Here is a 144,179-nt window from a genome sequence, read left to right on the forward strand (position 1 = left end):
TTGTTTGATTGCAGGTCATTGGTGCTCAAATCATCTGCAAGTCCTGTACTTGACAGTACAGAGTCTCTCAGAAACCAGAGGCTCTTTAAGTGTATCCTGGATATCAGGGCATCCACAATGAAGATCAAAATGAGGAAAATACTGAGTGACTGAACAGGTAAATGGTGATGCCAACACAAGAGTAGATGAGCTAATGGTAATTTATCTGTCTGTGGCGGTAGCAAATTCGACGAATCCAGACGCCGGCATAAGCTCTTTGATCGAACGGGCGGGCCGGGCGAGAGTAAGGAGTCTAATTCAATGTGAATTTACCATCCGTACTCTTTAATGAACTCTTAAACAACACTGAATATCAATGTCCCCGAGACCACGTTTTTCCAAGCCTTATATACTCTATACCAAAAGGCCATGCGGCAAGTGCAGGCTACAATTGGTTACACTCACAGTCACTCATCCCCCCCCCACTATGGTGATTGGCTGCAGGGCACTGTTCACAGACTGTTCATGCGCAGCGGCAACGCCCCTCCTGCAGCCTGGGTCGAGAGCAGAGCGGCTTCTGTTTACTTTCCTTTTGTCTCTGGTGTCTCAGGGAAATCCTTCCGTGTAGCACAGCCGCATCAAGCCCTGGCTTGTTCACAGCACACAGCCAGTAACTCTCCACAATTCCTCCTTTTTTTTTTTCTTTTTGGACAAGCCAGGATTGATTAGCTGTGTGTTCTAATCCTTTTTTGATATGTGATAAAAAACAACTTATACATAACATATAAATAACAACAACAATCAACATAAACAGTGCACTTTGCAATAAACCTGAGGTATTCCATTGCCGTTTAAATATCGCAATGGATTGATTAAACAAATTCCAAGAACTTTGGTTTAAAGATACTCAACTTATAACAAACGATGTGCTGGGTGTTGATAAACTTACTCAAGAGGTAGTGGTGTTTAAAGATCTACTTATATAACTATAGTATGCATACATGTCACAGCTAAATCAATGCAAAGGTTACACCTCACTCTGTGACCTCCGAAGGTTCTGCTGCAGGGAGTTGATTTGGTTGAGTTTGTTTCAACTCCGGCTTTACTGCTCGGCTTGGAACCCACAATGGACCTTGATCTGTGGAGAGACACATATACCCTCTACCATTAAAAATAACAGGTACTGGTCCCTTCCACAATCCAGTGGTGGGATCACGATATCTCACCATGAATTCCGGTAAAGTGTTTTTCCTTCCTAGTCTGATCTGATAATGATGAATGATCACAGGAGGCTCCTCATGATCTCCAGTTAGACATAAATAATTCAAGGTAAACAACACCTTTGCTAAACGCTGTTGACAATCTAACTCTTCCTGCTTCTGTTTGCTCAAATACCCTTTAATCATTTGATGTGCTCTCTCGATGATTCCTTGGCCTGTTGGGGAATGAGGTATACCTGTAACGTGTTTCACTCCCCATTTCATTAGAAAAGTTCTAACTTTCTGGCTAACATAGGCAGGGCCATTGTCTGTCTTAATCTTTTCTGGGACACCCATTACAGCAAAACAAGCTGTAAGATGTTTACATACATGTAGTGCTTTTTCTCCTGGTAAAGCAGTAGCCCATATCATTTTTGAAAAAGTATCAATTGTGACATGCACATATTTAAGTCTTCCAAATTCTGGCACATGTGTCACATCCATTTGCCATACTTCTAAGGCTTTTAAACCTCGAGGATTGACACCGATTCCTATACCTAACATCTGGCTTCCACACTGAGGACATGCCTGTACAATACTTCTTGCTTCATTTAAAGTCAAATCGAATTGTCTTTGGAGACCTCTGGCATTCTGATGAAAGCTCTCATGACTTTGTCTTGCTTGTTGGAATTTATCTGTTGGAGGCATGTGCTGTACTGAACTTACTAAACTATCTGCAATTTGATTTCCTTCACCTAGACCAAGATTCCATTGATGACTGCGGATGTGAATCACACAACAGGGTTCTTTTCTTTGATTTAAAATAGCTCTCAATTGTACAAACAATTTTCCTAATCGAGGATTATTCGATTGTCTTAACAGGGCATTTTCCATTCTGGGTATTACACCTGCTACATACAAAGAATCTGTGACAACATTTAAAGCAGATTTCAGCCAATTATTTAAGGCCCATATCACTGCCGTGAGCTCTAAAGTCTGCAATGAATCCTCTTTTGAACCTTCAATTAAATGCTGTTTCCATTGACTATTCTCTTGCCAGACACATGCTGCCTGGTGTTTTCGTTTTCCTGCATCTGTATATACTGTAAGGCCTTCAACAGGTTTTGCTTTTACTTTGCTTCTCTCTAACCACTGATTTGTTCTAAGGAATTGCCATAGTTTACCTTTTGGTTGTCGTGAATGTACCTTGCCTATAAATCCTAATAATGCATTCTGTATAGGCATCGAATGTCTCAGCCACCATTCTAAATCGGCTCCATTTATCGGAATACTGATGTCATCTGGTTCCTGACCGCTAATTTCTAATATTCGAGATCTTCCTTTTCGAATCAATTCTCCAATTGCTTCTGGTCTCGTTTGAATACTGAATTTTGGTTGGACACTGAGAAAAATCCACTCTAATAATCGCAAATCATTTTCTGTTTTCAATCTGACAGTGGCACAAAAGGAAGAATCTGTAGCAACATCTATGGGGAATTCCCCGTTTTTGTTTTGCCACTGGCAGATGATTGCACACGGATGTTCTAGATTGCTAATAAGGAGGGAACTTGGTCGATCAGAAAGTCTTCGGCTAGACCAATTTGTCTGTACTTTTTGTGTAATATCAGAAAGACATTTGAGATGCACGGACTCTAAGCTTATTTTCTTAGCTGGATCACCTCCTTTTAGAAGTGAAGTAAGAGGTGCTATATCATTGTTAGTAATGCCTACGCAATTTCTAATCCATTGTATGTCCCCTAACAATTTTTGGACATCATTTAATGTTTGTAAATCAGTATGTAATTCAATTTTTTGTGGACGAATCTGTGCATCACAAATGGACCAACCAAGGTATTTCCAAGGTGCAGACTTTTGAACTTTCTCTGGAGCTATGACCAACCCCTTTTCTTTGAGTTTGATTGTAATTTGGACTATGGAACTTTCTGTGAACTCAGCTTGTTGACAGAACAGAATATCATCCATATAATGATAAATAATTGTTTGTTTCCATGATGCACGAATAGGTTGAAGTGCCCATGCAACATACATTTGGCACAGTGTAGGAGAATTTTTCATACCTTGCGGTAGCACTACCCACTCATACCTTTTAGCTGGTTCCGCTTTGTTTACTGAAGGCAGTGTAAATGCAAAACGCTGTGTATCTTGTTCATGTAAAGGAATGGTAAAGAAACAATCCTTTAAATCTATAATTAGAATATGCCAATTTTCTGGTAACATTACAGGTGATGGTAATCCAGGCTGCAAAGCACCCATGGCTTGCATTTGATCATTTACCTTTCGCAAGTCATGTAATAATCGCCACTTTCCACTCTTTTTTGGTATTACAAAAATTGGGGTATTCCATGGACTAGTAGAAGGCTTGATATGGCCTGCAACTAATTGCTCTTCTACTAATTCACGTGCCTTTTGCAGTCGCTCTTCTGTTAATGGCCACTGGTCAACCCAAACTGGGCTATCTGTTAACCAGGTCAATGGAGGGTTGGGCAACTGCTTTCCAGTGACCACTAAGGAAAAGGTGAAGTAGTTAACACGGCACCAAGTTGCCCCAAGACGTCACGGCCAATAAGCGCCTCAAGGCTGCTTGGCAATTCCATTACATACACCCTAAGGGTAACACATTGACCTTCAGGGAAACTAATGGAAATGGGATCAACACTTATATTTGGAGTAGTTTGACCCCCTACTCCAGCTACAGTGGAAGAGATTGATTTTTGAAGTTTCCAATTTCGTGGCCATTTGAATTGACTAATGATGGAGACATCAGCTCCAGTATCAAGCATTGCATTTACCTCTACAACAACAGTAGAATCAGATTGAAATAGTTGCACACGTAACATGGGACGCTGAGTCATTGATGAGGTGAAGCAAACTGCAGGACCTGTCGATCCAAATCCTTTATCATGCCTTTGTGTTGAGGATGCTGGAGGAACTCCTGGAAGCATTGGTAGGCAGTTTTCCAGTGCTACTACCTGAGCTATTCTACTCCCAGAAGGAATAAAAATTGGCGGATGCAGAGTGTAGGCCAGAATTTGAACAGTTCCTGTGAAATCTGCATCAATTATACCTGGTATTACTATAAGACCTTTGATACTAGCAGAAGAACGGCCAATCAATAGGCCTCCAATGAGACTATCTTGTCTAAATAAAGGTCCTTTAGCATTCGTTGGTATTCTGTGAATTGCAGTATTGGTCAATGTTATATCTACTGCTGTCTCCACATCAACTCCGAGGCTTCCTGCGGTGCTTGGCTTGTTGAGGTGAAAGAAGCCTGGTTCATGGTTGGTCGCTGATTGTGATACAGGTTCGGAGATGTTCTTTGTGTCCGGTAGCTGCTGAACGTATACCATAGCTTGTGGTTGTTTGTTTTGCTTGCTGCAAAATTTTCCAATCGTGTGGTTCCCATACCGCTGTCTGAGTGTTCATATTTTGAATTACCGGTAGGGCTAATTTTGCTGGAGACCAATCACCTTCTAGAATGGCATCTTTGATGACCCCTGACCATCTGCCACGTCGGGGCTGCGGCTGGTCAGTAGAATCTATAGGCACCTTTGATTGCATTGTTTGTGAAGGGCAAGCTGGTTTTTGAAACTCAATTTGTTCCTTATTATTCTCTACATTTGACACTCTTAAGTTAAGTTGTTCAAGCTTGTTGGTAATGACTTGCAGTAACTGCTCTACTGCTTGGGGTGAGCCCAATGATGTAGGAGGAGGCTCACAAAAAACTTCCGCGGGTGCTTGCGGAGGCAAAGTTTGAGGCGGCCCCGGCCCTCGCGGCGGCGCCGGCCCGGCCTCCACGCTTTTCTCGGAGGCAGGGGGGGCGTCCGGCTCGGGGCAGGGCAGAGGCGGAGCGGTAGGAGGAGGGCGGCACTCAGGGCCTCCCACATCCGGACAGTCGACTAGTTGCACTTCCGCCTTCTTGGCACATTGCCCCAGAGACTCGGAGGGGGAAACTTCCGGTTCTTTGTTTACGAGCCGCGCAGTTTCTAATCCGCGTTGCAGATCGGATTGTGAAAGTATTGGCTGAGCCGGGACCCCGCGACCACCCCGAACGGCAGGCAGACCCCACAGAGTAGCCCACAGGCCCCTCTTTTCTTTTGGACGACAAGTTTTATCAGTCCAGGTTTGTTCTGGGACAAGCGCCTCCGCGGCTCTTAGGGCGGCACGTTGTTCCGATTTCATAACTTCTAATGATTCTAATACGGTTTTCCACAATTCTCTCACAGATTTAATTTCTTTCTCTTCTTCCCCTCTGATAGTTTTGTCCCACATAGTGTCCCCCACTGATCTCCATTCTGTTGGGGAAAACAAAAGTGGAACTTCTCCAAAGTGTCCCCACTTCTGAGCTAAAAAAATCAATGTGATTAGCTTTTCCTGTGACGATTCAATACCTCTCTTAGAGAGAATAGTCGTCAGCAGTGCCGCGGCTGTTTCAATATCCATTATCTTATCAGCGCGGTCTTAACGTAGGATGCGAGTGGCCAGCTCGACTGGTGCCCGTCTTTTGATACCGGACTAAGCACACTATCCCACACCCCGGCTTGGCTCCGTTTTTATGAACGCTGCTCACCGCAGTAATTTCGATCCGGAGCGATTATGCTTTGCTAACGATCCATCGTTCTGCTACCATATGTAGATCCGAAGCGTGATGCTCTGCTAACGAACCATCCTCTGCTACCAAATGTGGCGGTAGCAAATTCGACGAATCCAGACGCCGGCATAAGCTCTTTGATCGAACGGGCGGGCCGGGCGAGAGTAAGGAGTCTAATTCAATGTGAATTTACCATCCGTACTCTTTAATGAACTCTTAAACAACACTGAATATCAATGTCCCCGAGACCACGTTTTTCCAAGCCTTATATACTCTATACCAAAAGGCCATGCGGCAAGTGCAGGCTACAATTGGTTACACTCACAGTCACTCATCCCCCCCCCACTATGGTGATTGGCTGCAGGGCACTGTTCACAGACTGTTCATGCGCAGCGGCAACGCCCCTCCTGCAGCCTGGGTCGAGAGCAGAGCGGCTTCTGTTTACTTTCCTTTTGTCTCTGGTGTCTCAGGGAAATCCTTCCGTGTAGCACAGCCGCATCAAGCCCTGGCTTGTTCACAGCACACAGCCAGTAACTCTCCACATCTGTCCTTCAAACAGTCATAACAGCAATGCATTTTTTAATGCACTTTTGCAGACCACGACCTACTCTTTTTAGGTAGTATTGGGAACGGCAGATTAGAAACATTTAACAGAATTAAGATGGAAGTTTTAGACTTCCATGTCCAAAGAAGAGCAATGAAGCTGGTGAAGGGTCTAGAAAAGTCTTATGAGGAGCAGCTGAGGGAACTGGAGCTGTTTAGCCTGCCCATTTAGCAGTGTTAGGGCAATGGTTGGACTTGATGGTCTTAAAAATCTTTTTCAACCTAAATGATTCTATGCATGGTAGCTGATACAACTGAATCTTTATCAGCAGCATGAGTTCTCCTGGAGCCACCAGAACTCTTACTTCCTAAAACCTCTTGTAAAGAACAACACTATGATCTGAAATAAGAGTCTTCTTGTCAAATGGATCTATGGGACCTGACAAGATGCATCCCAGAGTCCTGAGGCAACTGGCTGATGTAGTTGCCAAGCCACTGCCCATGATATTTGAAAACTCCTGACAGTCAGGTGAAGTCCCTGGTGACTGGACAAAGGGAAACATTGCACACATGACCTTTGAAGGTCCCTTCCAACCCAAACTATTCTATGGTTCTATTGATGTGTTATCATAGTGGATCCAAGATTCCAGCTTGCTACCCAAACTGTAAGAGGTAGGCAGTGCTGGTGGATGCTCCAACTTCTAGATTTTATTAGGAAATATGGACTGTCTTAGCCTATGTCTAGGCCTTAGCTTATTGAACTATTGTGCTTGTACAATCAAGAAGCTTGCATAATCATGATAGGGCAGGACTATTGTGTGAATTGGTATACTGCTTCTTATAGAACTTGCTTAGAAACCACTTATATAGATCTTGCTTAGCATAACTAAGCTGTGAACTTTCACCTAGATATGTCAAACTTTTTACCTAGTTAAGAAAAGAAGGGCCTCAGAGTTGGTTCAAGACAGAAGATAAGGGAGCTATGATTGTCAGAAGGAGCTGCATCCCCAAAGATAAGTAAAGGAATGGAACAGCATGTCTAGAGGAGACAAGAAACAGCAGAATGTGAGAACTTACTAATGTTTTGGCTATTGCCAAGAAGAACAAAGACTTTTTTCAACTTTCCAGCTGCAGGTGAAAATAGTAGCTGAGAGGACATCACCTCTACTGACATACAGACTGGTGAGTGAAAGACAAACAACCACCCACAGAGATAAGAAACGGCCCATCTGATGAAAATGAAGGGAACCAATGAAGAACAGAGAGACCCCAAACCCTAGTTTTACGATTGGCCCAAATTGGCATGTGAGGGGTGGGAAACTTAGATTGTAAGGGTATAATTGCCCAAGGATTTCTTTGTTTGGGCTCCCTCTTCAGAGACACCCAGCTTGAGCTGCTCTCTACCACTGTACATTTCAAATAAATTACTTAAGAGGAATTTCTGGGATTCATGCCTGAGACTCTGCTTTGAGAAATCTAGGGTGAAGAAACTTCCTTAACAATTTTCACCATTGGAAGAGGAATATGCATAGCACACATGCACAACCTTACTAGGCACTACTAGCTAAAAAAAGCAGAATTCAAAACCCTCCTAACCCTGGGAAGATGAAGAGCTAAGAAATGAAGAAACATTAATTATCTGAGTTGCAGTCTACATTAAATTAGCATAAATGTATTTGGCTAAATGATATTAACTTAGAATATGCAGTAGCTGTGCCTACTGTGAGATTATAACAGACAGGTACTCTGAAGAGGTTTTGTTTCAATTTTAATGCTTTCATGTAAGCCCGGTTAATTGGAAAAAAAATGCTCAACATGTTGCAAGATGAGAAAAATTGGAGTAACATATTAGCTCCAACCACATGATGCTAGGGTAGACATTTCTCTTCCCTAATTTTGTTGTGTATTAAAATTTTGTACTTAGAGTTTAATACTTTCATGGTTAGATGAGAAAGGTACACTGCGGAAAAAAAACAGCAGAAAACAAGAGCCCACATATCCTTTTAAATGTAATTTGTCAGACAGAAATTATCTGTGTACAGTCAGTGTGTTCTATTAATAGAAAGCCATTCAAATCTAAAATATTATTTGGTTGCATAGCATATTTGACATTATTGCCCATTTCAAGAGGGAAACAAATCTATTTCCAATAACTTTTGGGTGATTTGGATTCAGAAATTTTCAGATATTGAACATTCCTCCTTTAAAACCAATGGACTGGAAAAAAACCTTCCAGATCACAGTTTAGTTGAATATTTCCCACCATTTCATTACAACAAATCCCAATACTGACAGTTTAATAGAAAAAAACAAAACATGTATCTGAAGCATCCAATAAAAAGGGGTTACTAAATGGAATAAAAATGTTCCCTTTCCCCATTTTTTGTATTCTGAACAGACATTTCATAAAGATATTTTATTAAAAAGTGTTAGTATACTGACTTTATTTCATACTTGTGACAAGAAGTCTTGAGTTGGTGGGGAAAGGAACAAGTAAAAAAAGAAAGCTCATTTAATCAGTTTGCAATAATTTTCAGCCATTTATTTTATTTTGTAAAAAGGCATTATTACAACTGATCACAAACAGGAGAAATCCTGGCTATTTTACAGTTATAGGTACAGAACTTAAATATTCAAGCTTGTGATGAAAAGCGGCAAGGTGGTTGCAATGTACAATGTAAACAAATAGCTTTGGAAAGTGAACAAAAATCCTCGAGAATTCTTTACTAAGAAAACAAACCAAACCAAACCAAACTCCTCATTCCTTCCTGAAACATGATCACAGGTCAGTGTCTAAAAATTAATTTGCAAACATAATTTAAACTGCATTCAACCTAAAAACAGTTTTATGAGATCCAGTCTGAATGGGGCAGCATTGAGGTCCCTGTAAAAGTAAACATTTTCTATTTCTTTTTTGGGGGAGGGGGGGAAGTGCTACAACATTTGCAGCACAGTGCAGCATAAACTTTAAATACAAAAATATTTTTCTATTGTTGGGATAATAGACCTTGCATCCTGGAAAGAAGTAACAATACTGCTACTGACAGAATATTCAGTCCATATCTTTCAAGTCACATAAGGCAATTATTGTGTTAGATTACTGTATATGGCTAAAAGAAGGTCCAGCAAATGTAATTTCTTGTTATGTTTTCCGGCTACTCCATGTATGTTCAGGTGTACTTTTGTGATCTGTTGAGTGTTCAAATGGAGATCTGTGTCCTAAAGGAGATCTCGAACCATAAGGAGACCTCTGATCTAATGGTGACCTTGGGCCACTACCAGAAGCTCTGTGGTCCATTTGCCAGTCTGAGTGGTACCTATAATCTCTGGAAGATTTATGATGGCTGTACTCTGAATTGGAACGGTGATCTGAATGTATCCTGTGGTCTGAATGAGAACGGTGATCTGAATGAGGCCGACTGTCTTTTAAACTTCCTTCCAGGTTTGACCTGTGATCTCTGCTCCTGTGGTCATCCAACTTTCTATGTTTACTATCACTATAGTATCTGAAAAGATTTACTTATATTAGTATCACTGAACACATAGTAAGAAATACAATTACAACAAATACAACAGAACTGCATTAGAGAAATTTCTTTGCAATTCTGCATTACTCAGAAAAGATACTTTGGTGCTTACTACAAGCATACTGCAAAACGAGGAAGGGAATTCTTAACAGATTTTACAATTGCTGAAGCAATTTACCTGCTGTCTTGTTTATAGTGATCCCAGTCTCTGTGGTCTTTTCCATTGCTGAAGGCTGAATAGGACCTTTTCCTAGAGTCACTTTTCTTATAAGCATCTCCCTGATGCCTGTCCTTATGATGATCATGGTATTGCAATAAATGTCTATCAGAAGAATAACTCTCCCTGCTACTGTCATCATGGTTTGTATTCTCTTTCAGTCTTTCAGCATCTGTTTAATAAAGCAGAGGTTATAAGGAAGTCCCACACACTATAAATTTTTTTCTTCACCGATTCAAAAAGCACTTCTACCTGTCAGATTTAAAGCAATGTGAAAGTGGCATTATAATTTGACAGAAACAAGATCTAAATAACTGAAAGACAAACACACTAATGTGAGTGAATTGAGAGAAACCTCAGAAGTAAATAGAATGCAAGCAAGCTAGAAATATAGATATGTAGGGCTGAGAAACTAAAATTTTCCAGCTTATAGGCTGAATGAAGAGGATCAGTGTGGTCCAAATGAGCAGTGAGTAGAGACTAGGTGCTTTTAGTGCAGCAATTTTAAACAGAATGGTAGGAAGTTCCTTTCTAAAGAGAGATAGCCCTAACATGAACATCAGTTTTAGAGGTACACCTTGTTAATAAAAGGTTTTTAGTGGTATTCCTAAAATACATTATACTCATTTTAAACCCATGATAACATACTCAAGGTTTTACATAATATGATATTAAAACAAGTATTACAAGAAGGCAACTGCGGGAGAATAAAGTATTATTGTCAACAATAAAAGACATCCCATATAACTGACTGCTAACCATGACTTCAAGGAATATCTTATGATAGTGTGCCCTGGCAGCCAAGAAGGCCAACCGTGTCCTGGGGTGCATCAAGCACAGCATTGCCAGCCGCTCAAGGGAGGTGATTGTCCCGCTCTACTCTGCACTGGTGTGGGCCTCACCTGGAGTAATGTGTGCAGTTTGAGGGACCACAGTATAGAAAAGATATTAAGCTACTGAAGAGTGTCCAGAAGAGGGTTACAAAGTTGGTGAAGGGTTTGGAGAGGAAGCTGTATGAGGAGTGGCTAAAGTCACTTGTTTTTTCAGCCTGGAGGAGACTAAGGAGACCTCATCGTGGTCTACAGCTTCCTCACAAGGGGAGGAGGAAGGGTAGGTGCCAAACTCTTCTCTTTCATGACCAATGACAGAACCCAAGGGAATGGCAGGAAGATGTGCCAGGGGAGGTTTAGGTTGGACATTAGGTAAAGGTTCTTCACCCAGAGGGTGGTGGAGCACTGGAACAGGCTCCCCAGGGAGGTAGTCACAGCCCAAAGCCTAACAGTATTTCAAGAAGAGACTAGACAATGCCCTCAGACACATGGTGTGAACTGTGGGGTTGTCATATGTAGAGACAGGAGTTGGACTTGATGGTCCTTGTGGGTTCCTTCCAACTCAGGACATTCTATGATAGGGTGACATTACAACTACTACAAACAGGTATAGAGCCTCCAAGACGTTTACAAGTGTTGAGTTGGCCTCTCTCCCTCCTCAAAATTAAATGCAAAAAAGTGTTTTGTTTTTGGTTTTTAATTGATTTATTTACTTTAAAAGAATGGACAAATAACTTGCTACTGAAATCAGTAAGTACCAATTTCAGTTCATGCTCAGTTGAATTTCATCAGCAAACTACTGAAGTTATGCTAAGTCAGCATATCTCTATGATATCCAGCAGTATGGGAGTTCTAGGAGACAATTTTAAGCTTATTTCATTTTACATTTAAGATATCCAGCACAATAGTATGCTCGAGATTTGTTACCTGGATTTCTAATTACATGTGTATTCACGTTGCTGCTAATATTCTGGTCACTGTGTTGCTAAAAGAGACAAGTACAAAAATTGTCATTGATAAATCCCGAAGTTGCATCTGAATTCTTCAGAAAATATCCTAAGAAAACAGACTAGTTTATTATGAACAGTAAAATACACTTCAAATGTATTGAGTGTACTCAATTGATACTTAATAAAAGTTATAAAACATAGAATACATATTTGTATATTTAGAGAGTCTGAAAGTATTACCTGAGATTCTTGTCGTTTTTTGATTGCATGTTTATACAGCTTGTGCAGCTTTCTAGCATCAAATTCTGTAAACTTAGAAACAAAAATCCACAAGTTTCTGAGGAAAAAGAAAAAGAGGTTATAATTCTTCCATATATTAGTTTTTATTGTATCATACAACAGGACATGGACTTTAAAGAAATTATTATAACAGTACTTCAGGAAACTGAAATCATTGTAAAGGCTGTTACTGTGCTGGTTTTGGCTGGGGCAGAGTTAATTTTCTTCATAGCTAGTATGGGGTAATGTTTTGGATTTGTGCTGGAACAGTGTTTATAACACAGGGATGTTTTAGTTATTGTTGAGCAGTGCTTACACAGAGTCAATGCCTTTTCTGCTCCTCATACCACTCTGCCAGTGAGTAGGCTGGAGGTGCACAAAAAGTTGGGAGGAGACACAGCTGGGACACCTGACCCCAACTGACCAAAAGGATATTCCATATCATATGAAATTATGCTCAGCAATAAAACTAGGGGGGAGGTTGTTGGGGGGGGGCACTGCTCAGAGACTGGCTATGCATCAGTTGGTTGGTGGTGAGCAATTGTTTTTTATTTGCATCACTTGTCTTTTTTGGGTTTTATTTCTCTCTCTTTGTTATTTTCCTTTTCATTACAAATTATTATTATTGTTGTTGTTATTATTATTATATTTCAACTATTAAACTGTTCTTATCCCAACCCACAAGTTTTCTCACTTTTACCCTTCTAATTCTCTTCCACCCATCATGCTGGGGAGGGAGTAAGCAAGTGGCTGTGTGGTGCTTAGTTGTACCACTGGGGTTAAAGCACGACAGTTACATAGAATATTACCTAGCTGCACAGCAAACATTACTTAGCTGTATTTCAAATATTTGAGAAATTAATTCCTTTAATAATTTGTCATTTTGTAATATTTATCACAATGACTGCAGAATGCAAAGTGCATGAAGTAGTATTAATAGAAATTCTGTTAATAGAATGATTTGTGCAATTGCATAAAAATGTATTTTTCCATTTGTTGTGAAAGTCTTCTGAAAAACTGTTTGAAATATGTCAGAAAATGTGAGCATTTACTACTTAGTAAAGATTCTTCCAAACTTGAAATCTCTTGCAGTACAAGAAATTTGACCTACATGCCTCATTTCTTACAGATATCAGGGACAGGATTTTTCCACAGAATTCCAAAGCCTGGTCAAAGCTTTTGAAACCACATGAGACATGTGAAAGAGGATGGAAGTAGCATGGCAAAAACTTTGATCCTAATCTATGCTATGAAAGAAGAAAAGAAAACAAATAAACTTTTGTTGTCAAGAAGCCAAACCCTAAAGACAGCATTTGCTTCACAGACACCAGATCTGAAGTCTAGGTTTATTTTAGCAAAGTTTACAGGTGGAGTGCTTAAAAGACTACAGAATACTACTGTTCTAATTAGTGTTTAGTTCAGAAACATCTCAAGTGTGTAGGCTCAAAAAGCATCTATCTGCTCTTTCCCTGTGATGATTTAAACATTATAGTTTTGGCCTAGAGGTTGGCAAAAGAAGATACAACCAGCCAATGGTGTGCCGAATTACACCTGCATAAGAAATATAGAATGAATACCTTTACTAAATACTATGTATTATTACAGACAAAATACATATTTTAATAATCTATGTATGGTACTGTAGCATTATTAAGAATTAATATTATAGTAGGCCTACTATGAATTTCCACTTAAAGAAATAAGTTTACGAAGGTGTCTTTACGACATGGATATTGGTTTTGTATTTCAGTTCACAGAAATCACAGAATCACAGAATGGCTGGGGTTGGAAGGGACCTCTGGAGTATCATCTGGTCCAACCCACCTGCTCAGGCAGGTTCACCTAGAGGAGATTGCACAGGAATGCGTCCAGGCGGGTTTTGAATGTCTCCAGAGAAGGAGACTCCACAACCTCTCTGAGCAGCCTGTTCCAGTGCTCTGTCACCCTCAAGTAAAGAAGTTTCTCCTCATGTTTAGATGGAACCTCCTATGCTTCAGTCTATGCCTGTTGCCACTCACCCTATTGTTGGGTACCACTGAAAAGAGTCTGGTCCCATCAATCATCTTAATATTTTGAAGTAAAGTGCAAAGAGCAAAAATATTTTATGTTAACAGCCTGCAAGGAAATTACAGTTGGTCAAGTGTCATATATCTAAGTGCAAGATAGATTTGCAACCATAAAGGATTAAAGTGCACATTATGATAAAACTAATTCAAATTGTATTAAGAACCTAAAACCAAAATATAACAAGTTTATAAACCAACATTTTTCTTATTTTTTTCTGAAGTTATCACCTCACAGATGCATAAGAACTTAAAATTCTTCTTTCATTTTGAAATGCATCTTTGAGTATGTTATGATAAATGTTTTTAATAAAATCATAGTATCTGATTTCTTTTTAGAGTATATTTTTTAAAGAATAAAGGATTCTGCAACTCAAAATCATCATCAACACACAAATTTATAATGGTCTATTTTTAACATGAAAAAAACCAAACCAAACCAAACTCCAAAGTTGAAAAAGCCAGATTCTTTAATGATAAGAACTCTTTTCCACTAAACATTAAATATACTCTAAATACAGTTATTTTCTGTTTGCTTTTGGTTTCAAGAAGATGACTCCACCTACTGGACAAAATACATTGCTATGCAAGTATGGAACAGTGAATCCATTAAAAGCTAGAGCCATTTATAATCATGTTTTTATAAGTCCTTAATACAGCAGAAAAATATAAGAAAGGGAGAATAAGAAACAAGAGAAATATTGAAAAACTATTGTGCTTAATAGAAGCTATTATGGATTTTCCTTTCTCAAGAAAATCATGCAGAATAACTTACTTTCTCCACTGTTTTATTTGTTCAGGATTTGTGTATTCCTTTAGACATTCAGTAATGTGGTCCCCAATTTTGATTAGGCACTGTCTAGTATGCTCCAGCTGTTCCCTTTCAGAGAGGCCTTTCTCTGGTCTATCCAGTTGTTTCAATGCTGCTTTGACAGGCCTCATTCTTTCTTTGCACTATAAAAAGTAAAAAAGGAATACATTAATTCAATGGAAAAATAAAAAGATAATTAAAATTGTAAAACATGGCCCACCCTTACTGTGCTATGTATATAGGCAAAGACAGTACTGTTGTAAGCCAAATGAAAAACAAGTCTTTGCTCACAGTTCTTTTAGCTTTACTACAATGTTTCATTTGGAAAAAGTAGTATTTTAAATCCAGTTGAAAATTTACTCCTATATGAAAGCATTTGATTGTACGTAACAAATAATAAAGTAAGCACTAATTTAATGTAAAAGATTTTCTGAGAGAAAGGAATTATTATAACTAGGTTTTACAATCAACGTTAGGACCTTGAAAGCTATACAAACTTAGTGTCAAGATTAAGTATGAGAATGTTTAACATAATTTAAGTAGATACTTTCTGCAACAATTAAACTTGGCATTCAATAGAAGATTAGCATTCCTTCTCTGAGCAGTTTTTAAGCCTGACTTCTGTGCAGATACAGACAGAAGCTGAGCTATCTAGGATAAAGCTAGTTTAGGTGTGCAAAAATTAGTAACAGTAATAACAACACAGACATACCCATAGATATATTTCATATAGGCAGTCTTGATTTTTCACACTAATTCAAATGTGCTACTATTATAGTAAATGCAGATAAACCAGTTAGTATGTTTTAAATTACAGATACTTGCTTGGAAATACCATTCAGCCACAATAGCAAGGTAGGTAGATGAAGGTGCATATTTTTAGCTGTCACAAGGTAGACAAGAAGTCAAAGGAGTTAGCCTCAACAACCCACAGCAGTAATTTCCATTTGAAAAGCTGAACAAGCTAATTAAATTGCATCTGACCATGGCATAATCATAAATATATGTAGGGGACTATGGTGGGTCCATACATCTCCTGACTGAGGGTATGGAGACAGAAGTAAAATTAACCAATGATATGTTGTTATTGCAGCCTGTAACCAATAGCAAAAAGACACGTGTTGATAAAGAAAAATGTCTGCTGTAATAAAGTTAGACTGCTGTTTGTACATAAGAACTTTGTCTGTGTCATTTGTCCATCCCAACAGCAACATTTGGTGACCCCGACGTGATATTTCATGAAAAAGAGGATGGCGAAAAAGAGCCGTGACGGCTGGAGGAGAGCCGTGGGGACGGAGCCCAGTGCAGCTGAAAGCAGTGGGGAGAGCTGCTATTGATCCAGAGTGTGAATAAGACACCTGGAAAGGTGAGCCACTGGGAACATGGGAGGGAACCTCTTTAAAGAAGAAGGTGTTATATTATCTACATGGAAGTTGCTTCTGAAGAAGCGGGGCGTTAGTCTTCTGGAATTGACTTAACAAAAAATGTTACTATGGGGCAAAACACAAGGTTTTGAAGCTAACACTGTGACAGTATTTAGTGTGTCACAATGGAAGGACTTGGGTAATAAAATAAGCGCTATCCAAGGATCCAAAGGAACAACTGAACTGTTAACGACATGGCACTTGCTGCTAGACTTTGAGAGGATTAAAAGAGCAACGGGAACGGGCAGAGACAGGGCTAGACTTGGAAGAAAAAAAGAAAAGGTGCACTGTTCCGAGTCCCCCTGTTACTAATGATCCTCCAGCACCGCTCAAGTCCGCATTATCTGATGACTTGGATGAGGATGAGGGTCCACAGCATTCTCTTGAAAAGTTAAAAGGAAAAGAAAAGGAGTATGTGTACGTGTTTCCCTGAGATCAGATAAAAACCATGAAAGACTCAAGCAAAATTAAACCTATGCAATGTAACAGCTACAGATCATTTAGGACAAAACGATGAGGATCTGCTGAAAGGGGAGGGTATCCCCCAAATCTTGGAAGAGACACTAATTGGCACACCACAATTACAGGCAGAATTAGTTTCTGAAATCCTGAGGCAGTCAACAGACCTCGCATATCAAGCTATGATAAAGGTGCCTGAAACCAACAAAGCAGCCAAATCATTTACAACTATTAATCAGGGTCCCAATGTGAATTACATGCAATTTATTGACCATCTTCAAGAGGTCATCAATAAGCAGGTTGAAAACTTAGAAGCTAAGGAAGCACTGGTGTTGAAATTAGCAGTAGAGAATGCTAATGTTTCCTATCAACATGTTATCTGCGAGCTTTACAGTACATATTATGTGCTTCTGTGTATTGCCTCTCTGAAAATCAAGCAGCTTGTCAGGAATGTGAGTTAATTGTTTTACTGGTTGCTGTTACAGTTGTTTCTTTGTGGTAATGTTGGTGTAAGTGCACCGTAAACCTTCTCCCTACTTCTCCCACTCACGCTGCAAGTAGCTCTGTGCTTCCCCCTCCTCCCTCCCTCTTCTCATGGTTTTTACTTATAAGATGGGGTCGGAAATGACTGTTTTCAGTCATGTTCCTAAGAAATCAATATTTGGAGATGTTTTAAAAGATAGGAAAGCACTTGGAAATATCAGGAAAGAGGATCTTGTAATCAGTGGTGGCTGCTATATAAGTTAGATGATTGGAAAAACTGGTCGGAGAATAGAACCTTTAAGTATAACACTTTGTTGCAATTAGTGTTGTTTTTAAGGCCAGAAGAGCAAAAAACAAACAAAACAAACAAACAGCAAACAAACCCAAAACAACTCTACAAGAGATCATTAAATCACTGCAGACAGTTTTACAGGCGTAACGGCAACAAGTAGAGAGAGAATTAACTGATAACACAAGAATCACAGAAAACTTGCAGAACTCTGCAAGATGCTTTTCATTATTAACCTGTTTTATTTGTAGGTATCTGTTTAATCATATTGCAGTTTCATAAGTCTTTGCCTGTTACATGGTACAGTAAGTTCACAGACTGCTAAATCATGAGAATCCATGGACTCAAAATGTACATTTTGTGATAATACAGAAGACTATGAGTAATTTAGTTCTTTACTGCGTGAATGTGATAATAAGATTTTGACCAGCATCCAGACTTGTACAGCTCTGTGATAGGCTGTGTCTCATCTTGATGTGCTGGATTTGGCTCTTTTGTATGCACACCATGTAAAGAATCCTGGTTTTGGGATAACAGTTGTAGCACACCAGATGAGACACTAATAAAAGCCTTGCCCAGTCCAGCTTGCTACCGCAGTGGGGGGACGGGTGCTGATTGGGCTCCAGCGCGCACTGACCTGTTTTGTCAGGGAGACCCAACGGCACCTTCACCTGGCTGAGCAGTAAGCAGTTCAAAGGTGCAATGCTAAAATCAAGATATTGTCTTGAACTAGTGTAATTGTGATCCATTTGCATATTTGAACTTGTTATCTGGTTTGCATATCTCAATTCAATATTTTAGTTTGCATATAGTAATTAATGTTGTTCTGCAGAACTTTGGAAAAAATGGGATGAAGTACAGCACTGTAAGTTAAACTACTCTTGCTGTTATCTAATAATTTTGAGACCAGAAAAGAATTTAAGTTGTTAAACTCTGATTCGCATTGAATTTATGTGATAGTTGGAGATTAAAAAAAAAAAAAAACAACAAAAAACACCCCCCCCCCCCCTCCCAAAAAAAATAACCCCAGCAAACTAAATGCTACTATGGATGTGAACTTGGAAGAGATTGTATTTAAAAGTTGCTAGAATATGAACTGATTTGGATCTAGGAAAACGGAAATAATGGATTGATGTTTAATATGCTGGTTTTTGACATCTGTAAGAAGTTGCAAAAGGTAAATGGGGCTAAGGAATGTAACTATTGCTGAGCTAATTGGAATTGCATATAGAGTGTATTATGGCTGGAATGAAATGGAAAAACAAAAAATCAAAATATCCCAGGCCTGTGCTGTACAGCTTGAACATAAATTCCAGGCCTGTGTCAAGCTGCAAGATAAACTCAGCTTATTGTAACCAAGGAGTCTGCCAGAGCCTGGCAGCTCCCACTTGGCATCAGCGATTACGCCACCTGCATGGCCTTGGCTATATCTAAACTGCAGCAAGAAGAAAAAAAAAAAAAAAAAAAGAAAAACCTGTCTGCCCGCTGCTAAAGTGACGAAAGGGGGGCTTTATTTCCCCCCATCCCCCCCCACAGCAATGCTGCTGCTGGGGAACTGTAATAGTGATTGAAGGAGTCCGAGGGTGAAATTTAATAGACTTATTTTATGGTAACTAGTTGTAAGAGACTTCTCAGTAAATTCACCGTGCTAGTTTTTGAGGTCATGGGAAAGAAAGCAAGAAAGATCGTTTTTTGAAACCAATGGAATGCCAAATTTGGAACAAAGTTTTACCAGATGAATTCTTGTATTTGCCAGAAAACCCTATACCTATCTTGGGTCAAGATTTGTTAAGTAAATTGTAAGCTCAAATAATGTTTTCTGACAATTCTGTTTAGTTGCATGTCCTACAAGAAGCTGCTTGGAAGGTGCAGATCTGCTTGCTGCAAGCAAGAAATCTCCAAGGAAATTTTGGATGCTGTATTTCCACTAGTATGGGCAGCCAAAGTATCAGTAAAGCCAACACTACACTGATAGAACTTAAAAAGGACTTCGATCCGGTAAGAAAAAACAATATCCAATAAACATGAAAGTCAAAATGGGGTTAGAGACTTTGATGAACAGCCCCACAATTTGCCAGCTTGTTGTGAGTACCGCTGTGCATCCTACACGTGAAGCATTCACAGAGGCCATAATATATCATTACATGGATGACATCTTAGTTTGTGCTGAACAATCTGATGTGAACAATCTGTGCAGAGTGTGGTGACACTTAGTTCAAGATCTCAAATTTTATGGTTTACAAGTTGCAGAGGAAAAAGTGCAGACTGTGCCTCCTTGGAAATATTTAGGCTGGATTCTCAAGAACAATTAGACAATATAACATATACTTTACACCTTTTGAATCATGCTATGCCTCCCTCCTCTATCACAGCAGTGGAAAAACACTTCCGGGCTCCAGATTCACTGTCTCAGAGACTAAAGGTTTTGTATCAGGATCCACTGCACAACAGTCAATAGCAAGGGCCTGTAGAGTTAATCACCTGGGGAAGGGGTATGCTTGTGTTCTTCTTCCAACAGGACCGAAGTGGCTTCCTGCGAAATATGTTAAACCTTACTATGAGCTGGAAAAACGGTGCAGAACCCAATGCCAGAGATGCAATGTCTGTCCCTGCAGCAGAGGGCAACAAAGAAACAGAAGACACCAAAGGAAGAGGCCAGTGCTGTTACCTGGGGGGGCAGCTAAAGAAGTTACAACAAACCGCAAGTATTATGATGGCAGCAGCAGGCCCCTCACTCCAATTAATACCTTCTTAGCCTATTTGGCTATCATCTCCTGCAACAGTGCAGTAACAATGACACACACTGGGTAGGTGGTGTATGGATACCACCAGAAGGTCAATTGCTGGAAAACAAGGATTGGATTAAATTTAATCAAATGTAACAGTGTTTCGTTGAGACCCCTCCTGTATGTATTTCTAAGAAACCAATTAAGAACTGTTTGTCAGAGAAGTTTCACTTGTTTTATCAGTGATGGGGGATGGAGGGGTGGTTCAGAGCAATTTGGATTTTGTTTCCATTCTGGGTCTTAACGTGCAAGGTATATAAAGTAACCACAGAAGATGTTTTGAGTTCGTACTGGGCCCCCTGTAAATTAGAGGCACCAGCATATCAGAATGGTACAGATTTACCTAAAACTGACTTTCGAGTGCCTCCATGACACAAATAAAGAAGGAGTCAAACTTCTTTCTATAAAGACAGTTTCTGCTGAGAATGGAGAGCACTCATCTCAGGGGAAGAATAAAACTCGACAACTCTTCACACCTCTGCAATAAATATATGTGAAGCAGCCTTGTTGTGGATAGGAGATGGACAGAACACTTTGGCTACCAGAATAAAACTGCATTGCGATTGGGAATATACCCAAAAGAATTTATGTGTAACATCGTTAAAATGGAATTATAGTGTTTATGAGTGGACTCAAGTGACAAATATACCTTCCAGAACAGAGGGCCTGGCCAAAAAAAATGTTCTATATTGTTACTTCCACTAAGGAAGAGAGGCAAGTCTGTATATTCACAATCAAAAATATGAGGGGTTTTGGAGAACATCACCATCACTGTGTCAATATCTAGGGACAACTCAAAAATCAGTGAAAGTGTTCCATTACCAGTTCATGCCATTAAGTAATTAAGCAGCTACATTACACATTGTACTAACCACAGCTTAATGCAACCTTTAAAAAGACAGTTTACAGAGTACACTGGTTAAGTGTAGAGGTGAACAGAGAAGCATAACTGTACATTGGAATAGAGTGATTTTCAGTCACCTAGCCACACACAATATATCCTGGAAATTATTGATGAGTCACTTATAACATTTAGATAAACAAACAAACAAACACACACCACACAGAAAAAACAACAAACCAAACCAAACAAACCACCAAAAAACCCCACATACATAAAATGGTCAGTACCATACTGATGAGAAAACAAGATAATTTGCCTCAGCCAGCACCACAGTAGACCCAGTAAACCCATCTGACAGTAACAGACAACTGTTGAGACCTGAATGATAAAACATCGACAGCAGAAAAGTAGCTGCTCAAAGTAAATCCTTAGTATCTTTCCAAAGGCCCCAATTGATCTATAAAACTTTACATAGGTTGAGTTTACCTACCTTTTTTCTTCCAATATTGATTCTATTGCGGTCAAAATTAGTGATATAACTGAAATTCTTTTGGTATCAGAGATATTACTCTGGCAAGATATTTCTAAGGACTTTATGATTGTTACTTCTTCTGTCTAATGCAGGAAGTCTGTAATACCTCAAGAGCAACTTTGAAACTTAATTTCTCTTGTTAGCTTATGAAGAACAAAGGGATATTTGATAAGGCCAAGCCAGAGACTATAGCAGCTGCATTAAAATTCATTCATTTCTGTCCTTTAAGAAGCAGTATCCATGAATTATTCTTGAGAATGGATTTTCACATTCTGCATTTTAAAACTAGAGCTAGACAAATACTCTTCACTATAATGCATAAATGCAATAAAACAAAACTGCTGGCCTGAAAAATTTAGTACAGCATCAAAAACCTTTCACTGATCTTAGATTTTACTGGCAATAGGTATCTATCTGTGTTATAATACCTAATAGCAGAATCAAGAACATCAGAAATTGTGTCCATTTAGAATGTCAAGCATAAACACTAAGTTATCAACAACGGACTTACCACACTGAATGTCTTCTGATCCAGTTCTTCAGATTCTTCAGATATAGGAACTGGTTCACTAGTTGCAGTAATATGAACTGGAATATCCAACAATGAAAGTTTTTTATTTTTTTCTTTATTTTCAGATTTGATTTCATTTACCTAAGAACAAAACATGAAAATGTATCTGATAAGCAAACCTTATTTTTGGGCTGGAATTATCCTGTCATTAGGCAAACACTGTAAGGACTGCATTTTCTTAAATAATAATAATAAAAAAAATTCTGACATTCAGTGACAGTACCTTTTATTTTCTGTCTCTGAGGGATGGAGAAGGAGAACAGACAAGTTACTTGTACCACTTGCACTCTCAGTCCTACTAAGCTATGTATCTTTAAAGAAGCAATTTCCCATTTCATTTGCCTGTCCTCGTGGTTACAAGTGGTAAAAATAAAACTTCAAATGATGCAAAAGATTTTAATGAAATGACAACTGTAAAGTAAATGATCCAAACTACCTTTTCAACCCAAAACCATTCACAAAAACCTGGTGGCCTTTTCTAGTGGTATATAAAAATAAACCTAGTTACCTTTTCTTCCTTTATTTCTTTTTCTTTCTGTGTGGAATCTTTTACTTTGTTTTCTCTCTTTTCTTTAATATTTTTTAAGTCTTTCTTATCCTCTTTTTCTTTTTTGTCCCTTTTCAAATCCCTCTTATTTTCTTTTGTCTCTCTTTTTTCTTCAGCTTCCTTCTTTATACCAATATCTGGCTCAGGCTTTTCTGCATTTTCTTCTTCTGCTTTTATTTTTTTATGTGGATGTTTCACTGAAACGATCTCATTCTGCAATACACAAACGTATATGTCATATCAAATTGAGTTCCTAACTATACAAGTTTTGTAACCATTAGATTAAAATGTACTTTTTATCTGTGTGTGATTTCTTTAGACTTTGGTTTAACACCTATCAAATGGAGCTGGATGCAGTTGTGAAACAAACATGAGGACTATTCATGTCACGCAGGGAGAAAACTAGAAGGACCAAAGCCCAATTAGAGCTTAATTTGTCTACTGCTGTAAAAGGCAATAAAAATGTTTCTGTAAATCAATGAGCAACAAAACGAGGGCTAAGGATAAACTCCATCATTTAGTGGATGCGGGGAGACACAGTGACAGAGAATGAGGGAAAGGCTGAGGTCCTTAATGCCATCTTTGCCTCAGTCTTTAACAGTAAGACCAGTTGTGCTCCAGGTACACAGCCCCCTGAGCCAGAAGACAGGGACAGGGAGCAGAATGAAGCCCCCATAATCCAAGGGGAAATGGTTAGTGACCTGCTACACCACTTAGACATGCACAAGTCTATGGGGCCAGATTGGCTCCACCCAATGGTTTTGAGGGAGTTGGTGGAAGTGCTCACGAAGCCACTTTCAATCATTTATCAGCAGTCCTGGCTAACTGGGGAGGTCCCAGCTGACAGGAGATTAGCAAATATGACACCTATCTACAAGAAGAGTCAGAAGGAGGATCCAGGGAACTACAGGCCTGCCAGCCTGACCTTGGTATCAGGGAAGGTTATGGAGCAGATCATCCTGAGTGCCATCACATGGCACGTACAGGAAAACCAGGCGAACAGGCCCAATCAGCATGGGTTTATGAAAGGCAGGTCCTGCTTGACTAACCTGATCTCCTACTATAACAAGGTGACCTGGTTAGTGGATGAGGGAAAGGCTGTGGATATTGTCTACCTATACTTTAGTAAAGCCTTTGACACTGTTTCCTACAGCATTCTCCTGGAGAAACTGGCTGTTCATGGCTTGGATGGGCATACTTTTTGCTGGATAAAAACTGGATGGATGGCCAGGCCCAAAGAGTTGTGGTGAATGAAGTTAAATCCAGATGGTGGCTAGTTACAAGTGGTGTTCCCCAGGGCTCAGTATTGGGGCCAGTTCTGTTTAATATCTTTATCAATTATTTAGATGAGGGGATCGAGTGCACCCTTTGTAAGTTTGCAGACGACACCAAGTTGGGCAGGAATGTTGATCTGCTTGAGGGTAGGAGGGCTCTACAGAGGAATTTGGACAGGCTGGATTGATACCCGGTGAAGCAGTCGAGTCACCATCCCTGAAGGTGTTTAAAAGATGCACAGATGAGGCTCTTATGAACATCGTTTAGAGGTGGACTTGGCAGTACTAGTTTAATAGTTGAACTCAATGCCCTTAAAGGTCTTTTCCAACCAAAACGATTTTATGATTTTATGATTTCCTTGATGTGACACAAAACATGTACTGATTGGGTAGAAGTAATCGGGGGGGTGAGAGATTAAGTCCATTTAACTATCATATCTCTAAAGAAGTCTGCCCCTGTAAAAGGTAGTTCAGCTGCAAAGAGCTAAAAACAATAAGGAAGTAGGCATCACAAGACCAAGCTGATTTTTCAGGGCATGGTGATGACAAAAGACCTCAGTTCTGGTCAGCTTTGTTCTAGTAACTTTTTACTGACCACAAATTCACAATCACAAGAGAAGAGAACAGAGTTCCAACTTTCTCTTTTCCAGAGGTGTTCTGAAGAATCTGGTGTTCTTTTAGCTATCTTCAAAGTCCCAAAATTAGGTGCAACATGGCCCCTAAACTTCATCTGTGTGTGTGTGTGTGTGGTTTCTTCTCTCTAGTGGTTTCTGCTGTGTGGTAGATTTAAACAAATGACTCAACAAAAACAGAGGCCTAAAGGAATACATCAGAGGTAATAAAAACATAACAAAGTTCAGTAGTCTATTAGAATCATGAAAGCCTTGACATACATAGAAACATTCACTTGCATGTCTCAAAACATCATTTATTCATACTGGTTTTTTCTAACCAAGCTTGATTTTTTTTTCCTGAGCCTGAAGAAAAGTTGCTACCTGAAGAATCATCATCAGTAGCAATAATGGATTAGTCAGAAACATAAGTTTTATATTCAGATGCTACATTAAAAATTGCATTTCTAGCAGATAAAATGCTCAAGTCTTTAAAGAACACTGAAATTGCACAATGTCACTTGTAATTGGGCGACAACACTATTTTATGATACGATAATTTTGAAAACTAATCATAATGGCTGAGGTACAGGTTTATCATTAAATTAAAATAAATATAATCTTCCATGGGATGATATTGATGCAATATTAACTGCCACAGAAGGAGAATGCCATTCAAGTACTTCAATTTTATTAAGTCAAACAGAAGATCAAATAGAAAGTGTTACTAATACATACAACTGAATAGCCATCTTTACCATATTGTCCTGATTTGTTAAAAAACAAGTTTCTCGTTTAGTGAATTTTGCCTGTCAGCTAAAGCTTTCATATTAGCTGCATTTTCCTGGAGAACCAGACACATGTTTTGGTAAACCTAGCAATGGAACGCAAACTTACTGATAAGTACGGATGGACATCTCGCGAGAGGGGCAACGAGAAACCCGTGACCAAGAGACTGACCAACTGTGTATAACATTCCACTCACGTGAATACTTCATATAAAAGTGGGAGATCATGAGGATCTCGTTCCTTTTTGCCTTTCCCTTTTCCTTTTTCCTCATGGCTGACACTAGGAGAGGACCTTGCTGGTTGTCCCTGCGAACTGAGGCCTAGTGAGAGACTGAATCCAGCTCCGGTTGGCTACAGAGTCTAATCCAGGACTTTGGGTGCTGGCTCTGCAGTTGCTGAGACTTTTCAAGATTGGTTTTGTATATTTTGTATTATTTTCTCTATTCTTATTAGTAGCATTAGTAAAACATCTTTAACTTTTCCAACTCTCTTCTCTCTGTCCTTCTTTCCCTCCCGATCGCCTGTCCTGAGTGGGAAGGGGGGAGAGGGAGGGGCAAAAGGGGGAAGTGGGGGGGGAGAGGAGGTTAACAATACATCTGCCAGGGTTTGATTGTCACCCCACAATCTAACCCTCGACACATATGAATCATCTTTACCTCATTATCCTCATCATCTTCATCAGACTTTTCTGATGAGGAGTCACTTTTTATTTCTTCTTTAATTTTTGCAGCCTTTGTTGCTCTCTTCTTCTTAGTTCTTGTTTTCCTCCTCTTTGAATTGCCCTGAATGCAAATTAGTATCTTTATTATGTCAACTGACAAGTGTGTTTACACCACAGTTGCAGAAAAATATTTGGTTTTTTATGTTAAAGAAAGCATTCATTTTATTTATTGCCACTAATGACCATCACTTTTCTCAGGACTGCAGACCAAGCCTAATGCAACAGTGGAGAATATATACAAATAAGAGAGAATAAAACAATATTAAACTTGCAATTCATTTCTTGAGTTAGTCTCATATAATATGATTAGCAGTAGAGAAAAATTACACAAAGCAAAGAAGAGTGGAACTAAGAATAAAACAAGTATCAGCTGACATGCCCATAAGCATATTATCTTGCTACTGAATATCAAGCTTTACTTACTGCACCAACAAGTCTTTGCGCTTCTTTTCTTGCAAGGTCTTTATTCAGTAATTTAATGAGGTAATCTGCACGGGTCTGTAACTGCTTGGCCTGGGGTTTCTTATCTGGATCATCAGGTAAAATCTGAGGAGAGCAATGGTATTATCAACTATGAGTACGCATTATCAAATTAGGAAGCTGCTAGTCTGGAGCACTGGAAACAGAAAAAGTTGAATCAAAAAAAAAATAAAGTAAAAAACCAATCCACTCCAATTATACCTGACCAATATGCCAGCATGCTTCAAGGAATGGAGAATTTACTAAAGGTTTTATTTTTCCCCAAACAAACAACTAATGTAGTCTTGGAAATGGTCTCACAAAGTTTAGAGTAAACTCAAGAAACTAGCCTCAGATTTCTGTTTCCACTCTCATAGTTTATCTGAAAATTCAGAGCTCCTGTACCGCTGTCATTCATAGACCTCCGAGTTCTGCCTTGTGCTTCTAAATGCATTAACTCATTACCACAGAATATTTCAGAAGCCAAAAATATAAATGAGTGGTTTCATAAAACAAGCAAATTAATGGAAGTCGGGCAGAATATCATTAAACAGATTTGTATACAACCCTGGTTCCTCAAATCCCAAACCTACAGGTTGTTGGCAATGTCACTGAGTTTGCTTCACTCCAGTCTTTCCCTAAATGTTTCTCACTACTTCTAAGCCACCATTGTGCTACTTCTAATCTGATGAGTATAGCTTTTCTCATGCTGCAAATAAAAGACAGTTTCAAGCAAAGAAACCAGGGAAAATCAAAACAAAACCCCAAAACAACCTTCCCTCCAAAAGATCAAGAATAAAATTAACACAACTAGAGCATTTAAACTAGGGAAGCAAGAGATGGAAGAGAAAGGATTCACAGAATCACAAAATGTTAGGGATTGGAAGGGACCTCAAGAGATCATCTAGTCCAATCCCCCTGCCGGAGCAGGAACACCTAGATGAGGTTACACAGGAATGTGTCCAGGCGGGTTTTGAATGTCTCCAGAGAAAGAGACTCCACAACCTCCCTGGGCAGCCTGTTCTAGTGTTCTGTCACCGTCACTGTGAAGAAGTTTCTTCTCATATTTAAGTGGAACCTCCTGTGTTCCAGTTTGTACCCATTGCCCCTTGTCCTATCATTGGTTGTCACCGAGAAGAACCTGGCTCCATTCTTGTGACACTCACCCTTCACATATTTATAAACATTAATGAGGTCACCCCTCAGTCTCCTCCAAGCTAAAGAGACCCAGCTCCCTCAGCCTTTCCTTATAAGGGAGATGCTCCACTCCTTTAACCACCTTTGTTGCCCTATGCTGGACTCTCTCCAGCAGTTCCCTGTCCTTCTTGAACTGAGGGGCCCAGAACTAGACATGATATTCCAGATGCGGTCTCACCAGGGCAGAGTAGAGGGGGAGGAGAACCTCTCTTGACCTACTGACCACATGCCTTCTAATACACCCCAGGATGCCATTGGCCTTCTTGGCCACAAGGGCACAGTGCTGGCTCATGGTCATCCTGCTGTCCACCAGGACCCCCAGGCCCCTTTTCCCTACACTGCTCACTAACAGGTTGTTCCCCAACTTATACTGTAACCTGGGGTTGTTCCTGCCCAGATGCAAGACTCTACACTTCCCCTTGTTATATTTCATTACATTTTTCCTTGACAAGTGACAGAGATCCAAATACATGGCAATACAGAAACATAACAGAGTCTAAGAAGTCTTCAACTGAATACACAAAAACTTGAAATCTAATAATTTACCAAAGCATACAGAAGAATACAACTGACCTAACTTCTGTGCAATTTCAGTTATCATAAAATAAGCTCTTTCAGTAACTATTCTTATTAGCATTTTTACCTAAACAAAGCCCTTGATGAAATTTTGCAGATGACATACCTTCTGTGTTAAACTGAGATCAGGATCCATTTTTATCATTTCCCAGCTGCCATAGCCATATTCATAGATACCTATTAACAGATTGGAATCATCTTCCTTATCCCAATCTATATCAAAATGAGCTGCCTTGGTGTGGCATGGGATGACATATCTAGTAGAAATAAATTAAAAACATAAATAAGCGATCTTCTCAAACTTAGCAAGGGAGAGGGATACATGGCACACATCACTAAGATCCTAGCATATTTAGGTAAGTAATCCAGATACTTATCAGGTTGTGGGTTTTTTTTACAATTTCTATAAAATATTTATTGAAATCAGTACTGAAGCATGTTTTAAAGCAGATCGAGATTAAGATATAAAGAACAACAGTCATCTATCTGTGGCCATGGATTGAATCAGAACTGGCTAACCATGAAGATAAGCTTAAAATATTACTCAGGTGTAACTGTTAACTGAATAAGCAGATAGTCTAGGGACTATGATACACAAAGTAGCAAGCTAAAAAGTTCAGAGGGCTGAGCAACTGTAAACAATTACCATCTGCTCCACTTTGACAAATACTGCTTTCTCTCAGGCAGAGGTGACACAAAGCAACTCCTCAACAAGCCTAAAAATCTAGTCTGGAATAATTAAGTGTAACTGAACCCAGTACCCAATGAATATAGTTCAGAAGCCAAAACAAATACTGGCTTCTCAGGAGAGGGAAGAAAGAATAAAGAAAGGATGCAGAAGAGATTGCTGCTGCCAGTTCTTAGAGGGAATGGAGACACACTGACATCCTAGTGTGCTTACAGTCTGGATTGCTTAAATATATGCATAAAAGCCTTAAATAACTTTCTACATTATGGTTCCATTTAGAAAAAGAAAAAATTACCTTTTCCTTTCTTCCGGATCTGAAGGAATGGATTTGTGCAATGGTGCCAATTCTTCTTCATGAGAGATGACTAGCTTTGCATTCACCTGCACTCCTGATATTCGGAATGTTGGGCCTTTAGCTTTCCCAAGTCTACCTCCTTAAAATAAAGGACCAAATTATTAAAATATTTAGCCTTCATGTGCATCTTATGGACAAACATAAAGAAAAAAAGGAAGTTTGATGCTGTAGCAGCAGACATTCTGTTATAGTAAATGACTTTTTCTTAACCAAACGCTTTAATTAAACTCCAGAATCTCAAGGTCTTCCAGATAATAAAAGCAGATTAATTTTAAATTTCTCGGTAAAGCAAAAACATGCTGCATTCTACTGCAACAACTCACTCAGGGAAAGGGGGGAAAACACAAATCCAAAAAGTCTTCTCTATAATCCTTTTTTCTATATCACTTGGCATGCTAACATTCTGTTAATGTTTTCCCCAACACAATTGTTTTTTTATAATCAGAGTGCAAGAATTATTCAGATCTGTTGACACTTTTTATTCCTCTCTGCCTCCCCCAAACACACTTTACCTGCTCTTTCTTGTCCAAATGAATTGTCCTTTAAAGCCTTAATGCATCCATTATGTACAAGTTCTCCCAGACGTCTAAGGTCCGTCTCAGATTTATCAACTAGCTCAGCATCTCTAGCTATAGCATCTAACCTGTAAGAAAACAAATATGTTTTTACAGTTCTAAAACTTTAGTATTATGAATGACTCCTTCAGATTTTGAAACTACAGAAGTGACTATGTAAGTTATCATTCACCCACACTTGCTATGCTGTGTACAATTTTGATCCATGCAGTTAAAAGCAGCTATAGAAAAGATCACAGGAATTATAATAAAGGGTGCTTCACATAGAGGACAATACAACATGAACTATAAAGGACCCTAACTATACAGTTTTGAGTTACATTACTACACATTCTTTTAAATAGAAAAGAAACTATTATATATAATAAGATCATACAGAATATAAATACTATTAAAGAAAATGAAGGTGGGAATTATTCTCAAAATACAGAGCAATACAGAAAACTTAAAATAAGAACTGACAATGAGAAAAATGCAAAACTGGTAGTTAGTCTGTTGAAAGCCTATGGCTTTACCCACTCTATCAAACAAGAAAACTGAATGACTGTCACTAATGCAGAGTGAACAAGACAGTAAGTAAAGTATAAAGAAAAACAAGCAGTCTTGCAAAATTTAAAGATTTGTCAAACTGTCTAGTTACATGCATACCATGTATGAAGAAAGGACAAAAAATAATTTAAATTCATGTTATAGTCAAGGTAAAAGTTTAGGCATGCTATTTTGTCTTCAGATTTCTTGGTGTCTTGTTCTAATTTTAACGAAAACAAGGTTCCAAGTTGCTATACAGATATAATCAAATAAGCTTACCTTTCAAGTGGGCCACCAAATTTCTTGTAACTCTTGATAAACCTAGTAACAGAAAATCATTTTGCAGTAAAAAAATATAAGCTCAACTACACTGGTTTTAAAAATGTATTTGTAAACTCTTAGTGCAAAGCTATGTGGATAAAGCAAAGAAAATAAGAACTAGAGACTAGGAGAGCTTAGTATATCAAGATAACCCACATTTAAAGCCAGAGTTCTATTTGGTTTAATAACTGATGTAAATAAAACAGTAGAAGTTACAATTTATTTCAAAAATTACTAATTAGTTTCACAACACAAAGGATTCAGCAATGTGATGTGTCTAATCATAAAAATCAAATGTGGCTTTATAGTAAATAGAGAATTCAGACACTATGTTAGGCCTCTCATAATAAAGAGGAGTTAGCTGGAATTTTAATGTGATTTTAAGACTTAGGAAAACATAACATGAAAGATAAAGGAATGCAAGCACAAGAATGTGCCTGACAAAAGCAGCAAACCACTATATGTTAGATGAAATGAAAAGGAAACAAGGATCTTTAAGGTTATTTATATAATCAAAAATATTTTATAAGCTTTACAGTATTTTAGAGAAACATGAATACTTAAATTACAGAAGCAAAGCAGCATTTCACAAACCAATCAAAGTAAAGTAAAAGAATTTCTCCTCCTTCCACCAAAGAAGCATTTTTACCACCAAATATTGATGGGACCAGCTGTACAGATTCACTTATGTCCTAGTTTTCGCTGAGATAAAGTTAATTTTCTTCAGAGCATATACCTGCTAGTAAGTTTTGGATTTGTGACCAAAATAGTGTTAATAACACAGGGATGTTTTAGTTACTGCTGAGCAGTGCTTACAAAGAGTCAATATCTTTTCTGCTTCTCACACTGCCCAGTCAGCAAGTAGGCTGGGAGCACACAAAAAGCTGGGAGGGGACACAGCTAGGACAGCTGACCCCAACTGACCAAAGGGATATTCAATATAATATGACGTTATATTCAGCAATAAAAACTGCGGGGAAGGAGGGAGAGGGGATGTTCATTATGGCATCTGTCTTCCCAAGTAACTGTTACGCATGATGAAGCCCCGCTTTCCGGAAAATGGGTAAATGCCTGCCTGGTAACGTGAAGTAATGAATAAATTCCTTATTCCTTGTTTTGCTTTGCTTTGCTTGCACATGCAGTTTCTGCTTTGCCTATTAAACTGGCTTCATCTCAACACATGAGTTTTCTCATTTTTACCCTTTTGATTCTCTCCCCACTCCCTTTGGAGGAGATTGAGCAAGCAGCTGTGGGGTGGTTAGCTGTCTACCAAGATTAAACCACCATATCTTATCAAAATTGATTTTATATTTTTTTAGTTTTACAAAGCACCATATAACATTATTCAATTACAATGGCAAGATATCTTAAATAAAACAAAACTTGCTGAACCTTTTGTAGGTATTCCCACAAAAATGTGAGTATCCTTTATTCAACTATAGTTTTTAAGTTAAATGATGGGAAGTAGAATATTTTGTTCGTCGGGTAAAAAAAAAAGCTCACCCATTTTTGAAACCGGTTCACAGTATCACAGTATGTTTGGGATTGGAAGGAACCTCAAAAGATCATCTAGTCCAATCCCCCTGCCGGAGTAGGAACACCTAGGTGAGGTCGCACAGGAACATGTCCAGGTGGGTTTTGAATGTCTCCAGGGAAGGAGACTCCACAACCCCCCGGGCATCCTGTTCCAGTGTTCAGTCACCCTCAGTAAGAAGAAGTTTCTTCTCAAATTTAAGTGGAACCTCTTGTGTTCCAGCTTCATCCCATCACCTCTTGTCTTATCATTGTTTGCCACTGAGAAGAGCCTGGCTCCATCCTCATGGCACTCACCCTTCACATATTTATAAACATTAATAAGGTCACCCCTCAGTCTTCTCCAAACTAAAGGGACCCAGCTCCCTCAGCCTTTCTTCATAAGGGAGGTGCTCCACTCCCTTAATCATCTTTGTTGCCCTGTGCTGGACTCGCTCCAGCAGTTCCCTGTCCTTCTTGAACTGAGGGGCCCAGAACTGGACACAATATTCCAGATGGGGTCTCACCAGGGCGGAGTAGAGGGGAAGGAGGACCTCTCTCGATCTACTGACCACCCCCCTTGTGATACACCCGAGGATGCCATTGGCCCTCCTGGCCACAAGGGCACAGTGCTGGCTCATGGTCATCCTGTTGTCCACCAGGACCCCCAGGTCCCTTTCCCCTACACTGCTCTCTAATATGTAATTTCCCAACCTATACTGGAACCTAGGGTTGTTCCTGCCCAGATGCAGGACTCTACACTTTCCCTTGTTAAATTCCATCAGGTTATTCCCCGCCCAACTCTCCAGCCTGTCCAGGTCCTGCTGAATGGCAGCACAGCCTTCTGGCGTGTCAGCCACTCCTCCCAGCTTAGTGTCATCAGCAAACTTGCTGATAGTACACTCAATTCCCTCGTCCAAATCGTTAATGAATATATTGAATAATATTGGCCCCAGTACTGACCCCTGAGGCACTCCACTAGATACTGGCCTCCAACTGGACTCCGCACCATTGACCACCACTCTCTGGCTTCTCTCCTTAAGCCAGTTTGCAACCCACCTCACTACTCTATTGTCTAGACCACACCTCATCAACTTAGCTGTGAGGATGCTGTGGGAGACTGTGTCAAAGGCTTTACTCAAGTCAAGGTAGACCACATCCACCACCCTGCCATCATCTATCCACCTTGTTACATTCTCATAAAAGGCTATGAGGTTGGTCAAGCATGACTTACCCTTGGTAAAGCCATGCTGACTGCCCCTAATAACCCTCTTATCCTTGATATACCTTGAGATGGCACCAAGGATAAGCTGTTCCATTACTTTCCCAGGGACAGAGGTGAGGCTGACCGGTCTATAATTACCCGAGTCCTCCTTCTTGCCCTTTTTGAAGACTGGAGTGACATTTGCTTTCCTCCAGTCCTCAGGAACCTCTCCCATTTCCCAAGACTTGGCAAAGATGATGGAGAGCGGTCCAGCAATGACTTCAGCCAGCTCCCTCAGCACCCGTGGATGCATCCCATCTGGACCCATGGATTTATGGATGTCCAGACTATTTAATTGCTCCCTAACCCAGTCCTCATCGACTAAAGAAAACTCTTCCATTGACCTGGCTTCATCCGGGGTCTTAGGGGTACAGGGCTCCCCAGGACAGCCTCCGTCAGAGTAGACAAAGAAGGCATTCAGTAATTCTGCCTTCTCTCTATCTTCTGTCACCAGGGCACCCACCCCATTCATCAGTGGGCCTACATTGCCTCTGGTGTTAGTTTTATCTACTATGTATTTGAAAAAGCTCTTTTTGCTGTCCTTGACCCCTCTCGCCAGCTGTAATTCTGTAATGATTTTGAAATCATTGTCTTCAGGGGATGTGCGAAGAATAATACATATTAAAAGACTGTAAAACAATTGAGAACATTTTTCAAACCCAATGTAATTCCTCATCAAAATAGGTTTAAATTCTGGATACAACACTTCCTTATGTCAGCACCTCAAACTACAAAGAGTAAAGGCTTAAATGCCTAGAATAAAATTTTTCAACTACATTCAGGAAAAGCAGACTGTTTTCCATATTTTTAAACTCTAAAATTATCAAGAAATATGTTTTGTCCCTTTAAGCATGCATGTCCTCCCACGTCTTACCGCCTAATTTCCGCATCGCTAAATCCTTTAATATTTTCTCGAGGAATAGTTCGTGGTCGTCCACGTTTTTTTGGTCGTTTTCTTTCTGAGATGGAGTCACTATCAGATCCAGAATATCTTCTGCTTCTACTGCATTTCCCTTCGCTTCCATTAAAGCTGATCTGGAATTTCAGATTAAGTAGTTCAAAGCTATGTGACTAAAACATTTTAATAATGTGCTATCTAGCCTGTCAAAAATGGGGGGTGAAAAGTACAAGCCAAAACAACAGCAATGAAAAAACAAACACAACAACAAGAAGTTAGTTGGTCAAAACCCAGAGATACCTGTTTTGCACAGTTTCTCATCCTTGGGAGCATATATATTTCTTCAAGTTCTTTTTGTCTTTCCTCCTCTTCTATTCGTCGCCGCTGGACTTCTGGAATGATTTCTTCCCAGTTTCTTAAATTTTGTTCCGGTTCCAACTCAATGTCATCTTCATCCATATTGGAAAAGTTAGCCACCTTATGTATAGGAACATAAGTATTTTCACCAAAACAATGCATGATTTTATTTAAACAAAGAGTCAATAATTGATATTTTAGAAAAACTTAGTTCAGAATGGCATATTATATTTATTTATATATACAAAGTGTACACATAAAATGCTTAATGAAACACTGTCTTTAATGAAAGTATTTTCATATATGAGAAGTACACACTCCATGCAACATGGCTGAATATAAAGATGAGAATATTTTTCTTCTTTTACAAGTTGAGTAATATAGAAACACTAAGAAATGCCTCCCCAATAGCTGTGGTTGTTATTTAATTTCCTTCAAAGTAGAAAGCAAGTCTAACTGAATTCCTGAGTTAATATGAAACTATAATAATGTAGAGCCAACCAAACATTAATCAACTGTAGAAATCACAAGATGTTGGAAATGAATGATTAGCAGGGAAGTGATTTAGTACTCTACTGATCTAAAAAAGTCCTGCCCTGCTTTAAAGAAAAAACAAGTAAAACCACACCACACGCACCCAACCTAAACAAGAACAAAAAGTTACACAAAATAAAACCCAAACCATCACACACAATTTGTATGCACTTAATATTTTAAGTGTTATCCAGTAAAGCATATTTACCATTCATGTTTACAGGGGGGAATCAAAGGAATTTCTAAAAGTCATCAACTAAGAAATCCAAACTTCATTCTCTGTTTTCAAAAGTACCACAGGTTCTTAACAGCATAAAGCATTACATTAAAAACAGTCCTCCCCAGTTTTCTAATAATTAAATCAAAGACTAATGTATTTGTAAATATCTTTCTTGTTTTGTTAGCAAAATACATTATGCATTTTTAAATGTTTGCACTGTCAGTAATTATCCTATATAGGTGAAAGACATTATATGCCAAAGAGTTGACTTATTGTTGCACCTGTGTAGTGGCAGAGCGCCCCCCCCCCCCCCCCCGCCCCGGGGGTATGGGGTTGTCGCCAGCCTGGCTGAGAGGTGAAGCCAGAGACAAAAGAAACTAAAGGAGCACCATTAGAAGGTAACTATGAGTGAGCAATCGCCGGACACATGCGTGCAGAGCGTGTGGACAGTACATGCAGCCTATCATGTTATTGTATAACACGAGTTACAACCAATCACGTTGTTGTAAGGCGCATGGACAGGGCAGCTTTGTTATAAAGCTAGCCCGGTCTGACAATAGAGCGAACTCTGTGAACATCACATTGGTGTGTCAGGTTCCGTGTCTCGCATGGAAAAAGCAACACACCTGTTTTGTAAGAATGAAGAAAAGATTAACAGGTACACAAAAGAAGAAGAAATAGTATTTATAGAGGAAAGTATAATTAAGGGAAGAGGGAGGGAACAGAGCGATACCTTGAACTGTGAAAGCAACTCATCTCCTACAGTTAGTGGGCCTGGCTCATTTTCTCGAGTTTCAGCCCTCTTCAGGATTTCATCTATATCCATTTCCTGAAACAGAAATTTCTCTTTACAACAAAACAATTCATATGTATTTTTAGTTTCTCTGTCCATCAATTGTAGATCCACTGTTCCATTTACCTGAGGTTCCTCTTCTTCCCCTTCAGGCTCTTTAAAAAGTTCCTCAGCACCAAACTTCAAAATTGCTGATAACTCTTCTTTATTAAAAGGTGTTGAGCTGAAATACAGAAAGTTTCAGATAAACACTTTTTCAAATTACTATAACCATGAGTCAATCAAACTTAATTTTGACCTAAATAAAAGTCATATTTAATACGTAAAAAAATATTCAAAGACAATATAATTTGCAGTCTTTACTTACATAACTTCTTACCACATATTTTTTGCCTTTTATTAAGCAAGTGAAATGACTTGCATTTTTACTCAAACAGTCAGGTATACTTCGGCATAAGTTAATATGAAAGAATAAACAAATATACCTGGAAGGAGTAGAGCCTGTATGTAGCACAGTTTTCCCTGTAGTGTCCATTCTCTGAATTACTAAGTGATCTAATACCATCTTTTTCTTGGCTCTTTCAAGAATATCTTCTTCTACTGATCCTTTTGTGACTAGCCGATAAATATTAACCTATGCATGTTATAAAAAAGGCTTTATTTACATGCTCACAAATTACACATGAAAACAATATTCAGATGAAGTTAACAAAAAACCCTTGAGCAACAACAGGGAGAAATGTTAGTCATGATTATAAATCTTCTAAATCTTATTGAACTAGTATTTCATATATGAAACGAGTCAATCATGTTACCACAGTCTCTACATAAATTATTTAAAAAAAAAAAAAAGTAAAGAAATTCTTAGACCTCTTCTCTTTAAACTTCTGTGATTAGGCACAAGCATTGCCACAAGGAAAAGTGTTATATCTGATTACTACTTGAAGACTTCTACAAGAAAGAAACCCAAAGAGAACTATGAAGTATTTAACTTTAAGTAAAACAGATGCTCCTGAAGTATAACAGTTACTTTCTAGAATTACATGATGCCAATGAAAATGAGACAAGTCCACAACTCTTCTCTCTACCCATCCATATACTACAGCTGCTGTGCAATCTCACCATATAGGGAGACTTTAAGATTTATTTTTAAAAGGCAAATTAGTATTATTAACATTTTTAGACATTCTTGGCAGGTATTAATTATTCTCTAAATACATGGGGACTGCAATGGCCCAGACAGACAGCTTATGGCTACCATACGAAACCCGCCTTCAGGTTTGGAGCTTAAAAAGACAAGTGTGCATACCTGTTTCTTCTGCCCAATCCTATGAGCTCTAGCCTGTGCTTGCAGATCATTCTGTGGATTCCAGTCAGAATCAAATATAACTACAGTGTCAGCAGATGCCAAGTTTATACCTAACCCTCCAGCTCTGGTAGAGAGCAAAAAGCAGAAGTCCTGAAATTATAAAATAAAAAATAGCTTTATATATATTAGCTATAATATTCTTCAATGAACCAATATGAAACTTCTTTATATGCTGTGTGGATGTCCTGGTTTTGTTAAAAAACAAGTTTCTCGTTTAGTGAATTTTGCCTGTCAGCTAAAGCCTTCATATTAGCTGCATTTTCCTGGAGAACCAGACACATGTTTTGGTATAACTAGCAATGGAATGCAAACTTATTGATAAGCACGGATGGACATCTCGCTAGAGGGACAACGAGAAACCCGTGACCAAGAGACTGACCAACTGTGTATAACATTCCATTCACGTGAATACTTCATATAAAAGTGGGAGATCACAAGGATCTCGTCCCCCTTTTCCTTCCCTTCTGCTTATGGCCGACATTAGGAGAGGACCTTGCTAGTCGTCCCTGCAAACTGAGGCCTAGTGACAGACTGAATCCAGCTCCGGTTGGCTACAGAGTCTAATCCGGGACTTTGGGTGCTGGCTCTGCAGTTGCTGAGACTTACAAGATTGGTTTTGTATATTTTGTGTTATTTTCTCTATTCTTATTAGTAGCATTAGTAAAACATCTTTAATTTTTCCAACTCTCCTCTCTCTGTCCTTCTTTCCCTCCCGATCGCCTGTCCTTAGTGGGAAGGGGGGAGAGGGAGAGGCAAAAAGGGGGAAGTGGGGGGGAGAGGAGGTTAAAAATACATCTGCCAGGGTTTGATTGTCACCCCACAATCTTAACCCTCGACAGTGGAGCAGATTATGAACTCATACACTTTTTTAAGTATATCATAAACATATGTTAGACTTGTAATACAATAAGGTGCTTGTCATGGTTAGAGTCAATATATTGCTATTAGAATAGACTAGACTAGACTATTACAGTCGGAAGGGACATACAACGATCATCTAGTCCAACTGCCTGATCACTTCAAGGCTGATCAAAAGTTAAAGCTTATTATTAAGGGCATTGTCTAAATGCCTCTTAAACACTGACAAGCATGGGGCATCGACCACCTCTCTAGTAAGCCTGTTCCAGTGTTTGACCACCCTCTTGGTAAAGAAATGTTTCCTAATATCCAGTCTAAACATCCCCTGGTGCAGCTTTGAACCATTTCCATGTGTCCTATCACTGGACACCAGAGAGTAGAGATCAGCACCTCGCTCTCCACTTCTCCTCCTCAGGAAGCTGCAGAGAGCAATGAGGTTGACCCTCAGCCTCCTTTTCTCCAAACTATTAATAGACAAGCCCAGAGTCCTTAGCCGCTCCTCATAAGACATTCCTTCCAGCCCTTTCACCAGCTTTGTTGCCCTCCACTGGACACATTCAAGGACCTTAACATCCTTCTTAAATTGTCATGCCCAGAACTACACAGTATGCAAGGTGAGGCTGCACCAAGGCTGAATACGGCGGGATAATCACCTCTTCTGACCGATTGGTTATGCTGTGTTTAATGCTTCCCAGGATGTGGTTTGCCCTCTTGGCTGCCAGGGCACACTACTGACTCTTATTGAGCCTACTATCAACCAGCACCCCCAGACCCCTTTCTGCAGGGCTGCTCTCCAGCTACTTCTCCCTAGTCTATACCTGTGCCCACCATTACTTCATTCCAGGTGCAGAATCTGGCATTTTGACTTGTTAAATTTGTTGCCATTAATCATTGCCCAATGCTCCAATCTACCTAGATCCCCCTGAAAGGCTTCTTGCCCCTCAAGAGTGTCAACAGCACCTCCCAGTTTAGTATCATCAGCAAACTGGTGGTGCCTTCAACTCTTTCTTCCAGGCCATTGATAAAAATATTGAACAGAACCGGCCCTAGAATCAAGCACTGAGGAACACCACTGGTGACTGGTCGCCAGTCAGATGCAGTCCCATTCACTATAACCCTTTGAGCTCTGCCCTTTGGCCAGTTCTTCACACAGTGCACCATGAATCCACTCATCTCACAGTTGGACAATGTGTCCAGAAGGATGCTGTGAAGGACAGTAGCAAAAACCTTACTAAAATCCAGAAAAACTACATCCGCTGCGTTCCCTTCATCCATTAGGCTGGTGAGCTTATCAAATTAGGTTGGTGCAAAAGGAACTGCAGTTTTTGCATTGTTGAAATTTGCTGTTTGATATTGGAATACATTCTTAAATAAATGTGTTTATGTTATACATTATTTTAATGCACTTTTCTCGCTTTATGTTTTTTTGCTCGTTACTTGCTGTTGATTTTATATTTATTTTAGAATATGGAAATGTTGTTAGACAAAAAGCAAATTCCAGCAATTTTTTTATTCGAGTTCAAAATGGGTCATAAAGCAGTGGAGACAATTCGCAAGATCAACAACGCATTTGGCCCAGGAACTGCTAACGAATGTACAGTGCAGTCGTGGTTCAAGAAGTTTCACAAAGGAAACAAGAACCTTGAAGATGAGGAGCGTAGTGGCCGGCCATCAGAGGTTGACAACAACCAATTGAGAGCAATCATCAAAGCTGATCCTCTTACAACTACAGGAGAAATTGCCAAAGAACTCAAGGTCGACCATTCTACGGTCGTTCAGCATTTGAAGCAAATTGGAAAGGTGAAAAAGCTCGATAAGTGGGTGCCTCATAAGCTGATCAAAAACCAAAAAAATTGTCATTTCAAAGTGTCATCTTCTCTTATTCTACACAACAACGAACCATTTCTTGATCGGATTGTGACGTGTGACGAAAAGTGGATTTTATAGGACAACCGGCTCAGTAGTTGGACCAAGAAGAAGCTCCAAAGCACTTCCCAAAGCCAAAGTTGCACCAAAAAAGGTCATGGTCACTGTTTGGTGGTCTGCTGCTGGTCTGATACACTACAGTTTTCTGAATCCCAGCGAAACCATTACATCTGAGAAAGATGCTCAGCAAATCAATGAGATGCGCTGAAAACTGCAATGCCTGCAGCTGGCATTGATCAACACAAAGGGTCCAATTCTTCTCCACAACTGCCCGACTGCATGTCGCATAACCAATGCTTCAAAAGTTTAATGAATTGGGCTATGAATTTTTGCCTCATCTACCATATTCACCTGACCTCTCACCAACCGACTACCACTTTTTCAAGTATCTTGACAACTTTTTCCAGGGAAAACGCTTCCACAACCAGTAGGATGCAGAAAATGTTTTCCAAGAGTTCGTCAAATCCTGAAGCATGGATTTTCACGCTATAGGAATAAACAAACTTATTTCTTCTTGGCAAAAACGTGTTGATTGCAATGGTTTCTATTGTGATTAATAAAGATGTGTTTGAGCCTAGTTATAATGATTTAAAATTCACAGTCCAAAATCGCAATTACTTTTGCACCAACCTAACAGAAACTTAAACCTGATCTAACTTCTGTATTTAACAAATATCTCAAGTTTATGTTATGAAATGAAGTCCTTCCTCCTCAACCACAGCTGAAACATAAGCTCAGCAGCAACTGACAGATGTTATGCTTCTATTACTGAAAAACCCTGTCAGTATAGGACAAAAGACCTAAGATTATCAAAGGTATGGAATGGCTTCCATAGTAGAAAATCTAAATAAACTAGGAATCTTAAGTTGTACACAAACAATGGCTAGAAATTATTTCTTCCATTTTTTCCAGGGCAAAAAAATAAGAGGCAAAAAATGAAGTTAGTAGAAGCCAGATTTAAAGCTATTAAACTCAGTTCTGCCCATTGCCTAAGTTGGTTTTTGATGTCAAAAGCTTGTGTAAAATTTCAGTGCTGTAAAAATTGAAGGATTAAGTCCTATGTAACAAAATAAATTCTTCAGTTTTTATATAGTACTTAAAATTACTAAAAATATAACTGTGTAGTTTTATTAGTTAAAGACCATTTTCATAAATTCTGTTTCCTCCTCTTTATTTTATTTTTTTTTGGTGTTTGTTTTTTGAGGATTTTTTGTTGTTGTAGGTTTTGTTTGTTAAGAGTTGCAAACCTTATAGTCTAGGCAATAGAAATGGGAGGAAAATAAAGCTGAGTAGATTAAAAAAACAGCAACCTACTAATACCATACCTCTGATCCTTCTGCATTAAAATGATCCAGTGCTTGTTTCCTCAATTCCCCTTTTATTGATCCATCAAGTCTCTAAAGAGATTGAATAATACAGTTAAAAAGGAATTCCTTCTATATTCTAATCAGAGCAACTTGAATTCTCAATTGCCAAAACAACTGAGGGGGTGGAATAAAAGTAATGTAAACACTTCATCTTTCTAATTCATCAGTTTAACTTCAAAATACTATTTAGCATGCATTAATTGCCAGTCTTTTCCTGTATGTAAAATTAAACTTTCATAAATCTACAAAAAGGATAAAGTGGTAAAGATCAAGGCTTCTTGGTTACTTCCAGAAAAATTCTCACCTGAAAGGGAAATTGACGATACTTCAAATATTCTGCTAGTATGTCTAGCATCCTCACCATCTGAGAGAAAATCAGTACTCTGTTGCCACGTTCTCGTAGACGAATCAGTAACTTGTCAAGAAGGATTAGTTTCCCGCTGCTACGTATTAAATGCTACAAGAAAATGCGTATTGCAAAATAAGTTTACTTCAACAATAATATACACTGCAGATGGTTAGACATTCATTAACTGAACATGAAAGTTTAATAAGTATTTAGTCAGTCCCAATCTTGTAAAAACTCATTATAAAAGCATTAAGCACTCTAACTTAAATCAACAGGATAACTGACTAGCATGTTTTTCAAATAAATGCATTTCTCAGCTCTGGCTCATAAAACAGCATCTTAACATTTCATTAAAATATTAAGTAAATATACTGTGCTATGAGTTAGAGCAGTTGCAGTGTAGACTCAAGTTCTTTTCAACCAAATAAAAAACAACAAAGAGACTACCTTAGTACTACTTACTCCTCACTTTCTGTCTTTTGAACAGAAATAAGCATTGCTACTTGATCCTCTAAGCTTTTTTAAACAATGCCTAATCAGTCAAGTTTCTCAGGCAAGAAAAAAGTGAGAGGTATCTTGTTTGTAGAGGTCAACAGGCTTTAGCTAGGTTACAATGTTAAGCCTTCTCAGCTCCAGTGAAAACAACTAGAACAGAAATTCAGGTGCATGTCGAATTTAACGTTGAAAACATTAGGGTTCTTTATCTGAAGAGGCTCGGGATAGAATTTTAGGAAATAAAAAAAATTGAGTTAGGTGCTTTTATTCTTTAGGTCAGAAATGAGAAGGAGGCATCATTAGAGCTAACAAAGCTTATTCAGATGAGCCAAGGAAATCATTATTACAAGTATGCAATTATTAGCAATAATGGCTGAACAGTTCTGATGAGTTTAATTATAAATTTAGGTAGAGTGTGCCAAGTTGCAAATGAAACATCCTTTAGCTTTGATAAGCACTTTATAATAAAAAATAGCTTGTGCAGTGATCGTTTGTGATTTCAAACTATTAGTTTTGGGAAAGTATTTAAATTATGAACTTCAAAACTTACAGAAAAAAACCCTGATCTTTAGAACCATTTATGTTGTTATAGACTGCATCAATTATAACAGTCCTTTTATTTGTTGCTGTGGTTCTCAACAGTTTTAGTACAAAGATTAGTTAACCTTTACAAAAACACCCCAAACTATAAACCCACAACACAATCACAGACCATTTTTGGTAGTGATGCTATAATTGTTTTCATTCATAATAACAAAACAACCAGACTAAGCTTTGGATGTTTATTACTTTTATTTCCTTTCACTTTGGTTGTTTGAAAGCATGCAGAGAACAGTGTTTGATTGCAAAAAAGCTTAAAGAGATTCTGCAGATTACTTTCTCCTATCACATGGATTATTAGTGCACTGCCAGTCACATGCATTTGCATTTATATTCTATTTACCTGTTTATTTAACTGCTCTATTTTAATCTGGGTTTAAAATAAGTCTTCAGTTTTTTCAGTCTGAAAATACACAGACTATTTCAAACTATTTCCTTTTTATTTTGATCATAATTCAAGCCAGGGATATTTTATTTAGTACTGATCTCTCTATTACTCAGTTCTAGTTAAGAAACAAACGAATAAAATAATCAATTCACTTACCTGTAAAACCTGGGATGCACATTTAATAGAGAATTTGTTCTTTCTTAATGTACTTTAGTAAGAACTAATAAACTTCCAGAACACTATAAAATTAATGTGTGCATATTAGAGATGTAAAAACATTTTAAAAAAATTAAAAAAAAAAGAGGTATTACCTGTAAGGCCTCCTGTTTATTATAGAATTCATTATCATCTGGTGGTTTAATGAGGTAGCAATGGTTACAACACTTCTTCAGTTCCATCATGATGTTCAAAAAGCCTGAGGTACTGCCTTTTGAACCTTTACTCAGGGCTTTATAATTCCTGGTTAAAATCCACCTATGAGATAGAATGTGCAATTGAAGTAATTTCTAACCATTTGTGGAAATATGAAGGATGTAAGCTCTCAAAATATCAGTTCAAATTGCAATGTGAGAACTATTACACTGCAGTAATTTTCATATAGATATATCATTAAAATAGCAGGAATTTAAAAATGTCATTACTTGTAATATTGCTTCTGCAATGCACTCATTTCCATCCTCAAAATTTGTTCAACTTTAGCAGGTAAAGACTTTTCTACATCTTTTTTAACTCTTCTGAGTAGAAATGGTTCAAGTTCTTTGTGAAGACTTGCATAACCAAACTCTCTCCCTTTGCCATGCTCCTCTTCAAAATCTTCCCAGGAAGAAAACCTTCAAGAAATAATAAGGGTAAAATAGTGACATACCATGAATGCAGACACACAAAGACCATAAATATACCACATGTGCACAAACTCGTATGGACTTCTTCCCCAATCTCTTTTGTTTTATTAAATAAGTTTCTGAATTTGCATCTCACAAGAAATTCCAAATATTTTGTCTGCAAATAGGAGAGTGGAAATTTCCAAACTTCTGCAGAATGAAAATTCATAACAAACTACTGAATTTTAATTTCTCCAGTGAAAACCCAACATTTTACTTTTCTATATGAAAACCCAGGTAGAAGGCTGCAAAAATTCCATTATATTTCTCAAGAGCAGAATGAATAAAACAGTTGTATAGCTGGAGGAAGTGCAATAGAACCGACCACTTCACATACCTTTTGCAGTTTGTATGGACTAGCTGAAATGTGATTATTCTCTGGTATGTGCTAACAGACTAAGAGAATGTACTTTGTGATCAAATGAAGGAATAGGTGTCAGATAACAATCTTTGCTTGTAAGGTTCTGAAGAAGTCAGTGCAATGCATAGCTCTGAAACTAATTGGAGCTACAGTGCTTTGTATTTACAAGATATCTGAAAGGAATATGTGCTCTTATTTATCCCAGATATAAACAGAGGTCAGTATAGAATGTCAATACAGTAAACCTATTCTATGCAAACCATGAAGGCAAATTGGCTGCCTGACTGAACTACTGGATATCGGACACTTGTTTTCATTCACGGTACTAACACAGAAAAGAAGACATCCTCAGTCCCATTTTGTTTCCCTAGAGTAAATCCATGTGATTTTCCTATTAGATTAAGATGAAGTGTCTTTTCAGGGTTCTGAGCCATACATCAATCCACCGTTTTTGTGGACTGCTAAAACAGAAAAAGTGACAACTACTACCAAAACAATTTATCAGAGCAGCATGAAAAATATGTGCATCTATTTTATATAAAATATTTAAACTCTTTCACAATGCAGTTCTTTATTGATTCTCCAATCACTACAATATTCCACTGTAAGAAACTTGATCACACAAAAAAAAAAAATCTCATGTTCCTTACTTTTCTGGCATGATGAAGTGCAGCAAAGACCAAAGCTCTTTGAGGGAGTTTTGCAGAGGGGTTCCAGTAATAAGAAGACGATGATTAGACTTAAAGTCTATTAAAGTCTTGTACAGAAGGGAATCATCATTTTTTAAACGATGAGCTTCATCAACTCCTATAAATACCCAATTCAGACCACCAAGGAATGACTTAAAGAAATGGGGGGGGAAACATTATACAAGTTAATATGAAATTTCTGACATTTTACATGAGGTTATATATACACCATCACTCCTTTTATTTTAATAATAGATACCTATATGTTTTTAGTATTAATTATGTTTTTTATGTTTGCTAGATTCAACAAAAGGCTATGAAGGCATCCCAAGTTTAAAAGGAAAGTATAAACCAAGTTTATACTTGGAGAGGAAGAAGGCAAAAAAAAAAAATGATCTATACATTTTCAACTGACAAAAAAACCCCTCTACTATTGACTCTCTTCTTTCCAGCATGTACAAACAAATGAAATAGAAAGCCAACAAAGAGAACTTTTACAATTAGAATTTTCATATGCTATTAGGATTAACAGTAACTCTAAGTGCTGCCATCATGAGGAGAGCAGTAATATACATATACATAAAACTGCACACGCAAATACTAAGATAAAACATGGGATTTCAGAGTTGTGAATCACAGGTGTTTGGGGCTAGGGTTTGGTTTGTTTTTTCAGTTCCTGGATGATAGTCTAACAGAAAAGTTGAGATTTTGAGATGTGAAGAAATTACTACAGTAATGTGAAGCTCAAGCAAACTGAAGAAAAATGAGTTTTACCCACTTGATATGGGGAGAGTGGGAGGTGGGAAGGGAGGGAGCAGAAAGCCTCACCACACACATATGAAATCTAAAAGTGCTTAAAGAAAACTTCAGTCACACTTCCAAGAGTAAAGCTGTCATACTACCCATCCATTTAATGGCCCAGAACCCAAATATGTCCCAAATCTAAAGGAGTTTTACATTCTACAAATGATTTTATCTCCCTGAAGAAGTAAGTGTGATTACCTTATCCTTCAGCAAAATTTCATAAGTTGTTAGAAGTATATTAAATTTTAATCGCTTGGTCTGTGGATGCATCCATTCGTGAGTTCTTATCTACAAGAAGAACCAAGTGAACTATAAGCTAGAGAAAAATGGTCTTATTGATCGGGATGACTTCAGGTACTACAGCAATACAGATGTTAAGTGACATAAAAGAATCTGATCACAAAAAAGGAACATAACATGCTAAGTTTTTTTTAAGTTATTAAATGGTAGTGGGGGTGTTTTTTGGTTGGTGCTTTTTTTGTGTTTTTTTTTTTTTTGTGTGCGTGTGTTTTGTGGTGGGTTTATTGTGTTTGGTTTTTGTTTTGTTTGTTGGTTTTAGTTTTGGTTTGGTTTTGTGTGTGTTAGTCTTGTTTTGTTTTTTAACTTTAACGGATAAGGTGACTTACATTCTTCCTTTCAGAAAATGAATAAAGATTATGTCTGTCTGGCTTAAATATTTATTTTATGCACCTAAATAATCACATGACAAAAGACAATTTATTTTAAAATGCAAGGTTGCATTTTTAGTCCTTTTTATTATTAAGCAGGAATGAAATCTTTCACATACATTTATATCAGATCAAAATTTATGCTTTTAATTTGCATTTTAAACACATACAATTTTCCAGTAAGTTTGCTCATTCCTAATCAATATATTGGAGATTAGCATAAGACAGGAACATTAAGCGAGTCTTGTTTACCACTAATCTTTTTCAGTGATACAAAGAAATACTCACCATATTTCTGCTAGTTATATCTCCTAAGTAAACCACAGCATTCATCTGAGGAGCCCAAGTTTGAATCTCTCTTTGCCAAGATGTCAAGGTAGAAAGTGGTACGACTAGCAAGAAAGGTCCATACAGTTGATGTTCGTGAAACAGGTAGTTCAGAAAAGAAATTGTTTGTATTGTTTTACCCAGACCCATTTCATCTGCAAGAATACAACTATTCCCTCTAAAAAAAAAAACAAACAAACAAAAACAAAACAATAACAAAAATAAATAAATTTATAAATGCTTTCAAATTAAAACCAGCAAGACTAATTTAAGACTATACTTACTTGCACCATGAGTGAGCAAGCCAGTTCAGTCCATTTAACTGATAATCTCTTAATTCTAAACTGTCATGTCCTCCAATATAAGATGGTTGCTTCTTTAGTGCAACAAATCTTGGCCTCTGTTTTAGAATCTGTAAAAAACAAATTAAGCATCAGTCCTACTACTAAGTGAAGTTACCAAAATGTCTTCTTATAGAAACAAAGTAGCAGTAGGAATTTGGTCACCAAGTCTAGCCTTTATTCATCACAGACAACTAGGCCATTTAACAATATCAAACCATTTGCAAGCTAAAATTAGTTTGACTGCTGATCTAAATTCCACAACAAAAATGACATGAACTCATTCACAAAGGTTATTTTTAAAACAAATTAAAGTACTAAACAATTCCATCTTTGAATGGCAATAAAATAAGTAGGGAACAAATATCTACAAAAGGCTATTCTTAATAGTGATACTTGCTGTATATATAAATATAGCTATCATTATTATAGTTCTGGACAACATTCAAAAAATATTTTATAATATACATCTTTTTTGTGGATGTGTAAAACACATCAACTTTTTTATTATCGCAACTGAAATTGAAATTACACACTCACCTTGCAGTCTTTAAATGGAGTGGTCTTGGATTGATTTCTGCTAAAATACTCATCAATACACGTCTGAAATTTTTTGGCAATGAGAGCACCATCTTCCCAGCTACATTCTGAGTAAGGCAGACCCTGCCATTTGCAATAGTAATCTGGATAACCAGCTGCTGATTTCTGATTTGAATGAGCTGCAGAAATGCATGAGAGATACCAGATCAATATTTTCCTTCTGTATTTTAAGAAAGTACTAATTTTACATGATAAGACAAAATGAACTAGTTTCACAGCAAAGACAATATGACAACTTTTCTCTTCATCAGAGATTTTCTTTTGCCTTAAGTTGTTAGGGATATCAATAACCTAATTTTCTTAATTATAAATTCAACATGCAAGCAATAAACTTGCAATATTCTTAACACTGTTTTCCATCCAGAAGTTTGTCACATACCAATTATCCTTTCCACTATTTGATATTGTTTATGTAGATCATCTGTAAGTTCCTGCTGGCAGTTATAATATTCCACGTCTTCTGGGGAAGCATTTTTCAGCCTGAAATGGGAATTTATTTGCAGCACTTATTACATTGCATAGTTCTAAAACTAAGAAAATATGGCAATTTTAAAGCTCTGAATGTAAGCACCATAGGAATGCTGCTTAGAGAGCTTCTTTGAAGAAGCTACAACTCAAAAAATTCCTGTTATAAAATTGTTGCATCTGGCCTAGGTACCTCATCGCTGATGACAAAGAAAGCTTATCAAGACACATAACTATCAGCTAATGGCTTGTACTAGACATGTGGATCATTTACAATATCTGTTCTCAAGAATGAGTAGTGTACTTCACATGGTATTTTCACAGAACAACACTGATGGTTCACTATAAGAATCTATCTTATGAGTAGGAATCACTAAAAATCCCACCACTATTCATAGATTGTATTAAACATACTAACAAAATGCAATAGAAAACATAGCAGGATAGTAAGGATTTTTTTCCACTTCTTGGTTCTGAGGCTTTAACAGAAGTTTGAGTCAAGAAAACTAAATGCTGTAATGTTTTGAGTGCTTTAGCCATTTCTGGATTTTTTTTTAAAAATTCTGCAGCAATTCCTGAAGAATTCTGATCAAAATATAATCAATGACAAAATTAGTAAAAGATAAGATTAAAAAACAAGAACAGAAAACCTACCACCCATCTTAAAACTTCATTTATAACAGACACATTAAAATCTAGATGCAGAAGCTGCTTCCTTAAAGGCTTGATTTTACAAGATGTGCAAGCATTCTCACTTGCTCAGGTCAAGTTGGTATGCTCAGAATCTTATAGGATCATAAGGTGTTACAGAAGCTTCTACTTTAAAGCTTTTGTATCCTGTTGTATAGGCACTTAAAACTATGCTATCACAAAGATGTTTTATTGTGTTTCTGTGAGTTCTGTTACATCTATATTGTTACAAAAAAAATATGCGACATGGAAATAGTTATAAAAATACTCACCAGCGTTTTGTTTCCTGATCCTTTTTCTTATAGTTGTCCAGTTTCTTCATTCCTTTAACATTTTGTTGCTTCAGTGTTTCCTCAGTTTCCCAAGTATTGTGGATATGTGACCAGCCTTTCCATTTAATAAGATACTGTACTTCTCCTAGCTCCTTTGACTTTTCAAATCCAGTATTTGGGTCACCATCTGCCTCAACTGCATAGATGGTGGTTGCAGCACCAGTGGCTGATAAAGAAACCACACCAAAAGGCTTGATTAAGCATGCACTGCCATAAATTAACCAGTAAAAAACATACTGCAGAAAGCAATTTATGATGCTCTTGAGTATATAACTTGACTAATATTGACAACTCTTATGCCACTCCTCTTATTTGAAGAATTATGATATAGCCATGTTAACATGCGTACAAGTATACTAATGAGATTCAAAAAAGCAACCAAAAACCTCTGTATCTAACCTAAAGTATCTCATGAGAATTTCCTTAGCATTCCTAGTTTTTCTAGTGATCCCCAGAAAATGCTCCATTAACACTGCTTGCTGTCATCTTTGCTCTATCCTTCTCATTTCCAAGAACATAATGGATACTTGAAATTGTGCTTAATCAGTCATGAGACTTGAATAGCCTAGTATTCAATTATTACTATGGTTGCTATAAATCCAATGCACAGAATCACAAAATCATTTAGGGTGGAAAAGACCCTTAAGATCATCAAGTACAACCAAAATCTAACACTGCCAAGTCAACCACTAAACCATGTCCCTAAGCACCACATCTACATGTCTTTTAAATATAATACCTCCAGGTGACTCAACCACTTCCCTGGGCAGCCTGTTCCAATGCTTGACAACCCTTTCCATGAAGAAATGTTTCCTAATACCCAGTCTAAACCTCCCCTGGCACAACCTGAGGCCATTTACTCTTGTCCTATCACTTGTTACAAGGGAGAAGAGACTAACACCCTCCTCGCTATGACCTCCATTCAGGTAGTTGTAGACAGCGATAAGGTGTCTCCTCAGTCTCCTTTTCTCCAGGCTAAACAGCTCCAGTTCCCTCAGCTGCTCCTCATAAGACTTGTTCTCTAGACCATTCACCAGTTTCACTGCCAAATTCAAAGAATGGCTGAGGCTGGATGGAACCTCTGGAAGTCATCCGGTCCAACCCCCATGTTCAAACAAGGTCACCTAGAGCCAGTTGCCTAAGACCATGTCCAAATGGCTTTTGAATATCTCCAAGGAGGGAAACTCCACCACCTCTCTGGACAACCTGTTCCAGTGCTCAGTCACCTTCGAGGTCAAAAAAAAGTCTTTCCTGATGTTCAGATGGACCCTCCTGTGTTTCAGTTTGTGCCCACAGCCTCTTGTCCTGTCACTGGACACCAATGGAAAGAGCTTGGCTCTGTCCTCTTTGCACCCTCCCTTCAGGTGCATATGCATTGATGAGATTCCCCCGAGCCTTCTTTTCTCTGTCCCAGCTCTCTTAGCTTTTCCTCATAGGTGAGATGCTCCAGTCCCTTCATAATCTTCATGGCCCTTCATTGGGCTCTCTCCAGTAGTGCCATCAGTCTCCTGTACTGAGGAGCACAATACCGGACAGAACACTCCAGGTATGGCCTCACCAGTGTCTCCCAGGAGCCCCAGGGCCCCTTCTGCAAAGCTGTTTCCCAGCTGAGCAGCCCCCCAGCATGTACTACATGGGATTGTTCTCCCCAGGTGCAGGACTTGATGAACTGCATGAGGTTTCTGTCAGCCCATTTCCCCAGCCTGTCAAGGTCCCTCTGGATGGCAGCACCACCCTCTGGCATACCAGCCTCTACTCCTAATTTGGTGTCATCTGCAAACATGCTGACGATACACTCTGCCCTATCATCCAGATCATTAATAAAGATGTTGAACAGGATCAAACCCAGTATCAACCACTGGGTTACACTGCTAGTTACCAGCCTCCAACTAGACTTCGTACCACTGATTGCCACCCTCTGGGCCCGGCCATTCAGCGTTTTCAAACCACCTCCCTCACTGCCAGCTCATCCAGCCCATACATCAACAGCTTGTCCATGAGAATCTTATGGGAGAGTGTCAAAGGCCTTCCTTAAGTCCAGTTAGACAATATTCACTGCTCTCTTCTCATCTACCTTCATCGCAGAAGGTTATCGGGTTGGTTAAGCGTGACTTCCCCTTGGTGAAGCCATGCTGACTGTTCCTGATGACCTCCTTGTCTTTCATGTGCCTGGAAATGGTTTCCAGGATTAGCTGCTTCATCACCTTCCCAGGGATCGAGGTGAGGCTGACTGGCCTGGGTCCTCCTTCTTGCAGATAGGAATGACATGCAAACTGGTAACAACAGCTGAGGAGAAGGCTGAGGTACTCAACAACTTTTTTGTCTCAGTCTTCACTGGAAATCTCTCTTCCCACACCTCTCAAGTGGATGGACCTCAAGGCAGGAACTGGGGGAGCAAAGTCCCTCCCACTGTAAGAGAAGATCTGGATCTAGACGACCTGAGGAACCTGAACATACATAAATCTATGGGATCTAACAAGGTGCATCCCAGAGTCCTGAGGGAATTGTCTGATGCAGTTGCCAAGCCACTCTCCATGATATTTGAGAAGTCATGGCAGTCAGGTAAAGTCCCCAGTGACTGGAAAAATGGAAACATTACACCCATTTTTAAAAAGGGTAGAAAGCAGGAGCCCCTGAAACTACCGACCTGTCAGCTTCACTTCTGTGCCTAGGAAGATCATGGAACAGGTCCTCTTAGAAGCTATGCTAAGGCACATGGAGGACAGGGAAGTGATTCAAGACAGCCAGCATGGCTTCACCAAGGGCAAGTCTTGCCTGAGTAACCTAGCTGCCTTCTGTGGAAGGCATCCACATCAGTGGACAAAGGAAGAGCTACAAATGTCATCTATCTGGACTTTTGTAAGGCCTTTGACACAGTCCCCCACAATATCCTGCTCTCTAAATTAGAGATATATGGATTTGATGGAAGGGATGTTCAGTGGATAAGGAATTGGCTGGATGGTTGCATCCGGAGGGTAATGGTCAATGGCTCAATGTCCAGATGGAGATCAGTGATGACCAGTCTCCCCTCAGGGGTCTATACTGGGACCAGTCCTGTTTAATATCCTCATTAGTTACATAGACATTGGGATTGAGTGCACTCTCAGCAAATTTGCAGATGGCACCAAGCTGAGTGGTGCGGTTGATATGACTGAGGGATGGGATGCCATCCAGAGGGACCTGGACAAGCTTGAGAAGTGGGCCCATGTGAACCTCATGAGGTTCAATAAGGCCAAGTGCAAGGTCCTGCACCTGGTTCGGGGCAACTCCCACTATCAATACAGGCTGGGGAACGAAGGGATTGAGAGCAGCCCTGATGAGAAGGACTTGGAGGTACTGGTGGATGGAAAGCTGGACATGAGCCAGCAATGTGCACTTGCAGCCCAGAAGGCCAACTGTATCCTGGGCTGTATCAAAAGAAGTATGGCCAGCAGGTCGAGGGAGATGATTCTGCCCCTCTGCTCTGGTGAGGTCCCACCTGGAGTACTGCACCTAGCTCTGGAGTCCTCAGTGCAAGAAAGATATGGACCTGTTGGAACGGGTCCAGAGGAGGGCCACAAAAATTATCAGAGGGATGGAAAACCTCTCCTTTGAGAAAAGGCTGAGAGAGTTGGGGTTGTTCAGCCTGGAGAAGGTTCCTAGGAGACCTTATTGCAGTCTTTCAATACTTAAAGGAGGCTTATCAGAAAGACAGGGACAGATTTTTTTATCAGGGCCTGTTGTGATAGGACAGGGGGTAATGGTTTTAAACTGAAAGAGGGCAGATTCAGAATCGATATAAGGAAGAAAATTTTTACAATGAGGGTGGTGAAACACTGGAACAGGATGCCCAGAGAGGTGGTAGATACCCCATCCCTGGAAACATTCAAGGTCAGGTTGGATGGAGCTCTAAGGAACCTGATCTAATTGAAGATGTCCCCACTCATTGCAGAGGGGATTGGACTAGATGACCTTCAAAAGGTCCCTTCCGACCCAAACCATTCTAGGACATTGGCTTTCCTCCAGTCCTCAGGCACTTCTCCCAGTTGCCATGATCAATCAAAGATTATAGAGTAGCCTCACAGTGACATCTGGCAGCTCCCTCAGCACTTGTGGGTGCATCCCATCAGGCCCCATGAACTTATATATGTCTAGTATGCCTAAGTATTCCCTGATCTGATCCTCTTCCACCAAGGGTATATCTTCCTTGCTCCAGACTTCCCCCAGTCTCTGGGGCCAGGGATTCCTGAAGGTTGGTCTTTTTAGTAAAGGCTGAGGTGAAGAAGGCATTCAGTACCTCAGCTTTTTCCATGTCCTGTGTTACCAGGACCCCACCCTCTTCAGCAGCATGCCCATATTGTCCCTAGTCTTCTTTTTGTCACCTATATACTTATAGAGGCCCTTCCTGTTGCCTTTGATAATCCTCGCTAGATTCAGTTTCAGGTGGGGTTTGGCTTTCCTAACTCTGTCTCTGCATGCTTGGAGAGCATCTTTGTGTTCCTTCCAGGTTACTGGTCCCTGCTTCCACATTCCGTATACCTCCTTTTTGTTTTTGAGTTTTTCCAGAAGCTCCCTATTTATCCATGCAGGCCTACTGGCATTTTTGCCTGACTTCCTGTTCATTGGAATGGGTTGCTCTTGAACTATTTCTTCCTAAACTCATTTTAATACTTCTCCCCCCCATCTTTGGAATTATGTGAGATAAGTTTTAATTAAATACAGTCAGTATTACAGCTGAAGCACACTAACAACAGGAAACAGGCTCATTTCTGCGCAGAGAGCCAAATAAGGAAGTGGACCCAACCAGATGCAGGGGACAGATATAGCAACAGAGTGTGGCAATAGCAAAGAACAGCACAAGCAGTAAAAACATCTGGGCATACCAAATACAAGAAGCCTAGTCCAAAAGGCTTTTAACACAGCAGTGACACTGTGCATTGGAGTAAGGGGCTAGAGTAAGAATACACTGGAATTTAGGACAGTATGGAAAAAGAAAGTTGAGAGGAAAGAGAGTGCAAGCTCTGAGATAGGTCAGAAACTCTATGGAGATTAGGTATAGCTAATGGAAAAAAGCAGATCTGAAATGTGAGTAGCTGTCCTATCCAGTCCACTTTTTCTCCACTCCTCGTATACAATTTATAGCTATCAGGTATCAATAATCTGTACAAATAGTGATGTAACAGTATGGTATGCATTTATGCAATATGAAGTTATATTCCACTGTGCTGGTTTTGGCTGGGATAGAATTAATTTTCTTCAGATAGCATGGGGCTACATTTTGGATTTGTGCTGAAAACAGTGTTGAAAATACAGGGATGTTTTAGTTACTGCTGAGCAATGGTTACACAGCATCAAGGCTTTTTCAGCCTCTCATACCACCTGTGGTGGTTGCAACACATAACACGTGTTAACATTCCATTCTGCAATACTACCCCACCAGTGAGTAGGCTGGGAGTACACATGAAGTTGGGAGGGGATGCACCTGGGACAGCTGATCCCAAATGACCAAAGGTATATTCCATACCATATGACATCATGCTCAGCATATAAAGCTGGGGGAAGAAGGAAGGGGGGGGGGTGGTGTTTGGAGTTATGGTGTTTGTCTTCCCAAGTAACCATTATATGTGGAGCCCTGCTTTCCTGGAGATGGCTAAACACCTGCCTGCCAATGGGAAGTAGTGGATGAATTCCTTGTGTGCACAGCTTTTGCTTTACTTATTAAACTGTCTTTATATCAGTCCATGAGTTTTCTCTTTTACTCTTCTGATTCTCTCCCCCTATCCTGCTATGGGGGGAATGAGCGAGCAGCTGTGTGGTGCTTAGTTGCCAGGTGGGGTTAAACCACAACATCCACTTCATTTTTTCTTTTTGCATTAATTAGTTATTTAATTTCTTCTATGTTTTACTTTATAGGGCTTACAAAAGAAACATCCTTATGAGTATGAAAACCAAAATAAGATTACTTCCTGGTATTTTTAAACTTATTCTTTACAAATATCTGAGAACAACTGCTGTTTACATTGCACCACAATGCACTACAGCATCTTAAGAACAATGATAAAAAAATACCTCCTTTTCGGCCAATGCGACTATCCATAAACTTCTCTATAGTTTCAAATTCATCTTCTTCAGGTTGTGGGACATCTTCTCCACAAACTTCCAACAAGTCATCAGAATCTGTCTTGGTTTCTTCAGCTTCTTTGTAACTAACGTTGACTGTTGCCTGGCGACGAGATCCTCTCTTGTCATAGTCATCATCGTCCGATGAATCAAGCTGCCTCTTTTTCTGTCCTGCAATCTTTTTGCTGTTTTTTGCCTCAATTCTTAAAGACAGTAAGATACAACACAACAGTGGGTTTTCAACACAGACAATTATACGCCGTGTTTGTTTCTGAATATATATATATTACATGACTGCTCAGTTACATCACTTTCGGTTTGAGTGTAAGAGGTATTCAACACAAACCACTGGTATGACATCATCTTTTGTAGCTTAAAAAAAGTCTTCAAGTTCTGCAATAAATATTAATATTTTAATTTGCCTGTGTAGTAGTACAAGACTTGATTACAAATTAGAAATAGTACCAGAGTATCTAAAATGTAAGACTTCATACCTGCTTGGAGGTTTCTGGCATTTGACTTTCTTTTTTGGCTCATAGTCAGATTCACTGTCTTCACAACTGCTTTTCTCTCTATCTTCCTCTGATTCAGAATCAGAACCAGTTCCTGATACTGACCCTGACCCAGACATTTGCCAGTCTTCACTGTATATGTTGAGAGACAAAACAGTAATTGACATTAGTTTTTTGTGTGTGTTTGTTTTTAAATCAGGTATCCACCACAGGTTTGATGCTTTAATTTCAACATTCTTCACAGAAATAAAAATGTTATAATAATCATTTCAGCTGGAAGGACAGAAACTTATCATGAATAGATAACAGGTAATACCCAATGGCTTCAAAGAGAGTTGAATTAAGTTTTCTGTTATCAAGAGGTGAATGTAAAAAAAAAGGATCAAACCAAACCAAAATTCTGGATTTCTGCATAAGTTACAGCTTTAATAACTGAGTTAATTTGACATCAATAAACCTGAAGATCTTAACAAGACTTTAGCTGGAAAGATATATATTTACTGGAACTTACCTATGCTCAAGTCATAAAACCCCATAGCATTACATTTTGCAGAATCTAAAATTCTCTAATAGCTATGTTACTTGTGCCTCATGTGAATAACCAGCAACTTCAACACAGGAACTAAAAATAATGAAGAATCAGATTTGAGAAACACACAAAAGACTTGAACCATGGCAATCTGAGAGGCATTGGTTCCCAAAAGCCCCCACTGAGCTTCCAAATCAGTGCTTCACACCCATACAAGATAGTAAGAGTAAGCCACTTGTGACTCCCAATGGCAGTATCTCTGTGCTCCTGCTTAGCTAAGACCTTCGACTTTGCAACAGGAAAGATGTACGCACTGATCAACAGTATCTTACCTCAGACACTGTACAGAGAAACAGAATCTTAATAGTTTGTCTGTCGTGCATTCTTGAAAGATTACTAAATCTTTACACTACCACCTATTATCAGGTTTAGGGGTCTTTGACCAAGATACTTAAACAGTACTAATGGCCTTCAAAGGCAGAATATTACTCAAACACCTTTTCATTAAATTTCAGGTCAGGAAGACTAAGAATCAGTGCTTTGACACTTCTTTCACTGAAATATGCATTGGTCCTAGAAGTTACGTTTTCATTGTGGTCAATACATCTGTGTGTCTTGGAAATGTTACAGAATCATCTGTCTCCTGAAAAGATTGTTTTTCTGCAAGCAGCAAATTAAAACACACCCAAACAACAACCCTCCCAAAATAAAAACAAAAAACCCTACCCCAAACCAACCAACTTCCCCACCCTATGCAAACCCACAACCTGCATTTATTTGGAGATACAGACAATATATAAAAAACAATACTCTAGGGCTTGGATCCTCTAAGTTATATATAGAGAAATCTGATCTGCATGTCAGATAACTGCAAACATACTTGTTCAAAACTGAAGCATTGGATATATGAGGTTATTTGGTTATTAGTTTCTAAACTTAAATATCTTTCCTGTGACAGAGTATGTTATTAGGTATAATCACATGCTTAAGTAACAGAAGACTGTAAATAACAATTCACCACTAGAGAAGTAATACTTTGCATAGCAAGTTTTTTTTGCCCCCCTCCCCATTTCTTGAAGATATTATATTGGCAACCCTGAATATTGAGATGATTCAATTAACTAGAGAAGAGGAATGAGAGAATGATCGAATTTCTATACACTCTTTGTTAAAACAACAACAAACCACACAAACAAAAGCAAAGAAAACACACACACACGCAAAAAAAAAAAAAAACAACCACCACCCCCCCCACACACACCAAAACCACAAACTCAAATACCGCAAAACCTGAAATACAAACAAACACACCCCCCCAGGTCACTACCAATGAGAAGGTAAGAAGGTATAGCCTTTTTCACAAACTTTTTGATGTACAGCTTAAAATCAGCTCTATTTCAGCTTAGCTTTATTGACTAACCAAGACAATTTATTATTGTCAAGCATGTAATAATTTTTTTTGGTTTTGCCTCTAAAGTGTTTAAAAATTTGGCATGAACTACAGGATTCCAACTTAAATTTTATCTGACACAACCTACTTAAGTAGTTTCCTATTTCTTCAATAATTTTCAGGGATGACCTTCGGCTCAAAAATATGCCGCATTTAAGATTACTTCAAAAACGAAAAGTGCTGATGAATATTTTTCAATAACACTCTAGTAATACAATCTCTTTTGCTCAAAAATGAATAGTGATATATATGTTCCTTTAAGAGTATTTATTTTAAAATATTCCAAAACTTTAATCAAAACTGAGAAGCACAAGATCATGTGTTTCAACTGCAGAGAAGTGAAGCCTGGGTAATTATAAGTATTATGTCCCCATAACAAAAAATTATGCTATTTGTGAAAAAACATCTTACTCTCTATGTGGTTTTTTCTTGGTTTCATTGGAAGAATCATCTGCAGAATCTTCACTGCTCAATGAATCCTGCAGATGAAGATAAGAAAATATAAGATTCATTACCACAAAAAAGAAGTATTTTTAGTATTAAAAAGATAACTCAGCTCCCACTTTCAAACTGAAATAATATTCTTCATGTCTTATCCTCTTCATTTCCCTCAGTGTACCCACTGATACTGAATAAGATCAAGATTGCTATTGATTTTGTATTTCTCCATCTATGAATATAACATCTGCAGAATTCTAGAAAACACTACAAAAAAATCTATCTTAAAATATAATCATTGTGCCTACATGTAGTCATATTTTGGACTACTGCATTTTAATAAATCAAGATGAAGCTTCTATCAAAAGCCTAATAAAATCTCCTGCCCTTTGAGAGCTCTCTCACCTTTCATATCCTTTCACATTTAAACACCACTAAGAAAATTTTGAGAATAGCATGTATGTTTCTACTCTCTTCAGTCCTAAACAAAAAATAATAAATAAATCGATAAACCCTCTTAAAATTATTTTCCTAAAACCAATCTCACAGAGATTAAATTTAGATAATTTTTATGCTGTAAAAGAGTCTTCAGGAAAAAGAGTACTTAGCAACAGCTATAAACTAATATTTTAAGTATTAATATATATGATTAACTCCTTTGTTTAGTTCTAACGACGAGCAGCTAAATCTGACTAAAAAAAGACATCCAGAGTAATGATTAAAGACTTGTGATCACGATGCTTTTTTTTTTTTTTTTTTTAAATAATGAAGGAAATATGAAAGTCTGCTTTCAAATAAATTCTAATTCACAGTCACTAGTGTCCTTAAAAGATATTCCTGCTGCACAAAATCATCTTTGGTTTAGTCTATGGTTTAGGTTTTTAAAATCTCTAAAATTGAAGTATGGTTCTTAAAATACAAGAATTCTTTTATAACTGTTACAAAAGTTGAAAAAAATCTAGCTTTCTTCCCCATATAGCATTTTTGAAATCTGCAGCAGCTACCTCTACATAGAAACAATAGTGGAACAGTCTTTTAGTATTTTTAACTGTCTTTATGGAACTCAAAAGGCAGAAATACAATGAAAGTTAATACTATGTGACTTGAAAATTTTGTCCATACATCACAGAACATCTAGCTAAAAATATCGATCTCAACTGCTATCATTTTGGCACAACTCACCTGAAAATATGCAACTAAATATTTTATCCCCTCTGTTTCCTTATAAAAAGTTGTTTGAACGTTACTTTTTGTAGACTAAACCCAAACTTTTTAAACACATACACACTTAGAACTTGGTTCTACATAATTTTATTCTAACACATGGAGTAACATAACATGCATGTTTACATTTTATTTACTAACTTATATGTTATTCACCTCTTCTGAACCACTGTCTGATGAGGCTGCATTCTGCTGCTGTTGCTTCTTGAGCACTGCTGATCTCTGCACAGCAAGTATACTTGGACTGGACTTCCAAAACTGAATTGGAATTCAAATACAAGAGTCATTTAAACCTACTGAAACATTAAAGTTTACCACGTACTTACTTTTCTTAAGATGAGCAGCATCACTATTAATTCTATTAATAATAAAAAACCTCACTATAAAATACCACATGTATTTATAATATTGGATAGCATTTTAAAGTAGCGACACTTCTGCAGAAAGGAATGTTATATGAGAATTGCTGGTAAAAATTTTACAGTAAGTATAAAAAGAGTTGTGCAGGTCTCTGTATTATTAAGATAACTTTATTTAAGTCCTTTCAAGCCACTTAGCTGATATATTTTTGCTTCATATGGAAATGCCAAAGTATATAGAATCATAGAATATCTTGAGTTGGAAGGGACCCATAAGGATCATTGAGTCCAACTCCCTGCTCCTCACAGGACTACCTAAAATTAAATCATATGACTAAGAGCACCGTCCAGACACTCCTTGAACTCTGACAAGCTTGGTGCTGTGACCACTTCCCTGGGGAGCCTGTTCCAGTGACCTACCACCCTCTCAGTGAAGAACTTTTTCCTATTGTCCAATCTGAACTTCCCCTGATGCAGCTTTCCTCATGTCCTATCACACTGTTCACCAGAGAAAGATCAGCACCTCCCCCTCTGCTGCCCCTCTTGAGAAAGTTGTAGACTGTGATGAGGTCACCTCTCAGCCTTCTCCAAGCTGAACAAACCAAGTGACCTCAGCCATTCCTCAAGTCTTGCCTTTGAGACCTTTCACCATCTTGGTTGCCCTCCTCTGGACACACTCTAATAGTTTCATGTCCTTCTTATATTGAGGTGCCCAACACTGCACACTATACTCAAGGAGGGGCCGCACCAGTGCAGTGTAGAGTGGGACAATCACCTCTCTCAAACAGCTAGCTATGCTGTGCTTGATGCACCCCAGGACATGGCTGGCCCTTTTGACTGCCCAGGTGCACTGCTGATTCATATTCAACTTGCCATCAACCCAAACCCCCAGATCTCCTTCTGCAGGGCTGCTCTCCAGCCTCTCATCTCCCATTTTATACGTATAACCAGGATTACCCCATCCCAGGTGCTCTTGTTAAGTTTCATATGGTTGTTGATTGCCCAGCTCTCTAGTTTATCCAGATCTCTCTGTAAGGCCTGTCTACCCTTAAAGGAGTCCACAACTCCTCCTAATTTAGTATCATTGGAAAACTTACTTAATGTACATTCAATTCCTGTGCCCAGATCATTTATAAAAACATTGAAAACAAATGGCCCTAATATTGAGCCCTGGGGAACCCCACTATTAACTGGTTGCCATCCTGATGTAACTCCATTTCCTGCGACTCTTTGAGCCCGACCCATCAACCAATTGTTCACCCAACGTATTATGGAGTTGTCTAGCTGTGTGCTGGACATTTTGTCCAGAAGGATACTGTAAAAGACATTATCAAAACAGCAACAAAAAACAAAAACAAACAAAAAAAAACAGCAACAAAAACAAACACCAAACCACCACACACACAAAAAAATCCTTAATAGCCTTTGAATCTTACAGTAGGAAATTTTTTTACCATATTTTATTACCTTTCATATATATCATATATCATCCAAAATAAGGCCTTATTACACAGTGAAACAAAGGAGAGTTTAGGTAACTTTCATCCATTGCATTTAAGAGATTTCTAAACATCGCTTTTTTTTTTTTTTCTAAATTTGGTAGACTTTTTCCCCATACAGAAGACAAACCATATCTAAGACTGAAATTGTTGCACAGTCATTTATTGATATGAAGAAACTAAGCATTAGAGAGACAACTTATTTTAGAAATAACATTATGTGTGGCTTTTTCTTCAAAAATATGCAATAAGTTAATAGGTGCTTCTGTGTGATAAAACTCTGGTAATTATCTAATTGTAGGTATTTACAGAGATGAGAATTTAAGAGCCCAATGTTTGTTATGAGAGCTAAGCATGTGCATTCACCCAATCAAGTTAAAATTCTAAGTAAAAATTAGGGGGGGTTTGTTTGTTTAAATTAAAACTGCTCTTGTAACTACTCTGCACAAAGTGTTTTTTCCCCACAAAGGGTTAATTTATATGTTTTGTTTTACCTCGGATCCATCAACTTTTGGTGGTGGTTTAGCTTGAACTTGTTTCTTCTCTCTAGATGTGTCAGACTCTGATTCCAGTTGAGTGCCTGACTCTGAACCAGACTCAGAGTCACTGCTACCTGATTGACTGCTACTTCCATCACTACTGCTTCCAGAGCTTGAACCAGATCCAGAAGCTGATGCCGACCCAGAATCATCATCTGATTGGCTGCAATTAGAAGTTAACAGGATATTACACAATGGATAACAAAACAGGATTTTTTTTAAAGTCACATTAAAAAGACTCTAGCTTTATCTATAAATCAGTTGTTAGGTTAGCCCAGACACATGGATAGCATACAAATGAATGCACTGAATTAAATAAATTAGAAATGAAAATTCAGTTTAATCAGATAGTTTTCACTAAACTAAGAGAGAGAGAGAAGCAGCGAGAGAGAGGGAGAAGTGAGAGAGTAGGGAGAGATGAGGGGGGGGAGAGGGAGGGGGAGAGAGAGAGAAGCAGGAGGGAGAGCAAAGAAGCATGAGAGAGGCAAGAAGAGAGAGAAGAGCATGAGAGAGAGAAGCGTGCGTGAGAGAGAAGTTCAAGAAGTGGGAGCAAGTGAGAAGCAAGAGCAAGAAGCGAGAGTGAAGCACAAAGCTAGAGTGTGGGAATACAATGGAAGATTGGTGAGGACAACTGTAAATAGGCTCAAGCAACTGCAGCTGGGGTATAGAATAACACATATATCACACTAATTGTTCTTTAGCCTTGTGTGCTTGATGATATAGAACCTCTCTGTTTAGATAACATAGGCCTGTGAAAGACTTAGATGCACCTTATCGAACATCCTTGAAATTCCTGCTCTGCTTCAGGCAAAGATCAAAGCAGCGTAGTAAACTGTGCCTGCGTGAATCCCAGCAGGCTTGGTGATCTAGCAAGGACTGAGCTTTGCAGTGCCTGCATTCCCGCTTGTGTACCTCTGCCCAGGTGCTTAGGTGCTTTTTCGGGGATCCCCTGGTTATAGCGAGGTAATGAAAATAAATTTACTCTTTGCATTTCATCCATGGTTTGTGGCTTTTCCTGCGACCTGCCTATGTCAGCTCACACAGAGAGCGTTAATCATTTATGTAAAGGAGTCAAACAAGGGCATTTCTCACCCACCCAAATCCTTACTTAGCTCTATCAAGCCCCAAATATTTTTGTGTATACACACACACGATTGTTTTAAGTCTTTTTAGATCAGCAGTGTATGTGTTCCCCAATTTTTTTTTTTGAGCATGCATTTCTTCAAAGCAAATATAAACTCAGTTTTGCTTCCCTAGTTTTACTCTTTTTCATAAAAACAACAGGGTAAGAAAGTATCTTTAAGGAAGTACTTGCAAACTACACTTTATGTTGTGATTTGGACCAACTATATACAAAATATGACCAAACACTTTATTAAGTTGTTTATAAAAGTAACTGGAAAACCAGAAGTGTGTTGTCAAACACAGTAAAAATCCATGCAGACTATCTTAATACTGTTGGAATAACAGCAGTAAAATTCCCCACACAAACTCTGAATTTGTCACTGATTATATGACTTGTGCCAAGTCATATAATAAGTGATCTTAGCACATTCTTGAGCCACTGGATTATTGCACCTGTACATTCATTTCACACTAGATTTAACATATTTAAATAGAATAATATTTAAAGTTCAACATTTATTTCATGACAGAACGAAACACACACACACACACACACAAAAAACAACCAACCAACAAAACAACAACAACAAAAAAAACCCCCAACTTTTCCAAACATCAGAGCAGGGAGAACACTGATATTTTTACTTCTACCACTGAGGTCACTGTAGTCTAAGAACCAGAAGAGAACAAGTTTATGCCAAAGCAAATCACTACTTGTCACGTATTTCCAGGTGCAGACTGTGTCCTTGTTTTTCCTGTACTTCAGTCAAATCTTACCAAAAAAACTTTTTAAAAAAATTCCTTCTTTCACAAAGTGTAAAACTGATATGTCAGTATTTCAAACTATGACATTCAACTGACTTTTTTTAAAAATAGGAATACTAGCATCTTTCAAATTCAATTTTACACTAACATAGGAGTCTGAAAAGGCTTAAGAACAAGTAACTCAGGTTAGTCACTCCCTCTATCAAACTCACTGCCTCTGCTCTCTCAGAGATTTCTTTTTTCTTAAACCTAGAGGAAAAATATATTTATATACACACATATACAAAACTAAAATGGAAAACTGTGAACAGGGCGTGCAAACAGGGATCAAGAGGGCATCGCAGTTTGTTCAGCAGTTCACACAGAAGGGTGTGTGAGAAGGGCTGTGCACCCTGCTTGTAAGCCCAGGGAAGTGCTCTAGGTGTCTGCCAGGATGGAGGGCACACGCCAGAGAGTTAAAACCAGTGTTCCTGCAGAGAAAGCCCCTGAGATGTCTGACACTTCCACCCAGGCAGAACTACTAAGGAAGGAGACTTCAGTACAGATGGTAGGTTGCAATGAGTGCCCAGACCCTTCTCCTGAAGAAAAGATAAGTACCTGCAAAAGATGTGCACAGGTTGATGATCTATTGTGTCAGGTGGCTGAAGTTGCAGGAAAACAGTTAAAAGGCTGTGCAGTCAGTATTAGAGGGGCTGCGACGGAGATAAGTGGTTTCAGAACCATGCTTCTGTGGCAGACACCACAAAGAAAGAGGCACCTTGGACCCTGGTGACCCACAAAAGCAGGACTCTGCTTCAGTCCCTACCTTCCAGCATTAACCAAAACCAGATATGAAGCTTTAACAACTGTAGACACCCACAAGCAAGGTCTGCAAGGAGAAACTGTACCAGCAGCACACTGTGGATACCATCAAAAGAAATGACAGGTGCTTGTAGTGGGTAACTCTCTGTTAAGGGGCACTGAGGCACCCATCTATCAGCCTGACAGGGAATTATGTGAGTTGTGCTGCCTTCCAGGAGCTAAGATCCGAGATGTTGCTGAGAGGGTGCCGCAACTTGTCAAGAGCATAGACTACTATCCATTGCTACTCTTTCATGTGAGCACAAATGACAGTGAAAGCTGGAATCTGGGCAGAATCAAGGAAAAAGCCCTGGGGGTGCAAGCGAAAAGTATTGGTCCCCAAGTTATCTTTTCTTCCATTTTACCAGTTAGAGAAAAGGGGGCAGCCAGAAACAGACATATAATGCAAATCAACTTCTGGCTTCATGGCTGGTGCTCTAGTGAGGGTTTTGACTTTTATGACAATGGGACATTCTTCCATGACTATAGCCTGTTAGGGAGGGATGGGATCCACCTGTATAGAAGAGGCAAATGAATCTTTGGAAGCAGGCTGGCCAACTTGGTGAGGCATGCTTTAAACTGAAGGACTCGGGGGGTGGGGTCCAAAGTGGCAATGCTCACACCATTGCAACCAACTGGGGAATAAGCCAGGCCAAACAGAGCAGTGACAAATCTTCCTTAGCTGCCTCTCAAGATGAGAACCAAAGACCAACCACCTCAAGTGTATGTATACCAATACACACAGCCTAGGGAACAAACAGGAGGAACTGGAGCTTCATGTCCAGTCAGAAAGTTATGATATCATAGGAATAACTGAAACATGGTGAGACAACTCACATGACTAGAGGATCGTGATGGACAGCTATAGGCTGTTTCGTAAACACGGGCAGGAAAGAAGACAAGGAGAAGGAGTCACACTCTATGTTAAGAAGAACCTGTATGTATAGAAGTCAACTACAGTGATTGTGGAAGCCCTACTGAATGCCTCAGAGTCAGGATCAGAGGGGTCATCCCCAAGGAGGATCTTACAGTAGGTATCTGCTACCGACCTCCAAACCAAGACGATAAAGTCAATGAAGCAATATTTGGGTTACTTAAGCAAGCTTTGGGTCAGCAGAACTTATGGGGGACTTCAACTACCCAGACATTTGTTGTAAGAACAATACAGTGGCTCACATGTCATCCATCAAGTTCCTGGAATACATAGAGGACTGCTTCCTCATACAAATGTTAGATGTGCCAACCAGGAATGAGGCACTGCTCGACTTGCTACTCACAAACCAAGAAAACCTGCTTTGTAATATCTTGGTTAGTGATAGTCTTGACTGCAGCAATCACAATGTTGTGGAGTTTGGGATCCTGCTGAGCACACTGAAAGTTAGTACTAAGACAAAGGTTTTAGATTTCAGAAGAGCAAACTTCAGCTTGCTCAGAGCTCAGTTGGGAGGGATTCTGTGGGAAGCTTCTGTGAGGAAGGAGCTAGTGAGTGCTGGGAGTTTTTCAAGAACGCTCTCCTGGAAGCACAAAACCAGTTCATCTCCTTTAAAGGTAATGGAATGTTGTGGTTTAACCTGGCAAGCAGCTAAACACCACACGCAGCCATTCATGTACTCTCCCACCACCACAGTGGGATGGGGGAGACAATCGGAATAAAGATAAACCTTGGGGGTTAAGATAAAGACAGTTTAATAGGACAGAAAGGGAAATAATAACAATAACAACAATAATAAAAGAATACATAAAAGAAGTGATGCACAATGCAATTGCTCACCACCCGTTAGCTGATATCCAACCAGTTCCTGAGTAGCAGTTCCCCCAGCCAGCTTCCTCCACAATATATACTGAGCATGTCATCATATGGTATCAGATATCCCTTTGGCCAGTTTGGGTCATCTGTCCTGGCTGTGCCCTCTCCCAGCTTCTTGTGCACCTGGCACAGTGTGAGAAGCTGAAAAGTCCTTAATTGCTTAGCAACAACTAAAACATCAGTGTATTACCAACATTATTCTCATTCTGAATCCAAAACACAGCATTATAGCAGCTACTAGGAAGAAAACTAACTCTATCCCAGCCAAAACCAGGACAGCAAAGTAGGTGGACCAAGAGACCCCCTTGGCTTAACTGCAAGCTTCTAAGCCTGCTCAAAACCAAGAGGAGTACCAGAGGTAGAAAAGCAGATTAATACCTATTGAGAACTACAAGGGCATTGCCAGGGCATGCAGAGATACAGTTAGAAAAGCAAAAGCTCAGCTCAAATTGAAATTGGCCAGAGATATCAAAAACCAAAAGAAAGGGTTCTTCAGGTGCGTAAACAAGCAGAAACAGAAAGTAAGTATTGGCCCACTGTTAAACAGCAGAGGTGAAAGTCACCAACAACACTGAAAAGGCAGAGGTTCTCAACACTTTCTTCACCTCTGTCTTTACCAGCACTGCTGAACCCCAGGCCTTGGGAACAGAAATCCAGGTTGATGCTAATGCAGACCCACCGTTAGTGAAGGAAGAGTTGGTATGTGAACTATTACAGGAGCTTGACCCCTACAAATCAATGGGCCATTACAGTATCCACCCGAGCGTTGACGTCATTGCGAGGTCGCTCTCCCTAATCTTTGAGAAGTAATGGAGATTAGGGGACATTCCAGAAGACTGGAAGAAGGCTAATGTCACGTATAACGTGGGATCACCTATGACCCTCTACCACATAATTCAGATTAAACCCTAGTAATTCAGATGCTAACCCTAGGAGGAAGGATGGAATACGTAGTTCCACACATGCATATGCTAAAAACAAACAAACAACCAAACAAAACAAACTTATATCTGTCATCTCCTTGCAAACAGATGGGGAACCAAGGAAGAAACAACTTCAAAATTTCACTTTAAATGCTCCTACATTTACTCTGAATTTCAGCAATTTTCACAGAATTTAAAAAATGGTACAAAGCAGCAGTATGAACTATCACAGCTGAAGCCAAGCAACTTGAAAACACAGTTTTGGTCCTCAAACAATATATTTGCCTGCTGGTGAATGATGCTCCATGAGAATAACTTATTTTGACATTGCTATTAACACTCTCTCCAACTTTCCCCCAACAGAGCACCCCCTTAGTGGTGTTAGTGCAGTTTGTAGAAAAAACAGATTCAGCTTTTAAAAAACAACCTACCAACTTAGGAAACTAACTAAATACATTTCAAATGAAAAGGGTTTTCTGTTGTTTTCAATTTCAGTACATGGACACACATTCCATCATGACAGATCACAGTTGCTTTTACAAGTGCTTCAAATGCTATGCAACTAAAAAACAAACAAACACGACAAAAAAAATCCACGAAACCAAAAAAACCCCACACAAACCACCGCAGAACTCATTACACTGCTACATCTACCAGCATCACTGTAATTTCAGAGAACTTGCTTGCCATAGTTTTAAAAAAATCAAATTGTTTATTTTTGATGCTTGTAGGAAAAGACATACAAGATATAGAAGTTTCATTACACATTTCTAGCAGCTCAGATGACATTTTCTTGATCCACTAAAACGAATACTGTAACAGCTACTATAGGGCAAACCAATAATAATAAGTTTGAGAAAACTTCACGTTCTTTTGAGAACTTGAAAGACAAACAATCTCTCACCCCGACAACTTCTATCAGCAGCATGCCAGAAGTGGTTTAATCTTTCTTGAGGTTGAAAAGGGAAGGAAATACAGTTTAAGACAACATGTACATTTTCTAGAAATAATCATTGCAAGCTACCATTGCTAATCAAGCTACAAGTGAGAGCATTTCAGACTATACCAAAATTTGACTTTTAAGAGTTGTTCCATTAGGGGAAAGAGAAAACACACACCCCCACCAAAACACAAAATACTTTCATGACAGCAAGATTGTTTCCTTTCATCCTTTTAATAAAAGAAGCAGAACCTATAATAAAGCAATTTAAAATGTAAATTCATCAAAATAATAACATCCTTGTCACATTTTCTTTTCCTCCTTTGCCTATGGGCTTCTTTGACTTTCCCTGCATTATCTGTGGTGTAGTATACAAGCAATTCCTACTAAGCTTAAGAGCTTTAAATATTATCTGATGCTGTCCAGCTAGGGTCCATAATTTGTCTAACTTTTCTCACAATGAGTAATACCTATTAACACAAAATAGCTCCACTGACCTCTACAAGATTAATCACTTGAACTGGCACTACTAATTACTGAGATTCTGGTATTGTGTCTCTAGTGTTAGAATGCAAGGAACATAAAAACTCAAATATTTCTTCAACCAAAGACTCAGAATACTGTCATGATTACCTGCTACCTAATGCTGTTACATAAATATCATCTCAGGAACAGCAATTTCGATCCTCTGCTCTCCAGAGTTCCTCTTACATAAGAGGATAAGCAAAGTGCTTTATTTCTTGCCCTCTTCCTGTACAGTCCAGGGTCAGTGCCTGTGGGGGACTACGGTGTGTCCGTGGATTCCCTGACGGAGGGCATGGGAACAGAAATTAGCCTTGAAGATATGAAGGCCTACCCGTGAGAAAGATGGGAGTAAAGGAGTATCCGGAGATGTTAAGGATGTACCCGTGAGAGAGAAGGGAGTAGAAGAGCAACACAGATGATAGCAAAATTAGCCAATGAGATGTTACTGCTGTAACTTGTAACCAATAGTGAAGAGACACATGAATTGGTAAAACTGTATAAAAATGCACTTGTGGCAATAAATGGCATCTACTACTTTCATCCTGGAAGAACTTGGTCTATGTTGTTTGTCTGTCTCAACCACGACAAGTACCTTTTCTTTAGATGCTTTTATTTGAAGCAGTTCAGCAAAAGGTGAAAGAAGACACCATGCTCATCCTGTTGTGGACACCTGAAGCAGCCTCAAAGAGAGGGTATAGGTACAAAACAACCAGCCTTTTTTCTTCTCTTTCAAAAAAGCCTGCTCGAAACTGGAAGGTAGGAGACAATCTTCAGGCACCTAAGCCTAAATTAGAAACTTCCAGTCCTTCCCTCACCCTTTCTGAGTATACTCAAGAGACCGGAAAAAAACAAACATATGTACCTTACACATAATGAGAAAAAGAGACAGCGTACAAAACTTAATTTTCAGTTAACTGCTCGCCTGCATTTATCAATTTACCCTATCCCACTTTGTCACATTATGTCCTCCCTTTACTCTGTTCTTGCATTGCTGCCCTCTTCTAATCAACTCTATCCTGTGGTATAATTTGCCTTTTTTTTTCCCTCTCCCTTCTTCACTGATGAATGCACTTTAAAGAAGAGATCAAACATCAACAAAAATTATGAACACTATCAAGACTAGAATTGGAAGAACTCTAGATCTAAAAGAAAAGGGCAAGGCAAATTAAGATACAGAATAAAGATGTTGCTAATGTATGCAGCAAGGGAATATATTCTGTATTTGCTGTTGAAAGGCATTTGTGCTCTTTTAGATACTTAATTCTGTTACTCAAAACAGAATTCCTGCTTTTCTAAGTCCCTCATTGAACAATGTATCATATAAGCCTTCCAACCTCTGCTTCAAAAATTTTTATGTTGTTTATATATATATCATATATATATAACATAGTAAAATTAAACTAGTATTATTTGATAAAAGGTATTCTTGAATAAGAAGCCATACATTATATACATTGTACTCTGTTCAAATGGAAAAAAAAAAACCAAACAAAACAACAACCAAACCCAAAACTAACAACACTAAACAAAGACAGGAATGCATGAGACTGCACAAAACAATTATAGAAGCATCACAGGACCATGGGGGGGGAAAAAAAAAAAAAGGCAAAAGTGATGGATAAAGCAATAACGATCACAAAATCATAGAATACCAGGTTGGAAGGGACCACAACGATCATCAGGTCCAATCTTTCTTGGCAAAAACACTATCTAGACAAGATGGTCCAGTACCCTGTCCAGCTGAATCTTAAAAGTGTACAATGTTGGGGAATGCACCACTTCCCGGGGGAGATTATTCCGATGGCTGATTGTTCTCATTGTGAAAATTTTCTCTCTCGTGTCCAATCAGAATCTCCCCAGGACTAACTTGTATTCATTACCCCTCGTCTTGTCCATGGAACTCCTTGTATAAAGGGAGTCTCCACCTTCTTTGTAGTCACCCTTTAAATACTGGAACATGGTGATGAGGCCTCCCCTAAGCCTGTAATACAGTTTACGGACACTGTCTCTGGATATCCTCAATATATTCAAGAGCAATTTGAGAGATACAAAAAACCAATATTGTCCTGGTTTTGTTAAAAAACAAGTTTCTCTTTTAGTGAATTTGCCTGTCAGCTAAAGCCTTCATATTAGCTGCATTTTCCTGGAGAACCAGACACATGTTTTGGTAAACCTAGCAATGGAATGCAAACTTATTGATAAGCACGGATGGACATCTCGCGAGAGGGGCAACGAGAAACCAGTGACCAAGAAACTGACCAACTGTGTATAACATTCCATTCACGTGAATACTTCATATAAAAGTGGGAGATCACGAGGATCTCGCCCTTTTCCTTTTCCCTTCTGCTTATGGCCGACATTAGGAGAGGACCTTGCTAGTTGTCCCTGCGAACTGAGGCCTAGTGAGAGACTGAATCCAGCTCCGGTTGGCTGCAGAGTCTAATCCAGGACTTTGGGTGCTGGCTCTGCAGTTGCTGAGACTTTTAAGATTGGTTTTGTATATTTTGTATTATTTTCTCTATTCTTATTAGTAGCATTAGTAAAACATCTTTAATTTTTCCAACTCTCTTCTCTCTGTCCTTCTTTCCCTCCCGATTGCCTGTCCTTAGTGGGAAGGGGGGAGAGGGAGGGGCAAAAAGGGGAAGTGGGGGGGAGGGGAGGTTAAAAATACATCTGCCAGGGTTTGATTGTCACCCCACAATCTAAAGCCTCGACAAATATTTATTTTCAAACTATTGTGCAAGAAAAGCAAGGTAGATTACTGAGAGTATCAAGAGATAATTGTTGCATGTTGCACCTGTTAATTTTTCAAACCTCAATAAATATCTATGTAATAAAATCAGAGTACGCTTCGGGGAGATGATAGGGGAAGACAGATTTAAAGAAAAACATCACCGATAAACATTAAAAGCAAGTGTATGTCACAGAGTCACTAGTTCTGTTCAGTAATTTTAGGTTTAGCTTCACTAGCTTACCTCTTAAAACAAGGTCCCCCTAATCAGAAGACACAACTAGGAACAGTCAGCTAAATTATACAAGGCACTAGGAAGAGAAACTTCAAGACAAAAAACTACACAAGCCATGCTGCAAAAGCACTGTTAAAGCATTTAGACTCCTGTAAAAGGTCTAGGTTGATAAAGGACCCAAGAGAGGACAATTTATCACTGCTGATTTAGAGGGCATTCATTACATTAAACTGCCTTAACAACCTTCCAATTTAAAACCAACATGAAACAGAATATCAATTTGAGCAAAATAAAAATTTAACCCATTAAAACTAGAAAACATTAATTTCTGCAATGTCTTTGAAAAGCATCTGAGATGACAGTTCATCGTTATTTTAATAAACCAGAAGTACAAGGAAGGTCATGCATTTGAATATGAAGAGCCCCTTCCAGAATGAATAGAAGTAACAGACACTAAATGCCAAACTCTTAAAACTGAAAGTTCATAGGTAAGTTTATTTAGGCAAATACAATGCAAGTGGGCTACCAAGAAGTGTTATTTCCCATCCTCATCTATTCTGAAGCATGAACTCGATTCCCTTTTCCTGACTTCAGCTGACAACTCAAATTCATTTCTTGCCAATTAAAAATAAAGTAGGATGGTGAGACACAAAGACAAAACTAAAACACCTTCCTCCCCCCAACCCCTTTATTCCCAAGCCCACTTTCATTCCTTCATTCCCAACATTCTACCTCCTCCCCCACCCCTGGCTCATATGCTGCTCCTTCCTCCTCACACTTTTCATAGAATCACAGAATAGTTTGGGTTGGAAGGGACCTTTAAACGTCATCTGGTCCAAACCCCCTGCAATGAGCAGAAACATTTTTTCCCTTGCTCCAATGTGGGGTCCCTCTCACAGGATAGTCCTTCAAGAACTACTCGAGCATGGGTCCTCTCCACAGGGTACGGTCCTTCAGGAACAGACTGCTCCAGCATAGGACCTCCAGGGGCTGCAGTTCCTGATAGAAAACCTACTTCTGCATGGGCTCCTCTCCAAAGGCCACAGTTCCTGCCAGGAGCCTGCTCCAGCGTGTGCTCTCTACAGGCTGCAGCTCCCTTCAGGGCACATCTACCTGCTCTGGCGTGGGGTCCTCCATGGGCTTCAGGGTGGATATCTGCTCTGGAGCAGTTTTCTCTACAGGCTGTAGGGGAACCTCTGCTCTGATGCCTGGAGCACCTCCTCCCACTTCTTCACTAACCTTGGTGTCTGCAGAGCTGTTTCTCTTGCATTTTCCCCCCTCATTCCTCCCTCTCACACACGCTCTGCTGTACAGCATTTTACTCTTTCTTAAATGTTATCACAGAGGCACCAGCAGCTTCTCTGATTGGCTCATGTTTGGCTTTTGTCCAGCACAGGGGCAGCCCCTGGTCTCTTCTGATGGAGACTGCAGAGGCAGTCTCCTCGCTACCAAAACCTTGCCGTATAAACCAAATACAACTCTCTCTATACATACACACTTTTTCCTCCCCCCCCTCTTTGTATTACCTTCTACCAAAAAGAAACCAATAGATGAGAATACTTCTGTATTTATGCTTGGAGAATCTTTGTTTTAACTCCCACTTAGGTTTCTCGAAAGCAGGAACTTAGAATACTGGCTTTTAATTTATCTTTTTAATCTTCTGTGGAAAATATGAGTTTATACAGCAAATTCAAGCCTGCTGACTGGCTTTACTTAACTATCTTTTGTGGTCCACAGACTATTAAATCAACAGAAAATAGAGTCTTGTATTAACATCAGCTTTCAAGAACATAAACAACGGTGAGGGACCTTGGTGCAAGAAGCCACTTTCTGCTTACTGGAAAAAGGAAGTACAATGCACCCCAGCCAGCTACTTTCCAGATAAGCTTTATTGAGCACATCCTTTTTTTACCTACAGAGAAGTAAGGTCTGCTCAAATGCTCCATGTCTTGTTCTACAGTAAACATAGGAAGAGCAAAGAGATGGGAAAACCAGACTGCTATTCAATTGGCACCAATGTTTCACTTCTGCATTCCCTGTTCTACCTGGAGCTTGTGTTGCAGTTCAGCTATAACTGCTCTTCCCTGCTCATTAAGCTTTCTTAATGCTAGCTAACTAATATAAATTTACTCCTATTCAAGTTTGCAACACAATGCTTTCAAGAACACTAAACAAAAATGCTTTTCTTAAATTTAAGAGTCAGTTTCTCAGAGCATTGCTATAAAGTTTCTGTGCTTATACTTACTTGCTATCCAGATAACGTTATCTGTAATAATTCAGCTAGAACTACTGAAAACATTCCAGAGCCATGATTTCAAATAAATACAAAACTGGAGAGTAGACTCCACTGCAATTATCACACAGAAATTCTAACTTCAAGCAGCAAGATTAGATTATAGAGTTTATGTCAGTCTACAAACTTCACCATGCTTGGCACTAGCACAGATTTATAGTTTCAGAGGTTGCTAACATGGTCAAGGAAAGTCCAAACAGTGCAACAAGAAGTTAGTCGTGAAAATACAAGAGACTAACTCTAACTTGTGGCCAAACAGAACTTCAGCACCTGCAGCAATTAAAAGATTTAAACAGTGGAAAGGAACACAGGAGCATGGCAAATGGGCCATTTCTTTCCCACATGCTTCAGAAATGCTTCTTCACAGCCAGTCACAGGGAACAGAAGACAGCTACAATTCTTTACCGCAGTGCTAGCCAAATGTATACAATCTAAGCTTTCCAGGTAGCCCCTTCTCCAGCCCTCCTATTGCTGAGAATACTACAGGCTTTCGACAACTTCAGCAATTCACGGTAAGAGTTTATTTAAAACAATATAAAGCAGTATCCATGAGGCTGTGTATTTCTGTAAAGCCAGCCCTGACCCACTGCTTCTCCTTACTTTTCAAAGTAGCGACAGTGGCTCCCCTAGATCTGGCTATATTTAATTGTGATCGGGACTGTCACCCCAGAGCAACAACCATGGAAGCTTACACAGACAGAGGGAAACATCACAGAATCACAGAATGTTAGGGATTGGAAGGGACCTCGAATGATCATCCAGTCCAAACCCCCTGCCGGAGCAGGAACACCTCGGCCAGGTTACACAGGAAGGCATCCAGGCAGGTTTTGAATGTATCCAGAGAAGGAGACTCCACAACCTCCCTGGGCAGCCTGTTCCACTGTTCTGTCATCCTCACTGTGAAGAAGTTTCTTCTCATATTTAAGTGGAACCTCCTGTGTTCCACTTTGTACCCATTACCCCTTGTCCTATCATTGGTTGTCACCGAGAAGAGCCTGGCTCCATCCTCGTGATGCTCACCCTTCACATATTTATACACATTAATGAGGTCACCCCTCAGTCTCCTCCAAGCTAAAGAGACCCAGCTCCCTCAGCCTTTCCTCATATGGGAGATGCTCCGCTCCCTTAATCATCTTTGTGGCTCTGCGCTGGACTCTCTCCAGCAGTTCCCTGTCCTTCTTGAACTGAGGGGCCCAGAACTAGACACGATATTCCAGATGCGGTCTCACCAGGGCAGAGTAGAGGGGGAGGAGAACCTCTCTTGACCTACTGACCACATGCCTTCTAATACACCCCAGGATGCCATTGGCCTTCTTGGCCACAAGGGCACAGTGCTGGCTCATGGTCATCCTGCTGTCCACCAGGACCCCCAGGTCCCTTTCCCCTACACTGCTCACTAACAGGTCGTTCCCCAACTTATACTGTAACCTGGGGTTGTTCCTGCCCAGATGCAAGACTCTACACTTCCCCTTGTTATATTTCATTACATTTTTCCCCGCCCAACTCTCCAGCCTGTCCAGGTCTCGCTGGATGGCAGCACAGCCTTCTGGCATGTCAGCCACTCCTCCCAGTTTGGTGTCATCAGCAAACTTGCTGACAGTGCACTCTGTTCCCTCGTCCAAGTAATTTATGAATATATTGAATAATACTGGTCCCAGTACCGATCCTTGAGCGACTCCACTAAATACAGGCCTCCAACTAGACTCTGTCCCATTGACCACAACTCTCTGGCTTCTTTCCTTCAGCCAGTTCACAGTCCACCTCACTACCTGATCATCCAGACCTTACTTCCTCAGTTTAGCAGCAAGGATGCTGTGGGATACTGTGTCAAATGCTTTACTGAAATCAAGGTAGACCACATCCACTGCTTTGCCATCATCTATCCACCTCGTTATGTCCTCATAAAAGGCTATGAGGTTGGTTAAGCATGACTTCCTCTTAGTGAAGCCATGTTGACTGCCCCTAATGACCTTCTTGTCCTTGATATGCCTTGAGATGGCACCAAGGATAAGTTGTTCCATCACCTTTCCAGGGATGGAGGTGAGGCTGACTGGTCTATAGTTACCTGGGTCCTCCTTCTTGTCCTTTTTGAAGACTGGAGTGACATTTGCTTTCCTCCAGTCCTCAGGCACCTCTCCCATTTCCCATGACTTAACAAAGATGATGGAGAGTGGCCTAGCAATAACTTCAGCCAGCTCCCTCAGCACCCACAGGTGCATCCCATCTGGACTCATGGATTTATGGATATCCAGATTGCTTAATTGTTTCCTAACCCAGTCCTCATCAACCAAAGCAGACTCCTCCATTTTCCTGACTTCCTCTGGGGCCTCAGGGGTACGGGGCTCCCCAGGACAGCCTCTGTCAGAGTAGACAGAGACAAAGAAGGCATTCAGCAACTCTGCCTTCTCTGTATCTTGTGTCACTAGGGCACCCACCCCATTCATCAGTGGGCCTACATTGCCTCTGGTGTTAGTTTTATCTGCCATGTATTTGAAGAAGTTCTTTCTGTTGTCCTTGACCCCTCTCACCAGGTTTAATTCTTAGGAGGCCTTAGTTTTCCTAGTTACCTCCCTACATCCTCTGACAACAGCCTTATATTCTTCCCAAGTGGCCAGACCTTCCTTCCATAATCTGTGAACTTTTCCACTTGAGTTTGCCCAGCAGTTCCCGGTTTAACCAAGCAGGTCTCCTGGCTCCCTTCCTTGACTTCCTGTGTGTCGGGATGCTCTGATCTTGAGCTTGGTAGAAGCAGTCCCTGAATGCTAACCAACTATCTTGGGCCCCTTTACCTTCAAATATCCTTGCCCATGGGATTTCTCCTAGCTATTGTTTAAAAAGGCCAAAGTTTGCCCTATTGAAGTCCAGGGTTGCAATTCTGCTTGGTATTCTATTCCTGCCACATGAGATCCTGAACTCCAACATTTCATGGTCGCTGCAACCAAGACAGCCCTCAAACTTTACCACTTCAACCAGAATGGCCTTGATACCTTTGTAAAGTGTCATATTTTTCAAGTTACATACTTTTCAAAGATTCATTGTTGTTATTACCAACTGTATCACAAATGCTGCTGCCTAGATTTGTCAGCGTATCTGCCTTCATATCTCCTTTTCCACCTACTTTTGAAAGTCTGACTTTCTTTGAAGTTTCTTCCCAGCAGCAATTCTCAGTTGCTTTCTCAAATTGTTTTGTTTCTCTTCCTAGTATTGGGAATGGAACAGGATCACTAAAAGCCTAGTAATGATAATTTTTTCCATCAATATTAGCTATTTTGTTACTGATTTTATTTCCATTCTGTAGAATTCATGTTTCCAGACCATTTGAAGACTGAATGCAGCTTCAGTTACAGTTAGATATCTGTCTGCAGTCATAACTAGCTTAAGGAATTTCCTCCAAATGAAAATCATTTCGAGTTCTGGAAAACTTGAAGGAGGTGAGGGGACAAACAGATGACACAACACCAACAAAGAAAAACAAACCACGACAAGAACAGGGGCAAGTCATACTAAGACAACCCATAAGCATCAAACACCTTTCACAGTACTTATTTTAATAATGAAAATAGGTTGGACAGAAAAAAGGCTTAATTCTTTAATGCTGAAAGCCTTCACCCATCATTTACAGAGTTTCCTGATAGCAAATGGCAAGCGTACAAATAGGTTTTCCAAGATCTGTCTGTGAATTAGGCTAAAGGATTAATGACTGATATAAGCCATGGGGAAAACAAAATTAACATTTTAAAACTTTTTAGTTTTGTTGTCATTGTTTTGTCATTTTTTTTAATGTAAGTTATCAGGAATATTTTGCCACTTACTAGAAGAAACCCCAAATTTGTTTCCTAACTAGACACTACCATCTTTACTGGAAGCAGAAATCTAACAACAACAACAAAAACAGCTTACAAATTATTCACAAGATTCAAAGCTTACTGACTTTCTAGAATATTTCCAGGTATAACATAGAAGACTGACATAAAAAAATACACAGAAGTTGTTAAAGCTTCTTTAGTTTTACTGCTCACAAGTTTCCTAGAGATTTGCACCTAATATCACCTAAACACTTCTCTCTTCCCCCTTCCCACCCCATTACTCACTGTACTACATGCAAGCTTAATGGCCAGCATGTGCTGAATGATCAATTGGCCATTATGTTGTTCTTGGAGTTCTTCACTTGGGGTAATAATTTAATAATCTCCTCTACCCAAATGGCTGTTTTCATAAAGCCTGTAGAACTCAAGTTTTCTTTATGACCTCTGACAGATGGAATCAACTAACAGGTTAAATAGGATGTGATCAGAAAGGAGACAGACAGGTAGACTGACAGCATGATCACAACCGCTTCTATTTGCAAGTTTGCCTTGCCTTCTTAAATCTGTAACATTCATCATATACCCAGTTTTAGAAATATTAACTTCCAAGTGCAGTAGATACATGTTAAACTTAGCAGTGTTCTAGAATAAGAATTTAATTCCACCCCTACAAGTTCACTGTTATCCTCATCTTGCAGCAAGGAAGTTCTAATCAGGCTTTACCAACCAAGTGAACCCTCTACACATCCTAGAACACCAGCAATCGACATTAGAGGAGTGGTTTTTGTTGTTTTCTTTTTTTTTTTTTTAATTACAAAAATGTCTGGGGAAACTGTACTTTCACTTTGTAAAACAAACATTAAGTTAATGCTTTCCATTACACCACTCTGACAACTCAACAAAACACGGAAGCTTCACTAGAACTTTAGAGATAGCCTAGTTCAGGGTTTATACAGCACATATTATGCGTGCCTGCCCTTGCACTTCATAGACATGAGTTTTACTTTAACATTTCAATCTAATCTGTTTCAGCTTTTGATGCTTCAGACAACTTTTGAGGAAAAAGAGTAATGGATGCCGATAGAGCTTAAATAGTATTTAAACTGTATTTTATGTAAGGTATATACATGATTGTTACAGTTATTAAATGAAGCTAACTGATTCTAACAAGCAGGTTAAGCATCTGTAAAAAAGCATGGTTGGTCCTCCTAAATAATGGCCTACTTGCTCACTAGGAAGCTTTGTCACAAAGTTAAAATGTAAACCAGTTCTAATAAACAAAATACAGAAGAATATGTAGCCAAGGACTGAAAGTGCTTACCTTGACTCTCCACTACTGTTTCTTACAATGTCTTCATCACTGTGCCCATTCATTGTAAATATTAATAAGTTTGAAAGGTAAATATAAGTCCACTCGGGTTAGAATCTACTTCTTGGTACTCTGTTTTCCAGGTGACTTGTTTACTCAACTGTTCTCTGCAGGTATTGAAGATTTTTCACAAAATACCTAAAGTAGTAAGGGAAAATATTGACATAATTTGAAATATTTGATGGTTGCAACTGAAAGATACTGAAAATAACCTGTCCTGTCACAACAACACTGAAAGGATGTATCTATCACATTTGACATCTTTTTAACTGAAAAATAGCTTTTGGTATGCCATAGTACTATCTTAAGAACAACCAGATCTAACTTTTAAAGGAAAAAAGCCTCCCAAAAATGATAAATATAAATTATGGATATTAATGCTCTAAGATCTGATCAGCAAAATTATTTCATGCACAAAGCAAACATATCAGAAGCATTTCCAAACATGGACATAATGTTTACATTCAGTCGGAGGTAGAGGCAGGAAAATGAAGATTATACCATTTTAAAAAATTGGCTCAACTATATCGAGCTAACAAGATCCCATAGATGGATTGATCATTATTTCATATACATAAACATCTTCAATCAGATCTCTACCGTGTCAGATGCACCTAGAAAAAGTTTAGGCTCACTTTAAACGGAGTGCAAGTACGAAATCACTGATAATCAGCTGAAGAGCAGCGCCTCTCACAGATTTAGTGGTGTGAAAGCGATTAGGGGCTCGCCTGCAGGTTGCCTGCCTCGAGGTGCTCTCCTCTAATACAGCCCGACCTACAGCTCATGATGGAGGCAGGGGCCGCCTCGTTCCGGGATGGAAAAAGCCCTGCGCTCAGGCACCATCTCAGACACCAGCCAGCAAACAAAGGCGATGATGGAAGAAAAGTGATAGGAAAGAGCCCTGGGTAACCCCAGAGAGGCCGCGAAGCGAAGCTGGGGCCCCGCGGCGACGAGCCAGGCAGCTTGGTGGTTCCTCGCGGATCGGCCGCTGCTGCCCAACGGAAGCCAAGCTCCGCGCTGTCTGCCCTCCCGCGCCCAGGGTGCGAATACCCTACCGCCTCTGGGACCGTCACTCCCTGGGCCCCAGGAAACATCTTTAGTGGCCACGAAACTCTCTCCTTGTTGCCCAATCCCTGCTCGGCGACGATCCTCCCCGACCACCCGCACCACGCTGTCGCGGCCTTCCGTGACAGACCACTCCCAAGGCGAACCCAGGCCAGGGCTGCCTCCCTACCTCCCGCGGGTTCACCTCCAGCTCCCGAAGACGGCCCTCTGCTGGTGCCGCTCCTGGCCAAGGCTCCCTAGCAGTATTCCAAAGGCGGTCGCTGTCCTCCGTGCTCGCTTCTCCCAGCGCCCCCCCCCATGGCCAAAGAAGAACGAAGGCCGCACTCCTGCCTCCCAGCCAGTTCGTCACAGGCTCCCCCCGCAGGAGCCAGCGAAAGAGGCTCAATCCCGGCTGCCCGCCTCGGCTCTCACAGCTCCCTCCCTCTTCGTAAAACAGCGAGCGGGCCCAGGAGTCCAGCCCCGCGCTGGGCATCCAACCCCTTCTTTTCAATGCCTGTCGCCTCCCCATCCCATCTTTGAAAGCGACAGCCACCGCACAACTCTGGACCAGGGAAAGGAGTCATGGCGGGCCTCTGCCTACCTGCGTGTGTGCGCCCGGCCCGGCTTCCCTAGGGCTGCCTTGTTCCGAGACGGCGCTACACCCTACGAAGAGGTCGGAGGCTGGTCCTGCGGCCGCCACAGGGCCTGGGCCGCCGGCTCCTTACAGCCCCACGCGGCGGGCTCGCTTGCAGCCCCCACCGACTTGAACAATAAGGCCCCAAACCGGGCAGGGAGAAGCCTGGGGTGTAGGTGCTGTGTTGCTCTGCCGCCGTTCTTAAGCCCTCCCGACCACCGCCATCACGCTGCCACTCTGCTCGACCTCCTTCTTCTGCCTTAGTCGGATGGAAACCCTGGGCGTGATGTCAGTCCTGCGCCCTGGGACAGAGCGGGGAGAAGGAGGAGGAGCAACAGCCGGGAGGGGACAGCGCCGCCGGGCCATGGCGGCAGGAAGAGCCGCTTGGAGGGGGTGGCGGAGGTAAAGCAGCCTCCTTGCCGCGCCGGATATTGCTGGGGCCGGGAACAGCAGGCGCCTGCCCGCCGCAGCAGCAGCGAACGGGCGCTGGGGCCGGTGCCGCTCCTGGTGCCCGCTGCAGCTCCTGTGTGAGAGGGCAGGGCGCGGCTCGGCCTGAGGAGCCTCCCCCCCGTGCAGTGTGGCAGGGAACCTGGCCTAGGCCACATGTTACTGTTTAGTGGGGTGTGGGATTTTTTTGTTACAGGTTTTTCCTGACTAAAATCAGAGCCCCCTAACAAACACATGCATTTTTTAGTCTTCCTATGCAGTTACAAGTGGCATTAGGGCACATTTAGGAAGGCTTGGCATGCAGCTGCACAGAGGACACTTGCCTCCATGAGGAAGGCATCTCCCAGCTGGAGGCAGAGCACTCCTTTCTTGCTCTCGATATCTAACTTGAGTTGTTTCAAAGTAATTAATGAGAAAACTGCTTGTGTTTAAGATGGCTCATGTTCAAAAAAAAAAAAAAAAATCATGTAAATCGTCCTACTGCTGGAGTCTACATGTTCCCAGAGTGGCAAAAGAAATTAGTGGTTGCTGAGTGAAAGACTGTGCTCTGAGCAACACAGCCAAATGTGTTGGAAAAAGGAAGTGATTTACTTGCTGTCTCCTCTTTGGACTCCCGCATATGCAATTACATTCCATCATGCTAGGGAGGATTGTGGGGTCATTACTAACCAGGATGTGGTACCACACTTGGAATTTTCTTCAGCACCCTGCAAGAGTAAAAGAAGTTGAAATTAACATGAAAACACAGGTTTCTCATGAAGGAACTAAAGGCTTGAAAGAAGAGAGTCACTGTGTGAGTATACCAGAGCAAAGTGGCTACAGTAGCTGTCAAATCAGTTCATACTTGAAGAGTTATGTTGGCCAGGAGCCAGCATCTGAGCCATAGTCAGTCAGCTAGATATTTTAGCCTAGCATTTATCTCATGGCTGCCCCTCACAGGGTGAGCAAATCTGGGCAGCCAAGGCACCTGCCACCTCCTCAGGAGGGCTGCAGGGGTTTCCCATGGCTGCTCCTTCAGTGCACCAAGTGTTGGGATTAGCTGTTAAACACAGCAACTCCATCTCCATTTTGGAACCAGACTGAAGCAGCAGAGGCTAGGTGAGGCACTTCCACTAGTCCATGTCTCAGGCACCATAGGTAAATAGCTCAAAATCTCAGGAGTTAAAGAAAGAGAGAATAAATGGGGTTTTGCCCCTTAGAATTAAAAAAAAATGCATAAGAAGGAGTTCAGACAAGAAAACAGCCTCAAAGCCTACAAAAGAGCTGTATTAGACTATGTTCCTTCTTGAAGCGCTTAAGTTTGCCTAAGTCAGCTTAAGGAAGAATACTTCATTGTGATAAACAAAGATACCACAAAATCAATGGACTATAAACTTAAGAATATAAATTAAAATAGCTGCTTTAAATTAAATTAGAAATGAAAATTTTTATTTAAATTAAGGTAATTAACACTGAAACACCTCACCAAGGTGTACTGGGTGAGGTTGGGATGGAGTTAATTTTCTTTGTAGCAGCCTCCATGTAACTGTGTTTTGGATTTGTGACTAAGACAGTGTTGATAACACACCAGTATTTTGGGTATTGTTGAACAATGTTTGCACAGCACAAGGCTTTCTCTTTTTCCCACTCTGCCCCTGTGTCCTGGTTTTGTTAAAAACAAGACCAGTTCTCTTTTAATGATTTTTCCTTTCAGCTAAGTTCTTCTAGGTGGCTGTATTTTCTGAGTTTTAGCCTGCATATTTTTCCTGGGATGCTGTACTCGGTGCTGATAAGAGACCAACGGAATGCTGAAGAAGCTCATGTTTAGATTTATTACTATGGTAGCCAAGAAAGACTGATAAGTTTTCCCATGTTCCGTCGTTGAGGAGGGGTGGATGGAACAGGTGACTAGAACTGAACAACTGAGGATCAACTGAGTATCCCATCCCATAATTGTCATACCCCCTATATAAGAGAGTGATCACGAGGGTCAGTCTCTCTTCGACCATGGCTGGCATCTAGAGAGGACCTTCTCTGTCTGCCTGTGATCTACAGGCCTCAGGCCCTGCATCCCTGCAACCAGTTTCCGGTTTGCTGTGAAGTCCCACCCATGACTTCCGGGGGCCTGAGCTGCAGCTGCTGGAGCCACGCCAGCTCCACACACCCAGCTCTACCTCTGCTGGAGTGACGCCAACTCCACATCGAACATTCAAGATTGGTTTTGTATATTTTGTATATATTCTCTATTTATTAGTAGCATTAGTAAAACTCTTTAAAACCTTCAAACTTGAAGTCTAAGTCTCTCTTCCTTCCTCCTTATCTTTCCTATCATCTTTCCAATCTAAAGGAAAGGGGTGGCGGGAGGTAAAGGGGGTAACAGGGAACATCTGCCACGGTTTATTGCCGCCTTGCCTTAAACCTTGGCAGCCTTTGACACCATTTCCCACATCATTCTCCTGCAGAAACTGGCTGCTCATGACTTGGACAGGCATACTCTTCGCTGGGTAAAAAACTGTCTGGATGGCCAGACCCAAAGAGTGGTGGTGAGTGGAGTTAAATCCAGCTGGTGACTGGTCACAAGTGGGCTCAGTATCGGGGCCAGTTCTGTTTATATCTTTATAGATGATCTGGATGAGGGATTCAAGTGCACCCTCAGTAAGTTTGTAGATGACACGAAATTGGGTGAGAGTGTTGATCTGCTTGAGGGTAAAAAAGCTATTCAGAGGGATCTGGACTGGCTGGATGTATGGGTCAAGGTCAGTTGTGTAAGGTTCAACAAGGGTAAGGGCCAGGTCCTGCAGTTGGGTCACAACAGCCCCATGCAACGCTACAGGCTCGGGGAAGAGTAGCTGGAAAGCTGCCTGGTGGAAAAGGACTTGGGGGTGTCCGTCAACAACCAGCTGAATATGACCCAGCAGTGTGCCCAGGTGGACAAGAATGCCAACAGCATCCTGGTTTGTATCAGAAATAGTGTGGCCAGCAGGACTAGGGAAGTGTTTGTCCCTTTGTATTTGGCACTGGTGAGGCCACACCTGGAACATTTTGTTCAGTTTTGGGCCCTTCACTACAAGATAGATATTGAAAGATATTTGACACTGGAGTGCATCCAAAGAAGGGCAACAGAGCTGGTGAGGGATCTAAAGAACAAGACTTATGAGGAGCAGCTGAGGGAACTGGAGCTGTTTGACCTGGAGAAAAGGAGACTGAGGAGAGACCTTATAGCTCTCTACAACTACCTGAAAGGAGATTGTAACAAGGAGGGTGTTAGTCTCTTCTCCCTAGTAACAAATGCTAGGACAAGAGGAAACAGCCTCAAGTTGTACCTGGGGAAGTTTAGATTGGATATTAGGAAACATTTCTTCACAGAAAGGGTTGTCAAGCATTGGAACAGGCTGCCCAGGGAAGTGATTGAGTCACCATCTCTGGAGGTATTTAAAAGATGTAGAAGTGGCATTTAGGGTCATGGTTTAGTAGTGGACTTGGCAGTGTTAGGGTAATGGTTGGACTTGATGGTCTTAAAAATCTTTTTCAGCCTAAATGAATCCATGATTCTATAATTGCTTCATTAAAAAGGATATATTCTGCAAAATTGTCAATAGAATAAGAAGATGTGACTGTACATAAATTAAGTATATTTGTAATAGCTTATTTTAGCTATCTAAATTAACAACAGCTGTGAAAATATGACCACATTAGCATAAATTAATAATCGCAGTGTGTGCTAGGGAAACTTCGCAGCACTACTGTCAAGATTATAACATCACCTGTTGTGGCATCTGCTTCCTTTTGCAGATGCTGTCATGTCCCACCAAGACGGGGGGAGAGGTGACTCAGATTCGCCAGTCCCCTTGGTTGGAATAGAGTAAACACGATATCTAAGGTCCATAAACAAAGACTTTTATTTTGCAGCTCGGCTCAATTGGTAATTTAGTGGCAGAAAGATTTATGACACATGTGGGGTTCCATACCTTACGTTACTTATTACTTACTAAAAGGAAAGCAAAAGAATAAAGGGAGAGAGAGAAAAGAGGAAAAGAGAGACAGAGATATCACCACCCTTTGGCTCCCACAACATGTACGATGGGGTTTGTAGTCTTAGATCCAGCGATGTGTATTGTAGTAAGTCCTCCGGTGCTTGGCTTGGTTCCCACAATGAGAATGATGGGCGGAGTAGTCCTCAAGTGGTGGGCGCACTGCCAGTGCTTGTACATGTGCGCCTTTTATAGTCAAATTCCCACCTCTCAATTGCCTGCTTGCGTAATCCTTGATCTTCTGCCCAGGCATCACTGGCGTGTGATTGCAAAAGGTGGAAGGGTCCCAAAGGGTCTTGGACAGTCTTGAAGGGTCTCTAAGGGTCTTGAGTGGTTTGGAGCCTTCTCCCTTAGTGCCATGCCAGGCCTATCAGAACATGGAAATGCGTGCCCTTTGGCATGCCCCTGTGGCAGCTGGCCTTTTGCCTGCATCTTGTCGTTTTCATGCAAATCACAACTCACCTTACTGTGCTGTCCTATCTCCTGCAGCTCATTGTTGCAGAACTGTTTTTGCCACAATGTTTGAGACATTATACTTTCAGTCTCTCATAGACTCATAGGATCATAGAATACCAGGTTGGAAGGGACCACAAGGATCATCTGGTCCAATCTTTCTTGGCAAAAGCACTATCTAGACAAGATGGCTCAGCACCCTGTCCAGCTGAATCTTAAAAGTGTACAATGTTGGGGAATGCACCACTTCCCGGGGGAGATTATTCCGATGGCTGATTGTTCTCATTGTGAAAATTTTCTCTCTTGTGTCCAATCAGAATCTCCCCAGGAGTAACTTGTATTCATTACCCCTCATCTTGTCCATGGAACTCCTTGTATAAAGGGAGTCTCCACCTTCTTTGTAGTCACCCTTTAAATACTGGAACATGGTGATGAGGTCTCCCCTAAACCTTTTCTCAAGGCTGAACAAACACGGTTCTCTCAACCTTTCCTCATATGGCAGCTTCCCAGTCCTATGATCATCTTTGTGGCCCTTCTCTGGACCCTCTCCAGCCTGTCCACATTGTGTTTTTATAGCAGGACCAAAACTGAACACAGTATTCCAGGTGTGGCCTGACAAGCACTGGGTAGAGTGGGATAATGACTTCTTTGCCTCTGCTGATGGTGCCCTTGCTAATGCAGCCCAGCATCCTGTTGGCCTTCTTTGTCGCAGCAGCACACTGTTCACTCATATTGAGCTTTCTGTCTACCAGGACCCCCAGGTCCCTTTTCACAGAGCTGCTCCCCAGCCAGGTAGATCCCCACCTGTGCTGCACTCTTGGGTTATGTTTTCCCAGGTGCAAGACCTTACACTTGTCCTTTTTGAACTTCATAAGGTTCTTGTTAGCTCACTCTTCCAGCTTATCCAGGTCTTCCTGCAGGGTGGCTCTCCCTTCCAAAGTGTCTGCTTCCCCACTCGGTTTGGTGTCATTGGCAAACTTCATCAGGGTACACTTGATCCCATCATCCAGATCACTTATGAAGATGTTAAACAGTGTTGGGCCCAATATCGATCCCTAGGGAACCTCACTCATGACAGGTTGCCAGTTTGAAAAGGAGCCATTTACCACCACCCTCTGGTTATGACCAGTCAGCCAGTTCCACAGCCACTGCAGAGACTACTTGTCTAGACCATCCTTCTGCAGTTACATCCAACCCAGCATATTAGATGTCTATGGAGAACTGCATGGTTTCTAGAAGGCTCTGGAATGCAAGATGCTACTTTATATTAATTAAGCAATCACAGAATCACAGAATCAAAGAATGTTAGGGATTGGAAGGGATCTCAAAAGATCATCCAGTCCAATCCCCCTACTGGAGCAGGAACACCTAGATGAGGTTACACAGGAAGGCATCCAGGCGGGTTTTGAATGTCTCCAGAGTAGGAGACTCCACAATATAATGCATATACTTTCTTCTCACATATTTATGTTGGCATTTTTATGTGGCATTGTTTATATTTCCATACCTTGGGCACCATTTATTGGAATTGTTTAGTAATTGCACCCACCCTATGGGGAAGATGGACGGGGGAACTTTCCCCTGCTTTTTCACCTCCCTTTTCTCTTTCATCTTAGGTATAACAGCTTTTGAGAACTTTGAATACCCTGGGGATATTCAAGCTAGCATGCTCTTATTGCTATGTCTCCTGAATGTGTCTCAGGTCATGTACAGGGTTACAAAAAGATTTCTTAAGAATATCACCCAGAGATTTGCCCCAAGGCTGGATGGTCATGGGTGGCACTGCATGTGGGAGAATATGGGCGGGTATCTAGAGAATTTCTCACCTCCAGTGGTTTGGAGTTTCACTCCTGAACAACTACAGGACCCTGATGAAGTGACAGAATATTTAAAAGGGAAATGCTGTGGCTCTTCCAAAGAAGCACCACTTACCGCATTGTGCTGGGCCCTGGCCAGTATCTACCAAACACTGCTCAACACCATGCAGCACCCCCAGGGGGAAGAGAGAGAAAACAGACAAAGAGGCACTGTGGCTACTCCCACCTTCATACCAAACAATGCAGTTACTCAAACCCCAATGGCAGGCACTGTGGCTACTCAAACCCAGGTGACAGGTGCTGCAGCTGAACCAGAGAACCAACCCATGTCTGAATCTGTTGTCGCTATACAGAAAAAGAAATACACAAAAAATCAGTTTGCTTAGTGAGGGAGGATGACGACCCAGCCCCATCACAAGAACAGGAGGAGAAGGCAGAACGAGAGATAATCACCAGATGAGATGCAAGATATGCTGCAAGATATCCAAAAATATTTCAGCCGCCAGGATGGTGAGCAAATTCTTGCCTGGCTGCTCCATGCTGGGATAACAGGACCAGTAGCTTGGAATTAGAGGATAGGAAAGCCAAGCAGCTGGGATCCCTGTCTAAGGAAGGGGGCATTGACAAGGCAATTGGGAAAAAGACACAGAACCTCAGTCTCTGGAGGTGACCTCTGTCAGGCAACTTCCCTTCAAGGAAGATGTCACATGTCACCCAGGCAAGTGGACCACCATGGAGAAAGATATCCAGTACTTGAGGGAATTAGCCATGCTGGAGGTGATTCATAATGATCCAATAATGAGGGTTTACCCACAGATCCAGATGAAGTCCAATGCACACAACCTATGTGGTGGAAGTTCCTGTGGAGTACACTCTTGGAGCGAATAAAGGACCCTGCACTCCGATTCAATGTGAATCACGCTAGAGCCATTTATTACAGAAACAAGCCTCCTTATATATGCAACTATTCTCTGATCACGCATCCACGCTCCAAACATGCATTCACTAATTGGATATCATCTATGTTCACAAGCTGTCCACGCGCTGGAGTCTCACTGCTGATAGGTCCATTGATTTACGTCATGTTGAGGCCCTGTTATTGTAGAACTGCCTCCCTCCCACGGCGGGTCCTGTTTTCAGCTTTCCGAGGTGGCCTTGAAATTCCTTTCGGCCTGGCTAGTTCAGTAACAAATCTCCATCTAACAGAAACCCATCCACAATTCCCCCTTTTTGTTCTTGAACCAGCCAGGCCTTGTTATGTCTAGACCATAACGCATCAGTTTCCTGAGGAGAAGGATGTGGGAAACTGTAACAAAAGCCTTGGAGAAATCTAGGTAGACAATGTCCACCGCTCATCCCAAGTCAACCGATGACCTCTTCAGTCCTGCTGAAGAAAGACTACTTCTCAGCCATGCAATGAAATCACTGCAGTGATGACAAAAACTGACAATGCTAACCTGTAGTAGTAGGCATGCAGGAACATATACTAAGAATGAACAGCATGCGCTCAGGATGGGATTTCTACATGAAAAAGTATAGTTGTTGGAGAATGGCTTAAAGATAAGGGACATGGGTCTGCAGAGCAGTTGTACGAGCAGAGCCTGTTCTGAAGGCCTTAGCATAAGTAGCAAGACTAGGCTGCAGTGGGAACCGCTGACTGTTTCAGTAAAATCAGCAAGGTCACTGCGACCTTGGCAGAGTCTCACAAACAGCTTTCAACAGCACAAGAATAAGCATAGCTAGCAACTGCAAGTAGGAGGACCATGCAAATGTGACTATTAGAGCTTAAACCAATTAGTAGGTGACAGGTATGCATAATTATCATGAACTGTATAAGTATATGCTGTTCGGGCTAATAAATCGAACTATGCTTTATCACTCATATTGAGTCGATCTGGGTGTTCCTCCACCGCTCAAATATAGTTTTGTTAGCAATCAGGACACATAACCACGGACGTAGTTATATGCGGTGCTTTATTTCAGCGCTGGGAAACCAGGGGTTCGCACCCAAAGCTGGCTTCGAACAGCTGATTCAGACCATACCTTATTATACAAGTTAGTCACATACATATTCATTACACCCCTGACAACCATTAGCATATTCCACACCTTTTCTAACACAAACTTCCTATCTAAAAGATGCTATAATTATCAGTTATTTTCTACGGTGCCAACTTTAAAAGAATATATCGTAAATCTATGTCCACCTTAAGAATAAGGCTCGGTTACAGTTACCTGCCTTATAAGAATATACCATAAATCTATGTCAGCTTTAAGAACAGTGTTTGGTTACTGATTACAAGAGTTCTATGGCTACAGGGCTGGTTGCTATCCTAATATTAATCCAACTATAACAGATCCAGCGATATTCAGGGAAGACCCATCCTGTCCTGTTCCATGGAAGAAAACATCTTGTAAGGTTGATTACTATCATCTTCCCCCCTTTGAAAATCTTTTTCTTTTGACAATGGATTTTCACTTCAAACAACTTCTTCAATTATTGATTTGATTGGTGATTTGGCAAATGTGACAGTTCATAAGCTGGAGGGCTAGCTGGATGGCTGTCAAATACAGGATTAGCATAATTCCTACTCAGGACACTAAAAATGCAATTATTCTTAGCATCTGTTTGATTAATCACGCGTTTAATACCTACATATAATAAACAAAGAAGTATAATCACAATTGTAAGTACAACTAAGCTTTCTAGTAGTGAATGTACCCATCCTCCTAAATTTAAACCAAATGAATCCAACAGAGCTCCTATCCAGCTCTGTTCTGCATCCTGCTTTTCCTTTTGCAGATCCATCTCTGTTTGGGTCAGTTGAGAAATGTCCTTCTCGACCTCCAAAGTTACGTTTGGAATATGGATGCAGCAATGATCAATTCTGTCTTTCAAATATCCACAGACACCATTTTCTTTCAATAACATTATGTCGAGTGCCATTCTATTCTGCAAGGTCATTTTAGTCATAGCCTGTAATTGCATATTAATTTCCCAAAAACCTTTCTTAGTTATTCTGGCCAATCGATCCATTTGCCTGATCAATTTATCAATCATTTCTCTGTTTCTGTATGCCGCAATTGGTGCAAAGAAAGATTCTAGTGCCCAGCCGAATTTAACACTGCTTGATGGTTCGTGCCACACATCATCTTCATCTATTTCTCGTTTGTGCCTAACATGTAGAAGTTCTTGCCCATTTTTCAAGGGAGACTTTTTTCAAATAGGACATAGGGTTGGCAGTTCCAAAGTAATTTCCCTTACTGATCCTGCTATTGGTAAATGCGTTGTCCAGGTCCCATCACTTAAGGCCCAAACCAGGTGTCCCACACTACCTATAACGCCTCTACAATCAATTCTATCTCCATCGATACCTACCTTGGTTCCTTCCTTTGGATCCAATCGTTTCTGACAAATGCAACCTGCAATTACTGCAACCTTAACGATGGATATAGGTATCTCTCTCATATCTGTCTGGCAAGTTATTACTCGTGAACAATTCCACCATGGTACTGTTGTTCCTCCTGTTACATTGGACCACCGTACACACCATGGAAATGCTTCACTATATTGGTATTGTTGTACAATACTCAATGTCCACATGTTACTCCATGATTCAGTTATATTTTTATTATCCTGATCTTTGCATTCCCAGTAGGTCCGTTCAACCGTTTGGTTTACTATTTTGGTAGTCCACTTGTCATAATAACACCAACCTATATTTTTGAATCATCCTATTTTAATATATTCTGCCCCAGGTAGTTTTAAACAATCCTCCCTTGGCCCTGGTATTTTCCATTTTCCTTGTTCTTTTACCTTTTGTTCTGTTGGGACGACTTCTTTTCTAGTGCGGGATTCGCATGCTATTTCACCAGTTCTATTTATTTCTGGTAAGGTGGTAGATATTATTCCCCACTGTATTGGGTCTTCGGCTGATTTTGGAATTGGAAGGCAAGCAGTGATGCTACTGGTATTCTGAGTCAGTGCGAAATCTCGAATTAATCCTATCATCAGATTCTCTGCCTGATTCTGTACGCTTTGTACCACCTGTGATATCTGGGTACTTTTGTTATTGCCTACTGCTCTTCGTGGCCTAATTTGCAATTTCGTTTGAATAGTCTCATTTTCCCACTGTTTATCAGAGGCCTTGTGGAATAGAGTGGCAATTCCCTCTCCAGTTTTCAAAAGTACAAACACTCTAACCAAAATCAGAATTCGGTAATGCAAACCAGACATTATTGCGATGTAATCTTGAGCGAGGTAGGACCCACTATCTGCGATTTCCACAGTCTTGGGACTCTTTTCACTCGGGTATAGTGAATCCAGGAGTCTACTCCAGCAACTTTGACTGTGGTGAATGTAGTTAGGAGTACTTGATAGGGTCCGTCCCAACGCTCTTTTAAGGGTTCTTCATTCCAGGTTCTTAGATACACCGTGTCTCCAGGCTCTATATCATGTACCGGATTCTCGAGCGCTAGTGGGCGATTCCACACTAGTGCGGATCTGAGTCGATTCAATGTCCTGCCAAGAGACAACATATAATTGTACAAGTCCTGATTGCCTTTCACATGTACCTCTGGGTTTGGGTTTGGTGCTTCATATGGTTTGCCATACAAAATCTCGTATGGACTTACTGACATTCCACTCCTAGGTTTAATCCTAATACGCAACAATGCTACTGGCAAGGCCTGAGGCCATTGAATTTTTGCTTCCCGACAGATCTTGCTAAGTTGCCTTTTTAGGGTTTGGTTCATTTTCTCACCTTGTCCACTAGACTGGGGTCTCCATGGGGTATGTAGCTCCCACTTAATTCCCAAACATCTGCTGATTTCTTTTACCAATTGTGCAACAAAGTGTGGTCCCCTATCGGAGGATATCCCCAGTGGTACCCCAAATCTAGGGATTATTTCCTTTAGTAACCATTTTACAGTTTCTTTCGCCTGGTTGGTGCGACAAGGGAAAGCTTCCGGCCATCCTGAAAAGGTATCTACCCCAACTAGTATATACCTGAATCCTCGGGTTCTGGGGAGTTCCGCATAGTCTGTTTGCCAATAATCCCCAGGTTGCATGCCTGTCTTTATTTTCCCCATTTCTATTTTTCTTTTTACTAAAGGATTATTTTTCAAGCAAATTTCACACTTAGCTGTAATAGACTTTGCCATTGTTAACATCTGGACCGAGATAATTTGTTTTCTTAAATAAGTTACCAATGCTTCTGCACCCCAGTGACACTTCTGGTGTTCCGGTTGAAGTATTCCTCTCATAATAGTGGTTGGTACCACAACTTGTCCATTGGTGGTTACATACCACCCAGAATTTTTCTTACTGGCTCTTACTAGACTTGCCAATTTTTCATCTTCTGTAGAATATTTAGGTGGTTCTGAAGGTAATAAATCAATTGCTCTTACCTTCTGGGAGACAAGACCCACCATTGTCCTCACTTGCCGCGCTACTGATCGAGCTGTTTGATCAGCAAGCCGATTTCCCTCGATGATTTTTGATGTTCCACTTTGATGACCTTTACAGTGCATTACAGCAACTTGTGATGTTTTTTGAATGGCCTTAATCAGGTTCAGTATCTCCTCCTGGCACTTAATGTTTGTTCCTTGTGAAGAGAGCAGTCCCCGCTCTTTCCAAAGGGCTCCATGCACATGAACAACTCCGAAAGCATATTTTGAGTCAGTCTTTATGTTAACTTTCTTGTTTTCGCTGAGTTCCAATGCCCTGGTTAAGGCGATTAATTCCGCTTTTTGTGCTGAGGTGTTTGACGATAAGGGTTTAGCCTCAATTACTGTCTTGGCAGTAGTAATCGCATATCCTGCATACCGCATTCTGTTCTCCACAAAGCTACTGCCATCAGTAAAGAGTTCCCAGTCAGTTTCTGCCAGCGGAGTGTCTTTCAAATCTGGGTGACTTGCGTGGGTGTATTCGATGACTTCCACGCAATCATGTTCCAGGTCTCCTTCTTCAGTACCTGCACCCAAAAACTCAGCAGGATTCATTAGGTTAGTAGTTTTTAGAACAACATCATCTTGTTCTGTCAGAATTACCTGGTATTTCATCATTCTGCTTGGGGAAAGCCAATGGCCCCCCTTTTGTTCCAGTACTGTTGTCACCATATGAGATACAAACACTTCTATCCTTTTTCCCATAGTTAATTTTTGGACCTCCTGGATCAGTATTACTGTAGCGGCTACCGCCCGTAAGCATGCCGGCCACCCAGCACTTACCGGATCTAGCTGTTTAGAAAAATAGCCAACAGGTCTTTTCCAGGATCCCAGTCATTGGGTTAATACCCCCAAGGCAAGTCTTTGTCGCTCGTGTACAAACAACTGGAAATCTTTGCTCAAGTCCGGCAGGCCCAAGGCAGGTGCCTGCATCAAAGCCTGTTTTAGCTTTTGGAAGGCTTCACATTGTGGTTTTCCCCACATGAACGTCTTATTCCCTTGTGCTTCGTATAAAGGTTTAGCAATCAACCCATAGTCCATAATCCAAAGTCTGCACCATCCTGTCATTCCTAAAAAGGATCTTAATTCATGTAAGTTTCGTGGTTCTGAGATAGCACAGATAGCATGCACACGGTTTGTTCCTAATTTCCGCTGTCCTTGAGAAAGCTCGCATCCTAAATAAATCACAGTCTCGGATGCAATCTGAGCTTTACTTTTCGATACTTTGTACTCATTCATTCCCAATTGGTTCAGTATTTCAATCGTTATCTGGATGCAGAGTTCTCATGTCTCAGTCACGATCAAAATGTCGTTTACGTATTGTAGCAACAGGTACCGTTGTCAAGGGATCACGATGTGACCTTTCGTAGTCCATTCCTCGAGTTCCTTGGCCAACTGATTTCCAAAAATAGTTGGACTGTTCTTGAATCCTTGCGGAAGACATGTCCAGGTTAACTGAGTTTTCCTTCCATTGTGTGGATTTTCCCATTCAAAGGCAAATAGCTTTTTGCTTTCCTGGTCGAGGGGTATGCAGAAGAAGGCATCTTTTAAATCAAGTACAGTAAACCATTTATATTTCTCCTTCACAGATGTTAACAAGGTATATGGATTTGCAACTACCGGATAAATGTCCTTAGTGATCTGGTTTACAGCCCGCAAATCTTGGACTAATCGGTAACTACCATCGGGCTTCTTTACTGGAAAAATTGGAGTATTATATTCTGACTCACATTCCTCTAGAATTCCATATCTCAAGAATTTTCAATTAGAGGAACTATTCCTAACCTAGCTTCTAATTTCAGTGGGTACTGTCTCAACTGTACTGGCCTGGCATCTTCCTTTAATTCCACTTTTACGGGCTGGGCTGTTTTCGATTTCCCAGGTATGTCAGTCACCCATACTGTGGGGATCACCGCCTCCTCCACAGCTTGTGGTATTTCCACTACCGGGTTTTCTTTTAATAACAGAATTTGTCCTACCTTGGATTCTGGAATTTTCATTATCAGGTTTCCATTCTCGAATGTTATCACAGCATCCAATTTGGTCAATAAATCCTGTCCTAGAAGGGAAACTGGACAATCTGGAACATATAAGAACTCATGGGTTAATTCCTTTTCTCCAAAACACAGATCTAAGGGTTGCAGGAATGGCCGTACTTCTTCCCTCCCTGTGGCACCAACAATCGTTGTCGTTTTATGACCTATTGTTCCCTGTAAGGAATTTAGCACAGAATAAGTAGTCCCTGTATCCACTAAAATTCTCACATCCTGGTCCCCCGCTTGTATTGTCACCAGGGGTTCCTTATTCTGGGTATCTGTTCTTGTGCTGCCATATAGTCAGCTGTTGTTATTATACTCCCCCAACACCATAGTTTGTATTGCATTCCCTGCTGCACTTGGTACCTGACTCGTGGAGCCCGGACGGTTCGGGCATTCATTTTTCCAGTGTCCTTCCTCCTTACAATAAGCACATTGATTTATACCAAGCTTTACAACAGGTCTTAAAGGAGTTCTCTGAACATTCCGAAAACCGCGCCCTCGGCCGCCTCTAGTTCCTCTGCCACGGACTTCCATTCCTATTCCCCTACCTTGCCCTTGGACCAGGGCCAACAAGTCTTGCTGAGAACGCCTCGACTGTTCCTTTTCTCTATTATTATAAACTTTCCAGGCTGTTTCTAACATAACATCCAGATCTCGTAATTGTGCCCCCTCCAGTTTCTGTAATTTCTTCCGAATGTCATCCTGAGACTGTCCCAAAAAGATTAAAGCCAACTGAACCCTTGCTTGTTCTGTCTCAATGTCTAAATCCATATATCTCTTTGCAGTTTCCTTTTAATCTTTCTAAAAAGGCTGAAGGGGATTCATTCTTTTCCTGCCTAACATTATACAATTTTGACCAATTCATTTGTTTTGGCATAGCAGTCTGAACACCGATCAATAACCAGTCCTGATACCTCCGGAGGCGAAGCTGACCACCTCCAGTATTATAATCCCACCGGGGATCCTCCTCTGGAAAATTTTCATCAACATTGCCACCCACTATTCCATTCCGAATATCCTCCCTTACTTTATCTCTTGCTACCCGTATAACCATATGCTTTTCTGTAGAATCCATTAATGTGTCAAGAATCACTTGTATATCATCCCAATCAGGATTCTGCGTTTTAATTATCATTTTAATTATCCTTGCAACCTTGTCTGGGTTTTCCCGGTAAGGACCAGCTGATTGTTTCGAGATCATTAAATCTCCTGGCGAAAACGGGATTTTTACATAAACTGGCTCTCCCCCCACTCCTACCGCTTGTCTCAGGGGTGCTATTACATTTGGCAGTCCACCCCCCTTTTGGCCTTCCTTTCCTCTGTTCCTAGTCCTGTGGGATATTGGTGTAGTTGTTACTCCTTTTACATCGCTTGCTGCCCCTTCATCCCCACTGGAATCAATATCACTTTCAATAAGACGCACAGGTGCCGAGGGTTTAAGGGGTTTAGGTGCAGAGTGTTCAGTTTCTGAAGGCGCAACGTCAAGACATGGCAGATCTAAAGCGTTACCGTGGCTGCTTTCTATTGCCAAACACGTCATGCATTTCTTTTCTGCCGTACAGCCCATACAGTTATCATTAGTACCGCTCCTCCGGACTAACATTAACCCACATTCCTTCCTCCAGTCCTGTTTTTGTACAAGATAGAAAAAGAGATCCACGTACTGTACCTCATCCCATTTGCCTTCCCTTTGACAAAACCTCATTAATTCACTAATAGTTCCAGGTTCTAAAGTACCCTCCGGCGGCCACCGTACTTCATTAGGCAAGTCATATTCAGGCCAGCAGTGAGTACAATATTCAATTAATTTCTTTTTACTCATTGATTGTCCAAATCCAGCCTCCTTCCAGTGTTTCAACAAACAGTCTAATGGTGACATCTTTGTATCGCTCATATCAACACAAAAGGGTAACACACAGACGATTAACACAGAAAGATAACACACAGATAACTTTACCAGAACAACAGTAAAGACGGATCAAATCACCAGTTTCAACAGCAAATACAGATCAAATTACCAAAAGTGCAGACCAGGTGCTGAACAGCATAGATAACCAGACCAGGTGCGCGCAAATAACCAGACCAGACCAGGTACCGAGTCTGCGGCTTAAATAACCAGACCAGATGCCGAACCTGCAGAGGTTTCCCTCTGTCTAACGGACAGCTGCCTAGGCAATACCTCGGGAGCTCCCTGCCCAACCGAGCGTGGCTTTCACCATGTCTGACCAGCAGGCTACCAGATGCCTGACCAGCAGGCTACCAGACCAGAACCAGACCAGATGGGTACCCAATAATCCAGGTAAAACAACAGATAAAGCACCTTCTTACCAATCAGAGGTCCGTCGTGAGCAGTGGAGAGCCGGTCGCGTCCGATGCACTCCCCAAGAATACCTCAGTGCTAGCCGGAGCAGGATCGAGACGCGATCCGTCTCAGCAATGCTCGCGAAGTGCCATCTGGGTTGCCAAAATGTTAGCAATCAGGACACATAACCACGGACGTAGTTATATGCGGTGCTTTATTTCAGCGCTGGTAAACCAGGGGTTCGCACCCAAAGCTGGCTTCGAACAGCTGATTCAGACCATACCTTATTATACAAGTTAGTCACATACATATTCATTACACCCCTGACAACCATTAGCATATTCCACACCTATTCTAACACAAACTTCCTATCTAAAAGATGCTATAATTATCAGTTATTTTCTGCGGTGCCAACTTTAAAAGAATATATCGTAAATCTATGTCCACCTTAAGAATAAGGCTCGGTTACAGTTACCTGCCTTATAAGAATATACCATAAATCTATGTCAGTTTTAAGAACAGAGTTTGGTTACTGATTACAAGAGTTCTATGGCTACAGGGCTGGTTGCTATCCTAATATTAATCCAACTGTAACAGATCCAGCGATATTCAGGGAAGACCCATCCTGTCCTGTTCCATGGAAGAAAACATCTTGTAAGGTTGATTACTATCAGTTTCATGTATGTTGGCAAACCTACATAAGATCTAGAGCAGGGGTGTCAAACTAATTTTCACTAGGGGCCACATCAGCCCTGCGGTTACCTTCAAAGAGCCGAATGTAATTTTAGGACTGTCTCTAGAGAGATCGTCTTCCAGGATATGTAGTTAAAATAGCTTCTCACATGCCCAGCCTGTGAGTCAAATTGTTGCATTTGTACAGCAGCATATGTCAAATTTGACTTGGTATGAAAGTTTGACACAACTAAGAAGTTATTAGGTTGGTGCAAAAGGAACTGTGGATTTTGCCATTTGATATTGGAATACATTCTTAAGTAAATGTGGTCATGTTATATATAATTTTAATGTGCTTTTCTCACTTTATGGTTTTTTGCTAATGACATTACTTGCTGTTGATTTTATATTTAGACTATGGAAATTATGTTAGACAAAAGCAAATTCAAGCGATTTTCTTATTCAAGTTCAAAAAGGGGTTGTAAAGGAGCAGAGACAACTTGCAACATCAACAATGCATTTGGCCCAGGAGACAAGAGCCTTGAAGATGAGGAGTGTAGTGGCCAGCCATCAAAAGTTGACAACAACCAATTGAGAGCAATCATCGAAGCTGATCCTCTTACAACTACAGGAGAAGTTGCCAAAGAACTCAACGTCGACCATTCTACGGTCGTTCAGCATTTGAAGCAAATTGGAAAAGGTGAAAAAGCTCGATAAGTGGGTGCCTCATAAGCTGACCAAAAACCAAAAAAATTGTCATTTCAAAGTGTCATCTTCTCTTATTCTACGCAACAACAATGAACCATTGTGACGTGTGACGAAAAGTGGATTTTATAGGACAACCGGCTCAGTAGTTGGACCAAGAAGAAGCTCCAAAGCACTTCCCAAAGCCAAAGTTGCACCAAAAAAAGGTCATGGTCACTGTTTGGTGGTCTACTGCTGGTCTGATCCACTACAGCATTCTGAATCCCAGCGAAACCATTACATCTGAGAAGGATGCTCAGCAAATCAAAAACTGCAACATCTGCAGCCAGCATCAGTCAACAGAAAGGACCTAATTCTTCTCCATAACGCCCGACCGCACGTCACACAAGCAACACTTCAGAAGTTGAACAAATTGGGCTACAAAGTTTTGCCTCATCCACCATATTCACCTGACTTTTGCCAACCAACTACCACTTCTTCAAGCATCTTGACAACTTTTTGCAGGGAAAATGCTTCCACAACCAGCAGAATACAGAAAATGCTTTCCAAGAGTTCGTTGAATCCCCAAGCTACAGGAATAAACGCATTTATTTATTGCTGGCAAAAATGTGTTGACTGCAATGGTTCCTATTTTGTTTAATAAATATGTGTTTGAGCCTAGTTATAATTATTTAAAATTTACGGTCAAAAACTACAATTACTTTTGCACCAACCTAATAGTCTGTACTACATTTTATGGACACTGTCTCTGGATATCCTCAATATATTCAAAAGCAATTTGAGAGATACAAAAAACCAATATTGTCCTGGTTTTGTTAAAAAACAAGTTTCTCTTTTAGTGAATTTGCCTGTCAGCTAAAGCCTTCATATTAGCTGCATTTTCCTGGAGAACCAGACACATGTTTTGGTAAACCTAGCAATGGAATGCAAACTTATTGATAAGCACGGATGGACATCTCGCGAGAAGGGCAACGAGAAACTGCTGACCAAGAGACTGACCAACTGTGTATAACATTCCATTCACGTGAATACTTCATATAAAAGTGGGAGATCACGAGGATCTCGCCCTTTTCCTTTTCCCTTCTGCTTATGGCCGACATTAGGAGAGGACCTTGCTAGTTGTCCCTGCGAACTGAGGCCTAGTGAGAGACTGAATCCAGCTCCGGTTGGCTGCAGAGTCTAATCCAGGACTTTGGGTGCTGGCTCTGCAGTTGCTGAGACTTTTAAGATTTGTTTTGTATATTTTGTATTATTTTCTCTATTCTTATTAGTAGCATTAGTAAAACATCTTTAATTTTTCCAACTCTCTTCTCTCTGTCCTTCTTTCCCTCCCGATTGCCTGTCCTTAGTGGGAAGGGGGGAGAGGGAGGGGCAAAAAGGGGAAGTGGGGGGGAGGGGAGGTTAAAAATACATCTGCCAGGGTTTGATTGTCACCCCACAATCTAAAGCCTCGACAAATATTTATTTTCAAACTATTGTGCAAGAAAAGCAAGGTAGATTACTGAGAGTATCAAGAGATAATTGTTGCATGTTGCACCTGTTAATTTTTCAAACCTCAATAAATATCTATGTAATAAAATCAGAGTACGCTTCGGGGAGATGATAGGGGAAGACAGATTTAAAGAAAAACATCACCGATAAACATTAAAAGCAAGTGTATGTCACAGAGTCACTAGTTCTGTTCAGTAATTTTAGGTTTAGCTTCACTAGCTTACCTCTTAAAACAAGGTCCCCCTAATCAGAAGACACAACTAGGAACAGTCAGCTAAATTATACAAGGCACTAGGAAGAGAAACTTCAAGACAAAAAACTACACAAGCCATGCTGCAAAAGCACTGTTAAAGCATTTAGACTCCTGTAAAAGGTCTAGGTTGATAAAGGACCCAAGAGAGGACAATTTATCACTGCTGATTTAGAGGGCATTCATTACATTAAACTGCCTTAACAACCTTCCAATTTAAAACCAACATGAAACAGAATATCAATTTGAGCAAAATAAAAATTTAACCCATTAAAACTAGAAAACATTAATTTCTGCAATGTCTTTGAAAAGCATCTGAGATGACAGTTCATCGTTATTTTAATAAACCAGAAGTACAAGGAAGGTCATGCATTTGAATATGAAGAGCCCCTTCCAGAATGAATAGAAGTAACAGACACTAAATGCCAAACTCTTAAAACTGAAAGTTCATAGGTAAGTTTATTTAGGCAAATACAATGCAAGTGGGCTACCAAGAAGTGTTATTTCCCATCCTCATCTATTCTGAAGCATGAACTCGATTCCCTTTTCCTGACTTCAGCTGACAACTCAAATTCATTTCTTGCCAATTAAAAATAAAGTAGGATGGTGAGACACAAAGACAAAACTAAAACACCTTCCTCCCCCCAACCCCTTTATTCCCAAGCCCACTTTCATTCCTTCATTCCCAACATTCTACCTCCTCCCCCACCCCTGGCTCATATGCTGCTCCTTCCTCCTCACACTTTTCATAGAATCACAGAATAGTTTGGGTTGGAAGGGACCTTTAAACGTCATCTGGTCCAAACCCCCTGCAATGAGCAGAAACATTTTTTCCCTTGCTCCAATGTGGGGTCCCTCTCACAGGATAGTCCTTCAAGAACTACTCGAGCATGGGTCCTCTCCACAGGGTACGGTCCTTCAGGAACAGACTGCTCCAGCATAGGACCTCCAGGGGCTGCAGTTCCTGATAGAAAACCTACTTCTGCATGGGCTCCTCTCCAAAGGCCACAGTTCCTGCCAGGAGCCTGCTCCAGCGTGTGCTCTCTACAGGCTGCAGCTCCCTTCAGGGCACATCTACCTGCTCTGGCGTGGGGTCCTCCATGGGCTTCAGGGTGGATATCTGCTCTGGAGCAGTTTTCTCTACAGGCTGTAGGGGAACCTCTGCTCTGATGCCTGGAGCACCTCCTCCCACTTCTTCACTAACCTTGGTGTCTGCAGAGCTGTTTCTCTTGCATTTTCCCCCCTCATTCCTCCCTCTCACACACGCTCTGCTGTACAGCATTTTACTCTTTCTTAAATGTTATCACAGAGGCACCAGCAGCTTCTCTGATTGGCTCATGTTTGGCTTTTGTCCAGCACAGGGGCAGCCCCTGGTCTCTTCTGATGGAGACTGCAGAGGCAGTCTCCTCGCTACCAAAACCTTGCCGTATAAACCAAATACAACTCTCTCTATACATACACACTTTTTCCTCCCCCCCCTCTTTGTATTACCTTCTACCAAAAAGAAACCAATAGATGAGAATACTTCTGTATTTATGCTTGGAGAATCTTTGTTTTAACTCCCACTTAGGTTTCTCGAAAGCAGGAACTTAGAATACTGGCTTTTAATTTATCTTTTTAATCTTCTGTGGAAAATATGAGTTTATACAGCAAATTCAAGCCTGCTGACTGGCTTTACTTAACTATCTTTTGTGGTCCACAGACTATTAAATCAACAGAAAATAGAGTCTTGTATTAACATCAGCTTTCAAGAACATAAACAACGGTGAGGGACCTTGGTGCAAGAAGCCACTTTCTGCTTACTGGAAAAAGGAAGTACAATGCACCCCAGCCAGCTACTTTCCAGATAAGCTTTATTGAGCACATCCTTTTTTTACCTACAGAGAAGTAAGGTCTGCTCAAATGCTCCATGTCTTGTTCTACAGTAAACATAGGAAGAGCAAAGAGATGGGAAAACCAGACTGCTATTCAATTGGCACCAATGTTTCACTTCTGCATTCCCTGTTCTACCTGGAGCTTGTGTTGCAGTTCAGCTATAACTGCTCTTCCCTGCTCATTAAGCTTTCTTAATGCTAGCTAACTAATATAAATTTACTCCTATTCAAGTTTGCAACACAATGCTTTCAAGAACACTAAACAAAAATGCTTTTCTTAAATTTAAGAGTCAGTTTCTCAGAGCATTGCTATAAAGTTTCTGTGCTTATACTTACTTGCTATCCAGATAACGTTATCTGTAATAATTCAGCTAGAACTACTGAAAACATTCCAGAGCCATGATTTCAAATAAATACAAAACTGGAGAGTAGACTCCACTGCAATTATCACACAGAAATTCTAACTTCAAGCAGCAAGATTAGATTATAGAGTTTATGTCAGTCTACAAACTTCACCATGCTTGGCACTAGCACAGATTTATAGTTTCAGAGGTTGCTAACATGGTCAAGGAAAGTCCAAACAGTGCAACAAGAAGTTAGTCGTGAAAATACAAGAGACTAACTCTAACTTGTGGCCAAACAGAACTTCAGCACCTGCAGCAATTAAAAGATTTAAACAGTGGAAAGGAACACAGGAGCATGGCAAATGGGCCATTTCTTTCCCACATGCTTCAGAAATGCTTCTTCACAGCCAGTCACAGGGAACAGAAGACAGCTACAATTCTTTACCGCAGTGCTAGCCAAATGTATACAATCTAAGCTTTCCAGGTAGCCCCTTCTCCAGCCCTCCTATTGCTGAGAATACTACAGGCTTTCGACAACTTCAGCAATTCACGGTAAGAGTTTATTTAAAACAATATAAAGCAGTATCCATGAGGCTGTGTATTTCTGTAAAGCCAGCCCTGACCCACTGCTTCTCCTTACTTTTCAAAGTAGCGACAGTGGCTCCCCTAGATCTGGCTATATTTAATTGTGATCGGGACTGTCACCCCAGAGCAACAACCATGGAAGCTTACACAGACAGAGGGAAACATCACAGAATCACAGAATGTTAGGGATTGGAAGGGACCTCGAATGATCATCCAGTCCAAACCCCCTGCCGGAGCAGGAACACCTCGGCCAGGTTACACAGGAAGGCATCCAGGCAGGTTTTGAATGTATCCAGAGAAGGAGACTCCACAACCTCCCTGGGCAGCCTGTTCCACTGTTCTGTCATCCTCACTGTGAAGAAGTTTCTTCTCATATTTAAGTGGAACCTCCTGTGTTCCACTTTGTACCCATTACCCCTTGTCCTATCATTGGTTGTCACCGAGAAGAGCCTGGCTCCATCCTCGTGATGCTCACCCTTCACATATTTATACACATTAATGAGGTCACCCCTCAGTCTCCTCCAAGCTAAAGAGACCCAGCTCCCTCAGCCTTTCCTCATATGGGAGATGCTCCGCTCCCTTAATCATCTTTGTGGCTCTGCGCTGGACTCTCTCCAGCAGTTCCCTGTCCTTCTTGAACTGAGGGGCCCAGAACTAGACACGATATTCCAGATGCGGTCTCACCAGGGCAGAGTAGAGGGGGAGGAGAACCTCTCTTGACCTACTGACCACATGCCTTCTAATACACCCCAGGATGCCATTGGCCTTCTTGGCCACAAGGGCACAGTGCTGGCTCATGGTCATCCTGCTGTCCACCAGGACCCCCAGGTCCCTTTCCCCTACACTGCTCACTAACAGGTCGTTCCCCAACTTATACTGTAACCTGGGGTTGTTCCTGCCCAGATGCAAGACTCTACACTTCCCCTTGTTATATTTCATTACATTTTTCCCCGCCCAACTCTCCAGCCTGTCCAGGTCTCGCTGGATGGCAGCACAGCCTTCTGGCATGTCAGCCACTCCTCCCAGTTTGGTGTCATCAGCAAACTTGCTGACAGTGCACTCTGTTCCCTCGTCCAAGTAATTTATGAATATATTGAATAATACTGGTCCCAGTACCGATCCTTGAGCGACTCCACTAAATACAGGCCTCCAACTAGACTCTGTCCCATTGACCACAACTCTCTGGCTTCTTTCCTTCAGCCAGTTCACAGTCCACCTCACTACCTGATCATCCAGACCTTACTTCCTCAGTTTAGCAGCAAGGATGCTGTGGGATACTGTGTCAAATGCTTTACTGAAATCAAGGTAGACCACATCCACTGCTTTGCCATCATCTATCCACCTCGTTATGTCCTCATAAAAGGCTATGAGGTTGGTTAAGCATGACTTCCTCTTAGTGAAGCCATGTTGACTGCCCCTAATGACCTTCTTGTCCTTGATATGCCTTGAGATGGCACCAAGGATAAGTTGTTCCATCACCTTTCCAGGGATGGAGGTGAGGCTGACTGGTCTATAGTTACCTGGGTCCTCCTTCTTGTCCTTTTTGAAGACTGGAGTGACATTTGCTTTCCTCCAGTCCTCAGGCACCTCTCCCGTTTCCCATGACTTAACAAAGATGATGGAGAGTGGCCTAGCAATAACTTCAGCCAGCTCCCTCAGCACCCACAGGTGCATCCCATCTGGACTCATGGATTTATGGATATCCAGATTGCTTAATTGTTTCCTAACCCAGTCCTCATCAACCAAAGCAGACTCCTCCATTTTCCTGACTTCCTCTGGGGCCTCAGGGGTACGGGGCTCCCCAGGACAGCCTCTGTCAGAGTAGACAGAGACAAAGAAGGCATTCAGCAACTCTGCCTTCTCTGTATCTTGTGTCACTAGGGCACCCACCCCATTCATCAGTGGGCCTACATTGCCTCTGGTGTTAGTTTTATCTGCCATGTATTTGAAGAAGTTCTTTCTGTTGTCCTTGACCCCTCTCACCAGGTTTAATTCTTAGGAGGCCTTAGTTTTCCTAGTTACCTCCCTACATCCTCTGACAACAGCCTTATATTCTTCCCAAGTGGCCAGACCTTCCTTCCATAATCTGTGAACTTTTCCACTTGAGTTTGCCCAGCAGTTCCCGGTTTAACCAAGCAGGTCTCCTGGCTCCCTTCCTTGACTTCCTGTGTGTCGGGATGCTCTGATCTTGAGCTTGGTAGGTCTCTGAATCATCTTTGAAATACACTGCAACAAACAGCACATGATTAACAACAATAATTACAGTTACATATAACGCAGTTAAGCCTTACTTAATAAGATCAAACAACTACCCACCTATTCCCAAACTTTTAAGCCATTTGTCAAACCCTAATTCTACTATGACAATCTTATTAACATACTGTTTTAGTTTGTCTAAAGCACTATGAATAGATTCAGAATGATCAGACAAGTTAATACAATACATTGTCTTGAATTCTTCACAACCATAACCTAGTGTTAAAAGATTTATAACTGTGCAGTTTTGTAGAGTAGCATGTCTAATACCATCAACATCTACTATTAATTGAGTTAGTATCTCAGAAGTTAGATTAACCTATTTAAGAGACCAACAGTTTAACTTTGATACATCTCCTAAAGCTTTACCAGCTGCTAGATCAGGGAGGAAAAGTGCAATAGATACTATGATAGAAATATCTCATAATTTTACCTCATCTTTGCATTAATTATCTGTGAACTATCTGTGAACTTACTGATGTTAAAGACTTGCAGGTTCTGCAACAATTTACATTTAGGCATGCCAAAAGCTGTGCTGTTAAGAAAACCAGCTAGTGCAATTTAAAAGGACATAGATCGTAAATAAAAAATCAAAATTAAATTTCACAAATGGTACATATATGACAACAGGACCACGGCCTATTAAGACTTAAATTCATTCCCTGCATTTCTTGATCAGAGTAACAATCGGCATATCAGTCTGTTAGCAATCTCATCATACTGTCCCATAATTGCCACAGGTTGTTTCTATGTTGTATCTATAAACAGACAAATTTTCAAGTCCAATCAAATGCAATCAGTCTCTAAGGTTGTCATAAATTGATTCATCAAAGTTTCTAACTCCATTTTGGTTGTCATATTTATTGGATATAAAACAATATCCAATAAATATCACAGCCAAAATGGAGTTAGATCCCTTACCGGATTGAAGTCCTATTTCAGTTCTATCAGTGTAGTGTTTGCTTTATCGAAACATTGGCTGTTAATACCAGTGGAAATACAGCATTCGAAATTTCCTTGGAGATTCCTCACTTGAAGCAAGCAGATCTGCACCATCCAAGCAGCTTCTTGTAGGACATGCAATTAAACAGAATTCTCAGAGAACATTATTTGAGCTTACAATTTACTTAACAAATCTTGACCCAAGAGAGGTATAAGGCTTTCTGGCAAATACAAGAATTCATCTGGTAAAACTTTATTCCAAATTTGGCATTCCATTGGTCTCAAACAATGGCCTTTCTTTCATTCTCTCCCATGATCTCAAAAACTAGCACAGTGAATTTACTAAGAAGTCTTTCACAACTACTTACCATAGAATAAGTCTATTAACAAATGTTTGGTTTAATTTCCCAGTTTCATTAGAAGTACGGATCTGCTAGGGATGCCTTTAAACTTCACCCTCAGACTGCTCAATTCAGTATTACAACATCGCTTCAGTGGGGGGGAGAGAAAACCTCGATTTCACCGCCTTGAAAGCGAACAGCCAGGTTTTTCCATTTTTTTTTTCCCTTCTCTTCTTGCTACAGTTTAGATATAGCCAAGGCCACACAGTTGGCGTAATCGCTGGTACAAAGTAGGAGGCTCTGGCAAACTCCTCAGTTACAATGAGCTGCGTTTATCTTGCAGCTTGACACAGGCCTGAAATTTATGTTCAAGCACAGGCCTGGGATATTTTGCTTTTTTGTTTTCCCATTTCATTCCAACCATAATACACTTTATATGCAATTCCAAGTAGCTCAGCAATAGTTACATTCCTTAGCTCCATTTACCTTTTAAAATTTACAGATGTCAAAACCCAGCATATTAAACATCAATCCATTATTTTCATTTTCCTAAATCCAAATCAGTTCATATTCTAGCAACTTTTAAATACAACCTCATACAATACCAAGTTCACATCCATCATAGCATTTAGTTTTCTTTCCCATACCTTCAACAAACACACAAATTCAATGCGAATTAGAGTTTAACAACTTAAATTCTTTTCTGGTCTCAAAATTATTAGATAACAACATAAGCAATCACTCTAATGTGTAAGGATGCATCCTAAGGGGGAGCAAGGTGGTGTTTTAGCAGCGGAACCAGTTCCCATTTTGTAATTTTCTCCCCAAACAAAATTCTTTTGGTACCAAGTATATATATATGCAAAATAAATACTGAGCTCAGATATGAAAACCAAGTACCAAGTTCAAATATGCAGATGGATCACAGTTACACTAATTCAAGACAATATCTCAATTTTTGCATTGCACCTTTGAGCCGCTTACTGCTCAGCCAGGTGGAGGCATCGCTGGGTCTCCCTGACAAAAAAGGTCAGTGTGCGCTGGAGCCCAATCCGCACCCGCCCCCCCGCTGCCGCAGCAAGCTGGATTGGGCAAGGCCTTTATTAGCATCTCATCTGGTGCACTACAATTGTTATCCCAAAACCAGGATTCTTTACATGGTGTGCATACAAAAGAGCCAAATTTAGTACACCAAGATGAGACACAGCCTATCACAGAGTTGCGCAAGTCTGGATACCAGAATAAAGCTAACATGCTAGAAAGAAAAGTAACAGCTACTACACACAAAAATTTTACCATCACATTCACGCAGTAAAGAACTAAATTGCTCCTCGTCTTCTGTATTATCACAAAACACACATTTTGAGTCAACGGATTCTCATGATTTAACAGTCTGTGAACTTATCATACCATATAACAGGCAAAGACTTACCAAACTATAATATGCTTAAACAGACACCCACAAAGAAAACAGGTTAATAAGGAAAGCATCTTGCAGAGTTTTCTGACCTGTATGTTATCAGTTAACTCTTTCTCAGCTTGTTGAAGTTAAAACCGCCCCACCTGTGAAACTGTCTGAAATGATCTAATGATGTCTTGTAGAGTTTTATTTTTGTCCTGTTCTTCTCACCTTAAAAACAACATTAATTGCAACAAGGTGTTATACTTCAAGATTCTATTCTCCGGACACATTTCCCAGTCATTTAACTCACACAGCAGCGAACACTAATTTCATTATTGAACAAGACCATCTTTCCTCCTTTTTCCAAGTACTTTCCTATGTTCTAAAACACCTCCCAATACTGATTACTTAGGAACATGACTGAAAACAGTCATTTCTGACCCCACCTCGTAAGTAAAAACCATGAGAAGACAGAGGGAGCGGGGGGAAGCACAGGGCTGCTTGCAGCGTGAGTGGGAAAAATGGGGAGAAGGTTTTACGGCACACTTAAAAACAACTAGTAAAACAATTAACTCACATTCCTGACAAGCTGCTTGATTTTCAGAGAGGCAATACACAGGAGCGCATAATATGTACTGTAAAACTCACAGATAACACGTTGATAGCAAACATTAGCATTCTCTACTGCTAATTTCAACACTAGTGCTTCCTTAGCTTCTAAGTTTTCAACCTGCTTATTGGTAGCCTCTTGAAGATGGTCAATAAATTGCATGTAATTCTCATTGGGACCCTGATTAATAGTTGCAAATGATTTGGCTGCTTTGTTGGTTTCAGGCACCTCTATCATAGCTTGATATGCAAGGTCTGCTGACTGCCTCGGGATTTCAGAAACTAATCGTGCCTGTAATTGTGTTGTGCCAATTAGTATCTCTTCCAAGAGTTGGGGGATACCCGCCCCTTTCAACGAATCCCTATCATTCCATCCTAAATGATCTATAGCTGTTACATTGCATAGGTCTAATTTTGCTTAAGTCTTTCATGGTTTTTATCTGATCTTGGGGCAACACATACACATACTCCTTTTCCTTTTAACTTTTTTAAAAAATGCTGCAAACCCCCATCCTCATCCAAGTCATCAGATAACGTGGACTTGAACGGTGCTGGAGAATCATCAGTAATGGGGGGTTTGGAACAGTGTGCATTCTTGCCAATACTTTCTAGCATCATAATTATTTGTATAACCTGAGTCCTCAGGCGCACCCCCTTTCCTGTCACGATCAGCATGACCGCATTGCTGACTGCTGGATTCTCTTGCTATTAGCTGATCTAATCTTTCACACAGTTCTTTTGCCCAGTTCTTCTCTGACAACTCTGCTCTCTCGTGGAAGTTGGAGGGTTAAAGACGGTAAAGGCGGATACAAATTGGTAAAAGGACTGATAGTACACTTCACAGTATCACAGTATCACAGTATGTTTGGGATTGGAAGGGACCTCAAAAGATCATCTAGTCCAATCCCCCTGCTGGAGCAGGAATGCCTAGCTCAGGACACACAGGAACATGTCCAGGTGGGTGTAGTGGTAGTAAATTCGACGAATCCAGACGCCGGCATAAGCTCTTTGATCGAACGGGCGGGCCGGGCGAGAGTAAGGAGTCTAATTCAATGTGAATTTACCATCCGTACTCTTTAATGAACTCTTAAACAACACTGAATATCAATGTCCCCGAGACCACGTTTTTCCAAGCCTTATATACTCTCTACCAAAAGGCCATGCGGCAAGCGCAGGCTACAATTGGTTACACTCACAGTCACTCATCCCCCCCCACTATGGTGATTGGCTGCAGGGCACTGTTCACAGACTGTTCATGCGCAGCGGCAACGCCCCTCCTGCAGCCTGGGTCGAGGGCAGAGCAGCTTCTGTTTACTTTCCTTTTGTCTCTGGTGTCTCAGGGAAATCCTTCCGTGTAACACAGCCGCATCAAGCCCTGGCTTGTTCACAGCACACAGCCAGAGACTCTCCACAATTCCTCCTTTTTTTTTTTTTTTCTTTTTGGACAAGCCAGGATTGATTAGCTGTGTGTACTAATCCTTCTTTGATATGTGATAAAAAAACAACTTATACATAACATATAAATAACAACAACAATCAACATAAACAGTGCACTTTGCAATAAACCTGAGGTATTCCATTGCCGTTTAAATATCGCAATGGATTGATTAAACAAATTCCAAGAACTTTGGTTTAAAGATACTCAACTTATAACAAACGATGTGCTGGGTGTTGATAAACTTACTCAAGAGGTAGTGGTGTTTAAAGATCTACTTATATAACTATAGTACGCATACATGTCACAGCTAAATCAATACGAAGGTTACACCTCACTCTGTGACCTCCGAAGGTTCTGCTGCAGGGAGTTGACTTGGTTGAGTTTGTTTCAACTCCGGCTTTACTGCTCGGCTTGGAACCCACAATGGACCTTGATCTGTGGAGAGACACATATACCCTCTACCATTAAAAATAACAGGTACTGGTCCCTTCCACAATCCAGTGGTGGGATCACGATATCTCACCATGAATTCCGGTAAAGTGTTTTTCCTTCCTAGTCTGATCTGATAATGATGAATGATCACAGGAGGCTCCTCATGATCTCCAGTTAGACATAAATAATTCAAGGTAAACAACACCTTTGCTAAACGCTGTTGACAATCTAACTCTTCCTGCTTCTGTTTGCTCAAATACCCTTTAATCATTTGATGTGCTCTCTCGATGATTCCTTGGCCTGTTGGGGAATGAGGTATACCTGTAATGTGTTTCACTCCCCATTTCATTAGAAAAGTTCTAACTTTCTGTCTAACATAGGCAGGGCCATTGTCTGTCTTAATCTTTTCTGGGACACCCAGCAAAACAAGCTGTGAGATGTTTACATACATGTAGTGCTTTTTCCCCTGGTAAAGCAGTAGCCCATATCATTTTTGAAAAAGTATCGATTGTGACATGCACATATTTAAGTCTTCCGAATTCTGGCACATGTGTCACATCCATTTGCTATACTTCTAAGGCTTTTAAACCTCGAGGATTGACACCGATTCCTATACCTAACATTTGGCTTCCACACTGAGGACATGCCTGTACAATACTTCTTGCTTCATTTAAAGTTAAATCGAATTGTCTTTGGAGACCTCTGGCATTCCGATGAAAGCTCTCATGACTTTGTCTCGCTTGTTGGAATTTATCTGTTGGAGGCATGTGCTGTACTGAACTTACTAAACTATCTGCAATTTGATTTCCTTCACCTAGACCAAGATTCCATTGATGACTGCGGATGTGAATCACACAACAGGGTTCTTTTCTTTGATTTAAAATAGCTCTCAATTGTACAAACAATTTTCCTAATCGAGGATTATTCGATTGTCTTAACAGGGCATTTTCCATTCTGGGTATTACACCTGCTACATACAAAGAATCTGTGACAACATTTAAAGCAGATTTCAGCCAATTATTTAAGGCCCATATTACTGCTGTGAGCTCTAAAGTCTGCAATGAATCCTCTTTTGAACCTTCAATTAAATGCTGTTTCCATTGACTATTCTCTTGCCAGACACATGCTGCCTGGTGTCTTCGTTTTCCTGCATCTGTATATACTGTAAGGCCTTCAACAGGTTTTGCTTTTACTTTGCTTCTCTCTAACCACTGATTTGTTCTAAGGAATTGCCATAGTTTACCTTTTGGTTGTCGTGAATGTACCTTGCCTATAAATCCTAATAATGCATTCTGTATAGGCATCGAATGTCTCAGCCACCATTCTAAATCGGCTCCATTTATCGGAATACTGATGTCATCTGGTTCCTGACCGCTAATTTCTAATATTCGAGATCTTCCTTTTCGAATCAATTCTCCAATTGCTTCTGGTCTTGTTTGAATACTGAATTTTGGTTGGACACTGAGAAAAATCCACTCTAATAATCATTTTCTGTTTTCAATCTGACAGTGGCACAAAAGGAAGAATCTGTAGCAACATCTATGGGGAATTCCCCGTTTTTGTTTTGCCACTGGCAGATGATTGCACACGGATGTTCTAGATTGCTAATAAGGAGGGAAATTGGTCGATCAGAAAGTCTTCGGCTAGACCAATTTGTCTGTACTTTTTGTATAATATCAGAAAGACATTTGAGATGCACGGACTCTAAGCTTATTTTCTTAGCTGGATCACCTCCTTTTAGAAGTGAAGTAAGAGGTGCTATATCATTGTTAGTAATGCCTACGCAATTTCTAATCCATTGTATGTCCCCTAATAATTTTTGGACATCATTTAATGTCTGTAAATCAGTATGTAATTCAATTTTTTGTGGACGAATCTGTGCATCACAAATGGACCAACCAAGGTATTTCCAAGGTGCAGACTTTTGAACTTTCTCTGGAGCTATAACCAACCCCTTTTCTTTGAGTTTGATCGTAATTTGGACTATGGAACTTTCTGTGAACTCAGCTTGTTGACAGAACAGAATATCATCCATATAATGATAAATAATTGTTTGTTTCCATGATGCACGAATAGGTTGAAGTGCCCATGCAACATACATTTGGCACAGTGTAGGAGAATTTTTCATACCTTGCGGTAGCACTACCCACTCATACCTTTTAGCTGGTTCCGCTTTGTTTACTGAAGGCAGTGTAAATGCAAAACGCTGTGTATCTTGCTCATGTAAAGGAATGGTAAAGAAACAATCCTTTAAATCTATAATTAGAATATGCCAATTTTCTGGTAACATTACAGGTGATGGTAATCCAGGCTGTAAAGCACCCATGGCTTGCATTTGATCATTTACCTTTCGCAAGTCATGTAATAATCGCCACTTTCCACTCTTTTTTGGTATTACAAAAATTGGGGTATTCCATGGACTAGTAGAAGGCTTGATATGGCCTGCAATTAATTGCTCTTCTACTAATTCACGTGCCTTTTGCAGTCGCTCTTCTGTTAATGGCCACTGGTCAACCCAAACTGGGCTATCTGTTAACCAGGTCAATGGAGGGTTGGGCAACTGCTTTCCAGTGACCACTAAGGAAAAGGCGAAGTAGTTAACACGGCACCAAGTTGCCCCAAGACGTCACGGCCAATAAGCGCCTCAAGGCTGCTTGGCAATTCCATTACATACACCCTAAGGGTAACACATTGACCTTCAGGGAAACTAATGGAAATGGGATCAACACTTATATTTGGAGTAGTTTGACCCCCTACTCCAGCTACAGTGGAAGAGATTGATTTTTGAAGTTTCCAATTGCGTGGTCATTTGAATTGACTAATGATGGAGACATCAGCTCCAGTATCAAGCATTGCATTTACATCTACAACAACAGTAGAATCAGATTGAAATAGTTGCACACGTAACATGGGACGCTGAGTCATTGATGAGGTGAAGCAAACTGCAGGACCTGTCGATCCAAATCCTTTATCATGCCTTTGTGTTGAGGATGCTGGAGGAACTCCTGGAAGCATTGGTAGGCAGTTTTCCAGTGCTACTACCTGAGCTATTCTACTCCCAGAAGGAATAAAAATTGGCGGATGCAGAGTGTAGGCCAGAATTTGAACAGTTCCTGTGAAATCTGCATCAATTATACCTGGTATTACTATAAGACCTTTGATACTAGCAGAAGAACGGCCAATCAATAGGCCTCCAATGAGACTATCTTGTCGAAATAAAGGTCCTTTAGCATTAGTTGGTATTCTATGAATTGCAGTATTGGTCAATGTTATATCTACTGCTGTCTTCACATCAACTCCGAGGCTTCCTGCGGTGCTTGGCTTGTTGAGGTGAAAGAAGCCTGGTTCATGGTTGGTCGCTGATTGTGATACAGGTTCGGAGATGTTCTTTGTGTCTGGTAGCTGCTGAACGTATACCATAGTTCATGATTGTTTGTTTTGCTTGTTGCAAAATTTTCCAATCGTGTGGTTCCCATACCGCTGTCTGAGTGTTCATATTTTGAATTACCGGTAGGGCTAATTTTGCTGGAGACCAATGACCTTCTAGAATGGCGTCTTTGATGACCCCTGACCATCTGCCACGTCGGGGCTGTGGCTGGTCAGTAGAATCTATAGGTACCTTTGATTGCATTGTTTGTGAAGGGCAAGCTGGTTTTTGAAACTCAATTTGTTCCTTATTTTTCTCTACATTTGACACTCTTAGTTGTTCAAGTTTGTTGGTAATAACTTGCAGTAACTGCTCTACTGCTTGGGGTGAGCCCAATGATGTAGGAGGAGGCTCACCAAAAACTTCCACGGGTGCTTGCGGAGGCAAAGTCTGAGGCGGCCCCGGCCCCGGCGGCGGCGGCGGCCCGGCCGGTCCGGGCCGGGCCCCCACGTTTTTCTCGGAGGGAGGGGGGGTGTCCGGCTCGGGGCAGGGCAGAGGCGGAGCGGTAAGAGGAGGGCGGCACTCAGGGCCTCCCACATCCGGACAGTCGACTAGTTGCACTTCCGCTTTCTTGGCACATTGCCCCAGAGACTCGGAGGGGGAAACTTCCGGTCCTTTGTTTACGAGCCGCGAAGTTTCTAATCCGCGTTGCAGATCGGATTGTGAAAGTATTGGCTGAGCCGGGACCCCGCGACCACCCCGAACGGCAGGCAGACCCCACAGAGTAGCCCACAGGCCCCTCTTTTCTTTTGGACGACAAGTTTTATCAGTCCAGGTTTGTTCTTGGACAAGCGCCTCCGCGGCTCTTAGGGCGGCACGTTGTTCCGATTTCATAACTTCTAATGATTCTAATACGGTTTTCCACAATTCTCTCACAGCTTTAATTTCTTTCTCTTCTTCCTCTCTGATAGTTTTGTCCCACATAGTGTCCCCCACTGATCTCCATTCCATTGGGGAAAACAAAAGTGGAACTTCTCCAAAGTGTCCCCACTTCGGAGCTAAAAAAATCAATGTGATTAGCTTTTCCTGTGACGATTCAATACCTCTCTTAGAGAGAATAGTCGTCAGCAGTGCCGCGGCTGTTTCAATATCCATTATCTTATCAGCGCGGTCTTAACCGTAGGAGGCGAGTGGCCAGCTCGACGGGTGTTTGTCTTTTGATATCGGACAGAAAAATAATAAAAAACACACTCTCCCACACCCCGGCTTGGCTCCGTTTTTATGAACGCTGCTCACCGCAGTAATGTCGATCCGGAGCATTATGCTTTGCTAACGATCCATCCTTCTGCTACCATTTGCAGATCCGGAGCGTTATGCTTTGCTAACGAACCATCCTCTGCTACCATTTGTAGTGGTAGTAAATTCGACGAATCCAGACGCCGGCATAAGCTCTTTGATCGAACGGGCGGGCCGGGCGAGAGTAAGGAGTCTAATTCAATGTGAATTTACCATCCGTACTCTTTAATGAACTCTTAAACAACACTGAATATCAATGTCCCCGAGACCACGTTTTTCCAAGCCTTATATACTCTCTACCAAAAGGCCATGCGGCAAGCGCAGGCTACAATTGGTTACACTCACAGTCACTCATCCCCCCCCACTATGGTGATTGGCTGCAGGGCACTGTTCACAGACTGTTCATGCGCAGCGGCAACGCCCCTCCTGCAGCCTGGGTCGAGGGCAGAGCAGCTTCTGTTTACTTTCCTTTTGTCTCTGGTGTCTCAGGGAAATCCTTCCGTGTAACACAGCCGCATCAAGCCCTGGTTTTGAATGTCTCCAGGGAAGGAGTTCTGTCACCCTCACTGAGAAGAAGTTTTTTAGCATTCTCAGCTTTCACAGGTTCTTTGGGCAAGTTGTCTGATTCCAATCCTTTGGACTTGCTGTTCTCATCAGGGTTGGGTAATAGTGTAGGACACCCGTTCGGCATTTTTCCTCCCCCCGCCCTGGACTGCTGAACCATCAGGGGTACCGTAGGCACAGCAGGGGATGGAATAGGGAGGGTATCAAAGACATGAACCGGGTAAACTTCACAGCAACTTTCACGGTTCTTATCAGGCTGCAACACTACAAAAATTCCAGCAGCAGCAGATCGTTCAACCTTAAGATCTTTTAAGGTGATAATTATAAGCTTCCATGTAGTTGCTAATGATTTAGCTTCTTTATCTCCACTGCTAACTTTATCCCATAATTTCTGCCCTATATTGTCCCAAAGTTCAAGTTTAAAAGCCTTCTCGGTTTCTGCCGGGTAGCCGTTAGTTCTACACCAAACTAACAGTCTACGTATGTTACTTTCTTCATATTTAAGTCCTCTCACAGAGAGAATATCAGGAGGAGCTTCACTCTTCCCTACTCCTGCTCCAGCCGCTCACCTTTTCCAGTGATTTCTTCGACAAATTTGTCCGCAGAACGTCCGTATGCCTCTGTCCGGTTCTCAGTCCAGCTGATTCGCCTCCGGCTGGGCCGCTCCAGGCTTTTCCCTGGTTGCAGTGAGACGCTGTTCAGAGCATCACGTCGGGGTCACCATTTGTTGGAGTGAATAAAGGACCCTGCACTCCGATTCAATGTGAATCACGCTAGAGCCATTTATTACAGAAACAAGCCTCCTTATATATGCAACTATTCTCTGATCACGCGTCCACGCTCCAAACATGCATTCACTAATTGGATATCATCTATGTTCATGAGCTGTCCATGCGCTGGAGTCTGACTGCTGATAGGTCCGTTGATTTACGTCATGTTGAGGTCCTGTTATTGTAGAACTGCCTCCCTCCCATGGCAGGTCCTGTTTTCAGCTTTCCGAGGTGGCCTTGAAATTCCTTTGGGCCTGGCTAGTTCAGTAACAAATTTCCATCTAACAGAAACCCATCCACAGTACGCCATTGTTCTATGCCAGCTCATTGGCAGTAATGTCCTGGAAAGAAGGTGAGGGACAAACAGTGGATGAACTGGCCAGCGAACTCCAGCGATATGAAGGAAGTCTGTCTTTCCCCATGCAGGTTTACATCTCAGCTGTGGAGAAACTGTCAGACATATTAGCTGAGCAATTGTCCCAAGAGTTCCAGCATTTTGAAGACAAGTTCTGCTCCTCACCTGTACAGCCTAGGATCTCAGCTACTCAGAATGAGTGTTTCTTGGATCAAGAGAGAGAATATAGAGGGTATACAAAATGGGGCACTCTGTGGTTTTTCCCGCGTAACCATGGAGAAGACATGAGAAGGTGGGATGGGACACCTACCTCAGTCCTAGAGGCATGGGTACATGAGTTGCAAGGAAAAACAACCACAAAAGGGGATTCTTCCAGGAAAAATGCTGTTCCAGTTTCCAGCGGGCAGTTCCTCAGACAGAGTACAAGGGCTGATATTGCTTCTGATCCTCTTGAAGGGGCTTCTGATTAATTTTTGCAAAAAGGAAGTAATGAATACTGTGACCAGGACTAGAGGGGCCCTGCCTCCAGCCAGGTAGAGGAGATGAACAACTGGGTTTATTGGACTGTATGGATTTGATGGCCTGGCACATCATACAAGATTGCAAGGCTCTAGCAGACACTGGGGCCCAATGTACTTTAATTCCATCAAACTATGAAGGGGCAGAACCCATCAGCATTTCTGGAGTGACTGGGAGATCCCAACAATTGACTGTATTAGACACTGAAGTGAGTCTTACTGGGAAGGACTGGCAAAAGCACCCCATTGTCTCTGGCCCAGATGCTCCATGCATCCTTGATATAGACTATCATCTCAGGAGAGGGTATTTTAAGGACCCAAAAGGTTACTGGTGGGCTTTTGGCATAGCAGTCATGGAGACAGAGGACATTAAACAGCTGTCTACCTTGCCCGATCTCTCGGAGTACCCTTCTGTTGTAGGCTTTCTGAGGGTCAAAGAACAGCAGGTGCTGATTGCTACCACGATGATACACCGACAGCAATATTGCACTGAGACTCCTTGATTCCCCTCCATAAGTTGTTTCATCAACTGGAGAGCCAAGGAGTGATCAGCAAGACTCACTCCCCCTTTAACAGTCCCATATGACCAGTGAGGAAGTCCAATGGACAGTGGGCTATCATGGCCTGAATGAAGTCTCGCCATCATTAAGTGCTGCCCTGCTGGACATGCTAGAGCTGCAATACAAACTGGAGTCAAAGGCAGCTAAGTGGTATGCGATAATTGACATTGCTAATGCATGGAAACAGCTCTACCACTTGCCATGGACTGATCCAGACTGCACTGGAACAGGGCAAAGCTCCGGAACACCTGCAGTACATTGATGACATCATTGTGTGGGGCAACAGCAAAAGAAGTTTTTGAGAAAGGGGAGAGAATAATCCAAAGTCTTCTGCAAGCCAGTTTTGCTATAAAACAAAGGTCAAGGGACCTGCACAGGAGATCCAGTTTTTAGGAGTAAGATGGCAGCTATATCTCCACCAGCTAAGAAAAAGGAAACACAAACTTTCTTGGGCATTGTGTGGTTTTGGAGAATGCACATTCAAAGCTACAGTCAGATTGTGAGCCCTCTCCATCAAGTGACCTGGAAGAAGAGTGATTTCTTGAGGTATTTGGCTTTGCCTGACGGTTTGAATCATTGGCAAATTCAAAATCTCAATTCTTTTATCTTGAATTTCACTTTACCTCGTTTGAATATTATTATTGCTTTCAATTGTTTTAATAGGTCGTCTTAGTAACAGTTTCAGAGACCCAGGCATATATGAGAACTTATGAATTCTAATTTGTTTTCATAATTTATATTTGATTGCCTGTAAAAGAAAGCTTTCTCTTGTTGGCCAGTAACTCCCACTACAGTTACAAAATCTTTATCTAATGGTATCACTTCCTGATTCAAAACCGAATAAGATGCTCCAGTATAAATTAAAAATTCAATTTCTTTTCCCTGTTTTCCTCTTCTCTCTCCGAAGCTTCATCACCTGCCACCTCGGAAGGTGGAGGCACATAATCTTCATTTCTACCCCCCTCCCATGGGGGCACATAATCTTCTATCCTCCCCTCTCATCAGTGGTCTTTTCTGTCTTATTCTACACACTGAACAACATCCTGTAAGCTTCCCCTGTACTTTGTTCGGCTCCTTTTCCAATGCTAAAACAAAAGGATCCTGTGGTGCCAAATTATTACCACATCCTTTTTGCCACTGTCCTGGTTTTGTTAAAAACTAAGTTTCTCTTTTAGTGAATTTGCCTGTCAGCTAAAGCCTTCATATTAGCCGCATTTTCCTGGAGAACCAGATACATGTTTTGGTAAACCTAGCAATGGAATGCAAACTTATTGATAAGCACGGATGGACATCTCGCGAGAGGGGCAACGAGAAACCGGTGACCAAGAGACTGACCAACTGTGTATAACATTCCATTCACGTGAATACTTCATATAAAAGTGGGAGATCATGAGGATCTCGTCCCTTTTCCCTTTTCCTTTTCCCTTCTGCTTATGGCTGACATTAGGAGAGGACCTTGCTGGTTGTCCCTGCGAACTGAGGCCTAGTGAGAGACTGAATCCAGCTCCGGTTGGCTACAGAGTCTAATCCAGGACTTTGGGTGCTGGCTCTGCAGTTGCTGAGACTTTCAAGATTGGTTTTGTATATTTTGTATTATTTTCTCTATTCTTATTAGTAGCATTAGTAAAACATCTTTAACTTTTCCAACTCTCTTCTCTCTGTCCTTCTTTCCCTCCCGATCGCCTGTCCTGAGTGGGAAGGGGGGAGAGGGAGGGGCAAAAGGGGGAAGTGGGGGGGGAGAGGAGGTTAACAATACATCTGCCAGGGTTTGATTGTCACCCCACAATCTAACCCTCGACAGCCACTCTGAGTGATTTCACAAAGTGAAAAATGTATCAGCATACCTCACTTGACAACATTTTCCTTCTCTCTTCAACAATAGCATTAAAGTACCATAACTGAAAGTTTTATTAAGAGGCCACTTTTCCTCATAATCTAATTTATACAATGGCCACTGATTATAATATTTCATCAAGGTTTCTCTATTCATATTATCACCAGGTGGTTCCTCAATTTCTTTCCTGTGAGCTAAAACACACCCTAACAAGCTCTTTTTTAGAATATCACTACTATGCTGTCCTCCCATAATGCTTAATACAGAACAACACAGCTCATAACAAATACAGACTAGGAATATTAATACATATATCAATACTCCACAGACAATACTGAAAGCTATCCACAACATACAGTCCTCACAATTTGTACTCCAAGTTTATCCCACTGTCTCCAAAACTTAAAGTTAACACCCAACAATTCAGGCACACAGCTGAAATCTATATAACACTCAGCAGTACAATTAGGACATGTTACAACATAGATGGGTTCACAACACTCACACTCTTTACAAGTTAAAACCACAGCAGCTTCTACTGTATATTTAGATATTAAAGTGCATAACTATGAACAAAACTACTACATGCTTTACAGCTATATACAGAGCCAGCTTTACACCACAACTTCAGCAGAGGAAGTTTTTACACCACAACTACCACAACAGAGTGAGTTTTCCACACAAACCACTCTGCCACAACTTGTGGCGACCCCATCGCCACTACTGTATACCGTTAAGGTGCTAGCAACCCAGCATATGCTATCCTGCATATGACTTATGGATAGTCACTACTTTATCTTTCTTTTACTTTTTGAAAAGAATGCCTTCTTACCAGAGGTCCTTGTCTGTCCCTGTGGCGATCCGACTGAGACGAGGAGTCTCTCCAGAGAAATCTCCGAGGCATGCCAAGAGAGTCCTTGACTCAACGGGTCGTGCAGCCGGGCAGAGGAGATACTCCTGGCTGGCTCGCCAACTGAAATGGAGAAATTAACTTAAGAGCAGAGTCAATTATACTGTTTAGTGGCATTCTTTATTTTATCAGTGCTGGGGAACACTGGGGATCATCCTGCATAAGTGCTCCAGCGACTGGATGCTCTTGCATTGCTTATATTCACATAATTAATACATATGCATTACAATTTTTGAAAATTTTGACATATCATACATCTATACTAAGAAATAACTGATGATGTTAGCTTCTTTCTTACAATACATCTATTAATTATTAGTCAAATATACACTAGGCACTCTGCTTCTAAACAATGTATTACTTAATCTTCTGTCTCCCTCTTGTCATGCAGAAGGATCTAAAACTTGGTGGTCAGAAAGCATTTATCTCATGTCAATTGGTTACATGAATTTGGCAGCTTCTCTTCAGCATCAGTTGCATAATGTGTAGAGGGGACCCTTTCTTTGGACATCTAGTGCACCACAGGAGATCGTGGTGTCAAGAGGAGCTGTTCTTCTGTACCGACTAGTTCTGAAGCAGCTCAAACTCCTTCATACACTGTTAGTATCTCCTTTTCAGTCAGGGTATAGTGGGCCTCAGATCCTCAATACCCCTGACTTCAAAACCCTAGAGATTGACCTCGGGTCTTTCTGGGCACTTTCTGCCAGAGGCTCCAGGTGAGGCCATGCTCCTCAGCTGCAGCGTAGAGCATGTTTCCCACATCTTGTCCTGTCCAGGCTGTCATGGTCTGTCTGGATCTCTCAAATTTACAAGACAAAGTATTCTGTGATTTAAACTTTATTTCATGAGCTCATTAAGAAATACAATAAACAAACAGGACAAAGTGGGACTCAGTCTTCTTTTGCCTAGACAAGTCATAAGGTTTCATAACGTATAACCTGTAACTATTAATATCATGCACCTATGACCAAAAGAAAAGAATTAGTTACTTAGTCAACAGTGAGAGTCCTCATCCTTCCTCCTCCATCACAATTTGGGTGTCCCCTTTATCACACCGGGAAGCATAAAAGCCTCAGCAGTACAACTGCTGCTGGATCTGCTTCAAAAGGTTTTGGGGTAAGGTGATATTTTATACCTTCTGGTTTGGAGGTTTGGTCTATACCATTTCCATGAGATAGCAGATTCTGACTAAACTGCCAGACAGAAGATAATGGCTTCAGGAGACATCAATTTGTAGGTGATCAAGGCTACATAATGGGCCTTTAACTCTTTCTGGCCAGCTGTCCTGCCTGCATGGTGCTTTGACCTAATGGTGTTGCTCCCAGCACACATTAGGCCTAAGCATGAGCTGGATTAGCTAAAATCTAAGCAGGAGCTGAGTGAACAGTCACACCAGACTAGCCCCAGGGTTACTGCACAAACTATCTCCTGTTTGATTTGCTAAACACTTGTTGCTGCTCAGAGCCCCACTCAAAATGATGCTTCTTTCAGGTTGCTGACTGCAACCATGATTATGCATTCTCCAGAATCCCACACCACCTAGAAAAGCTTTTTCCTTTTTTTGTTAGTTGATGGGCATATAGTTATTACCTTAGTGAACATATCTATAGGGATGTGATGATGTCCATCTTGCCATTTTATTCCCAAGATCTGGATCTTCTGTGCAGATCCTTTGACCTTTGTTTTTCTTATGACAAAAACAACTTTCAGAAGGATCTGGATTATTCTTTTCTCCTTCTCAAACACTTCCTCTGCTGTGTTGCCCCACACTATGATGTTATCAATGTATTGCAGATGTTCAGGGGCTTCACCCTGTTCCAGGGCAGTCTGGATCAGCCCATGACAAATAGTAGGGATGTGCTTCCACACCTGGTGGCAATCGGTTCCAGGTGTGTTGGACACCTCTCCACCTCATGAAAGCAAACTGTGTCCAGCACTCTGCTGCCAAAGGAATCAAGGAAAACACATTGGACATACCAATTTTGGCATACCACTTGGCAACCTTTTACTCCAGGTTGCACTGGAGGTCTAGCATGTCTGCTATGGCAACTGCCATAATAGCAGTCGATACCCACTGTTGGATGCTCAGCAACCCTGCAACAAGTGGATCATCTAAGAGGCTGGACAAGGTAGACAGTTGTTTAATTTTCTCTATATCCATGGTGACTACACCAAACCCCCCCCGTTAGCTCTCTATCTAGCTTTCAGAAAAGTGCAGTTAGTAAGAAGACTTTAGTTGAAAGGAAAAATTCACTAAAAGAGAAACTTTTCTTGTTTTTAACAAAACCAGGACACATATTTATAGAATAAAGTGGTTATCTCGTAGTTAAATTGCATACAGTAGGAAAAGTATGTACGAGACTCCCTGCGTCCAAAACTCGTTGGTGTTCAACATATTGTTCTGCTTCCTTGTGGGTTTCCTAGAGGAGTTTTTAGCTTGGCTACGGCTCAGGCCTTTACCTCCTCTGGAGCCTGGGCCAAACTGCTGCTGGTTTGGCTGGCGATGGGGGAAGGGGGGTGGGGTGGCGAGTGCATCTACCACAGCTGGTCAAAATAGGATGCTTTTGCCATAAGTTCCCTGTTAGATCATGGGCTTCCAGGTTGGAGGAAGGTGCACTGTCCCACTTCCTCATGTCCTGACCATGGTTGTGCAGATGGAAACACATGGTGTCATGCATCATGTGCCTTTGGTTCCCTTTCCCTTGAACAGCCTCTGTGACAACTCTGTGCGGCACCCTTGATAGTTGAGACACAGTCCTGTAGGGGCGTGGCGGAATAGAGATTCTCCTTGAATTGCCCAAGCTGGTGGGACAGTTTGTCCACAGTTGGTGCCTCAATGTCCAGCCAGTCCATCATTGCCAGGATGTATTGGGTTTGTGTGGCAAGGTTTTGGTAGCGAGTGGGCTACAGGGGTGGCTTCTGTGAGAAACTGCTAGAACTTCCCCCATATCCGATGGAGTCAATGCCAGCCGGCTCCAAGACAGACCCACCGCTGGCCAAGGCTGAACCAATCAGTGATGGTGGCAGTACCTCTGTGATAACATATTTAAGAAGGGGAAAAAGTTGCTGTACAACAGCAACTGCAGCTGGAGAAAGGAGTGAGAATATGTGAGAGAAACAACTCTGCAGACACCAAGGTCAGTGAAGAAGGAGGGGGAGGAGGTGCTCCAGGTGCCATAGCAGAGATTCCCCTGCAGCCCATGGTGAAGACCATAGTGAGGCAGGCTGTCCCCCTGCAGCCCATGGAGGTCCGTGGTGGAGCAGATATCCACCTGCAGCCTGTGGAGGACCCCATGCTGGAGCAGGTGGATGCCTGAAGGAGGCTATGACCCTGTGGGAAGCCTATGCTGGAGCAGGCTCCTGGCAGGACCTGTGACCCTGTGGAAAGACAAGCCCATGTTGGAGCAGGTTTGCTGGCAGGACTTATGACCCTGTGGGGGACCCATGCTGAGGCACTCTGATCCTGAAGGACTGCACCCCATGGAAGGGACCCATGCTGAAACAGTTTGTGAAGAACTGCAGGCCATGGGAAGGACTCATTGGAAAAGTTTGTGGAGGACTGTCTCCCATGGGACAGACCCCATGCTGGAGAAGGGGAAGAGTGTGAGGAGTCCTTCCCCTGAGGAGGAAGGAGTGGCAGAGACGTGATGAACTGACCGCAACCTCCATACCCTGTCCCCCTGCACCACTCTGCTTGGTGGGAGGGAGGAAGTAGAGAATTCAGGAGTGAAGTTGAGCCTGGGAAGAAGGGAGGGGTGATGAGAAGGTTTTTTAAGATTTGGTTTTATTTCTCATTACCCTACTCTGATTTGATTGGTAATAAATTAAACTAATTTCCCCCAGTCAAGTCTGTTTTGCCCCGATGGTAACTGGTGAGTGATTCTTCCCTGTCCTTGTCTCGACACATGAGCCTTTTGTTATATTTTCTCTCCCCTGTCCAGCTGAGGAGGGGAGGGATAGAGATGCTTTGGTGGGCACCTGGCATCCAGCCAGGGTCAACCCACCACACAAGAGTGTTTGCATGTGATGTGGGTGCATTGTACACAAACTTCTGTTACATGGACCACACGTACTAGACATCATCTGGATCTTTGGATGCCTGGTTTTACCTGGGTCACTGTAGACCACCTCCACCACCACTAATTCCTTCACATACTAGATACCTTTCTCAATGGTGGTCCACTTTACTGAGGGGATCTCTTGCCTTCACACTTGACAGGAGGTGCTTCACAGTATCACAGTATCACAGTATGTTTGGGATTGGAAGGGACCTCAAAAGATCATCTAGTCCAATCCCCCTGCTGGAGCAGGAACGCCTAGGTGAGGTCGCACAGGAACGTGTCCAGGCGGGCTTTGAATGTCTCCAGGGAAGGAGACTCCACAACCTCCCTGGGTAGCCTGTTCCAGTGCTCTGTTACCCTCACTGAGAAGAAGTTCTTTCTCAAATTTAAGTGGAACCTCTTGTGTTCCAGCTTGATCCCATTGCCCCTTGTCCTATCATTGTTTGCCACTGAGAAGAGCCTGACTCCATCCTCATGGCACTCACCCTTTATATATTTATAAACATTAATAAGGTCACCCCTCAGTCTCCTCTTCTCCAAACTCTTCTGATCGCTTTATTGATTCCCTGGTCCTCAGTGAGAAATCCCACCTGCTAGGCTTCCTTGAACTCAAATTGCTGACTGTGGACCCCATTATCCCAGCACTGGAGCAACCATAGGGCAATCCACTCTCCTGGAAGGTGGCTGTAATATTTCCACATAGCTCACAGCTTGCTCAGGGCAATGAAGTTGGTGAAGGGTCTAGAGAACAAGTCTTATGAGGAGTGGTTGAGGGAACTGGGGTTGTTTAGCCTGAAGAAAAGGAGGCTGAGGGGACACCTTATCGCTCTCTACAACTACCTGAAAGGAGGCTGTGGCATGGAGGGTGCTGGTCTCTTCTACCAAGTAGCAAGTGATAGGACAAGAGGAAATGACCTCAAGTTGCGCCAGGGGAGGTTTAGATTGGATATTAGGAAAAAATTCTTCACCGAGAGGGTTTTCAGGCATTGGAAGAGGCTGCCCAGGGAAGTGATGGAGTCACCATGCCTGGAGGTGTTTAAAAGACACATAGATGAGATTCGTAGGGACATGGTTTAGAGGTGGACTTGGCAGTTTTAGGTTAACAGTTGGATTCGATGATCGTAAAGGTCTTTTCCAACCAAAAGGATTCTGTGATTCTAGGGATAGGGACCTGGTGGTTTTTGACTTGTTTATGATTTATATCTCTTCTTCTCCCATTTTTGTGCCTGATATGCTGCAGGACAAGCTTCGTCTTGAAATAAATAACTTATGCTTTTTCTATGGATAAACAACGTTTAATCCAATTCCTTAATTGTATTCCTTAAACACATGTTCATTAGAACATAAGCAAAACATCACTGGGTGCGTGGGGAATTCGCAAACCCCCCTCTCTCCCCCTCCCTCCTTCAGTATGGAAGGAGTAGGCACATCTCCCTCTCTCTCTGCTACTTGAGGCTAACAGCTTCTTTTGTTTGGCCCCAGAGCACCCTGGCCAGGGCCATTAGGAGAAGGGAGTGCCGAGGCGCCAGTGAGCCGCTGGGCACCTGCGGTCAGTGTGGGGGATGTTTGGAGGCTTCAGGGGCACCCCACAGCCAGTGTGAGGGTGCAGAGAAGCTTCTGGAATGCCTACAGTCAAATCTGATCAGCCAATATAAAAAACGGGACTCTCGTTGAGACTCCGCCCATTGTCACGGGTCTCTCGGAGCATGAGCGAGATGCTGCTGCCGAGAGCCCCCTCCCTGGGATGGAGACTCCGCTTGCCTTGCTGCCATGTGTGTGAGTAAAACTTCTCACAGGATTGCGAGTATATTTATACTTTCCGTGCACATATGCACGTGTAACTTTCCATGCTCAATATGAGCACGTGTAAAATTAATCCTTGCATATTCACGGGTGTATTTTCCTCCCGTGCTTCCACATAAGCACGTGTAACTTCCGTGCACATTTGCACATGTACTTTCCATTCACATTTGCACCTGTAATTTTCCGTGCTCAATACGAGCACGTGTATAAATTATTTCCTCACATAATCGCGAGTGTACTTTCCTCCCATGCTTCCACATAAGCACGTGTAATACTCTGTGCACATTTGCACGTGTATTAACCCTCGCAGGATTGCGAGTGTATTATAAATTTACCCTCGCAGAATCACAAGTGTACTAACTTTCCGTACTCACTACGAGTACGTGTATCTCTTTAAAAATAATCCCTCACCGTGTCCAGGTAAGTGTGTACTCCTCCCGGACTCAGAGACGGCTCTGGCATTGTTTTGGTGAAGCCATGTGCATGCACTCTGTGGACCGCCTGTTGTATTAGTTGCTGCCCCTTAATAATTTTCCTCAACTGATATCCGAACCTGTATTTAAGTCACTTTTGGAGTGCTAAACCCCTGTTTCTCACCGGTTTAATAAAAGTTGTTTTGGACCCTGTTGTCCCTTGAACTAACCTTGGGGTGCCTCCGTGACAATTACATATTCATAATAACCCCAGGAATGCCTAAACATATTCATAACCTTTCCCCACTTCTTATTAAAATGAGTCTCAGATAACCATTTCCATTGTCTCCTCCTTGACCCTCCCGTATTGCGCCTGCGCAGTGTCACTTGGTGATTTTGAGGAGGGGTCTTTGAGGGTCTTTGGATGAAGGCTCCTTCAGCTTCGTCACAGTGAACTTTTTACCTTTGGCTCATTATGATGAATTGACTGGAACCCAAGCTGCCAAGTCGACCGAAATCAGACTGGCGCCCCCTTTTTGCTGTAAATCTTGGCTATCTTGTCTCCTCAAGGTTACAGCTGGTGCTGTAAAACTTCTTATCTCGGCATTTGATGAGGTTCTTTTTTTTTTTCTTAATGCAGTTGGTTACATACAGCTCTAAACTAGATATTCATTATGTGGCTTAAAGTGTTAGTTCATTAGTAGGCCCTTATTATGTGGTTGGTTAACCCTTGAAATGTTAGTTCCCTCTATCAATATAACTTCATAAACAAGTTTCATAACTTTTTACATAGAACTTAACCACCTTTTACTTTTTCCACGTTCAGAGCCCGTGCCTCATTTGGTTATATCTGTAAAAATTAAACATCTTAGCATGAATCACAACTGCATTTCTCACGCTCTTTTAATTATTCCTTCTGCTCCCTGTCAGGATAGCTGCTTCTTTTTTTATTAACCAGGTCGACCTCTGCTGCCATTGTTTCTTCTTTACTATAGAAGTGACTGTTATAGTCAAGGGTTTGAAAAGAAGTTGCTAAATTAATGTATACTGTGATTAAGTTACTGTCACAGAGGGACCCCGAAGTTAGTTTTAGGCAGACAAACGGTCCAAAACAGACTTTTATTCTGTCCGGGAAAGTCCGGGAAAGTCCAGGAAAACAACCAATTAGAAACGAGGTTTATACAATCGGTTACTCCGGTAACATAAAATACAGATTCGGATATCAACTTTGAGGAAATTATTGAGGTACAGGAAATAAGAATGATGGAGATCCACAGTGTGCATACACGTGGTTCACCAAAACAATGCCAGAGCCGTCCTTGACTCCAGGAAAAATGCATCCACGTGTTTAGTGAGAAATTATAATAAGGATATACACTTGCCTGAATCTGGCAAGGAATTACTAAAGAAAATACACGTTTATATTTAAGCACGGAATACACTCACATGTCTAGTGAGGAAAATACTCGCCCAAGTGGTGAGGAATTATTTAATACACTGGCAAGGAAATATCTAAGTTATCATTCACCCACACGCAGAGATGAGACAGTCCCATTTTTCTTTCGGGAGGTTACCTTAGACAGCGTCCCAGTCCCAGGAGGGCTCTCGATGGCAGCATTTGGCCCGCACTCTGAGAGGACCACACAAAAGGCAGCCTCAGTGGACCCTGTTTATAGTCATGTCAGATCTGGCTGTGGGCAGTCTAGAAGCTTCTCTGCTCCCCCCACTCTGGCTATAGGCGCCCAGAAACTTCTCGGCACCCCCCACTTTGGCTGTGGGCACCCAGAAACTTCCCGATTCTCTGGTGCCTCTTCCCCTCTCCTAGCTAAGTAACAAATGGTTAAACAGGAGCTGCTAACTTGCCCCATAGCAGGAGAGGTGAAGAGGGAAGAGGATGGGGGTGTGCATGCACCTTCCACATCGAAAGGGGGGGAAGGGAGATAGAGGGGGGTGTGCAACTGCCACAGTTAAGAAGGATGTATGTGAGTTTCCAACCACTTAGATGATAAAGGAAGATACTAACATGACCATCTGGACGAATGATACTTACATGATTAAATTAGAGCAATTAGTCAAAACATAAGGGGCCTTGTATGGGTTGTACAGCAGTATGTTTTTTCATGACTCTAAGGAGTGATAGCCCAGGCTGGTGAGTTGCTTTCACTGCTAACAAGAACTCTGTGTCTACATCTCCATATGCATCGTTCTCATCACCACAGATATACCCACCATTAATCAATTGACATGATAAATGCTTTCTAACCACCTGCAAAACAAGAGGATATTTTTCAAGTTATAGATCCTTCTGCATGATGAGAGACAAGATTAAGTAATACATTGTGTAGAAGCAGAGTGCTTAGCTTATATTTGGCTAGTAATTAATAGATGTATTTTAAGTAAGAAACTAATTACTTATGTGTGTACTAGTTGCATTTCCGTGAAGAGCTGCCAACGTGGAGCGGTCGATCAGCAGACACATGAAAAGACCCTCAGAGGTCACCCCGAAAGAGGCTGCGATACCTGTAAAAGGACGCTAGACGGCAGCAAAGACCGTGAAATAAGTAAATTCAGCCTAACCTCATTTTTATGCGATTATGTCTTAGTATAGATGTATTGTATGTTAAAAATTTCCAAAAATTGTGATGAATATGCAATAATCGTGTGAATATAAACAATGAAAGAGCGTCCAGTCGTTGGAGCACTTATGAAAGATGAACCTCAGTGCTACCCCAGCACTGTTTAAATAAAGAATTTATGGATTTGCTGATGTTGAACACTTTTTGATACTGGTTAGTTTGTTACTTTGTTGTGGTGTAAAGATGGCTCAGTATACTGACAAAAAGTATACTTTGGTTTTGTTTAATTTTGGATACACTTTGGTTTTAGTTACGCACTTTAATGTCTAAAGACACAGTAGAAACTGCTATGTCTTTAACTTGTGAGAAGTGTGGGTGTTATGAACAAAACTATGTTGTAAAATGTTCTAATTGTACTGCTGTTATATAGATTTGAGCTTTGTACCTGAATTGTTTTGTGTTAATTGTAAGTTTTGGAGAGAGTGGGATAAACTTGGAGTACAAATTGTGAGGACTGTATGTCATGGGTAGTTTTAATATTATCTGTCGAGTATTGATATATGTATTAATACTCCTAGTTTGTTGTTGTAATAAGATTATCTGTGCTGTTCTGTATTAAGCATTATGGGAGGACAGCATAGTAGCAGTATTCTGAAAAAGAGCTTGTTAGGGTGTGTTTTAGCTCACAGGAAAGAAATTGAGAAACCGCCTGGTGATAATGTGAATAGAGAAACCTTGATGAAATATTATAATCAGTGGCCATTGTATAAATTAGATTATGAGGAAAAGTGACCTCTTATTAGAACTTTGAGTTATGGCACTTTAATGTTATTCTTGAAGAGAGAATGAAAATGAAGTCAAGTTATATACATTGATATATCACTTTGCAAATACACCCAAAGTGGCAGAAAGAATGTGGTATTAACTTGTCAACAGGATCCATCTGTGTTCACAGTAAAAAGAGAGCAGAACAACGTGCAGGGGAAGTTGAAAGGATGTTGTTCAGTGTGTAGAATAAGACAGAAAAGACCACTGATGAAAGGGGAGGATGAGATAGAAGATTATGTTTCCCCAAGGGGGGGTAGAATTGAAGATTATGTGCCTTCACCTTCCAAGCTGGCAGATGATGAAGCTTTGGAGAGAGAAGAGGAAAACAGGAAAAAGAAGCTGATATTGATACTGGAGCATCTTATTTTGAATCAGGTTTTGAATCAGGACTTGATACCATTAGATAAAGATTTTATAACTGTCATGGGAGCTACTGGCCAACAAGAGAAAGCTTTCTTTTAGAAGCAACCAAATATAAATTATGAAAACAAATTGGAATTCATAAGTTCTCATATATGCCTAGGTCTCTGAAACTGTTACTAAGACAAGATCTATTAAAACAATTGAAAGCAATAATATTCAAATGAGGTAAAGTGAAATTCAAGATAAAATAATTGAGATTTTGAACCCCAGTGCTACCCCAGCACTGTTTAAATAAAGAATGCCTGCTTAACAGTATAATTAACTTTGCTGTTAAGTTTTTCTTTGTTTCAGGTTGGGTCTCAGTTTTAACTACAATGTCCATTTAAATATTCTCAGATCCAAAGACCCTCTTGCTCCTCTGAGGGTGCTTGACACAGGCCCACTAGATGTAGACCAGGCCCCAACACAACTCTAGAAATCTGTGTCTCTTTCTGGTATTGGCACTGCCTTCAAGTGGTCTACCATTTCAGTAGGATAAAGCAGGTTCAAGCATAAACTCCCAGAGGGCTATCAGAGATGAAAACCACTCTAGGAACCTGCCCAAATTCTCTCCCACACCTTGTCACCCACGAATTGGCTGCCTCAGGCCACATTTCTGTGTGTCATCCCCAACTGGTTGGTTACTGGAGGCTCCACTATGATCTGAACTTGGATTGCTGGATTTAGAGTCTGATGTGGTGGTAGCACATATGGGGCAGCAGTGGTGGTGGGGGGCACGTGGGCACTATTGTAACCCTTATGAACAACAGTCAAAGTTAAAATCAGGCTCATGGCACACACCAGTATGAATGTTCTGATTGATTGTGCAGAGATAGTCAAGAAACTGGTTTAACCAGAAATCCAAAACAGAGCACCATATGGGCTGCTCTGAAGAACTCCATCCTAGCCAGATCCAGTATGCCTGATTATTAATATATCTTCTTATTTGTGAATCTTCACAAACCATCCCTTGTTCACTCTTAATCAGAGCAGTCATAGTCTTTTCATCTGAAATGAACACCAGCAGCAAGTCAAGTCAGAAATAATCCAAGAATACCAACACAGACTTCTTCAAGCCTGTTTCTAACTCTTCAGGTTGCATTCTTCTCTTCAAGTACTGGACAGAAAACAATAACATCATGGACTTCTTCAATTACTGAAGTTTCTTCTTCCTTGGTTGCAAGAGTAAAATATGTTCTTTAAGTAAATTTTGTGTAGCTTAAATTTCTTAAGTAACAGAAAGAGTAAGAATTTGTCTTGATGCACAGTTAGTGAAAGTTATTTATTTTCCATCGCAAATGAAATTGATTCCTTCACTTTTACCTAGACTGTGTGATAATTTAGCTTTATTGTATGTATTTTCTTTTTTCAGGAGACTAAAATAAGTTAAGACAGAGAATTTAAAGGCAGCTGTATGGCAAAATATGTTAAAATTGAGTGGAAAGAGTTCATTTAACTCTTTCTGGTCCTTTACAACTCTAAATGCAACATGGCATTATTGCAGAAGGAAATGTTACATGGCTTTGATTTAGTAGCAAATTAGGGTTTATTAAGGTAAGTCACAAGATTAATATATGATTTCTAATAACAGTCATCAATTGATTAACAAAATAATTTAAAACAATTCAGTGGGATTTGTTAGAATTAAAATGGTGACTTGATTACAGATTTGATGATGCCAAGGGTCACGCTGTACTTACAAAAGAGAAAAATCACTTACATATAGACACACAGGTATATGATTAAAAGCTTATATACGAATCAGTAAACACACACATAAGTGCATTAATCCATGGATATGTGAATATATTCACGCACACTAATCTATAGCTTTGTGCATATATATGTGGAGGTATACCTATAAAATTTCCCTGTCGAGTTAACGGATTACTCACTTGAATGCATTGGCATTCCTCAACAGGCAATTTCTTGAAACTTGAGAAATCTATCTTCATCCACAGCTTCGCAGCATCGATTCATCATGAGATGTCTCTGAGGGGTGTCCCACCTTGGAGGGAGATGCTGAGTCACAGCCTGTTGCAATCCAGGAGAGCTCAAAGGGTCTCACTTTAGGATCATTACTTATAGGGTCACGAGATGATTGACTTTAGTCAGTATTTTTCCACTGTAGCCACTCTTAGGATGAGGTAAAATTCTGGTAGCATCCAGAACTCTCTAGATTGTACAGTTCTGGTGCCGTTTCACTCGAGCCAAGTCCCAGGTAGCAGGTGTTGTCATCACGTAAAAAAATGGATCCTGTCTGCAATTGTTAACCTGAAGATATGCAAATCCTTTCAATTTTAAGTCAGTCTGCTCATATAACAAAGAGTGACTTGCAAAACACCTAATCACGAACTACAGACACTACCGATCTTGCAACTTTAGATATTTTGAAGCCTGCACAATTAGTTGAGTCTTGCTTTAACACATATCTCAAGACTGTTGGATAAAGTGTCCTTTAGCTGGATGTTGCTCATTATATGCTAAAAGGATTATGTAAAGCAATATGCAAATGTGTAACCAACTGACTCTTTAGTACTGTCCTGAGTAGTGATAAGATTTTGTATATAATGCCTTTTAGGTTTCTTGCTAGCATACTGGTTTTATTTCAGCATCCAGACTTGAGCAACTCTGTAAATAAATATCTAATCTCTGTATGCTAATTTGGCTCATTTGTATGCACACCAGGTAAAGAACCCTGTTTCAGAACAACACAGGTGTACCAAATTGTCAAGTGACGCATGGTCGCTACCTTTCCCAGGCAGAAAGGGTGTCTGTTCCCGTATAGTAGGAGTTTCAAGAGTACGGAGGGTGTGTCTTTGTGTCTTGACTCACTACACTTTTGCCTCAGTTTCCCCCAAGTTCACTGTACTTACACAATGGGGAATTGTTCTCAGCAGGGCTATAGAACACAGAGAGGAACCTCAGTGCTCTATCTTGCTGCACTCAGACAATGGGAATTGTTTTCCCCAAATCATGCCTGACTGCCCTGGTAGCCAGGTAGCAGAGTGACCCAGGAGAGGGGTGGGTTTGCAATGACTACAGGCATGAACAGAATTATTTACATAAAAATTACACCTGTGTACAGTCGGCTGAGCTTCAGGACTATACATCTAATGTTCCCCAATGTGTATCATACTTTAGAGGACAGCATTGATATGAAATTCCTGAACTGTGAATTAGGATAGTTGAAGTGCAGGCAGACATTTGTATTTTTTCTATTTCAAAAGTGTAAGGCCTGTCAAAAAGGCAGTTTTTAGTTGTTGTCTGGGAGCCAAGGACTTTTCTGAGCACTCTGCCCACAGGTGTGAGGCAGCTAGGAAGGGGGGCATAGATGGGGCAGACCTTGACTGACATCCAGTCTGATCAATTAGAATATCCTATGCCATTAGTGTCATTCTTCATATTTAGGGAGAGTTGGGTTTTTCTAGTGAGAGAGGGGTGGGCAGGATGGAGATGGAAGCCTGTTCTGGTTCTGCTCTGTTTCAGTGGAGTTCTGTTTGGGAGTTCTTTTAGTTCAGCCTTTTGCCAGCCTGCCATTTTGCAGCGGGCCTCTGGGCCTTTCTACCTTTTTTCTCTCTTTTCTCCGGGATTGGCTGTTCAGGACCAGGATGCTCTTTTCCCAGGATTGGCTGCTTGGTGAAGACAGAGTTCGCGAGGAATTGCATTGAGTGTTTTTTATTTTATATTCTATTTTCCATTTTATATATATCATTTTTAGTAATAGTATATTAGCATTATCTGGTTATTTTCTAAAACTGTGTTTATCTCAGTCCACCAGTTTTTCCCTTCCCTATTTGGGATGGGGAGGGGAGTGAGCGAGTGGCTATCGTGGTTTTGAATTGCTAGCTCGGGTTAAACTGTGACAGACTGAATGCGAAATCTAGTACTTTTCACCTGAAGAATTTTTTCTGAGTTACTGTGTGTGATACAATAGAACAATTATGTTCTTCATTTAAAAAAATAAAAATAACTTCCTGACAGTTTGATCAGTAGGTGGCATTTGAGTTCACATAGAGAGCTCATAAAACTTTGGGAAGCTACTTTCAAATATATTTCAATTGTAGTCTGTGAGCCTGTTAGTACAGTTGTAAAAACTGAATTAATGTTGCACATGAACTTATTAAGTAAATCTAATAGGCTCACAGGGCATACCAACTTACACTTTTCAGGTTTAGTTCACATTTCTGAAGAACACTAATCTGTTTCATATATATATATATATATATTATAACTTACATCAGTTCTATAACTCTAGGTTTAACTTCCTTAGGACTATAAAATGCATAAAACAAAAGTATAAACCATAATTTTAATATATGTTTGGTTAATAACCACTTTACACAATTGAGTAAAACTGGTATTTAAAATGAAATTGTGTGCATAGTCTAATAGCTTGTTGTAGTATGCTAAAATACAGGGTGTTTCAAAAAGATGGACCCAATTTGAAATCACTGTATCTCTGCAACCACGAACTATCAACTATGTGGAGGGGTTTGGTTAGATGGAGATATGCTGTTGAATTAGTCAGGCCCAAAGGAATCTCAAGGCCACTTCGAGAAGCTGAGAACAGAATCTGCTGTGAGAAAGAGGGGCGTTTCTTCATTAACAGGGCCTCAGCATGGCGTGAGTCGTCGGACCTATCATCGGTGGGGCTCCAGCGTGTGGACTGCCCATGATATTCATTTAGCGAATCCATGCTTGGAGCGTGGACGCGTGATCAGAGAATAGTTGTGTATATAAGGAGGCTTGTTTCTGTAATAAACGGCTTTGCATGATTCACATTGAATCGGAATGCTGAGTCCTTTATCGCTCCAACAAATGGTGACCCCGACGTGATACTCTGAACGGCGTCTCACTAAGATCGGGGAAAAGCCTGGAACGGCCCAACCGGAGGCGGATCAGCTGGACTGAGAACTGGGTGGAGGCGTACGGACGTTCCGCAGATAAATTTTGTTGAAGAAGTCCCCAGAAAAGGTGAGCGGCTGGGAGCAGGAGGAGGGAAGAGTGAAGTTATGGGGCAAAATATATCCTCTGAGGAAGAAGCTATAGTTAAACTCCTCCTGCATATTCTCTCTATGAGAGGACTTAAATATGAAGAAAGTAACATACGTAGACTGTTGGTTTGGTGTAGAACTAACGGCTATCCGACAGAAGCTGAGAAAGCTTTTAAAATTGAACTTTGGGACGATATAGGGCAGAAATTATGGGATAAGGTTAACAATGGAGATAAAGAAACTAAATCATTAGCGACTACATGGAAGCTTATAATTTCCACCTTAAAAGAATTTAAGGCTGAACGGGCTGCGGTTACCGAAATTTTTGCAGCGTTGCAGTCTGATAAGAACTCTAAAAATAATTGTGAAACTTACCCAGTTTGTGTCTTTGATACCCTCCCTACTCCATCCCCTGTTGTGCCTTCGGCACGCCCGATGATACAGCAGTCTGGGGCGGAGGGAGGAAAATTACCGAGTGGACGGCCTCCTGTACCATCACAGGACCCTAGAGAGACCAAGAGTCCAAAGAACTGGAGTCAGATAATTTGTCAAAAGGACTGGTGAAAGTTGAGAATACTCAAGTCGTAAATAAGTGTAATATCAATTCTTTTACTGATCTGTGTCCGCCTTCACTGCCTTCTACCCCTCTAACTCCTACAAGAGAACCGAAGGAATTGCTGGAAAAGAACTGGACAAAAGAACTGTGTGAAAAAATAGATCAGCTATTAGTTTGTTTCAAATGTGGAAAAACAGGGCATTACAGATTCCAATGTCATGTCAGTCAGACTTACTGCAGATCAAATAAGAGGGTTACAGGTCCAATAGACAATAATGTATGTCACCGCTGTGGAAAATTTGGACACAAAGCTAAAGACTCTAAGTCTAGTCTTCATAAAAGTGGGCAGGCACTGGGAAACGGGGAAACCAGAGCACCGAGACCTGGCGCAATGACACAAGTGAGGTCTCAGGCTGCTTGGACACAGTCACCACTGCCACTTCAGGGAGTGCCGGAGTGGATGTAGAAACTATGAAAGATGTAACATTAATTGACCCTCAGGTACAATGCATACCAACAAACATGACTGGACCATTAGGGCATGACATTAGTAAGGCAAAGCCAATGGAAAAGGTGACTCTTTTAGACAAAACTGGCCATTCACAGACTTTTGAAATTCTGGTAGACACAGGTGCTGATGTGACTATTATCAGCAAAAAAGATTGGCCAGCTTGGTGGCCTCTCGAGTCTCTGCAAATACCAGTCATGGGTGTTGGGGGTATGCAGAGTACTCAGGTGAGCAAATATCATTTACAAATGAAGTTATCTGATGATTCGCTGTGTTCTGTACGACCTTATGTGATGTCTATCCCTGTTTCTCTATTAGGACGAGATGTGTTAGGACAACTAGGAGCAACTCTGGTGAGAAAACAACAGCATTTCTAGAAGCGGTCATTGATGATGGGTGACCAGTACTGAAATTACAGTGGAAAAATGATGATCCAGTCTGGGTAAATCAATGGTCGCTCAGTAAAGAAAAACTCACCCATGATCTGGTACAGGAACAGCTTGAAAAAGGGCATTTAGAGCCGTCTACAAGTCCCATGGAAGACATGGGTTGAGGTCTTTGTTCAGCTTATAATGAAAGGTAGGCAGAGAATAGTTGAAATTTCAGGGGGTGAGCCTTCCGCAAGGGTTCAACATTCCACCTATGATTCGTCATGGAACAAGCTTAAAAGGACACTTGACAGACCTCAGGGAAAATCAATGTCAGGTCAAAATACGCAGTGGAGTTACTGGTGAATGGGAGGGTCCTTTCCAATTAATAACTTGGGGGAAGGGTTATGCTTGTGTCATTACAGACCAAGGATCAAAATGGATTCCTGCAAAATGGATCAAGCCATGGCTGAATAAAGACAACAAAGATTCGACAGATGCAGAAAGACAGGAGGGAGATAAGTAGTGAGAACTGTCTCAAATGTAAACCATGAATTCTTATTTGGTGTTATAGATGCTCCTAGACCCAGTGGTCTAAAAGCTTATTAGTAAACAGATAAGGTACCTTCCATAGAGAATGCTAATTTGAACAGATAGTAAGAGTTCCAAAAGGGTGATATTACAATTAGATAATCTATGCATAGATAAGGTAAAAGTATAAGATATTTCTACCATGGTAACCTAATTTAGCAACTGGTAAGGTTTTAAAAGAGATATTAAGATTAAGCTATAGATCTTTTAAATAGGTTAATATAAGTTTTAAGATATTAATTCAATAATTAGCATATGCTGATGGTACATATGATTTGAAGGTTTGAGTATAAGCAGATAGTTGTTTAATCTTATTAAGTAAGGTTTAGCTACATCATATGTAATTGTAACTATGTTGTTAATCATGTGTCCTATGTTGCAGTGTATTTCAAAGACGATTCAGCATGCTGTTTAAGGGGCCTGACTAGTTCAAGAACAAAAAGGGGGAATTGTGGAGGGGTTTCGTTAGAAGGAGATATGTTGTTGAATTAGTCAGGCCCAAAGGAATCTCAAGGCCACTTCGAGAAGCTGAGAACAGAATCTGCTGTGAGAAAGAAGGGCGTTTCTTCATTAACAGGGCCTCAGCATGGCGTGAGTCGTCGGACCTATCATTGGTGGGGCTCCAGCGTGTGGACTGCCCATGATATTCAGTTAGCGAATCCATGCTTGGAGCGTGGACACGTGATTAGAGAATAGTTGTGTATATAAGGAGGCTTGTTTCTGTAATAAATGGCTTTGCGTGATTCACATTGAATCGGAATGCTGAGTCCTTTATTGCTCCAACACAACTATTGTCTCAATGTTGTCCATACAGCAGGTGGAGGGAACATAGAGCATTTATAAAAAGGTTACTAAAACTTGATAACTTATTAAACCGTTTGTAAATGGTTTTCAACTGCTTTGAAAATGGGTCCATCTTTTTGAAACACCCTATATATTTTTAAAACTTTGGTCTAACATTTGCTCTTAAGTTTTTAAACATTAATAAATACATGAATAAGATGTTGCGAGGTCCTTTGAGGTGGTTCAGTTTGGAAATTGAATTCTAAAATGTGAAAATGATAATTTGAAATAACTTCTAATCTGTACCTGGAAGAAACACATCAACTTAAGTGCATGGTCCCCATTGTATTATTCACTGAGTATCGAGATGCTTTCTAAAGGTTGGGCTGATATGCCAGATGCTGGTTTAATTTAAAAGAAACAAAAACCAGCCCCTCAAACCCCTCTAACGTCTTGTGCAGCCTTTCCCTTGGTTTATGTCAACCTCCCTATATATATATTTTGAAACTGAAATGACAGGCGAATGCACCTACAGAGATGAACAAACTAGGTGGTACACTTGCTAAATAGCTGGAACGAAACATTTTTGCCCCTTTCTGTACCCTCCCTTTCTTTTTTGTCAGAAAGATCTTAAAGTTTTTTAATAACTTTTTTTAACCTTTCATCCTGCTTGTCAGGATCTATTAGTGTCTGACTATCAAAGGGAAAACTAACTGAATGATTCTAAAAATAATGGAATCCACTGTGGAAACAAGTTTAGAACCCTGATCTTACAAATATCACTTTTTTTTTTTTGTCTTCAGTAATAAGGGTATCTTTCCTTAAACATAATATAAAGTTGGGGATAACCACATCTTCTCAATCACAACACCTCTCTTTACTTCTAGCTGTATTTCTAGTCACGGAGCTTTCTAAGTGCAAGGATGATTCCCTGGTGATGATGCTAGTATATTTAGCTATTAGACTCCCTTATGGCATATCCAAATTCAAAACCATTTGATTTTATAACCTATATCCTGTCTGCATTGATGAGATTTGTTTCCCATTTGACTGCCCTGGCTGTGTTCAAACTCCTGTACAGATCTTCTCTCGTCAGCCTGGAGGTTTGTTGCATTAAAATTTGGGTTGCTGGTTTACTTTGATTTTAACAGCATGTTGCTGGTGTACCAGTTTAGTTTGGGGCATCCCTGATTTTTGACAACAGGTACTGTTCAGGGTCATAGGTAGAGAATTATTTTGTCTCAAAGTGAAATAAATGTGACAAAAATTATCATTTTCCCTGTCATGCTTTTAAAAAGTTGTGCTGCCCTGCTGAAAGCAGGAGGACATTGCATCTGCTTCTACAGCTGTGCTACAACTTGATAGATTCTGTCAGCTGCCTTCTCTGCTGCTTATGGTTGAGACACTCCTGCTGGCAGCTGCACTTCTACTAACTCAGGGCCCCGTGAATTCTTAATTATCACGAGCTTTACTATTGTCATGGTTTAACCCCTTCCTGCTTTCCTGTACAGCATTTGTGCCCTTTCTTAAATGCCTTCACAGAGGTACCACCAACTTCACTGATCAGCTCAGCTTTGGCTTGAGGTGCATCTGTCTTTCTGATACAGGGCAGCCCCACTTATTCTCACAGAGATCATCCCTGCAGCCCCCCTCACTATCAAAACCTTGACATGTACATTCATTACAAAATGTCAAAAAAAAACCTAGGGACAAAATGCATGGTATGATAGATAGGGAAGAAAATCTAATTATGGCTGTCTATACTTCATCTGAGATGGCAGTATTGACAAAGATAACAACTTTGACTAGATAATAGAATCAAAGCATATATAGTTGTGCTGGTTTGACTGAAAAGGAGTTAATTTTCTTCATGCAGTTAGAAACCTTTCTTTTTCATAGCTAGCATGCTCATTATTTGGACTTAGTTTGAGAACAAGAGATAACACCCCAGAACAGAGTTAATGTTTTAATTGCTCTGGTCTGAGAGTCAAGGATATTCTGAGCGCTCTACCCACAAGTATGAGGCATTGAGGAAGGAGGGCATGGATGGGGCAGAGCTTGACTGACATCCAGACTGATCAATAAGAGTATTCCATCCCATTGGTGTCATGCTCCATATTTAAGGAGTCTTCTCTTCCGCTCTCGCTCTCTCGGGTGCTTTTTCTTGCATGCGTTGTTTTTCTCTTCACTCTTTTTTGTCGGAGCCAGGGGAGTTTTTGGTGCAGGACGTTTAGTCCAGCTTTTGCTGTTTTGCAGAGGTCTCTGAGCCTTTCTGTCTTTTTCCTCTTTTTTTTTGCTGTTGGGAACTGGGTGTTGCTTTCCTGGGACTGGTTGCTTGGTGTGGACAGAGTTTGTGGGAAATTGCCTTGAGTATCTTTTATTTCTATTTTATATATATATTTACTAGTAGTGTATAAGTATTTAGTTATTTTATTAAACTGTATTTCTTTCAATCCAGGTTTCTCCCTTCCCTTTCAATTCTTTCCCCTATTGGGCGGGGTGGGAGAGGGGGCTGAGTGAGCAGCTATCGTGGTTGTATTGCTAGCTTGGGTTAAACCATGACATCACTCCAGTTCCCTGAGCCACTCCTCATAAGTCTTGTTCTCTAGACCCTTCACCAGCTTCATTACCCTTCTTTGGACACGCTCAAGTACCTCAATGTCTTTCTTGTAGTGAGAGGCCCAAAACTGAACACCGTATTCCAGGTGCGGCCTCACCAGCGCCAAGTACAAAGTGACTACCACTACCCTAGTCCTGCTGGCCACGTTATTTCTGATACAAGCCAGGATGCTATTGGCCATCTTGGCCACCTGGGACACTACTGGATCATATTCAGCTGGCTGTTGACCAACACCCCCAGGTCCTTTTCCACCAGGCAGCTTTCCTTTCCAGCCACTCTTCCCCAAGCTTACAGCATTGCATGGGGTTGTTGTGACACAAGTGCAGGACCCGGCACTTGGCCTTGTTCAACTTCATACAATTGGCCTTGGCCCATAGATCCAGCCTGGCCAGATCTCTCTGAAAAGCCTTTCTACCCTGAAGCAGATCAACACATCCACCCAACTTGGCATCATCTGCAAACTTACTGAGGATGCTACTGATCCCCTCATCCAGATCATTGATGAAGATATTAAAAAGAATTGGCCCTAATACTGAGCCGTGGGGAACACCATTCATGGCCAGCTGGATTTAACTCCATTCACCAACACTCTTTGGGCCTGGTCATCCAGCCAGTTTTTTACCCAGTGAACAGTATGCCCACCAAATCTGTGAGTAGCCAGTTTCTCTAGAAGAAGAATGCTGTGGGATATGGTGTTAAAGGTTTTACTAAAGTATAGGTAGACAACATCCACAGCCTTTCCCTCATCCACTAAGCAGATCACCTTGTCATAGAAGGAGATTCAGTTAGTCAAGAAGGACCTGCTTTTCATAAACCCATGCTGACTGGACCCGATTCCCTCGTTGTCCTGTACATGTTGTGATGGCACTCAGGATGAGCTGCTCCATAATCTTCCCTTGCATCGAGGTCAAGCTCACAGGCCTGTAGTTCCCTGGATCCTCCTTCTGGTCCTTCTTGTAGATGGGCATCACATTTGCTAACCTCCAGTCAACTGGGGCCTTCCCAGTTAGCCAGGACTGCTGATAAATAATTGAATGTGGCTTGGTGAGTGCTTCCAACAGCTCCCACAGTACCCTTGGGTGCATCCCATCCAGCCCCATAGACTTGTGTGTGTCTAAGCGGTGTAGCAGGTCGCTAACCATTTTGCCTTGGATTACTGGGGCTTCAATCTGTTCCCTGTCCCTGTCTTCTACCTCAGGAGGCTGGGTACCCTGAGAACAACTGGTCATACTATAAAAGACTGAGGCAAAGAAGGCATTAAGTACCTCAGCCTTTTCCTCATCCTTTGTCACTATGTTTCCCCCTGCATCCACCAGTTTGTTACTCATGTATTTATAGAAACATTTTTATTGCCTTTTATAGCAGTAGCCAGATTAAGTTCTAGTTGAGCTTTGACCCTTCAAATTTTCTCCCTGCATAGTCTCACAACATCTTTGTAGTCCACCTGAGTTTCTTGTCCCTTCTTCCACAGGTCATAAACTCTGGTTTTTTTCCTGAGTTCCAGCCAAAGCTCTCTGTTCAGCCAGGCTGCTGTTCTTCCCTGCCAGCTCATCTTTTGGCACACAGGGATGGCCTGTTCCTGTGCCTTTAAGATTTCTTTCTTGGAAAATGTCCAGCCTTCCTGGATTCCTTTGCTCTTCAGGACTGCCTCCCAAGGGACTCTGTCAACCAGGCTCCTAATACAGGCCAAAGTCTGCCCTCCGGAAGTCCAAGGTAGCTGTTCTGCTATCCTCCTTCCTTCTCCAAGAATAAAAAACTGTATCATTTTATGATCACTGTGCCCAAGATGGCCTCCAACCATCCCATCATCCACAAGTCCTTCTCTGTTTGTA

The 144,179-nt window shown here is 41.0% G+C and overlaps 1 protein-coding gene across 1 annotated transcript; it reads right to left on the bottom strand.

Annotated features, from left to right (window-relative positions):
- Positions 1-8,899: 8,899 nt before the first annotated feature.
- Positions 8,900-82,105, bottom strand: LOC136114588 (chromodomain-helicase-DNA-binding protein 1-like). The gene is made up of 37 exons (XM_065859965.1): positions 81,778-82,105; positions 80,085-80,270; positions 62,729-62,936; positions 60,533-60,634; positions 59,126-59,193; positions 56,718-56,867; positions 56,173-56,426; positions 50,065-50,290; positions 49,017-49,117; positions 48,578-48,756; positions 47,981-48,108; positions 47,658-47,874; positions 46,900-46,989; positions 45,859-46,049; positions 44,608-44,796; positions 44,278-44,440; positions 42,439-42,591; positions 42,093-42,164; positions 37,924-38,073; positions 37,100-37,248; positions 36,741-36,837; positions 36,555-36,650; positions 35,011-35,187; positions 34,687-34,847; positions 30,995-31,036; positions 30,125-30,255; positions 29,553-29,691; positions 28,676-28,826; positions 26,761-26,883; positions 26,273-26,398; positions 22,904-23,155; positions 22,336-22,476; positions 14,972-15,150; positions 12,095-12,191; positions 11,832-11,889; positions 10,036-10,246; positions 8,900-9,836 (listed from the first exon to the last, which is right to left on the bottom strand). The coding sequence occupies exons 2-37, from the start codon at positions 80,135-80,137 to the stop codon at positions 9,473-9,475; spliced, it is 5,388 nt and encodes a 1,795-aa protein (XP_065716037.1). The 5' UTR covers positions 80,138-80,270; positions 81,778-82,105; the 3' UTR covers positions 8,900-9,472.
- Between the last annotated feature and the right edge of the window lie 62,074 nt (positions 82,106-144,179).

The sequence above is a fragment of the Patagioenas fasciata genome, chromosome W, assembly GCF_037038585.1.
Source record: "Patagioenas fasciata isolate bPatFas1 chromosome W, bPatFas1.hap1, whole genome shotgun sequence".
Classification (NCBI taxonomy): Eukaryota; Metazoa; Chordata; class Aves; order Columbiformes; family Columbidae; genus Patagioenas; species Patagioenas fasciata.

Excerpts from the sequence above, each read along its gene's own strand:
- LOC136114588 (XM_065859965.1), bottom strand. The coding sequence starts at position 80,137 with ATGAATGGGCACAGTGATGAAGACATTGTAAGAAACAGTAGTGGAGAG. Across the intron at positions 56,868-59,125 it reads AAGAAAAAACCACATAGAGA|TGAAGACTGGCAAATGTCTG; the intron begins GTAAGATGTTTT and ends CAACATATACAG. Across the intron at positions 38,074-42,092 it reads TTAATGCAGAAGGATCAGAG|GACTTCTGCTTTTTGCTCTC; the intron begins GTATGGTATTAG and ends TTATAATTTCAG.